Source organism: Mytilus trossulus, chromosome 2 (genome assembly GCF_036588685.1).
Source record: "Mytilus trossulus isolate FHL-02 chromosome 2, PNRI_Mtr1.1.1.hap1, whole genome shotgun sequence".
Lineage (NCBI taxonomy): Eukaryota > Metazoa > Mollusca > Bivalvia > Mytilida > Mytilidae > Mytilus > Mytilus trossulus.
This window is the reverse complement of record NC_086374.1, coordinates 87,257,476-87,379,077: the sequence shown is the minus strand read 5'-3', so window position 1 is coordinate 87,379,077 and position 121,602 is coordinate 87,257,476. Positions and strand designations below refer to the sequence as shown.

General features: G+C 32.6%; 5 protein-coding genes across 5 annotated transcripts; 3 read left to right on the top strand and 2 right to left on the bottom strand.

Annotated features, from left to right (window-relative positions):
- Nucleotides 1-2,155: 2,155 nt before the first annotated feature.
- Nucleotides 2,156-27,293, bottom strand: LOC134708247 (tRNA (34-2'-O)-methyltransferase regulator WDR6-like). The gene is made up of 25 exons (XM_063568632.1): nucleotides 27,204-27,293; nucleotides 22,605-22,760; nucleotides 22,164-22,262; nucleotides 19,144-19,274; nucleotides 18,530-18,636; nucleotides 17,705-17,852; nucleotides 17,033-17,272; nucleotides 16,691-16,753; nucleotides 15,558-15,605; nucleotides 14,967-15,074; nucleotides 13,985-14,046; nucleotides 13,307-13,449; nucleotides 12,688-12,823; nucleotides 12,306-12,462; nucleotides 11,726-11,884; nucleotides 11,116-11,193; nucleotides 10,575-10,754; nucleotides 10,307-10,364; nucleotides 9,347-9,415; nucleotides 8,664-9,051; nucleotides 6,942-7,453; nucleotides 5,160-5,294; nucleotides 4,328-4,422; nucleotides 3,514-3,587; nucleotides 2,156-2,229 (listed from the first exon to the last, which is right to left on the bottom strand). The coding sequence occupies exons 2-25, from the start codon at nucleotides 22,678-22,680 to the stop codon at nucleotides 2,163-2,165; spliced, it is 3,333 nt and encodes a 1,110-aa protein (XP_063424702.1). The 5' UTR covers nucleotides 22,681-22,760; nucleotides 27,204-27,293; the 3' UTR covers nucleotides 2,156-2,162.
- Nucleotides 27,294-30,302: 3,009 nt separating this feature from the next.
- LOC134708244 (superkiller complex protein 2-like) lies at nucleotides 30,303-52,664 on the top strand. Its single transcript, XM_063568630.1, has 23 exons — nucleotides 30,303-30,386; nucleotides 30,804-30,921; nucleotides 31,639-31,753; nucleotides 32,654-32,725; nucleotides 33,285-33,487; nucleotides 33,915-33,971; nucleotides 35,737-35,871; nucleotides 36,284-36,429; nucleotides 37,154-37,300; nucleotides 40,142-40,226; nucleotides 40,692-40,798; nucleotides 41,932-42,078; nucleotides 42,385-42,478; nucleotides 42,877-43,089; nucleotides 43,361-43,471; nucleotides 44,020-44,250; nucleotides 44,692-44,967; nucleotides 45,831-46,204; nucleotides 46,453-46,663; nucleotides 48,112-48,222; nucleotides 48,761-48,979; nucleotides 50,601-50,738; nucleotides 51,884-52,664. Exons 1-23 carry the CDS (start codon nucleotides 30,304-30,306, stop codon nucleotides 52,082-52,084), a joined length of 3,594 nt encoding a protein of 1,197 aa, XP_063424700.1. The 5' UTR covers nucleotide 30,303; the 3' UTR covers nucleotides 52,085-52,664.
- Nucleotides 52,665-53,279: 615 nt separating this feature from the next.
- On the bottom strand, nucleotides 53,280-60,819 carry LOC134708245 (adenylate kinase 8-like). Its single transcript, XM_063568631.1, has 9 exons — nucleotides 60,623-60,819; nucleotides 58,810-58,894; nucleotides 57,967-58,130; nucleotides 57,162-57,312; nucleotides 56,314-56,586; nucleotides 55,687-55,818; nucleotides 55,256-55,345; nucleotides 54,457-54,598; nucleotides 53,280-54,014 (listed from the first exon to the last, which is right to left on the bottom strand). Exons 1-9 carry the CDS (start codon nucleotides 60,704-60,706, stop codon nucleotides 53,696-53,698), a joined length of 1,440 nt encoding a protein of 479 aa, XP_063424701.1. The 5' UTR covers nucleotides 60,707-60,819; the 3' UTR covers nucleotides 53,280-53,695.
- A 1,929-nt stretch (nucleotides 60,820-62,748) lies between these two features.
- On the top strand, nucleotides 62,749-79,190 carry LOC134705493 (uncharacterized). Its single transcript, XM_063564212.1, has 9 exons — nucleotides 62,749-62,865; nucleotides 63,767-63,790; nucleotides 64,897-64,973; nucleotides 68,751-68,822; nucleotides 70,141-70,255; nucleotides 72,011-72,096; nucleotides 72,251-72,322; nucleotides 78,183-78,282; nucleotides 78,829-79,190. The coding sequence occupies exons 1-9, from the start codon at nucleotides 62,835-62,837 to the stop codon at nucleotides 79,119-79,121; spliced, it is 870 nt and encodes a 289-aa protein (XP_063420282.1). The 5' UTR covers nucleotides 62,749-62,834; the 3' UTR covers nucleotides 79,122-79,190.
- Nucleotides 79,191-103,466: 24,276 nt separating this feature from the next.
- On the top strand, nucleotides 103,467-120,310 carry LOC134708243 (uncharacterized). The gene is made up of 2 exons (XM_063568629.1): nucleotides 103,467-103,718; nucleotides 117,227-120,310. Exons 1-2 carry the CDS (start codon nucleotides 103,637-103,639, stop codon nucleotides 120,079-120,081), a joined length of 2,937 nt encoding a protein of 978 aa, XP_063424699.1. The 5' UTR covers nucleotides 103,467-103,636; the 3' UTR covers nucleotides 120,082-120,310.
- The last annotated feature ends 1,292 nt before the right edge of the window (nucleotides 120,311-121,602 follow it).

Sequence of the window (121,602 nt, the reverse complement as noted above, 5' to 3'; positions counted from 1 at the left end):
TTTATAAATACATCTTGCTTTGCTGATTATTAGTGCTGTTTACACTTTCTACTATCATTTTACTTTATAGTGTTCAAGATAACAAGAAACTAGACAAAGTGATGCCATTGCATTCCACTCTGAAGTAACTGTATTATAACAAATAGATATAGGAAGATGTGGTGTGAGTGCCAATGAGACAACTCTCCATCCAAATAACAATTTAAAAAGTAAACCATTATAGGTTAAAGTACGGCCTTCAACACGGAGCCTTGGCTCACACCGAACAACAAGCTATAAAGTCAATTTGAGACACAAACAATGCTCCCACAGATACAAAGTGATATTCTAAAATACACAAAGTTAAGCATGGGAGCACATAAGTCTAGGGTTCACTGTAGGAGGAGCACATAGATCTATGTTTCATGGTAAGAAGAGTTATCCAGAAATATTATGCACCTCTTGTGCATTTATATTCTTCAACAAGAGTGCCCACACTGAAAATGTCTTGCCTTATTTTCTGACCATTGATTTTTATTTAAAGTTCAAGATAAAGGTTTAATTAAAAGCATCACAGAAACTCATTTCAGATAAATGCTGTCAGACAGACATATACCCTTAAAATAAAATTTATACACAAAATTTATCAGCTTATGATAATTGAAAAACACACACAAAAAAAACAAGAACAAAACAAGAAAAAAAATTGACATTGTACCATGAAAATGAGATGATATCTGCCAGACAGATATGAACACATTACAATCATTCCATACACCAAGTAGAGTTGACCTATTGCTTGTAATACTTGAAAAACAGACCAAAACATAAAAACTTGACATTGACCATTGAACCATACAAATGAGGTAAAGGTCACACAATACCAGCCAAACATACATATAAAAAAGAAGATGTGGGTGATTGCCAATGAGACAACTATCCACAAAAGACCAAAATGACACAAACATTAACAATTAGAGGTCACCGTACGGCCTTCAACAATGAGCAAAACCCATACCGCATGTAGTCAGCTATAAAAGGCCCCGATAAGACAATGTAAAACAATTCAAACGAGAAAACTAATGGCCTTATTTATGTAAAAAATGAACGAAAAACAAATATGTAACACATAAACAAACAACAACCACTGAATTACAGGCTCCTGAATTGGGACAGGCACATACATAAATAATGTGGCAGGGTTAAACATGTTAGTGGGATCCCAACCCTCCCCCTAACCTGGGACAGTGGTATAACAGTACAACATAAGAAAGAACTATAAAAATCAGTTGAAAAAGGCTTAACTCATCAGATAGACAAAAAATACAAGTGGATGTGGCCGGGTACTAATACATCCCGACACAAAAAGACACAGTGAACAGATCTGAGAGTACTCGCAGTTATCTGACAGCTAGTTCAAAGTCATTAACAACTGATAAAAAAATCATGCCTCTAAGACTAATACATGCACACCTTACAATCATTCCGTCCACCAAATATAGTTGACCTATTGCTTTAATACAGTACTTGAAAAACAGACCAATCTACTGTAACTTAACGTTGATCAATGAACTATGAAATTGAGGTCAAGGTCAGATGAAATCTGCCAGTTTGACATGTACCATAAAAGTCATTCCATACACCACATATAGTTAACCTACTCCACTAAGGCAGTCATAACAATAACAGAAGCCAAATGATGGCAACAGATCATAAGGACTGGTCCAGGTAGGCCAAAATGAAAGTCACAAGTGGATGCATGAAGATGTTTGGGACTCTCAATTCCTATCTGCTGGTCCAGGTAGGCCAAAATGAAAGTCACAAGTGGATGCATGAAGATGTTTGGGACTCTCAATTCCTATCTGCTGGTCCAGGTAGGCCAAAATGAAAGTCACAAGTGGATGCATGAAGATGTTTGGGACTCTCAATTCCTATCTGCTGGTCCAGGTAGGCCAAAATGAAAGTCACAAGTGGATGCATGAAGATGTTTGGGACTCTTAATTCCTATCTGCAAGTCCAGTAATACTCTTAAAGTTTTAGCTTCCAATGCTTTATTTTTATTTTTTAAAATTGCTCAAAACTGATTGGTAACCCAAAAATTATTTAAAGGAGACTTTTGATTTGTACCTTTGTGGATTATTTTTATAAATTGTAATGTGAGAATTGAAATAAAGCATCAGATTTCAAGATAATTTATTTTTCTCAACTTCAAAAATTGATAATCCTTCACCAGACAGTCCAAGTGTTAATCTGAAAGTAAAAAAAATAAATCAATCAAATATATACATAGATTTGTTAACCTATATTCAGTATGTTTTCCTTGTAATAATGTTAATTGAGTTCAGGGAAAGATAAGAAGTACATTTTATATTACTGTGACTTGAATGTTAGTGTTACTCTCCACCTATTGCAACTTGTTCAAAATTCTGAACAAATTGCAATTTGTTTTATCAAACCAAACTGTTTAACTGATTCTTATGGATATAGAAGACATTTTAAAAAAAAAAATTATATAAAAGCTTGGTTTGGACATTTTTATAGTAATTCAAAATTACTCCTATTACCTTTAGCAAGACAATGACAATAAAATTAGATGTTAGACTGATTTTCACAACATCATTAAAGTGTTATAAAAGTCTTACATGGTTTTAAGTATGGAATATTTTATCACCTTGCACTTTCCTCGACTTGACTGAACAGTTTGTTCAAATTTCTAACCAGTTAAACAGTTTGGTTTTATAAAACAAAGTGCAATATGGTCAGAATTTTGAACAAGTTGCTATAGGTGGATAGCAACACTAACAGTCAAGTCACAGTAAAAATCTTTCAACAGTAAAACTGTAATTGACTTGACAAAAAGTTCAGCAAATTTTGGCTGAATAATTTTGTTTTCAGGTAATTATTCAACACATCAGCATTAACTACACTGTCATAATAATCATTAATCAGAACATACAAGTGTTAACAGTCTACAGTGGCGGATCCAGAAATTTTTATAAGTGGGGGCCCACTGACTGCCCTAAGAAGGGGCCCACTCAAGTCACGCTTCAGTGATTCCCTATATAAGACACCAATTTTTTTTCCCAAAAAGGGGGGGCCTGGGCCCCCCTAAATCCGCCTCTGGTCTATACAAAATAAAATAAAATTGACATTCCAAGGAAAAGAGTCCAAAGTCCAAAGACCAAAGCCCAAAGCCTGCAGTTCAGTGGTTGTTGTTGATTTATGTTTGTCATATTTGTTTTTTTCGTAAATTGTGTTGTTAGAAATCAAACTTAGTCTTCTCCATTGAAATGTTAAACATTTTTTATTTCTGGACCTTTTGGCCTACAATTGCTTACATTCACTTATATGAACTGTGGTAGATAGTTGCCTCATTAGCAGGCCATTGACACCTCCTTATTTTGAAATAGTTTAATATGCCTAGGAATTGAGATAACTACAAATATATATTCATGGTGATCATTGTTCATTTCTTACGACTTTTAATCCAATAAAAAGTTCAACTATTTCCTGTAAATCTATATTTTTTCTTACCGGTTTTCTTTCTGCCATAACTCCATGTGTGATATATCAGGTACATTGACAAACCTACACCATACCATCGATATCTATAATAATAATGATAGCATGTGACTTCATGTGAGGTCATTTAAAATACCAAACAATAGAAATGGATAGCTACAACCCTGTGGAAAAAAAATGCAGTTGTGGCAGTACTGACCTAATCAGATAGCTGTTCAATAGGTTAACTAAAATACAAATAAGCAAGATAAGTACAGTAAAATCTGCTATAAAGTTCACCACTTTTAAAGAAGTATCTGTCTTGCCATGTCACCTTCGTCTTACCCTGCTGAAGAAATAGACAGGTGTCCTGTTGAGTGCTCCTGATGGTCATTGGTATATTTCATTCTAATTATCTTCATACTTTTCAGAAATCAGGTGTGAAATCATTTGCAATTCAATTGTGACCTCTCTTTGAACCTCAGTTTCAATGAAAAGTGGACCAGCAATTAGTTGTTCAACAAAACAATAAATTCATGTAGGCTTGTATGCAATATTGGTCAAATCCAGGAATATAAGTATTTATTTTGTTCTTGTTGATAGTACAAAATTTTGATAAAATCACAATAGTACATATATTATATTCTTTATTGATGTTCATGATTTATCCATATTGGTCGAAGGTCAGTCGTTTTCTTCGATACTCTAGCTTCCTCCACCAATAAAAACTGGCCGCCACGAAAAAGTCTAAATGTAGTGCTTAAAAGTGGCGTTAAAACACCAAAAATCAAATCCATATTGGTTATTTTTTTGGTAGATTTTAGATAAGAGCACTATAATTCCTTACCTTAGGTCCAGATTCTTCTAGACAAACATTCCATAAACACAATCTCTGGTCCACTGATACTGTTAGAACCTTTGTCTCATTAATTATCTGTACACCTGTAAATATTAATACAGTTATATGTGTTTAATGCAATTACCTTTTTATGGAATCAAATTGACATTGAACACGGAAAAATAATTTGCATATTTTAATATCAATATAAATATGTCATTCCATTTTTTTGCCAAGGCATTGTCAGTTTGATTTGAATTATGAGTTTGCATCCTTTTGGTATGCCTCTCCTTTTTTTCACAATACCAATTTCTAAAATGTTATAAAATGTCGTATGAATTCATCCCTACTAATTGATCATGAGGCATACAAACATATTGATCTTCACCTGTGTTTACTACAATTACCTTTTTATGGATTCAAATTGACATTGAACACGGAAACATAATTTGTATATTTTAATATCAATATAAATATATGTCTTTTCCAGTTTTTTGCCTAGGGCTATTCCAGAAAAAATGTAAGGGGGGTGGGGGGTGGAAGGCAGTTTTTGTCAGCACCTGCCACCCAGACAATTGTAATTGAGAATTATAGTGCATTATAGTGTGAAAAGTTGCTCTGATACCCATCACTTATGTATTATTAATACAATGTGCCTTCCAACCCTCCCATACATTTTTTTCTGGAATAGCCTCAAGGCATTGTCAGTTTGATTATGAATTATGAGTTTGCATCCTTTTGATATGCCACTCCTTTTTTTCACAATACCAATTTCTAAAATGTAGTATGAATTTATCCCTACTAATTGATCATGAGGCATACAAAATATATTGATCCTCACCTGTAATTTGAGCAGCATGAGCAGACAGCTGTTGACATTTTCCATCAAGTTTTATATTGTTGTTGTCTTGTAATGATATCACAGATATTACAAGGGCATTATCATCTCCTCCACTGGCTATCAGTAATCTACCATCTGTAATCATATCAAATATAATTTATAAGTTTGGCTGAATTTAATTCAGCAGTTTCAAAGGAGAGGATTTTTTAAAATGAGCAAACTAAATGGACAAATTGTGAAAAATTGTACTAAGTTTCAAGTTGATTGGACTTCCAACTTCCTCAAAAACTACCTTAAAGGGCAATAACTTCTCAAGGGGACAATTAACATATTTGGTCATATGAACTTATTTGTAAATCTTACTTTGCTGAACATTTTTGCTGTTTACAGTTTATCTTTATCATTAATAATATTCACGATAATAACCAAAATCTGCAAAATTTCCTTAAAATTACAAATTAAGTGGCAGCAATCCAACAATGGGTTGTTAGATTCATCTGAAAATTTCAGGGCTGATAGAACTTCATCTAACTAACCCTTTCCTTCATTGACATTTTTTTTTTGCATACTTGATTCGCATAGGATTTTTTTGATAAAATGCTGAACTTATGCTTTGAAGCATTAAGGCAATGTGAAAAACAACTATTTCATCAAATAAATTTAAGTCAGATATTCCTATGATATTCCTTTTCATATTGGATACAAACTTTATTAAGTCAACTGCAGACACTTTGTAGTCGAAGTGTTTCAACTGAGGTACTACACAAGCGTCAAAAGGCGTCATTATGGAGTAAGGGGGGTGGCGTCAAAAGGCGTCATTATGGAGGAAAGGGTTAACATGTTTTCCCTCATGTCAGATTTGTTTTTGTTTTAGAGATATAAGCCAAAAACTGCATTTTACCCCTATTCTATTTTTAGCCATGGCGGCCATGTTTTTTTACGAAACAGTAAATAAAACACAAACTTTATTCTAGATACCCTATGGATCATTCAGCTTAAGCTTGGTTGGAATTGGTTAAGTAGTATCAGAGAAGAAGATGTTTGAAATAGTTTACACAAGACGGATGACCATGAACACCAAATGATGGCAAAATCTCACCGTTCCTTTGAAACGGTGAGCTAAATAACAACCAGCCTGAGAAAAAGAATTAAAAAACCAAAATGTGTCCATAGTATTGAAATTGTACTGAAATTTAATTGGGGTAAAAAATCTAATTTGGCATTTAAATTGGAAAAATCGTTTCATCTGGAACATGTGTACTAAGTTTCAAGTTGATTGGACTTCCAACTTCCTCAAAAACTACCTTGAAAAAAAACATTAACTTGAAGCTGACAGACGGAAGAACGAATGTACAAACTGGCAGACGAGCAGATGCATGGACCAGAAAACACAATGCCTCTCTACTATCGTACAATGTAGGTTGGGCATAAAAAAACATCATCAGTACTCACCATGTAACTGTAAAGAACTCACCATGTAACTGTAAAGAACTCACCATGTAATTGTAAAGAACTCACCATGTAACTGTAAAGAACTCACAATGTAACTGTAAAGAACTCATCATGTATCTGTAAAGAACTCATCATGTAACTGTAAAGAACTCACCATGTAACTGTAAAGAACTCACCATGTAACTGTAAAGAACTCACCATGTAACTGTAAAGAACTCACCATGTAACTGTAAAGAACTCACAATGTAACTGTAAAGAACTCACAATGTAACTGTAAAGAACTCATCATGTAACTGTAAAGAACTCATCATGTAACTGTAAAGAACTCACCATGTAACTGTAAAGAACTCAATCCATTAACTCCAGATTGATGACTAGGTATCACAAATACTGGTTCACAAGACTTGTCCTCTACACTATTGTCTCTATTGCTACTAACTGAGTTTTTATCAAAACATTTCTCTCCTTCAGAGCTAGTACTGGATATAACTTTATTCTCACTGTTAGTACATGTATCCACTTTATCTACATTAGTTACGCTTGTGCATTTTGAATCTAATGTAGAGGTGTCTTTGAAATTTGATAAATGTGTATGGTTTAATTGATTATTTTCTACACTTTCTTCTATCTGTATAGTATTTGATGTTATAAAGGACAAAAGCATCTGAGAAATATCCCAGAATGCAATTTTTCCATCAGTTCCTGCTGATAAGAATAATAACTGCCTGCTTCCATTTGTTGTGGATACATATGTATGAGTTATCCTGAGTACACAATGATCATGAAAAGAAGAGTAGTATAATGGTATCAAATCCTTAGATGTCTCGCTGAATATGAAAAACCTAATAAAAATGAAAAAAAATATATATCTTATTTAAAATAATATCTACCTTCATGTAAATTAGGACATATAGAAAAGACATTAATGAGTAGTAACCCAATGGTTAATGCATTAAGATATCAACAGTTATAATGTCTTCAATCAATGTCTAAACAATATATCAGACGACACCTTTTCACATTTTTTGTATGAAGTTTTCACATATCAAATGATTGTATCTTACAATTTTGTCCATTTATTAATAATTTCATTAACAAATGAACATAATAATTTGTAAATATAGCATTAGCTATATCAAGTTTTAATATCACAACCAACAGTTACAAATTTTTATTCTTGTTACATGTATAACGTGACGGTACCCAAATTGCACCTATGTTGACAGTTTTTTTGCCTATGTTTTTTTATGATAAAAAAAAAGTCCATACTGTGTTTATTTTGTAGCCCTATCCTTCTTTATTGAATAGGTACACCAATTTGATTTTTAATCCATCATGTCCATATTGAGTCATACAAAAATGGGTTTGAATCAACCTCAAAACTATTCTGTAATGAGGAGTACCCAAATTGCATCCATGCTTGAATTCAAAAGTCTAATAACCGAGCTTTTGGTTAATTTCTTCAAATATTTTGAACAATTGGATATTAGTCCATGCTGACTCTTCATATTTTAGGAAATGGATACTTATAATATATTGTATTTGCTAATTTCAAAAAGATGACGTTTTGATGACGTCGCATGGTGACGTGTTCGTATATATTGCTTTTTTAGTAAACAGTCCATCTGTTAATAAATACTGTGAACGTTTTGTATATATCTAAATATGTTTACCTATGTTTCAAAGACGTGCATAGTATCAAATAATAAAAATACAAATTATTTAGTCTCTAGTAAATCTTGTAAGATTTCCGTTGCTATTTTTTTCTAAATAGGTGCAATTTTGGTACTCGGTGCAATTTGGGTACCCTTACGTTAATGATAAATTGATGGTTCTGAAAATTCATAAACTTTTGCCTGCTTTTTGTAAAACAGATGTCGCCAAATTGACAAAAAAATGTATGAGATTACCCATTATTATTTTAATTTCTGGAAATGCTGCAATGCTGCTTAAAAGTAATGTTGAGAAATTTAAAATGTGGGTTTCATATTTGAGACACCTATTAAATTTCACAATGATTAAACAAAATTCCTAGTCTAAAATATATTTTACCTGACATAACCATCAGAACATGCAGCTCCTAAAACATAGAGATGACCAGGAGCGTCTGCAACAATATCCTGTAAAGACAGTACACACAAGTCCATAATCCTGGTCTCTGGATTTGAGCGGAAACATTTGGCTTTCTTCTGTTTTCTTGTTAACCATTCCTCATTCAAATGACATGACTTTAAAGTTTGAACTGAAGTTTTGATATCACAAATGTCAGCCTCTTTCTGAATTAAAATCCTAGAAACCACAAGTTGTGCCCTAGCACCTCCAGTAAAAACAAGATGGCCTCCATGAATTTTTGAAACACAACTTGCCATACATTTAACATTTGAAATATGATCTCTAAGAGTGTGAAGACATGAAAGCTTTAAGATTCCCTTTTCATTATCTGCATGACAATTAAGGAAATCAAAAATCTATAATCTTGTTAAATATGTTCATCTATTTTGGATTTTTCAAATTTTAAACTGCAGTTGTTAGCACTGATTATTAGCCATTAAATAAATATTTAGATAGTTTATACAGACACAAAGAGAAATCATGTATGACTAAACCCTGCAATTTTAATTTAATTTCAGACCCCTCGCTAAAATAATTGTAAACTCAATTCTACTGACATATTACTTCGGCAAACATTTATAAAATGTTGATAACAATGTCTCATTAAATCATAGCAAGGATACAAGTCAAACTAGAGATTATAACTGTTGTATCTTCACTGCAGGTTATAATAATATCACATGGTTTGCAGTCTATAAGTACAAAATAAAATTAATCAATCAATGTATTACTCAATAACATGAAACATCTAACAGCCTGAATAACTCACTTAGTAAAGATATCCCATTGTTATATCTATCTATTCAGTTATTAATTTTGCATTGCAAAGTTCGAATGACTATTTGGTGTGAAAATAAGTTAACCGCTGAAAAAACTTAAATTATACTGAGAAAACATTTGGGAGAGTCTGAAAGTGACAACTAGAGACAGATGACCTCTGAAACAAGGTGAACATTCAGACAGGTTTTACTGTATCATAAATAAGTTTATCACATATATATTCTAAAATATATTTTCATATGTTGGTTCTTCCAGGGTTAATTTAGCATATATTACATTTGTACTTGTTAATTATACTATTTATTTTGGGAAATTGGTTAATGTTAGTTCATGTATTATATAAAGTTCCGTAACTCTTTCTTCCGATGACCGGCCATGTAATTATTCTTGTTGGGACTTCCTGCCTCTTGCATGTGCCTGACATCCGGCCCTGGCCGGGCTTGTTGGAACTATAAGTATGAGTTCACTTACCAGTTTAGGGCAGTCTACACTCAGGATTTGAAATAAGCAGACGAAATATGGAGCCTTTATTTATACACCAAGTAGACTAGCCACCACTGTATTTTAGTATATATTATATTGTAATTATATTCTACCATATATGTCTTTTAAAATAAACATATCTTGTTTATATTTATGTGTTTTACATAGTTTGTCCAATATCCCAGAACTTGGGTAGACAACAGGAAAATGATGCCAGTGGATACTTTACTTCCATTACACAGATATTGTGTTTTTAAATTAACAACCTGATTTGACTCACACAAAAAATTGTCTCAAAGATTTTTTAAAATTCTGCTTACCAAATTCAGTTGAATATAAATGTTTTATACAAGTAGCCTCCCTTCCATGTAAACTTTCCTAGAAAGAAAAGAAAGCAGTATAAATCTTTTTAAACAAAAAATTTTGACTAATAAAAGAAATGAAAAATATCAATTCAAGTTATTCAAGTTTTTTTCCGAACAAACTAAGCCCAATAATTCATTTCTAAATCTAAACAGTATTCATCTTGAATCTATAGATATATATACATATATAATCTGAACATAGAATTTAAGTAGTCTCTCCTACCTTCAGAATGAATTGGTTTGTGTGAAGATCTGTCTTGACCAGAACAACATCCCTGACTTTCAGGTATACAAAGGATATTTTGTCATGAGTGATCTGACAATCCCATGTCCTGTGTCCACCACCACATGGTATCTTGACCAGTTTCTGGTTGTTGTAAACACTAAACAATATAAAACTGTCCTGAAGTAAACAAAAATAGTTGAATTTCGATAAAAAGGAGATGTGGGCTATACATCAAGGTGACAATAACCTAACAACACAAACATTAACAACAATCTGAGCTTGAGCAAAAATGGTTTAAATTCAGAAACTCTTTATGTTATGTAGAGACATATGTATATCTGATGTCCAACAGCATGAATATTGTCTAATATGCAAATAATTTTCAATATGGAATAGATATATATTGCTCATACTGTTCAACAATATTAAAGAGGTTTATTCTAATAATGATGAAACATGAAATTCCTTTATTATCATGAATAACCAACTAAGAAATTCTAGGAAATTATGATTAATGCATAGGTTTTTTTCTACTTACTGATTGAAAGCCATAGATATAAATATCACCATCAGGTCGTAGTTCCAGTTTATCTAACCAATCAAATCCTTTAAATACCTGTACAAACAAAGACAGAAGGTATCATTCAAATTTGTGAAAATGCCTGTTTTTATTGGGTAATATGAGGGGCATTCGACTCATATGGCTCAGTGGGAAACAATTCATTTTATTTTAATTTGTTTTTAAAAGTTTCTAATCACTTCACTACCTTGTACAATGTTGTTTTTTTTCAGGTACCGGGTAACAATCAGGTCTATTACTGTCATTTATTTTATTTACAATATTTGCTGAAGACTTTTGAAACCTTATAAGAGCTTAATTTATTGGTCAAATATTTTGGTGTTTAATAAAAGTTATTATTGCAAAAAAATGTTAAATTTCAAGATAACAGCTTTTTCCATTTTTCCATATTAAAGTTCTTAAAATTCATTATTTTATGAGCAATTGTTCAGTATATTGACTTTCATGCATATGTTTTTTTAACTTTTTTTCTTTTGGAAGGGTCTGTCATTTTGGTTTTAATTTTTTAAACAAATTAAAAGTAAAAATAATTGTATGTAATATGTTGATACAACTTCCAACTACATACCCTATTGCTGTTGAGCAGCTCTAGTTGCCCATTATCTATTGTGAACTGCCTGTAATGGCCATCACGTCCTGCTGTGTAAATACTGTCGTCTGCTGAACAAATATCTGTCACCCCTGTCTTCCCATGTATCTTCCAAAAGCTCTGTACTGGATCTAAATACTGAAAAAATAACTTCAAAATTAGCAAGTTTGTATTGATATTACAAAGAATGCTTTCTAACCATGTATGTAATCCCTTCTTTACAAATGAGTAAAACAGCATGCATGGGCAAGTCTATTTAATGAGAGAATCAATACTCTAAAAAGTTTATTCCAGACAAAACAGGTTAAATCCTTCATGTGTTGTCACATTTAAAGATGTTTTTCATGTATGGTATCAAACCTTAGATCAGTCAATACTGGACATCATTGTAAGAATAACTTACCTACTCAACTGAGAAAATAGCAACAGAATTGGTTCAAAAATTCTTAGGGAACATTTTTTTTCTCAAAATGACAGGATTTAAAAATAAACTCATACATTTATTTCATATAAATAACCTTGCAATGATAATTTAAAAGTAGTATTGCAGATAGACTACCTGTTTAACTTGTTCTCCCCATTTGTAAACATGGACTGTTCCAGCTCTATCTCCACAGATTAGATTCTTTCTATCAGTGCTGAGTGTCACAGCAGACACCCATCTTTGTTTACAATATGGCAATGTAAATGTCTGTATCAAATTCATCGTAGCAACACTATTTTCTATGGATGACAATTCATAACCATGCTGAAATGATATATAGGTATTGTTTAACGTTTGCCTCTCTTCTTAAGAAAATATATGAAGCATTGTTAAATACTGTAGACAGATTATTTTACTTTTGTCATTAAACTAGAGATTGAAACTAGATCTTTTGTAACCAGTACGTAAACAAGGTGGCCATCAGGGCAGGTTTTACTGTACCTACTATTATGAGTACAATATCCACATACTTACAATAAGTCCATCTGGTCCAGTGGTTAACAAAAGATTTTCTGACAGCCAGTGGATAGAGAGAACTTTCCCTTTGTAGATATCATAATCAGTCCATCCAAACTTCATATCCGTCAGATTCTCTGAAAATTACAAAATTGTAAAGATGCTAAAGTTAGTTTGATGCATGTTATAATCAATACTAAACAGGTCTGTTCACTCAAATACACAAAATTTAAAATTGGCACTCAAAGACAATAAAGTATGCAGAGTTCGGACTATTTAAAGAATACTAATAATTGCTTGGACAAATGATACTTTTATTGTGTCAGTTTCAATTGCAATGCCTGATAAAACTTGATAACTAAATTTATAAGCAAGCTTCCTAAACTTGTATCTGTCCATTGTATAAAGCATTTAAAGAAAGTCAGTCTGCTCCTTACAAAATAAGGATATGTGGTATGATTGCAAATGTGCAGATTTAAGTAACTATATGGCATTGTAAGTCCTTCCAATAACGAGCAATATTCATGTGGTATGGTGAGCTATAACAGGCCTATAGAATTCCTTTGCTGTTCCCCAAAAGCATAAGCTGCAATAATGTTGCTGCTGTATATGATATTTACCTGAATATACAAGACGTAGAGTCCCTTTGATGTTCCCTAGAGCTATCACATGGGATACTGCTATAACTGTGTAAGATCTAAAGTTAGGATCTTTGAATATCACTGAGGTTTTATTATCAATTAAGCAGTGGATTAATAGGGACCTGAAAATAAAACATAGTAATAAAACTAAGATTTGTAATATAAATTAGGCCACTAAATTTTATTTTTTAGCCTGTCATTCTACCCTTCAAAAAGAACATGGTGCTTTCAGAACCATTTTTGGCAACACATATAAACTGTTCTCCTTAGTTTGAACAGATTTATTTCCTGATCTTCTGGTTAAAAGTGTTGAAGACTGTGCTTTGAGCTTTACTAGTTTACTTTTACAAATTGTGACTTGGATGGAGACTTGTCTCATTGGCACTCACATACCTCATCTTCTTATATCTATAAACATACAATGTATAAGTTACTGTGATGTCTAAATTCTGAAAGCTTTGAACTAATGAAGTTAACTTTTTTCAACTGTTCTTTACATTACATTAAAAAATCTATTCAGTGGTATGACAGCTGATACTTGTGTGTGAGAAGGCATAATTATGTACAATGAAAGAAGTTTATATTTTGCAATCCACATAATTTCAGTATATTCTTATCTTTATATTGCCAGATTAAAGATCACATGTTTATAATTACCCTTCATCTGTAATTCCTAAAACATAATTTGATTTCCAAAGGGAGACAACTCTCACAAAATCCTGTAAAATAAAATTAATACCCCATGTGGGGGCTTTAGTGAAATAAAATGTCTTATGTCTTATGTCTTATGTAAGTGTTAGTTATTTGTAAAACTCCTTATCAGTTTGAATGTCTCAATTTTTGTGTCTGTTTTTTTTAAGTTATGTCAAACATTTCAACATATACAATGAGTCTTCAAAAACAAAATCTATAATAAAAATATTTATTGGACAAGGTACATGCAACATAGCCCAACTCTTACAATCAGATTATAATAAAGCTTACAACAAATTTCCTTTACTTTTCATTATACAAAAGTTCTTGAATGAGCACATATTATTTGCCATGAAACACTGGATTATCCACTTATTATTGTCTATACTAATGTACTTTCTCATATCAAATATAATGTTAAAAAGAAGTTGACCCCATGAGAACTTTCATATTTTAAATATTAACATAACCAATATCAAAGAGTACCACTAAATTAACTATAAGGTTCCTCTTGATTTTATCATAAGGTGTTGATATTTAGATCACTGTTGATATCCTCCTCCAACAATCAATAAAAGATTAGCAATGAGAGCTGAGAGCGTAGTTTTTTGTTAGTTTTTTTTTTATTAAATGTATCAATTCATTGTAGGTTTGATCTGTTGTCTCATATATAACCAACACAAATATCTCTTAGTTTTCTATGTTGTGTCATGTGAACTATTTTTTGTCTGTTTGTCTTTTACTTTTTTAGCCATGGCGTTGTCAGTTTGTTTTAGATTTATTAGTTTGACTGTCCCTCTGGTATTTTTCATCCCTCTTCTACACAATAAACATCCATTCAAGAGAATAATTTACATCAACAAATTAAACTTTGGGAATTGGATTTTATTTTCAATAACATAGGTACTGATATAACTACCTATAGCTATTCAAGTCAGTTACTTACATTTTCATCTAAGAATGGTAGACTTTGACTATGTAACTTATTCACTGACTGGTTTTCTGTAACATTAAGTTTCCACAATCTGATACTGGTATCACCGCCACCAGTGACCTACAGAAAAGAAAATAATCATAGTTGCCCATTTTTCATAAGGTTGCCATTTTTCAGCCTCATATTTCCATTAACTAAGTTACACGTTTTAATAGCAAAAGTATATTTTTGTTTAGGAGCCAGCTGGGGGATTATCTTGAAGAATCATTGTTGCCTGTATCTGATTTTTTTACTCTTTGGTCAGTTTGTTGTCCCTTCAATACATTCCCCATTTCCATAAACAATTCTAGAAGGTATTTTTTTGTAAAGAAAACTAGAAATTGATTCGGAAAAATTAGCACTTTAAAGTTTAAACTCAACAGAGTTTATTCAGAAATGAAAAAAATAGAAACTGACTATTACAACTGTACTGGTCATGTTCATTTTAAAAATATGAGTGTCCTTCATTTATCAAAAACATTTAACATTGATCCGGCCGGTCTTTTATCATCCATTGGTATGCATCTAAAACAAATATACATTACAATACATTTTTATACTTACAAAAAACTGTTCCTTTTTATCTGCAGCTAAACTCCATATACTTTTTCCCTGCAATAAAAAATTATGAACTCATCAGATCATATAATTTTTATCCCAGTGCCAAAAGAATGTCATTTGAGACAACATTGAAATTAAACAGCAATTTTATCATCAGGAACAAGGACAGCAACATGGCTCAATATCTGATCATTACTAGTTATTCTTCAATGTTGAGTAAGAGAGCAGGAAAATGTAGTATTTGTCCTGTCTGATGGTGATTGAAAAATGAAACTTTTATTAACAATTCATGTACATTATGCAAAACTGATTAGTATAATTCTGTTGGTATTTGGAAGCATCTCCAATTCACAACTGTTAATTTAAAGTTCTATCTATTGCAGACTGGTTAGAATGTACAGTTTAAACTATCTCTACTGCGGTGCATACATACAGCAGATAATTGAAAACGTCACTAATTACTGGCATCTTCATGTATGGTACAAATAGGATGCTCTGATCAAATTTGCTATGTCTATATTATAATTTCCTTTTAATAAGAAATTAACTTACTCTACTGTTAGGTTCAAGCTTTTCTTTAAAATGAATTAAATCAGTCAAGTTCGAAATCAGTTTTAACAAGATGGCTGAGTAGCATGAAAACAAGTAAAATTGCTAATCTCACAGAAAGATAAAATCCTCTATATACCCAGACATCATTGTTGGACTGCATTACACATTTAAAAATTTAATAACTGCAAATTCAGAAATTATTGCGTGTACTTATTATTGCGATTTTGTCATTTTAAACTTGAATGCGATTCTAATTTTTACGATTTTGAGAAAAGTCATGCTTATATCAGTTAAAATATTACAAAATGCGAGTTTTATTTATTGCGTTTACAACTCTGTCGCATTATTCCCAATAATAAAAACCTCACATTAATTTCTGAATTTACAGTATCCAATTGGTCAGAAACTATTTACTGCAAGGTATTCTTTTTCTTTAAAGCAGACTTAATTGGTTGCTCAACTTAAGCATGGGTTGCTATGCAATGACAAGGTAGCAAGTAAATTTACAACAATGTTAAATTACTTAAATCACATAAAACTGTATATAAGAATATTAACTAGATAGATTTATCAAGAACAAATACCTTGTGACCTTTAAATTTTTGAATGACCTCTCCATTGTAGTTCCATACACAGCATAAACTGTCCTGAAAAAAAATCACATGTATTGGTTTAAATGTACTTCATATAATATTCATTTTCATTTTAATATTATGTGCTTAGTATCGAACTAAACTATATCAAAATAAAAAGATTTTAAGTTGACTTTTGATATCTGAGTGTATTCTGATTTCCATGAGTGGTTATTTAGAAATTTTTCTACTTACAAAAAGATAAAAATTCTATTTGTTCATTAATTCCTGTTATGATATGAGGTAAGAATTATACAACAAAATCATGGAATGTATAAATTATTTAGTAATTACCTCGCCAATACTGATCATAGCGTTACTCAGTAAATTGATGTCCCAGACTCTGGCAGAATGTCCATATAATACATGTAGTGGAGTGCTCTGACACCTTGTCCAATCTTCTATGTCAGGGTCATCTGTAACCATAGTAACCTTACCAGGAAAGGTCATTTGCCATATTCTTATACTCCTGTCATCAGAAACAGAACAAATTTGCTGTCTTTGTGTGTTGTATCGCACTGAGAAAATTACACCCTGAAAGCATCATGATATTGAAATTTTACCATTAAAAATTGAAAAGAATGAAAATCAATACTAGATTTTGTTACAGTAAGACACTTTGTCCAAGCATTTAACTTCTCAAAGTAGAGTTTGAGAACTAAATCAATTGAGAATTGAAATGGGGAATGTAACTAATTCAATCCTGTTACCAAAGACAGGTACCTCAGAACATTGCCAGTATTTCCATTTAACATGTTTAATTTTAATTAAATATTCTTGTCATACAGCCAATTTGCAGATTGGCAACTATCTAAGTTAAATTAAAACTTGACATCTTTTGAATATGTTTTCATGTGTATATAATGCATTTTGTTTTTAATATTTTATTCTACTGTACAAAATCTTCAATTGTGGAATTTTTACCTTTTCTACACCAAAAGAGATATGAACAACATTAATACCTACCTGGTGACCTTTGAACCTGTGAATTATTGTGCACAGTCCAGAACTATTTCTTCTAGTATTAGGTGACCACAACAAAACTTGATTAGTTACTGTTCCAGCAGCTAAAATCAAATTCTCCCAACTTGATGTAATAAAACGTGCACAGTATCTGAAAATCTACTATTAAAGAAAACACTTTTTTAAATAACTGCAATATAACAAAGTCAATGAGTTATCAAAAGAATTCATTAAATTATTTAAATAGTTAGGGTTACACAAATATAGAATCAAGATAAAATAAAGCACAGTAAATATAAATGCTTTCCTGAAAATGCAATTCCTCATTTAATAAATAAGAATTAAATGCTTTTTTCTATGCTGTTATTCTGTATAAAAGCTTTGGCCATTGCACATTTTGGATGCAGTGCAGAATGGCTTCATTCTAAACATTTGTGCATGATCAACGCTTTTAAAACCATATTAAAATTATAAAAAGCAGCTTTTAATTCTTATTATTCACTTTTTTGCTAAAACCATGATATAACAGTTGTATCAAACTTTTCATTTCTTTTTCTATCTTAGATGTACAATAAGCCACTCTGAAGAAAGTTGAAAAGACAAAGAACAATACCTCAATCCCACCCCAACCCACCCCCCAATATTGGGAATATCTGAATGCTTAGTTCATGACATGAATCCTCAGCAGATTTGTTCCCAGAATAAAATAAATTAAAAAAACCAGCACTCATTCAAATATAATATATCCAAAATCCATGACACGGTACTCGATATTAATAACATTCACGATGTGTGTATTGGTTGGTTATCATCTAAGAGTAAGGATACAGAATACTGTTTTCTTCACACTGTACAATGTCCATAATATGATCATTACTGTTGTCCCATCTTACAATGGTGTTGTGTGCCAGAGCAAAAACAACCTGACTTTTAACCTGTGTAAATAGAACAAAATCAAGTTGAAAATACTGTTCAAGTTCTCTTTGTACGTAAGGACCCGGCCATGTTTGATAAATATTAAAAAAATTGATGTGGGTTCATATATGAATTGTTTCTCTAAACACACATGAAACATGTTGAAGCTAGAAAACAAATTAACTTGTTCAAGCTTTTTTAAGAATTTTTCAAAATCTAATTAATAAAATCAAATTTATTTCTAAATTCACTGTGATGAAAATTCATAAAACTGTTCACCTGTAACTTTTCAGTCGAGGTACCAACAAACTGCACAATAGGCCATTTCAAAATCTAAACCATCATGGGTAATTTCGTTGTTCGTACCCCAAAGTGAAAATAACGTTACGTCATTGGTTTGATTTTCATTATTTATAATGTTTTAAACCAATCAAAACGCTTTGGTGTACGCTTTTGAAAATATTACCCAGGATGCATTAGATTCTGAAACTGCGAATTGACTGTTCTGTAAACCATGGTGTACTAACCTGTAAGAACTGTGCATCCCAAATTAAGTCCTGAAGAAGAGTCTTCCTATCTGTGAGTGACAATGTATCTGTATCTATGGTTACAATACAAGCTCTCTTCTCACCAAAAGCACACAACTGGCCATCGTTGTCTAAAATATTAGAAATATGATTGCCATTGAAATAAATGGTATACATCATTTTATGTTGGGTATTTCACAAACTCTAATGTCCTCAAAAAATTGATCAAATGATAGTCTTTCCATCAATGTAAAATGTCAATATAGAGTTGTATTTGGTCAATATAAAGTTGTATTTGGTCATATAGAGTTGTATTTGGTCAATATAAAGCTGTATTTGGTCATATAGAGTTGTATTTGGTCAATATAAAGCTGTATTTGGTCAATATAAAGTTGTATTTGGTCAATATAAAGTTGTATTTGGTCAATATAAAGTTGTATTTGGTCAATATAAAGTTGTATTTGGTCAATATAAAGTTGTATTTGGTCAATATAAAGCTGTATTTGGTCATATAGAGTTGTATTTGGTCAATATAAAGCTGTATTTGGTCAATATAAAGTTGTATTTGGTCAATATAAAGTTGTATTTGGTCAATATAAAGTTGTATTTGGTCAATATAAAGTTGTATTTGGTCAATATAAAGTTGTATTTGGTCAATATAAAGTTGTATTTGGCCAACATAAAGTTGTATTTGGTCAATATAAAGTTGTATTTGGTCAATATAAAGTTGTATTTGGCCAATATAAAGTTGTATTTGGTCAATATAAAGTTGTATTTGGTCAATATAAAGCTGTATTTGGTCATATAGAGTTGTATTTGGTCAATATAAAGTTGTATTTGGTCAATATAAAGTTGTATTTGGTCAATATAAAGTTGTATTTGGCCAATATAAAGTTGTATTTGGTCAATATAGAGTTGTATTTGGTCAATATAGAGTTGTATTGGTCAATAGAAAGTTGTATTTGGTCAATATACAGTTGTATTTGGTCAATATAGAGTTGTATTTGGTCAATAGAGAGCTGTATTTGGTCAATATAAAGCTGTATTTGGTCAATATAAAGTTGTATTTGGTCAATATAAAGTTGTATTTGGTCATATAGAGTTGTATTTGGTCAATATAAAGTTGTATTTGGTCAATATAAAGTTGTATTTGGTCAATATAAAGTTGTATTTGGCCAACATAAAGTTGTATTTGGTCAATATAAAGTTGTATTTGGTCATATAGAGTTGTATTTGGTCAATATACAGTTGTATTTGGTCAATATAAAGCTGTATTTGGTCATATAGAGTTGTATTTGGTCAATATAAAGTTGTATTTGGTCAATATAAAGTTGTATTTGGTCAATATAAAGTTGTATTTGGCCAACATAAAGTTGTATTTGGTCAATATAAAGTTGTATTTGGTCATATAGAGTTGTATTTGGTCAATATACAGTTGTATTTGGTCAATATAAAGCTGTATTTGGTCATATATAGTTGTATTTGGTCAATATAAAGTTGTATTTGGTCAATATAAAGTTGTATTTGGTCAATATAAAGTTGTATTTGGTCAATATAATTAGTTATCAAAAGTACCAGGATTATAAAGCTGTATTTGGTCATATAGAGTTGTATTTGGTCAATATAAAGTTGTTTTTGGTCAATATAAAGCTGTATTTGGTCAATATAAAGTTGTATTTGGTCAATATAAAGTTGTATTTGGCCAATATAAAGTTGTATTTGGTCAATATAAAGTTGTATTTGGTCATATAAAGTTGTATTTGGTCAATATACAGTTGTATTTGGTCATATAAAGTTGTATTTGGTCAATATACAGTTGTATTTGGTCAATATAAAGCTGTATTTGGTCATATAGAGTTGTATTTGGTCAATATAAAGTTGTATTTGGTCAATATAAAGTTGTATTTGGTCAATATAAAGTTGTATTTGGTCAATATAATTAGTTATCAAAAGTACCAGGATTATAAAGCTGTATTTGGTCATATAGAGTTGTATTTGGTCATATATAAAGTTGTATTTGGTCAATATAAAGCTGTATTTGGTCAATATAAAGTTGTATTTGGTCAATATAAAGTTGTATTTGGCCAATATAAAGTTGTATTTGGTCAATATAAAGTTGTATTTGGTCAATATAAAGTTGTATTTGGCCAATATAAAGTTGTATTTGGTCAATATAAAGTTGTATTTGGCCAATATAAAGCTGTATTTGGTCAATATAGAGTTGTATTGGTCAATAGAAAGTTGTATTTGGTCATATAAAGTTGTATTTGGTCAATATACAGTTGTATTTATAAAGTTTTGTTTGGTCAATAGAAAAGTTGTGCTTGGTCAATATAAAGTTGTATTTGATCAATATAAAGTTGTATTTGGTCAATATAAAGTTGTATTTGGTCAATATAGAGTTGTATTTGGTCAAAATATAGTTGTTTTTGGTCATATAAAGTTGTATTTGGTCAATATAAAGTTTTGTTTGGTCATATAGAGTTGTATTTGGTCAATATAGAGTTGTATTTGGTCAATATAAAGTTGTGCTTGGTCAATATAAAGTTGTATTTGATCAATATAAAGTTGTATTTGGTCAATATAGAGTTGTATTTGGTCAAAATATAGTTGTTTTTGGTCATATAGAGTTGTATTTGGTCAAAATATAGTTGTTTTTGTTCAAAACAGAGTTGTATTTGGTCAATATAGAGTTGTATTTGGTCAATATAAAGTTGTAGTTGGTCATATAAAGTTGTTTTTGATCAATATAAAGTTGTATTTGGTCAATATAAAGTTTTATTTGGTCAAAGTTGTGGCATACATATTAAAAGGACTTCCAAATAACATGAAAGGATGATCGAATAAAACATCACTTAAAATTAAGAAATACAAAATATTTTTCAGTTAACATCCAAAATCCAAGGTGTGAAGTTTCACTTCTTTAAATAAGTTATAACATCATTTCAGGTAAAGTCTAAACAGGATTCTGCAGACATTTGGATGTGTGTATGTTTGTGTGTATGTGTGTGGTCACATACCTGATCTTATCCCATGAATTCTTGTACAAGTTAATGCTGATAATCTTTGCAAACATTGGTTAGATTCACTGTCATACAAGTACAAGTAATCACCACAACCTGAAACAAACAGGTATTTTTTATCATCATACAACCAGAAACAATGTCAAATTTAATAATTTGCTTCAAATACAATCTTTTATATTATCTTACATTACCTGTCTCCATTAACCGAATTAATTTAATTTCATATCATTTCATAATGCAAAGAAAAAAATGCAACAATTTCTACAAATTTTTATAATACAATGAAAAAATAGAATCATAGCATGCAAGTTTTTTTTAAATTAACCACAAACAAGATAATTTGATTGGTATGTCTTCAAATTCATTATCAATTTCCAGATGTTTTCTAGATTTTCTGTTTTGATTTGGTAAATATATCTTATACTCCCTACAAACCTGCTATAATGTATGTGCCTTCTACATGAAGGGCTGTAACTGGTCCAGTATGGTAAATACATTCAGCATTCTCCATTGCAACCAATATTTTATATATTTATAAATCAGGAAACATCTGCATGCAGGAAACAAATTCTAAACCCCATTATCATGATACTGCAAAAGAAAAAGAAAAGATGTTTAAAAATAATTTTTTTTTAATTTAAACACTACAATTATGCAATTGCAATCATGGAATTCAGTAGTTGTTTGTTGCTGTTATCATATTTGATTTTCATCAATTATTTTGTACATAAATCAGACCATTAGTTTTCTGGTTTGAACCATTTTACATATTTAAATTCATGGCCTATTTTTATCTTGGTCGGCAGTATGAGTTTTGCTCATTGTTTAAGGCAATACTGTGACTCTACTGCTGGAGAGTTACCATTGGCAATTGTACCATATCTTCTTATTTATTTCAGGGTGCTGATTTTGACAGGTGCCTTTATTTAATTGGTACTACAATGTATATTGACTATTTAAGGAGAACATCAGCATTCAAAGAACTGTTTCTAGAAACTTGCCAAAGACATCACTGTTGGTCTCATTGGGGTCTAATCAGGATGCATTATTTGACAATTGTTTGGTAAGCGTGACATGTGAAAGTCAAATTATTGTGCGGCGAAAACGGAGATGAAGTCTAGCAGCACACAGGAAATTACTAAAAAATGAGAATTGTGTGAGGGGGAACGGGAATCTGACAAAACAGTAATGGGGGATCCGAGATCAGAACCCCCCAACTAATGAGCCCCTCATCACTGATATAAATCTTCTTGTTTACATGAGCATGATGAGAGCACTATTGATTTTCCATATAGTTAATATTTCCAAGGGGCATAACTCTTTTGAAAATAGTTAATCAGCACTGATATCGGAACTCCCCCGAAACTTTTCTGATATAAACCTATGTCTATGATATGAGTTCTATAAAAATTCAGGCAAGAACTGTACAAGAGCGGGTGCAGGTCGTTTCGTAACCTGGTTGTTTCGTAACTAACAAGGTCATTTTGTACCTGAGATGCTTTGTAATCTTATATCAATATATAATAATTGTATGAGTTGTAGGTTACTTAAACTAGAGGCTCTCAAGAGCCTGTATCGCTCACCTGATTCTACTTGGGTTTTTGAAATCATATAAAAAAATATAAAATTTGGCTAAAAGTGACAACACAACCTCATTTATAAGAAAAGGAACATGTTTAATTTCATTCAAAAGTCCCCCACTGGCGGCCATCTTGGATGACGGATCGGCTACAAAGTAACAACACTTGGTCAGCACCTCATAAGGAACATTCATGCCATGTTTGGTTTTATTCCATTCAGTGGTTCTCTAAAAGAAGTCATTTGTATGCATTTCCCATAGGGTCCTATGTTAAACTAAGTTCCCTGCTGGCGGCCATCTTGGATGATGGATCAGCTACAAAGTAACAACACTTGGTCAGCACCTCATAAGGAACATTCATGCAATGTTTGGTTTTATTCCATTCAGTGGTTCTCTAAAAGAAGTCATTTGTATGCATTTCCTTATAGGGTCCTATGTTAAACTAAGTCCCCCGCTGGCGGCAATCTTGGATAATGGATCGGCTACAAAGTAACAACACTTGGTCAGCACCACATTAGGAACATTCATGCCATGTTTGATTTCATTCCATTCAGTGGTTCTCTAAAAGAAGTCATTTGTATGCATTTCCCATAGGGTCCTATGTTAAACTAAGTCCCACGCTGGCGGCCATCTTGGATGATGGATCAGCTACAAAGTAACAACACTTGGTCAGCACCACATAAGGAACATTCATGCCATGTTTGGTTTCATTCCATTCAGTGGTTCACTAGAAGAAGTGATTTGTATGCATTTCCAATAGGGTCCTATGTTAAACTAAGTCCCCCGCTGGCTGCCTTCTTGGATAATGGATCAGCTACAAAGTAACAACACTTGGTCAGCACTCCATAAGGAACATTCATGCTATGTTTGGTTTCATTCCATTTAGTGGTTCTCTAGAAGAAGTCATTTGTATGCATTTCCCATAGGGTCCTATGTTAAACTAAGTCCCCCGCTGGCGGCCATCTTGGATGATGGATCGGCTAAAAAGTAACAACACTTGGTCAGCATCCCATAAGGAACATTCATGCTATGTTTGGTTTTATTCCATTCAGTGGTTCTCTAAAAGAAGTCATTTGTATGCATTTCCCATAGGGTCCTATGTTAAACTAAGTCCCCGGCTGGCGGCTATCTTGGATGATGGATCAGCAACAAAGTAACAACACTTGGTCAGCACCTCATAAGGAACATTCATGCCATGTTTGGTTTCATTCCATTCAGTGGTTCTCTAAAAGAAGTCATTTGTATGCATTTCCCATAGGGTCCTATGTTAAACTAAGTCCCCCGCTGGCGGCCATCTTGGATGATGGATCGGCTACAAAGTAACAACACTTGGTCAGCACCCCATAAGGAACATTCATGCTATGTTTGGTTTTATTCCATTCAGTGGTTCTCTAAAAGAAGTCATTTGTATGCATTTCCCATAGGGTCCTGTGTTAAACTAAGTCCCCTGCTGGCGGCCATCTTTGATGATGGATCGGCTACAAAGTAACAACACTTGGTCAGCACCACATAAGGAACATTCATGCCATGTTTGGTTTCATTCCATTCAGTGGTTCACTAAAAGAAGTCATTTGTATGCATTTCCAATAGGGTGCTATGTTAAACTAAGTCCCCGCTGGTGGCCATCTTGGATAATGGATCGGCTACAAAGTAACAACACTTGGTCAGCACTCCATAAGGAATGAATATTCATGCTATGTTTGGTTTCATTCCATTTAGTGGTTCTCTAGAAGAAGTCATTTGTATGCATTTCCCATAGGGTCCTATGTTAAACTAAGTCCCCCGCTGGCGGCCATCTTGGATGATGGATCGGCTACAAAGTAACAACACTTGGTCAGCACCCCATTAGGATAATTCATGCTATGTTTGGTTTTATTCCATTCAGTGGTTCTCTAAAAGAAGTCATTTGTATGCATTTCCCATAGGGTCCTATGTTAAACTAAGTCCCCGGCTGGCGGCCATCTTGGATGATGGATCGGCAACAAAGTAACAACACTTGGTCAGCACCTCATAAGGAACATTCATGCCATGTTTGGTTTCATTCCATTCAATGGTTCTCTAAAAGAAGTCATTTGTATGCATTTCCCATAGTGTCCTATGTTAAACTAAGTCCCCCGCTGGCGGCCATCTTGGATGATGGATCGGCTACAAAGTAACAACACTTGGTCAGCACCTCATAAGGAACATTCATGCCATGTTTGGTTCCATTCCATTCAGTGGTTCTCTAGAAGAAGTTCAAAATGTAAATTGTTAACGACGACGACGACGGACGACGACGGACGACGACGGACGCCAAGTGGTGAGAAAAGCTCACTTGGCCCTTCGGGCCAGGTGAGCTAAAAATAATAAAAAGACATATTGATGTACATATGATACATATATATATCTATATTTATTTATTAAATAATTGATTGCACATACATGTAATTTTACACTTTAATACAAGTACAGTTTTGCACACATGCACAAAGAACAGAAGAATTTAAATTGTCCATCATCATTTAGATGTACCCCGTCTTTATCAAAAATTTGGTCATCTTTATGTTGCGGAGTTCTTTATTAATCTTCTTTTTTTTCTATCATAAATATAGGAAGATGTGGTGTGAGTGCCAATGAGACAACTCTCCATCCATAAGTTTGTTTCTTTCATATTTCTTGTTTTCAGTCTGACCAAAGATGGGTATCACATATATGGTCTGATGATATTAGAGCCTGTAGCTACAGAAGGAAACTGTGACCGATTAAAATTCTTAAACTTTAGATTAATTAAATGGCTTACGTTGTAAGTCGTAGAATTATGCAAGCAGTAAAAGTTACAATCTAATTAAAATATTGATCTCTGATTTCAATATACTATATTTTAATTAGATTGTAAAAGTTTAGATCACAAAGCTTGCATGTTAAAACAACAATTAATTTCTCTTCCTGTTATACGTTTGGTAAACCCAGTTGTTATACTCAAAATGCTGTTTTAAGCAGTTTACACAAATGTTTCATTTATACATGTATACTAATTAATTTAAACTAACACTTTATAACCATATACAATTGCACCAGGTACAAAACGTCTCAGTTACAAATCAACCTAGTAACGAATCGACCAGATACGAAACGACCAGGTTCAAAATGACATGCATTCATGAGAGTACTACCAAGACTGAATGAACTGCTGCACCATTGCACGGAGGACAGAAGAAATTTCGGTATTTAAAATTTATTATCCCCCTAAACTATATGCCAGGGGGATATTTTTTGGCACTACTTTGTGGATTTAACTAAGCATATATATGTGCTAAGAGTTATTGTCATGCTTTTTACACGTGTGAGACGGTTTTATCTTTGAATGGTCCCTATCTAAAAAAAAATGTCACACGGGTCACACGGGGAAATCGGGCCATTGAATTGGTAAGAATTTGTGTTTATTTCTGTCTATGATTTCACTTTATGTTGCTTACATCTACCCCTCTTTTAATATTAAGCTTTTGCAGGGTGCAACTTCAACTTTCTATTTAGCCGGAAGTATAAAATTAGCGGTACTTTTAGAGTCGGAACCGGTGTATTTTTCAAAGTGAAAGTTGACACAACACCCGGTGCCACAGGAGAGACCAGTTTCGACTGAGAAGGCTTCAGAAAGGTTTCGTTTAGTTAAAGATGTGACAGTAGCTTTTCTGATTGCAAATTATTATTTAAAATGCACGTACTTAATACAAAAAATTAGAACAGCTTTGTAAGTTATATCATATTCAATTTCAAGTCGAAAATTTTCTTATAGATTTCTACTGACTAAAGACTAAAGACATGACTGAGGAAGGCACAAAAAATTATTAAATCTTGTCCACTTCTCTAAGGTAGTCCAAATAATTAAGGCCTCTTGAAAGTGGGTCTCATTGGGGTCAAAGCGTGCCAGGGGTTGTCAATTTTTTTATTAGCGTGACGCGTGAAAGTCAAACTATTGTGACATGAAAATGGTAAAATGAAGTCTGGGGGGACCTGGGAAATGACAAGAAAATGAGAATTGCTTACGTTCATATTGTTAGCGGGATACAAGATTCTGACAAAACAGTAAGCGGGATACGAGATTCTGACAAAACAGTAAGCGGGATCCGAGATCGGAATCTCCCAATAAGACCCCCTTGAAAGGCTAAATTTGTTTTCTTTGACGCTTACATCAAAGAAAAAAATTATCATAGCCTATCAAGACATCATAACTATTTGGACTTTACTCTAAGGCAAATAAAAAAAAAAATCTCAGAAAGTTTTGACTATTAATATAATTTGCCGTTTTAGAATCTAATGCATACTGGGTAATATATTCAAAAGTGTACACCTAAACGTCGTGATTGGTTAAAATGTTTTTTTTTTTTTAATATGGATTAGACAGTTGGTTTTCCCTTTTGAATGGTTTTATACTTATAATTTTGGGGCCCTTTATAGCTAATGGTTCAGTGTGAGCCAAGGCTCTGTATTGAAGGCCATTATGCACATGTACATTGACCTATAATGGTTTACTTTTTTAAAATTGTTATTTGGATGGAGAGTTGTCTCATTGGCACTCACACTACATCTTCCTATATCTATCTACAAACAGTGGAATTTTAACCAATGACATGATGTTATGGTCCGAGACCACAATTATTTTGTAGTGTATTTCTTTAGAAGATAAATGAAAATTTAAAAAAAAACACCTGTGGTTTCTCAATGATATTTTTACAGTGTGTTGTACTACTTTTGGGACAAATTATATCAAAACTATAGAAAACTTCATCAGCTCTAATTCAAAATTTGGACAGTTTTATGTTTAGGGGGTCTTGAAATCTTTTGACAGCTTCCGAAGTGCTAATTTTTAACCTTTTTCAGCTGGACCAAATCACTAATTACTTCCTTTAAAATTCTGGACCTAAATTTTTTAACAGTGTAATTTCACCCCTTTACTTGCAATTTGAGGCATTTAACATGGAGAAATAAATTTTGAAGGGGTATAAAAATTAATGGCAAGTAACCCACTGTCAATTCTATGGACTATGTTCGTGGACAACGAAAATAAAGGGACAACAATTGTGGTCTTGGACCTATTATAATCATTTCTGGGTACAAACAATGAAATTACCCATGATTCTTTAGATTCTGAAACAGCCAATTTTTGGATCTCGTAACATGTTTCATCAAGGATTTTTCTGTAAAAGCCTTCGTTTTTATTAAAAAATGAAATCAATTTTCATGATTTTTATGATTTTAGTTATCATGGTTATTATAACTATAAGATTTTTGTGAAATAAAAGTAAGTCCAAATAATATGATGTTTTTGGAGGTTAATTAGTTTTTATGTTTAAACAAGTTAACGCAAATACTTACCAAATGACATTCACAGTAATTTTTGGTGCATGACAATAAAAGGCACTTTTAAAAAAAAAAATCAACTCATTTTGATGAATCACTTTTATTTTTTTTCAAAAATGACAGTAACAATAATTATTGAGAACTTTCACAGTAAAATTATTACCAGTTTGACACTTACGGTAGTGAAAATGACCTTTTGACAGCTGACGGGAAAGGCCATTTTTGCCCTCTTCTATATCACATCTTCTTATTTACATAGCTCAGGGCTAGACAATAGTTTAAATAACATGGATTTTATTTATTACATTACACTAGTCACTTAATCCTTTACTTAGACACCCTTCATTTGATAGTAAGAAAGAAACATGTGTGTTCTCTTGATTATGCAGGATACACAAATATCCAATGCGGTGGCAGATCCAGAAATGTTCTTAAGGGGATCACTGACTGCCTAAGAGCATGTCTTTTCTTTTAAATATTCACAATGCAAAAGTTTTAACTGTTCAAAGAGATTTGATTAATTATATTGTATATAGATATATGAAGATGTGGTATAAGTGCCAATGACAAAACTCTCTGTCCAAGTTACAATTTATAAAAGTAAATTATTATAGGTCAAGGTACGGCCTTCAACACAGAGCCTTGGTTCACACCGAATAGCAACCCATAAAGGGCCCCAAAAAATTACTAGAGTAAAACCATATGAAAAATCAAGAAACGAGAAACACTTATGAACCACATCAACAAACAACAACTACTGAACATCAGATTACTGACTTATAGGACAGGTTTAAACAATTGCAGTCGGATTAATCTTTTTAATGGTAGGAAACCTTCACGCTAATCTGAAACAATAGTGTATGTATTATAATAACATTTAATGAGTTTTGATTCTAACTTAAGAAACAAGTAGGCAACTGTATTATGATTTAACATTGAAGTACACAAACTCACTGCACAGAATATTCAGAGAAGGACTATTTATTTTATGGTTATCATGGTGGACAGTTTTCTCATTGGCCATCATACCACTTATACTGGTTTTGACATGTTTGAAACAGTAAGATTTTAATTATAGAGTTAAAATTAAAACTAAGTACAACTTTATTGAATACTTAATTTTTAGGAGAATGTAAATGGAGCAAAAGATCAAAATAAATATCAATATCTTCATCACAAGACTAGTTTTTGTTTAATCTTTTATAGAAGATGACAGCTATGGATGAATGGAAAGAAGAATTAGAAGAATATCTGACATGCATAGATGACCTGCCTATTAATAGTATCAACAGAAGTCAAAAGTAAGCCTGTGAATTATCTGTCAATAATATTAATAAGTATCTGTAAGTCTTATGTGAATCTACTTACTAATCACCACAAGTTTGAATTAAGGAAGTATGAACACAGGGAACAGAAATCAATAGAAAGTGAGAAAATTACCATATTTACAGAGAGTTGTTAATATTTATTCTTCATTTTTAGCTGTTAATTATTATTTTGTTGGTCTAGATTTTATTCTCAGTTTGGTAATTCAGCTTTATAATATTAACATATTTTTGGTTAATTAACAATTTACTGTAGCAACAGTGTAAACAGAAATTAAAAAGAAGTTGGGAAGTCATATAATTTCAGTTTCATCATATTGATATATTGTGTAATTTGTTTCCTGTATGATATGTTTATGAAAAAAAATGTGTAATATAAATTTTAATTTATAGATTTTGGAAAAGAGAACCTTGCCCAGAGAATTTGTTCTCTTCAGATGTTTGTCCTTGTCAAACCAAGATAGATGTAGTGAGAAATCCTACCACCGGTGTATTGTTAGGTTATAAAGAGGTAAATTTTCTATATAAAATTGAGAATGGAAATGGGGAATGTGTCAAAGAGACAACAATCCTATCACAGAGCAGAAAACAGTTGAAAGCCAACAATTGGTCTTCAACATAGCCAGAAAATCCCTCACAAAGAGGCATACTTCATCTGGTCCCTAAACAAAAATGTGTACTAGTTCCATTAAATGAATGTTGAACTAAACTAAACATATACAGGGACTAAATTTAAAAAACGTACAAGACTAACAGAGGCTCCTGAGGTGCAAAATGTGGAGGGTTAAACATATTTTGTTTTTCTACCCGTCCTCTATACATCTAGCCAATGTAGAATAATTAAACAAACACACAGCAATACCCACAATAAAACTCAGTTTAAAAGAAGTCAGAGTCTGATGTCAGAATAGGTAAGAAAAGACACTCAGTAACATGCATAATTAAAGTATGGATAATTTATGTTTCATAGCCCAAAATAGTTAAAATTTAAACCAAACAGAAATATGTTGGCATCACAACAAAATGTCCTACGGATATCCTCAAACAAATGAAAAGGAAATCAGTGAAAATTGTTTTTAAAACTTCTAATCCTGTGCTAAATTTAATTATTGTGTACATTTTACAGTTATACTTATAATAATCCAATGAAAGCTGTGTACTTTTGTGGACTGGTAACTTATTGGAATTTATAGTAAAACACAGGTATAGGTTTAATATACTATTTTAGGAATATCTTGCTAATATCAGTGAAAATGCCAGAAATTCATTGTCCCTTAAAAGACAACCTGGACCAGTTATGTTGGATGTCAGGGGATACAGCACACATAATCCTTTCTGGCCAGGTAAGACAACTATATAGTATAAGAAGATCCAGTACACTCTTCAATATGGACTTGCTAAGGTATGCATGAAACAGGCCTATGGTCAACATCACTATGCTGTAGGCTATCCTTTGAAAAGTAAATTTTTTGCCTTGTTCACAAGTGCTTTTAATTCGAATTGAATTCAAATCGAATTCGCTAATCGCGTTCACACACTCTTCTTTTTTATTTTGAATTAATTCGAATTGGATAACCAAATTGGCAATTCGCATTAGAAATACGCTTTTGTGAATATGAATTAAAAGTTAACGTCAGTTGGACAGTAAAGCGAATTTGACGCACATTGCAATTCGAACTAGAATTGACGTTAGGGCGTAAAACATTTCAATGCGACTTAGTTAATGCGAATTGAATTACGTGTGAACTCAGCATTATATGGAATACATATTTAACTGAAAAAATATCATGTCCTTGTCATATTTTGAATGAGCTTAAATGAAAGATGGGATTTCAATAGGAGTTAGATAAGGAGGATTAAATTATACATGCTTACTTCTAATAATTTGATAGATTGAATTCAATGAAGGGAGATAACACCAAATGTTTTATCATATGTTCACTTCAACAGTGTTGCCCTTGAAATCCTTGTGGTATTCCCAACTACAGTTCTGAGAAACTGATTTATGGAGAATCCTTATCTCTTTCTGAAAGCTGTAGGTTATAAAAATGTCAATAAAGTAATTGTGTCATACATCAATGAGACTGTATTCCGATGAAGCAAACTTTAAAAACAAAAAAATATATATAGGTCAATAGCTTTATAAAAAAAAAGTTTTTTTATTAACCATATGTCTAGCTCTACATCTCACCGATTCTTCTGATGAAAAGTAATTAAAAGATAATGTATCTTGTATTTTTCAGGAGGTCTAGATGAACCAGATATAGATAACTTGAATGAAAATTCTTCATTTGATAATTTACTTCTGGAAAAAGGTATGAACATAATTTTTTATGAACATTGGACAACAAATGTTGGAGACATTGATATATATTTTTAAATATTTTATTCATATTATCTTATTATTTGTAATAAATACAAATAATAAAGATAATGATGTTTTAGACGGTTTTTTTTTTATTATAATTTTTGCAGATTTGAATGTGTTTTTTTTACTATAAAGTAGAAAATTTGTTGATCAAATCTGATAATGATGAAACCCCAAATAATATCCTCTGTTTAAATTCAAAATTTTGAACCTCTTCAGAATACCAACCTTGCAAACATGGACACACATTAGTTACTTGTCTTGATTCCTTGATGAAAAAGGGAAAAAAACATCAATGTGTAGCACAGATAGCTACTGATGTTTATTGTGAAATAGGATATTACTGTGGTGTTTTTATTGTAAGGAAATGAAATATATTTCTTAATTTAGCTGTTAGCAGGTTGTATTTATACTTTCCATAGGACACGATTTTACATTTTTTAAGAGTGGTCCATTGTATGTTCTACAATGAATAAATGATATTTAATGGAATATTTCTGTTTTAGATTTTCTAACAGTAGCCCCTGGTATGAGTTCTGGAATGACATTTAAGACTACAAATTCCAAAGAAGAGTCTAGTCTAGAAGTGCCAACCTTAGAAGAGACCACACCCACTGTTATAAATCTAACAGATATCCTGACCCAGGACTTTGATGATTTAGGCGACTGGGATAAAGATGAAGAAGAGGTTAAAGTGGCTTCTGAAGAGGTTAGAATTACAAAAGATGTGATAGATACCATAGGGATATTCACACTCATAAGTATAAAATATACTGACAAAGTGACAAAGTCATGAAAAAAAACGACAACAGTACAAAAAACACAACATAGAAAAAAACTAAAGACTAAATAGTTAATTAGCTATGACCAGACTTGTAAAAAATTTAGTCTCTCATTCAACTTCCTGACCTCAGATATAAACGGCTTTTAAATTCATGCACTTTTATGTAAATTTTCTATGTCACAATGCTCATGTTATAACACCACAGTAAGAACTCATTGTTGGTAAATGTTGTTTATGTCAATTGACCTAGGTGTAACTCATTCATAAAAAAAACCTCAAGATTGTTGTTTTGTGTACCAATACAGATAATTTTATTTACCACTAAAGTTGTCAAAATTTTCTTTGTTTACAGGAGACAAGTGAACCAATCACAGTATCTGGAAGTGAAAATATTGATGAAATTGTCTCTGTAAGTTTTAACATTTTCTTATTGTTTTAAATTTGAGTGAACATCCCTATAGTGCATACTGTGATTCATTTATTTTCTTGAGTACCAATTTTTTGAGAAATACCTACATTTGTGTGAGTATTTGATTTTATAGTTTTGTCAAAATCTCATACTACAAGCCTATAGAAAATTTGTAATTTGTTGAAGATATTTTTTAGGTAAACTTTTGCCTTAAAATAGTATCATTTGTATGGTCAACTGCTTGGTGTAGAATGTAGTTTTTGCAGTTCAAGTTATTTTTAACCGGATTTTTGGGACAAAAATGTCGGTTATTGATTTGGGGATGTATATAGTGGCTGGGCGGTCAGGCGGCCGAGCGGGCGGGCTAGCGACAATCAAATGTTGTCCGTGCATTTACTCATGAACCGTTCAACCAAAGCATTTAAAATTCTAATATGTTGTTACTGACAACTAAATGAAAGTCAAGTTCAATAATGGGGATTTTGACTTTTACCATTCAGGAGTTATGGTTCTTGAAAGATGGAAAAATGGAGATTCCAGTCGTGTCCATGCAGTCACTCATGAACCGTTCAACCAAAGCATTTAAAATTTTAATATGTTGTTACTGACAACTAAATGAAAGTCAAGTTCAATAATGGCGATTTTGACTTTTACCATTCAGGAGTTATGGTTCTTGAAAGATGGAAAAATGGAGTTTCCAGTCCTGTCCATGCATTTGCGCATGAACTGTTCTACCAAATCTTCCCAAATTTTAATATGTTGTTACTGAAAAATAAATGAAGGTCAAGTTCAATAATGGCGATTTTGGTTTTTACCGTTCGGGAGTTATGGTTCTTGAAAGATGGAAAAATGGAGTTTCCAGTCGTGTCCATGCATTAACTCATAAACCTTTCAACCAAAGCTTTTAAAATTTTAATATGTTGTTACTGACAACTAAATTAAAGTCAAGTTCAATAATGGCGATTATGACTTTTACCGTTCAGGAGTTATGGTTCTTGAAAGATGGAAAAAATGGAGTTTCCAGTCGTGTCCTTGCAGTCACTCATGAACCATTCAACCAAAGCTTTTAAAATTTTAATATGTTGTTACTGACAACTAAATGAAGGTCAAGTTTAATAATGGTGATTTTGACTTTTACCGTTCAGGAGTTGTGGTTCTTGAAAGATGGAAAAATGGAGTTTCCAGTCGTGTCCATGCATTTACGCATGAACTGTTCTACCAAATCTTCCCAAATTTAAATATGTTGTTACTGATGACAAAATGAAGGTCAAGTTTAATAACGACGATTTTGAATTTTACCGTTCAGGAGTTATGGTTCTTGAAATATTGAAAAATGGTGTTTCCAGTCGTGTCCGTGCAATTTATCATGAACCATTCAACCAAAGCTTTTGAAATTTATATATGTTGTTACTGATGACAAAATAGAGGTCTAGTTTAATAATGACGATTTTTACTTTCACTGTTCATCAGATATGGTTCTTGTGATATTTGCAGGACACAAATAAATGTTAATAAATCCGGTTTGCTGTCGTTGTGACAGCCTCTTGTTTGTAGTGTATTCTGTAATTGTCTCTTTTGTCTTGAATATGAATATAATTATTTGGTCCCATACTTTTTTTAAACATCTGGAAAGATCTTCAATTATATGCCTTCTCAGATAACAATTACAATACAATAATTAATAATCTTCTATAGAGAAAATTTCAATAAAATCTGCTGGATGTTGGTTTTATCATTTTGTTTGATGACAGATATTTTATTATAGGCTACAATTCCTACTAGCAATGCAGCTGAAACTAAACCTGCACCAGCCCCAGTCAAGGAGGAATGGGCCATTAATGTGGATATAGATCACCCAGTGGATGACTTCTACAAGAGGATTCCTGATATGGCCTATAAGGTAAGAAAATACTCAAGCAGTTGGAATATAGAATTGATGTAGACCTTTCTTTTTTACCATTAAATCACTCGTTTACTGCCCTGAATTCCATTGGAATATAGGTCAGCAACAAAGGTACCATTAAATGTAGGTTTCTAATTGGTCATCAAAAATATGAACCATCTTGATTATCACAATAATAAAATTGTTCCTAATATGACCTGTAACATAGGATAGTTTCTTTGCTAATGATGAATGAAAATGTAGTGTTTGTGCAGACTGCTTTGTTAAACATTCATGAAAGATCTCTTTAAACTAACCAAAACATGACTTTACCTTTGATGATATCATGGATGATTTATGTAATAGTATTCTGATATGGCTGATGAATTTAGTTAATGGTTGGACAAAAAAGTATTTGTTTTTGTTTCAGTGGCCCTTTGAATTGGATGTCTTCCAGAAGCAAGCTATACTTCACTTAGAGAATCATGATAGTGTCTTTATAGCAGCACACACATCAGCTGGGAAGACTGTTATAGCTGAATATGCTATTGCCCTGTCACTCAAACACATGACAAGGTTTGTCCATAAAAACTCAGCGGGGTAATATCAAAGCTGAATATGCTATTGCCCTGTCACTCAAACACATGACAAGGTATGTCCATAAAAACTCAGCGGGGTAATATCAAAGCTGAATATGCTATTGCCCTGTCACTCAAACACATGACAAGGTTTGTCCATAAAAACTCAGCGGGGTAATATCAAAGCTGAATATGCTATTGCCCTGTCACTCAAACACATGACAAGGTTTGTCCATAAAAACTCAGCGGGGTAATATCAAAGCTGAATTAAGCTATTGCCCTGGCTTTCAAACACATGACAAGGTATGTCAATGAAAACTCAGCAGGGTAATATCAAATGTGAATTATATTGCCCTGCCACTCAAACATATGACAAGGTATGTAAATACAACATTAATACTTTCACTTCATAACTCAGGGAGGACAGCTATAGCTGAATATGCTTTTACCATTGCTTGTACAAACTTCGCTATATTTTTTACCATGGTGCCAGTACAGTTGATATGATGCTAGGATTTTAGGACAGCAGTTGTTATTCAAATCCACTGCCTCTGTTTGAAAATACTGGAGGAAAAACTAACAAAATATCCATATGACAATGGTACAGCAATACAGATGATATCTTTGGAGAATTTCTATTTTGGGTTGCTGTTTCATTTATATTTTGTATTCTTTTATTATATATCTTGATCAAATCTTTGATTAACCATTTTATATTATAGGACAATTTACACATCTCCAATCAAAGCTTTGTCAAACCAAAAGTACAGAGACTTTAAACAGACCTTTGTTGATGTGGGATTGATAACAGGAGATGTTCAGATCCATCAAGAAAGTGCATGTCTTATAATGACCACTGAAATTCTCAGGTGTGTAGTATTAGTCTTATAATGACCACTGAAATTCTCAGGTGTGTAGTATTAGTCTTATAATGACCACTGAAATTCTCAGGTGTGTAGTATTAGTCTTATAATGACCACTGAAATTCTCAGGTGTGTAGTATTAGTCTTATAATGACCACTGAAATTCTCAGGTGTGTAGTATTAGTCTTATAATGACCACTGAAATTCTCAGGTGTGTAGTATTAGTCTTATAATGACCACTGAAATTCTCAGGTGTGTAGTATTAGTCTTATAATGACCACTGAAATTCTCAGGTGTGTAGTATTAGTCTTATAATGACCACTGAAATTCTCAGGTGTGTAGTATTAGTCTTATAATGACCACTGAAATTCTCAGGTGAGTAGTATTAGTCTTATAATGACCACTGAAATTCTCAGGTGAGTAGTATTAGTCTTATAATGACCACTGAAATTCTCAGGTGTGTAGTATTAGTCTTATAATGACCACTGAAATTCTCAGGTGTGTAGTATTAGTCTTATAATGATGACTGAAATTCTCAGGTGTGTAGTATTAGTCTTATAATGACCACTGAAATTCTCAGGTGTGTAGTATTAGTCTTATAATGACCACTGAATATCTCAGGTGTGTAGTATTAGTCTTATAATGACCACTGAAATTCTCAGGTGTGTAGTATTAGTCTTATAATGACCACTGAAATTCTTAGGTGTGTAGTATTAGTCTTATAATGACCACTGAAATTCTCAGGTGTGTAGTATTAAGTCTTATAATGACCACCGAAATTTTCAGGTGTGTAGTATTAGTCTTATAATGACCACTGAAATTCTCAGGTGTGTAGTATTAGTCTTATAATGACCACTGAAATTCTCAGGTGTGTAGTATTAGTCTTATAATGACCACTGAAATTTTCAGGTGTGTAGTATTAGTCTTATAATGACCACTGAAATTCTTAGGTGTGTAGTATTAGTCTTATAATGACCACAGAAATTCTCAGGTGTGTAGTATTTATCTTATAAAGACGACTGAAATTCTCAGGTGTGTAGTATTAGTCTTATAATGACCACTGAAATTCTCAGGTGTGTAGTATTTATCTTATAAAGACGACTGAAATTCTCAGGTGTGTAGTATTAGTCTTATAATGACCACTGAAATTCTCAGGTGTGTAGTATTAGTCTTATAATGACCACTGAAATTTTCAGGTGTGTAGTATTAGTCTTATAATGACCACTGAAATTCTTAGGTGTGTAGTATTAGTCTTATAATGACCACAGAAATTCTCAGGTGTGTAGTATTTATCTTATAAAGACGACTGAAATTCTCAGGTGTGTAGTATTAGTCTTATAATGACCACTGAAATTCTCAGGTGTGTAGTATTTATCTTATAAAGACGACTGAAATTCTCAGGTGTGTAGTATTAGTCTTATAATGACCACTGAAATTCTCAGGTGTGTAGTATTAGTCTTATAATGACCACTGAAATTCTCAGGTGTGTAGTATTAGTCTTATAATGACCACTGAAATTCTCAGGTGTGTAGTATTAGTCTAATAATGACGACTGAAATTCTCAGGTGTGTAGTATTAGTCTTATAATGACCACTGAAATTTTCAGGTGTGTAGTATTAGTCTTATAATGACCACTGAAATTCTTAGGTGTGTAGTATTAGTCTTATAATGACCACTGAAATTCTCAGGTGTGTAGTATTTATCTTATAAAGACGACTGAAATTCTCAGGTGTGTAGTATTAGTCTTATAATGACCACTGAAATTCTCAGGTGTGTAGTATTTATCTTATAAAGACGACTGAAATTCTCAGGTGTGTAGTATTAGTCTTATAATGACCACTGAAATTCTCAGGTTAGTAGTATTAGTCTTATAATGACCACTGAAATTCTCAGGTGTGTAGTATTAGTCTTATAATGACCATTGAAATTCTCAGGTGTGTAGTATTAGTCTTATAATGACCACTGAAATTCTCAGGTGTGTAGTATTAGTCTTATAATGATCACTGAAATTCTTAGGTGTGTAGTATTTATCTTATAATGACCACTGAATATCTTAGGTGTGTAGTATTTATCTTATAATGACCACTGAAATTCTCAGGTGAGTAGTATTAGTCTTATAATGACCACTGAAATTCTTAGGTGTGTAGTGTTTGCATGTTATCTCAGGGCACTGTTATTGAGAAGTGTTTGTATCAAGATATGTCATAATCCGCTACCAGTGTCTATCTTATATCCTGTGCTGACATTTAGGAGATAACTGTATTGTATTTTAAGCTCCCACGGCATCAATTGGTGATTTGATGGTCTCAAATTAAGTTTACTGGCAATGCATTAGCTGAGACAGTAAACAGGTATTTGCGACCATCAAATCACCAATTGATGTCATATGAGCTTAAAATACAATATTGTTAACTCCATTCTAATAAAACTGACAGAAAACAACGTTAAAACATGTATTTAAAATCTATCATATATCCTCTGTGCTTGCGCGTACCTTCCATAGCATCAATTGTCAATTGATGCCATGAAAATTAGTGACATTATCCAATCAAAATGAATGTTACAAACCTTGTTGCATTAGAATACCAAGTAGCAGTATGAGTATAGGGAAAAAAACGGATTTGGTATAGCACTAATTCCCTGTACAGACTTGACAAAACATAAAGAAGTGGAGCAGCATTTTTATTATTCAATCGATTACAAGTGCTGATATTACTAAATTTTGTAATGCAGAATAGGGAAGAGGAATTAATATATCTGTATATTGTTGATGTAGGGTTTGTTGGTAAGTGAACTTGCTCAGTAAGGCTTTTACATTATGTAAGATATTTTATCTTTTAATTTTAGGTCAATGTTATACAATGGATCAGATGTGATCAGAGATCTGGAATGGGTCATCTTTGATGAGGTACATTACATAAATGATGCTGAGGTAAGAACCATTGTAAATGTAGAGTGTAAAAACACATTATTGTTATATAGATTTGGATAAAAGCCATTTGCACTTAACTGTATCATGATAATTCTGGAAAGAAATAAAGAAATAAAGTGATGGCATGACTGTGGTTTTCTTTAAATAAGGTAATTGCAACCCTCCTTCGCGTATTCAGCCAATCAGAGTAATTCTATTTACAATGATGTGAAATGGCTTAAACAAAACAAAAATTCATACCCTAGAGAAGCTTGAAACAAATCCAACAGAAAACAATAAAAGACTGAATTATGCTTATAACATTACACACACAAAAAATAAGATATGACATATGACTGACATCAACTAAGGTCAACAACTTGACTACATTGATTTTTTTTAGAAAAGACGAAAGGGAGATAATTTTATATTACCTCAATTTGAATGTAAATTTAAAACACTACAGTATTGATATTTATTTAACAGAGAGGAGTTGTGTGGGAGGAAGTACTCATCATGTTGCCTCAGCATGTAAACATCATTTTACTGAGTGCTACTGTACCCAATACCCTAGAGTTTGCAGATTGGATTGGGTAAGACCTTAAATGATACATATATGTCTGTGAAAAAATGTTAAGGATTTTCTACCCCAGGAGTAGATTTCCTTGGCTGTATTTGGCAAAACGTTTTTATGCCCCACCTACGATAGTAGAGGGGCATTATGTTTTCTGGTTTGTGCGTCCGTTCATCCGTCTGTCTGTTTGTTTGTCTGTCTGTCTGTCTGTTCGTTTGTCTGTCCATTTGTCCGTCTGTCAAGATTCAGGTTAAAGTTTTTGGTCAAGGTAGTTTTTGATGAAGCTGAAGTCCAATCAACTTGAAACTTAGTACACATGTTCCTTTTGATATGATCTTTCTAAATTTAAAGCCAAGTTAGACTTTTGGCCCCAATTTCACGGTCCACTGAACATAGAAAATGAAAGTGTGAGTTTCAGGTTAAAGTTTTTGGTCAAGGTAGTTTTTGATGATGATGAAGTCCAATCAACTTGAAACTTAGAGCACATCTTCCCTATGGTATGATCTTTTTAATTTTAATGCCACATTAGATTTTTTACCCAATTTCATGGTCCATTGAACATGGAAAATTATAGTGCGAGTGGGGCATCCGTGTACTTTGGACACATTCTTGTTGAATGTGTGTCCACAGTGCTGGTCAACTGTATACTTTTTTTGTCCTGATTTACTTTTTTATGCCCAACGTACGATAGTAGAGGGGCATTATGTTTTCTGGTCTGTGCGTCCGTTCGTCTGTCTGTCCGTTCGTTTGCCCGTGTAGACCAGATGCTTGTCTGGCATACAAAATTTAAATCTTGGTATCTTTGCTGGACTCATCTCATTTTGTTTGATAATTTTTGTTCCTATTGATCATCTTTGGACCTTGAAACCAACTGTTTTTCATCATGTATTAGCCATATTACAGGACAGTATTATTGATTCATTTATATTCATTGGACACCAATTTTTGTGGATCTCTTTGGTACAGGTGAATCACAAATTTAAATATTTTAAATTAAAACGAATTACAATTTTCTTAAGGAGTATATGCAGACCTTGCCAAAACAACGAAATTAAACATCCATGAAAATGTATTTTTCTAAATCCACAAAATTTGTACCCACATTAGTAAATGAATTCAGAGTAAATTGTGTTTATATATTTATATTGATAGGAGAACAAAAAGGAAGAAGATTTATGTGATTAGTACCCTTAAGAGACCAGTACCTTTGGAGCATTATCTATACACAGGAAACAGTAATAAAACTAGCAGTCAATTATTCCTTATACTGGATCATAAGAAACAATTCCAGATTGGAGGGTATGTATTATAAAAGGGTGATTTGCAGACTTTCTGTATATTGAGAACAATTATTAAACTAGTTGTCAGTTGCCTCTCATAGTTGACCATGAGAAACAGTTCTAGATTGGAGGGTATTTATATTAAAGGGATCCTTTGAAGACAATCAATATATTTATTATGTATTCTTTATCAATGTCCTGGTAATAGAAATGTGGTGTAGGTGCTACAATTGTTTTTGTGATAGTCTTTGTGGTGGGAATGTCTGACATGTTTGAATATTAATTGATATTGTTCTGATATTTCCTTGTCATAACTTTTACACAGGTATAACAAGGCAGTGGATGCCAAGAAAGAACGAACTAGTAAGGCATCACAAAATTTTGGAGCAAAAGGACAAAGGGGAGGTCATCCAAATCAGGTAATTTAATAGACCACTTAGGAGTTGGTTGCATTTCCGTCAAAAACTTTGGTTTAAGAGAATATCATTCATGCATTTAGGGGCATTGTCAAATATCATCAGAACAAATATTAGTTCTGGTTTATAAGTCAGAGGTATCAACCATTTGTGTGGATTCATAGTTATTTGTGTGACACCAATTCTTATGAATTTTTTAGATGTAGGTTAACCCCAAATGGAGATATTCAAAAAGGTGTAAATTTGATAAAGAGTTGTAAGCACAAATTGGCAAAACTTCAAAAAAGATCTTCATTAAAAAAATCTACTCAAAACACGAACATTTGAACCAATGAAAATAAATGAATCCACATGTAGAAGTCATTAACAATTGAATATTGTTTGTTTTTTTTCATTTTCAGGACAAAAATATCTGGATTTCCCTGATTGATATGTTGAAAAAGAAGGACAAACTACCTGTGGTATCATTTATATTCTCTAAGAAGAGAATAGAAGAAACAGCAAATAATCTGGGAAGTTTGGATCTTACTGACCAGAAGGAAAAAAGTGAAATACATATATTCTTTCATAAATCTATTAATAGATTGAAAGGAACTGATCAGAAACTCCCTCAGGTAAATGATGGTTTTTTTTAGTAAACTTACGGAGTTAAGCTATGAGTGCAATCTCATATAATGAAGGAAAAAAAAGGACAGCCTCCTAGTCCATGTTTGAGTTACTAGTTCTCAGAACTGATAGCCTTCAGTCGTTTAATTTTATGTGCATATTTTATGATTAACTAGTTTGATTTAAGTTTTAAGCTTCAGGAAATGAAATAGTTCCACAATTTGAATTTTGGAAACAGGCCTTTCATGTTATATTTAACCTTGTTATATATTTACACAGATAACACAGATGGAAGACATACTTAAGAGAGGACTCGGTGTCCATCACAGTGGGATATTACCAATACTAAAAGAAGTAGTAGAAATGTTGTTCCAGAAAGGTCTAGTCAAGGTAGGTACAAATGTCATTCCAAGAAAAGGTATTGCAAATTTTAAGTACCGGTACACCAGCAGTCTTGATATAACAGAACAGCTATGTAGTTGATCATTACTTCATAATGTAATTGTACAGCTGGTTGGTATTTCTATCTTGATATGTGGAAGTTGTATGAAATGTCTTCAAGAAAATCTTGGGACTTACAATTTCACCCTTGGTTCAATGATAACTTCAACATGTGTATTGAAATATTGAATGTGTAACACCAGAATAAAATTTACTCTAAAACAAACAAAGAATCATAATAAAACAAGAATAAGACCCTCCTTATGGCTAAATATGATGGGTTCCAAGTAAATGGTAATGTAGATCCATAAAATGCTTAAAAGAGACATTTGAAAGAACTAATAATTTAACCAAATATAAGTTATTGAGGCTAGATAAAAGCAAGTGTGTAAATTATTTACTATCTAGAAACTGAAAGTGACATCTTTTTGTCATACCATTAACTTTTAAATCAATGTAAATTAAAGAGTTTATGGCAAGTATCAATATATTGGCAGGTTCTGTTTGCAACTGAGACATTTGCTATGGGGTTAAATATGCCAGCCAGAACAGTTGTGTTTGATACGGCACGTAAACATGATGGCACAGGGTTCCGTGACCTACTTCCTGGAGAGTATATACAAATGGCAGGGCGTGCTGGAAGACGTGGACTTGATACAACAGGAACTGTTATAATGCTCTGTAAAGGAGATATTCCAGTGGTATCAGATCTACAGAAAATGATGTTGGTGAGTTAATCTGTAATTGTTTTATGCCTATTTTAGCTGACTATGCAGTATGGACCTTGCTCATTGTTGAAGGTAACCTATAGTTGTTAATTTTGTGTCATTTGGTCTCTTGTAGAGGGTTGTCTCATTGACAAACATTCCAAATCTTCTTGTTTATATGTAACCAAATGTGTCTCTATATCCCACCTGTTTTGTCTTCCTGTGTGTATCCACTTTTTAATGCATGACCCATCTATAACCAGCGAATTAAATATATACTGTTATTTATTTTTCAGGTTTCATTGAAATCTGAAGATTCTGTGCACAAGTACTCATTTCTTGGGTCCATTGATTTTTGGGTTTCCATAGCACAACTTATACTTTACTATTACTTTGTACATACAATGTAAGGTAGGCATCTTGTCCATAGCTCCACTGTAAACTTATTATGATTTATTTTAGGGAAAACCAACCAAACTGGAATCTCAGTTCCGACTGACATATTCTATGATACTAAATCTACTTAGAGTTGAACAGCTGAAAGTTGAGGACATGATTAAAAGAAGTTTTTCTGAGTTTCATTCACAGAAGGATAAAGTTAAACATAAAGAGGACATGGATAAACTGTATAAAGAAATAGCTAAAGTAAAAGATATAGAGTGTTATATGTGTTCTATAGACTTAGAAATGTATTACCAAACTTGTAAAGATTATCACCAGCTCAAGAAAAAAATACAGGTAAGGCAGTGGAAAGTTATTTGCATTATGGTTCCTATGAAATTGTGATATACATGAGGAAGCCTGCACTTCCATTTTGCATTTAAAAAGTATACTGCAGGGTTATTAGCATAAATTAAAAAGTAAATGGATCTTAGCATTTTAAAAATAATTTTAGTTTAAATATCATTTCAATCTCCATGACATTCCTTCATACCAACTTAATTATTTATCACAGTAATGCTTGTTTATCTTTAATACTTTTCACTCAAAATTATTTAAGAATTTTTTTTATGCCCTATTTATTATTCCCCATTTATGGGCATTATATTTTATGGTCTGTACTTCCGTCATTATGTTCGTCCGTCTCGCTTCAGGTTAAAGCTTTGGGTCTAGGTAGTTTTTTATGTAGTTGAAGTCCAATCAACTTGAAACTTAGTAAACATGTTCCCTATGAAATGATCATTTTACTTTTAATGCCAAATTAGAAATTTTATCCCAATTTCACGGTCCACTGAACATAGACAATGATAGTGCGGATGGGGCATCTGTGTACATGGGAGACTTTCTTGATTGCCTTCAAAAATATTTCATGTACTAGATCATGCAAATTTTTTAAACCTTTGAAAATTGCAGAAATTTTTACAATAATTGAAAGACATGATATTTAAACCATTCACATACGACCAAAAAAAAACCATGATTTTGTAAAAATTCAGTCCAAATATGACCCTTTTGCACACCTCCTGTGAAAAAAAAAAAGATTTTGATAATAACTTATGGAAAAAATAAAAAGTAGTATTTAACACTATATAATACTGTAACCTCTTACTTTATTTACTCTCTTTCATTGAATAATTCATATTTAATTGTTTATTTTGTAGGCTGTTGTTTTGTCTCATCCAGCAGCCATTAAATCACTTACAGCTGGACGTGTTATTGTAATTAATGACAACCTACGCAAAAATGTTGTCGCTGTTGTATTGAACTCATCAGTAGGTACAAACAATGAAAGGGCATTCACTTGCTTAGCAATATGTGAGAAAAGGGGAGTAACTCTTTCTAAAGAGGATCTGACTAAATATGATAAAATATCTCCAGTGTTGGGAAATACGCTATTTATACCTGAAAGTCCATGCTGGCATGAGTTAGTTCAAGTGAAAGCTGCAAATGTTAGCATTGTTACTACCAAGACCATAAGAGTTGATGCAGATAAAATAATTAATGACTTAAAGAAAAGACAACAGCCTAGATTTAAGTAAGTTTAACACTGCTTAACTATATGAGTTTATTTGCCTATCAATGAATACTGTGGATTCTTTTGTATATTATTTATAAGTGGATAGTGGATTTGCTTTGTTTTGTCAAATTTTGCTTACAAGCCTTTAAAAATGTATCCTTTGTTAGATATTTAAATTAATTGTTTACCTATACATTTGTACCACGAAATACATGAAAAATATTTGTTCGCCATGTTTTTCATTATTCTTCAACTTTTTTTTTTAGAGATGATCCTCCTGGCCAATCAGTTTCTATAGCAACCCAAGAATTGTTACGTTTAACAGAAACTAATTCTGACGGCCTACCAGGACTGGACCCTGTTAAAGATTTGCATATCCGAGACATTGAATTAGTAGAACAATTTAGATCTATACAGGCTATGGAGCAGACATTTACATCATTTCAATGTATAAACTGTCCTAGATTTCAAGAACATGTAAGTGTCATTCAAATCTTTTTTTACTCTACTACTTCAGATATATAAATTGATTTGTATTATACTTATGTATACAAGTCACATTACCTAAAGATCTGTGAAAGCAGTGAAAGTACTAGTAAAAGTGATGTATTGAAACCGTTATTATCTTTTATTAATTTTCTTATATATGTATAAAAATATATGTGTCCAAGTGGTCTAGAGCGCTGGACACAGTGCATGTGTTGTTGTCTCAATTTCAAATCCAGGGGAGGGAAGAACAAAAAATTGCTTCCATAATGATATTTAGAGAAGCTATGAATATAAAATGTTTTTTCAGTTGTGGCCCATATATCACTTCACTGGTGATCCAATGGTTGGATCTGACGAAAAGTTGCCACTTGTTCAGACATATTTAAAAAAATATATACATATATATGCTACAGAGTAGACACTTATATACTGTAGATTTGTTATTGCAAAATTTGGTTCAGGATAAGTTCTAAAAAAATCAAAACTTACATTTTGACAGCATAACTTGTATGCAGCATTTTTTTAAGTTACAAAAATTGATTTTTCATTCAAATCTGTTGGGCAGATATCACAATAAGAATTGCTATCAAAATTATTTCATTTACTGTATGGGTATGCAGAATCCAGTGTTACTAAACTTATTCTCTAGATAAAATATAGTGAAGGCCGTACTGTGACCTATAGTTGTTAATGTTTGTGTCATTTTGGTCTTTTGTGGATAGTTGTCTCATTGGTAATCATACCACATCTTCTTTTTTATATAGAGTACAACATATGATAGTATAAGATATTGTAGAATACCAAACATCTTCTATCATCAGCAAAATTTATTCATTTAAGCACAAAATCACTATATAAACTAAAAAAAACTCCTGAAAATAATTCAAAATTTTGGTCTGGCATATTATGTCTGGGCTTATTCATATTTTAACTTTGCAAATTTAGCATTGAACCTCCTGCCATTCATGTTGTACATTCACATCTGGTTTAAAATGCAATCACCAGAGGCTTGATATGCATAGTTGTAACATAGAATTAGGGTTTTTTTCAGTGGGGATACAAATAAGTGTTTGGTGGAAGTCAAAATTATATTTACTTAAGGATTCATCATTATGTGTTGGGTACAAATGTAAAATTGAGAATGGAACTGAGGAATGTGACAAAGAGACAATGTTCATAGGTTCTGTGGATATTGATTAACCACAAATTATATGTGTAAAAAAAATCAATATTCCTTATAGGTAAACTTTGTCAAAATCACAAAATCAAGTATCCAAAAATATACAATTTTTTCAAAATTAACCACAGTTTTCTGATTTACCCTAAGTCTTGTTTCAAAAGCAACTTGTGACTGAATCCAATAGAATGAGTGAAAATTTAGCATCTACACAGAGTTTAAAAACATTTGAAAGTTACAAATTCCATCTATGTTTTAGTTTGATGAACACAGCAGTAACATGGAATTAAGGACTAAATACAGACATCTGAAATATTTACTGTCTGATGAAAGTTTGATGCTGCTTCCAGAATATCAACAAAGAATTGAGGTATGTTATAACTACTAACCTATGAAATTGTAAATTAAAAATAGAACTTAGAAATTGTAAACTACTGTAAATTCAGAAATTAATGCGAGGTTTCTTTTATTGCGAAAAATGCGACAGAGTTGTAAACGCAATAATTTAAACTCGCATTTTGAAATAATTTTTATATGAATTAAACAGGATTATTCTTGAAATCATAAAAAATAAAATCGCATATAAATCTAAAATGACAAAATGAAAATCGCAATAATAAATGCACGCAATAATTTCTGAATTTACAGTATTGAATTCAATAGTTAATATCTTAATGAGTTGGGCAGAATTGTTAATGATGGCCAGTCTTATTTTCCCCATGCTTGTAACCTTTGTACTTCTTCTTGAAAATTACATTACTTTCCTACATGCAAAAAAGCCTATTAAAATGAATACTCACTAAAAAAAACCAGGAAATTGGTTGCATATAAACAATCTTTTGCTAAGTTCAACTAAGGTAATCTATTAAAATATATTTGAATTTAAATTGAGATTTTTTTCTTTTCAGGTGCTAAAATCTTTGAACTACATAGATGAGCATAATGCAGTTCAGTTGAAAGGTCGTGTAGCTTGTGAGATCAGTACACACGAACTGATGATAACAGAATTAGTATTTGAGAATGCATTGACTGAGTTACATCCAACAGAGATTGCTGCATTAATGTCATGTGTTGTGTTTGAACAGAAGAGAGCCTCCGAACCAAAACTTATTGATACCCTTGTACAGGTGAGATTGGATTATGTTGGTTGTATCCCTGCAGATTACATCTATTGTATTAAGAAATCAAATGAAACAGTTAAGGTGGTACCCAACACCTTCACTAAAATTAATTTGGCTCGTTTAATTTTCATAAAATTTTGACAAAGTATTTACTTTGACCCTTTGACAAAAATATGAAAATTTCAAAAAATTTGAACCAACCATTTTATCAGAAAAATTACACTGGTTACTCAGCAGTTTGACAAACACTTATTTTGATCATTGAGAAGCTTAATATTACTTAAGGAGGCTCGAGGGTATAAAAATTTCAGAAAAAAAATAAACATTTGTTTTTCATTACAAATTTTATTTGTTATCTTTTGTAGTTATTACTTTATCATATGGTACAAAAATAATTCAAAACAATCAATTCGTGTTGGCCCCAGATGACTTTCAAAATGTTTACATCATTGAAAAAGTTCCAAATTATCTCCCTTTGGTGGAAAAAGGCTTTAAAATTGAAATATCTTTTTCAACTCATCGGTGACCTATATTTTTTAATATAATTTCCATATAAGCTGTACTTAAACTAAATTATTGTAAAATTTGAGCGATTTCTGTAATAAATTTCTTTTTTTATTTCGATATTAACTTTATTTCTCCTATTACTTCAACAGAAAAAAACCACTTTTACACAAATGTATGCTTCTTTCGAAGGCAGATTGTGAGCGCAAATGAACGGTGACCCCACTTTTTTATTTTATTTTTCTATTAACTATAAGATAAAGTTCATTTATAGAAAAATATAGAGAAATCCTATATAAATGATTTAGACCCGCGAACCCCCTTAACAACACAACGTAATTAAAACATTTAGCTGATTTTACAGAGTTATCTCCCTGTAGTGTTAGGTACCACCTTAACCCTTTCCTTCATAATGACGCTTTTTGACCCCACCCCCTTTCCTCCATAATGACGCCTTTTGACGCCTGTGTAGTACTTCAGTTGAAACGCTTTGACTACAAAATGTTTGCATCAGACTTAAAAAAATTAGTATCTAATATGAAAAGGCTATTCATGAGAATATCTGACTTGAGTTTCATTGATGAAATATTCATTTTCACAATGCATTAATACTTTAAACCTGATGATTTTTTTTTATTGAAAAAATCCTATGCAAATCAAGTATGCGAGAGAAAAAAATACATGGAGGAAAGGGTTAACCTATGGAAAATTTGAAATTAGGTGAACATTTACTCTCATGGTTCAACTGTATCCACGATATGCCAAAAGGTTGGTATCCAACGAGTAATAATGAGTCAACAGTTCTCACTTTTACCCTTAGAAAATGCCTATTAAAGAATATTGTAGGTATAGATCAATAAATTGTAAGCATTTGAGTTGGTGAAATCATGAATGATTCTACTTATCTACCACTTCTGTTTGGTAATGAGGATTTCTATTGATGGCAAGACTTCGGGCCTTTTATAGCTGACTATGCGGTATGGGCTTTGCTCATTGTTGAAGGCTGTACCTATAGTTGTTAATGTTAGTGTTATTTTGGTCTTTTGTGAATAGTTATCTCGTTGGCGATAATACCAGATCTTCTTTTTTTATATAAACATTAATAAAATGAGATTATTTGTAGGGGAAAGAAAAGATCCTTGGTATAGCCAGGAAGATTGACTCTCTCCAGAGACAGTTTGGAATACAAGCTCCTATAGATTACGAAGAAGAATTCAAATTTAATTTGATGGAAGTTGTTTTTGAATGGGCAAGAGGATTGGTAAATAATTTAAAACGCTTTAGGTCTATTAAACTGTTGATCTGTTGATAGATAGAAAAGTTACCATCCAAATACACAACACTTTATGGACTAAAATGTCCTTTATATTCATGTTCATTATCAACCAATTAAAAGAAATAAGGTGAAAACTCAACTAGAGACCATGTAAAAGTAGTAATGCATGGATGCATTACCCTCCAAAAATGTATACCAAGTATAGATACATGTTAAGTTGGTTCTCGGCTGACTACTACACTTTGTTCATAGACAGCCGGTGTGAGCCGATCTTTTGTAGAATCTGATTAGTCGACCAATCAAATTACGTGTATTACACAGCACTTCATATTGTACAGATGAAGTTTTATTTAATGCTACAATCCGAGAAATGTTATCGCAAATGAGAAGGAACAATCTTTTTTCCTTCCAAACATCCGTTGGAACTTTTTTTCAAAGGTTAAAATATATTGTCGAGACCACAGCCTTCAGTTCAAAAGTTTCCATTTTGTATGACGTCAGGTTGATTTGCGAAAATCGTTCATGCAGTTTAGCGGGATTTTATTTTTTTGTCAAATTTATACCCTTTTCCGATATTTTTTCTTAATGTAATGCAATAGATTAGTTAAATTTAGAATGTGGATGTATTTGACCCATTAATTAATGCTTTTCTATGCAAAAGGAAACAAATTGTTCTGTTTGTTTACATGTTCTGATATTGTACGTTGCTATGTAACAAAGTATCGTCCAATCTCGTTCAAATCTCCAGGGCAAAATTTGGCCTAAAAATCGGGCCATACCGGTTGTTTGAGTGAAGCGAATACAAGCGGATTCCAGTTTAAGATACATGTATTATATCAATTTATATAAGATTTTTGAAAAATGTAAAATTATTTTGTGGTACATGTACCTGTACTTGATAATCATGATAGTTCATGTCAGAATAACTACTTCTTGTTATATTAAAGGTAAATTTCATTGAAGTTCCTCTAAATCAATATACCGCCAAGATTATATTTTCATACAAACTAACAAAGACAACAAACAAACAATGGAATACAGACTGATTTCAGCTATTTACTATGACCTCAAACATGTTGTTAAATTTCAGGCTTTGTCAAAACCCCAATGAATTTTTATCTATTTTTCAGCCCTTTTCTGAGATAACAAACTTAACAGATGTACAAGAAGGAATAATTGTGAGATGTATACAGAGACTTAATGAAACATTACGAGATGTAAGGAATGCTGCCAGAATTATAGGAGATCCTGTTCTTTATCAGAAAATGGAAGAAGCTTCCTCTATGGTTAAAAGGGATATTGTGTTTGCTGCTTCATTATATACTCAATAAATCTTTTATCAGAAAATGGAAGAAGCTTCCTCTATGGTTAAAAGGGATATTGTGTTTGCTGCTTCATTATATACTCAATAAAATCTTGCATAGTAATAACACCTCTACGATCAGTCATTTGTAGTTATACTTGGAGGAGATAACCGGATTTACATTTGTCCATCCTTCAGTTTTTTTTGTCGGTATATCTGTCCCATGAAATATTGTAGCATTGTTTAAAGGAGCAACAAATCAGAGCTTGAAATTTACCAGAGTGGAAATCTTCCTGTTAATAAGTGAGCCTTTTGAAAAAAAAATGTTGTCTTCATATACAGGTATTCAACAAGCAGTTTATGTTTTGCATACACTGTATGTTACCTCTAATTTGAACCTTGTCAATTATAAAGTTCCACAATATATCATTTTACCTCAAGATAATAAACATGTTCATGGCATATTCTTAAATTTGGATTTTCAGAATAAATTTTTGTTGTTTTGAATGGATTTAAACAGATTATTGCATGCCAGCTCACTAGGTTATGATGCAATCATAAAACAGACATCATTTAAATGCACATAATATTAAATGTTTCATAGCTAATCGGTTTTTGTTCTTAATCAGTTAAGTGCATGGAAGAAAAGCAACAAATACCAGTTAAAAAGATTTTGGTACGACTCAACAAGGTGTACACACTACCACAAGACAAGGGAGGTGGTTTGGATGATATGGAGAAACATCATCTTAATGATGTTCGCTGCTCAGTTTCAAAATAAATAACTTTTCATAAAACTAGTATGTATTGATAGGGAATAAAGTGAGGAATCAAAAAAGCAAAAAGAATATAGGGGTCAATGTGCTTGTTTTTGAGATATTAACCAATGGAATTTTGGTGGGGAAAATGTTCTCTCTTGATTTTTCCTAGCTTTTTCATTGACCAGTTAAGGTTCTCAAATACTATTAAAAAATACATAAAATGTTATAAGACTTTTACAAATGACTTATAATTACACATGTAAAAAAATATAAAAAGAAAAATGGGGAAGATTTTGAAGGGCATTCAAATGGATAAAATCAAAGGACTCCGAAAATCTGACAAAAATTCCAAAACATGACGAGCAGACATCCTTAATTCATGGATACATACAATTTTCGGAATTCTATACGAAACCACCTTGTGAATTTTAATTGACATATAAATGAATACTCAACTCAAAATACCATAATAAAATATATTGATTAAATAGTTGTTGAGATAAATGCAATATTTACCACTGCATATTTTATGGTTTCTTTATACATAATATATCTTTCAACATAAAGGACACTTGTAAAGAAAAATCATCATTACAAGGCAGTGAAAAAAAAGTTCTGATGTCATGTCTTCTTATTTATCAACAATGATGTAAAAATTGCTTTAAAATTAATTGTTAATATCCAAGTAACTTATTCTTGTTGCAATTATAACATTTGTCTTAACTATTTTATGCTGTATAAAGTATAACAATTCATCATTTCAAAGTTCACGTCTAGATGACATTCAAATATCATATTTCAGGATAGTAATAAATAAAGGTCAACATAAATTGTCACATAACTGGTCAAATATCACAGAATTGCTTGATTGTTTCTTTTCACATAAACTTTTTCGGCAGTGGATTGACAATCATACTTTCAATACATTCAAACACTGTATGTGGGTCTTGGTCAGCGTTAATTTGTTGTCCTTGTATATATAAGTCTGCTAGCTCCTCAACGTAGGCATGATATTGTGATAACCTGGCCTTCACCTTGCTTTCATCGTCTTTGTTATGTTTAGAGAGACGATCCTTGACTTCCTGTGTCCGTGGAGGATTGTAAAGACTGTGATATCTGTCTCCTGTGATAGGATCGGTGGATCGTAATGTTAATCTCTCTATCACTGAATCATTGGGCACATTGAGGAAAAATACTCTGAAATAAAAGTGATGCCATCATAAACTCTAACTTGATGAGACCTTTTTCTACTATACAAATATATTATTGTTGCTTTGGCTTCTTTTTTTTTTAAATAATTCAATTTTAAGATAGGATTGGATTTTTATAGTGATGTAGAAAAAATAGCTAATGTAATAAACTATTATGTGTATTGGAAATTTTATCTGTTTATAATTTTTTGTTTCATTCTGTAAAACTTTAGAAATTTGACTTGAATATTGTTGAGCTTATTAAATATCTGTAGTTCTACAACCTTGAGGCGATGACCTTTAAAGTAAGCATTTCTTATGGATTCCCTGGTTCATGAGTAAACATGTTACAGAGTTTAGTTTGACGTTATTTTTTGCTGAACTTGTACACCTTTTTGTTGCATGTTACTTGTACAACTTACAGAGTTCCTTTAGTATTAGGTTCTTACCTGTTTGGAAGAAATCCTTCTTTAGCCAACATTTCTCCCTGTTCTCTGGTCCTGGGGTAACCATGTAGCACCCATCCCCTACTGACACAGTCCAGCTGGGACAATCTGTTGCTCACTATTTTCTGTACAATTGTATCTGGCACTGAAAGAACAAATTATTTCTGTTTTACATAAGATAATCTACCAATGTGTATAGGGCATAGAATTATCTTATACATACACAAAATTTGAAAAACAGATTAATTTATATTTTAACTGTTAGATATGAATAAGCTAGTCAAAGAAATTGAATAGGGGAGACAAATCGAAATGCATTGGTAATTAGACAATCCACCAAATTTAAAATCTTTATGTAAATCTTCAACAGACAATTGTTTTTAAAATGTCTGAAATAATTGTAATAATTAATTTTTTATCATAAAAATCAACATTTTTTACCGTTACAGCATTCAAGTGTGTTTACCTTATATTCTATTAAGTGTAGAAAAGTGGTTTTTAAAAAAAATCATCTAATAGACAAAGAAAGAAGCAGAATACTCCAAAATACTAGTCACAACAATTATGATATTCTTTTCTATTGAAAATCTGATAGTAATTCAATTATATTTAATTTTATACCATCTTCTTAATTCTTTCTTGTTCAAATATATTAAAGTTCATGTGTAAAAGTGAACATTAGGAGTTCAAATTAGTATTAAATTTCAAACATGGCTTATGCCTTGATCATACTGAAGATTCCTAATCTGAAAATACATTATCCCTATGGGCTTTCTGTGAAATATTTATAAATGTTTCTTACCCATCATATCTTTGTCCACATAAGGTATTGAAGCTTTTCCTTGATCAGTTTCATCTGCTATGGATTGTTTCACCAACTGTCCACATGATACTGAAAGCAGACAAAATTAGTAATCATTTTTAAGGAAAAAGGAAAGATTATTTATCTATCATGGTTTTTTCCGTTAGCTCAACCACAGCCAGAATTAAGCTGGAAAGTATAAATGTTTGATAGAATAAAAAATATGTCAGTGTAAATGATTAAATTATTACAAGATACATGGGTTTATTGGAATAATTTCTGACTACATCTGAATCAACACCGAAGGTCCTTTAAAACACTTTTAAAGCTCACAAACAAGCATATAATTTATTTTTATCAGCCATACTCATAGTCAGGTCATGTTAGACACAGTAACACTGTGCTTACAGTTCAACCTGTCTAATACATACCATTAACAATATTATATTTATTGGCCAGGAGAGCTGCTTGGACACCTTTCCCTGATCCAGTAGGTCCCAGCAATACAATCCTTGGTGTGTGTGGTGCATTAGATCTTGGGTTTCTACATAGATATGTGTATACTGAAAATATAAAGTAAAATAATCGTGCAATAGAAAATACATAAACTTTGGACATACCAGTAGTCCGCTATTTAAAAAAGCTTTACAATGTACAACAAAATTTAAAAAAATACATTGTATATGCTGTTTACTTCGTTTGTTAAGAACTTAGATCATGAACTTTTTATTTACATACTGTAATGGTTCAGTGTTATTCTGACAAGGTAGTTAATGTAAATAGTTACTTTGAAAATTAATTAAAATATAGCTCAATGTCCCAAGTTATGTAAAGCATGTAAAGGTCAATATCAATGTAAAACATTTATAACTGCATTATTAGGTTAAACAATATCACCCATCAGGATCCTATGAACCAAACCATAGACAACTGAATTATTTTGTCATGGCATTGTCTGTTCCTTTTCAACTTATGAGTTAGAATATTCCTTTGATATCTTTCACTACTCTTATACATACAAGTAGATAAAACAAACAATATATATATATCTAAATTACCTTGTGAGAAAACATCAGCTTTAGGCTGATCAGCATTGATAGTTTTTACAGTCTTCTGGTAACAATCTAGCACTCCATCAATATGGCGATGATATTCTATAAGTTTTTGTACCATTTCTTCCTCTTTATAACCTGGAACTTCTTCTAGACGTCCCTGGATCTCAGGATTTGTAGGTAAATCAAATGTAGTATGGTAAATATCTCCTGTCTTTGGGTCAATCCTTTTACCTTGTGCTCTCTCAATCAACACAGTGTCTGGTGCATCTAATATAACTGAAATATAAACAAAATTACAATTATACAAACATGTACAAGTTGTTTGGAATAATTAAGTATAAGGCACAAATATATTACCATGATTCCATCCACAATGGCCTTTACCATCCACCCGACCTTTTTGTAATTTCTAACTATTTGTGATTATTGTTATTTGCCATTTTTAAAGAGAAAACATTCGTCTTCAATCTTGATTAGTTAATTGTATTCCTCATCAGATCTTTTTTTTTATATCAATTTACTTATATACAAGTTAGGGGTTATCTTTTCACATTGTACATATTATAAACTTCAATCACATTTGGTATCCATAAATCAAACATTATTTTTCCAAGTACTGTACGATATTGTAGCAACAAAAAACAGTAATTCCTCAAAAAATTCAAAAAGACCATCATCTATAGGAGACTTCAGTCCTGATCAATAAAAACTAATAATATGTATGTGTACATTTTTTTTTAACAAAGTTGGTTGGTAAACACTGCCTCCCACCCCTTCTGTCATATCAAGTACACATGAGGAACAGAAATAGTGTTAAACTTGAAGAGTAGATCCTTCTATGTTTGACATACCTGTGTGTTTTGCATAAACACCAGCAGTTTGTAATGCTAAAGCTTGTTCTCTAGTTTGAGGAAATCCTTCCATGACCCAGCCTTTCTTTATACAGTCAGCCAGCTTCATCCTGTCAGTTAATATCTTAACCCATACTTCTGTTGGAACAACCTGTGAAAATAAGTAGGATCTAAAGTATTATGTTTGACTGCTGATGATTTATTGATAACTTGAGATTACAGAATTGAAAGAGTTCACAAAATAATAGTTCAGTTAAAAGTATAGATAATTTTCCATCAACTATGAACTGAGAAACAAATGTGATAAAACAGTGCAAAAATGAATTTGAACAATTTCATGTCACTACTAGAATTGTTTCAAACTCTCACAGAAAAATTTCATGTCATTACAAGAATTGTTTCAAACTCTCACAGAACAATTTCATGTCATTACTAGAATTGTTTCAAACTCTCACAGAACAATTTCATGTCATTACTAGAATTGTTTCAAACTCTCACAGAACAATTTCATGTCATTACTAGAATTGTTTCAAACTCTCACAGATACATGTTCTGTTAAGACAGTCTTACTATGGTGCATCAATATAAACTACCTATGAACTTCATGTTAATAAAAGACCAAGCCTGTAAAAATGATGTCTAAATGCCAACATAACTTAAGTTAACTCAAATTTTCCAAAGATTTAGAGCTCTGGGAATGTGGTTTTAAAATCTATTCTGAAAGCTGAATTTAGTTTTGTTTTGTAGTTGTTTCCTTGAGTGTACACTCCTTTTGTTTATACACAACTGGTCTGTGATGCAATACCTGTTTCTTTTTTATCATCTCCTGTACTTTAACTTTGGTGTCTGTTTCAGCTTCAGCAACCATATTGTCTTCTGTCAGGTGTGCAGTTCTTAGTTTATTGGAACAAAGTTTGGCTATTGTTTTCTTACCAGAGGCTGGAGGTCCTAGAATTATTACTTGAGGAACTGAAAGAAGAAAAAAAAATTTTTTTTTAATAAAAGCTATTCTATTTAATAGCTGTATATGTATGTATATAAATGAAGCCCAGGTGGTCGTGTGGTCTAGCGGGACAGCTACAATGCAGGCGATTTGGTGTCACGATATCTCAGTAGCATGGGTTCGAATCCTGGCGATGGAAGAACAAAAAATTTGCGAAAGCAAATTTATAGATCTAACATTGTTTGAGTTGATGTTAAGACGAGTTGTATATAATATATATATATATATCTCTCTCCATAAAACAATTGGAAGAAAAAAAGGTTTTTAAGGCCCAATGAACATCACAATAATTACAATCTAAGTTTAATTCAAGAATTTCTAGTCACACCATTAATTTTTACAAATTGATAGGAATAAGGTTAAATTCAAGTGACACCATTAAATTTTACAAATTGATAGGAATCTAGAAACTGAAAGAAATTTATTGCTGAAGATTTAAACATAAATTCAGAATTTCACAAATATTGAATTTACAGCAGGTCTCTTTTTGTATGGTCATTTTTATTACTCAAACATTTTTTTACAATTGAACAAACAAGAATTTACATTCACAGCAAATGAAGTGTTTAACAATTATTTCTTTAAAAAAATAGCAGAAAAACACTGCTCTAAGTGCCAGTAAATTGTTGATCAAACAATCCATACCATCATTGTTGTCCCTCTTTAGTAATTCCACCAGAAATGCTAATGGGTCTGAGGGTTTGTTGATCAATAACTGTTCCATTAGTCTCTGAAAGTATAATTAACCAAATTGTAACATTGTAACTCGCAATTAAAGTCATTACATATCTTCGTTTTTATGCCCCACCTACAATAGTAGAGGGGCATTATGTTTTCTGGCCTGTGGCTCCTTTCGTCCGTGCATCCGTTCAGGTTTAAGTTTTTGATCAAGGTAGTTTTCAATAAAGCTGAAGTCCAATCAACTTTAAACTAAGTACACTTCATGTTGCTTATGATATGATCTTTCTAATTTTAAAGCCAAATTTGACCTTTGACCCCAATTTCACGGTCCACTTATCATACAATGTAGAAAATGAAAGTTGGAGTTTCAGGTTAAAGTTTTTGGTCAAGGTAGTTTTTGATGAAATATTAGATTTTTACCCAATTTCACGGTCCATGGAAAATGATAATGTGAGTGCGGCATCCATGTACTTTGGACACATTCTTGTTTTCTAAAGTTTTGATCATTGATTCATTTTAAATAAAGCATACATGTAGATGAATAAATTAATGTTATGAAAGTGGTTTTTTTAAGTCCATATTTCACTTAAATGATATATCTATGTTCTATTACATGTATTACAGTCCATATTTTACTTAATTTTATAGTATCTTTTTTCAATTGTTACAGTCCATAGTTCACTTAAGATATATATATATATCATCTAAAACAAGTGAAACTGCGAGCTACTGCTCACTGATGATACCCCTGCCGCAAGTGGATAATATTAATAGTGTAAAAATATGCAAGTGCTCGGTAAACAGGAAGTTGTCGAGTGATGAATCTGAAAACGCATCATACAGTATAGATGACTTATATAAATCCTGAAACCAAATTTCAGAAATCCTTGTATTGTAGTTCCTAAGAAAAATGTGACGAAAATTTTCAACTTGGCTATCATGTGTAAAATCATACAAGTGCTCGGTAAACAGGAAGTTGTCAAGTGATCAATCTGAAAACGCATCACAAGGTATAGCTGACTAGATAAACCCTGAAACCAAATTTCAGAAATCCTTGTATTGTAGTTCCTGAGAAAAATGCGACGAAAAATATTCATGGGATGGACGGACAGAAGGACAGACAGAGGTAAAACAGTATACCCCCCCTTTTTAAAGCGGGGGTATAATGATACTATTTTTACACAACACTAGTCTCTACACCTATATTTAGCAGGTGCTCTCTAGTTTCGGATCAACATACATTGTACATGTATTGCTTCATCCTGGTACAACGTTACAATGTATATATTTACATTTATGTGTATTTGGTTAAGTTATAATATGCATCCTTGAGCTGAGAGAGTTAATGTAATGATCCTGCTAGATATCAATTTTATGTTCTGCTGCTATCTCATATCTCTTCTTTAATTTCTTATTGCACATGTTGAATAGTTCTTGTGAAAAGATACGTGACATGTATGTAGTTAGTCCAAATAATTATGACGTCTGGCAAGGCTATTTTAATTTTTTTCTGGGACGCCTTCCTGTAGAAGAGGCGTCCTATAAAAAAAAAAAAATAGCCTTGCCAAACGTCATAATTATTTGGACCAGTATGTAGTATGAAAATTCAATATTTTAGTCAGCAAGAACCTGTCCCGAATTATCATTTAGCTTTAAAGTGACATTCATCATTTCAAGAAACTTACTGTAAGTAGACAAAATAGTAACATGGTAATCATTTACTTTTATTTACGTGCCTGTGAAAATAAAATAAGAAATCAACGTTTTATATTCAAACCTTATATAAATCGAATATTCCATGTTTCTCGGCATATGTTCCGAACTCTGGGGGAATTAGGAGGGGTCTTTTTGTCTGATCCATAATGGAAATTTTATAAATTTATCGTTTTTTTTAAATCAAAAATATTATGCAGCAGTTGATGGCGTCGTGTTGCTAAGCGTATGTGTCGAACAATTTCATTGGCTGAATTTTATATATAAATTTTCCACAAAAGCGGTAATGGCGACGTATATATCCGGAGTATATTTTTTTTTGTTGTTCAAATGTTTTATTGAGAAAGCATTGTCGCAGAGGAAAAAAACAACTGTACAGTAACTACTCATACGAAAATCGGATTACATTAAAAATTTTGAATTGTGAAAATCTCAGTGAGACATATATACACAGTGTATGTCTCTGTGCAAATTTTGCCGCTGATTAGAGATTTTCATTTTTAAGACTTTTCATCTTGACAAAGACAATTGTTCTTGCTGCCCTATTTAATTACTGCTTTTACAATTACAGATTTTGTATATTGTTTGTTCCATTTTTTCATATTTGCAACATAAAGGGAGGTAACTCAGAGATTGTAACTTGTATAAAGGGATGTATTGTGAATTTACTCATTTTGTTTCTCGTTACCTTAATATTTTTATTTCTTGAAAGCATTAACTTCTCATATTCTCTTTTATTATTCTTATTCTCAATTATCTTTCCAATCTGACATAAGTCGGTTGAACACAGCTATATATAGTACTATATAGTACTTAAGTAAAAATCGAATTTGACTGAGGTATAAATGACTTGTAAATTTTAAGAAGGCCTTAGGGAAATCCTAAGCGTACACAGCCCTGCACCCGGTGAGTGGCGTCATACTTATAGTTCCAAGGGACAACGAGCCCGGCCTGGTCGGATGTCGGGCACATGCAAGAAGCAGGAAGTCCCGACAAGAATAATTACATGGCCAGTCCCGGAAGAAAGAGTTACGGAACTAAGTAATACTAAAGTTAACCAATTTCCCCCAAATAGATAGAATATAGACAAGTAAAAAAAAGTTACCACCATTACATATAGAATGCTTGAATTTTGGGCAATGTCATTTAAGTCTGTCCATTTAGGACAACACACAGGTTGATAGAGAATATTGTTATACTACTGTTGAACAATTGCTTCGAATATTTTGCATGACAAATGATTGATTGATTGCTTGTTGGTTAATGTGACAAATGTAGTTTAAAACAACGTGAAAACGAAGACGTTTTTTTTTCATTTTTCGGTATTGAGACGGGGACTACTACATTGTGTGACACAATTTAGTACATTTACTGTAAGCAATACCAAAACATGTCTTCGTATACTGTTTATGGCGATGCTGCATGAAATATCCTATATAATGCAGCTTCCTATGTATAGTCTAGACATTAAAGGACCGGTAACGGCTTGATTTCTATTACTGCTAACATTTTGTTTGATACATACGGGTATCTTTGTTATTGTTTTATCTGTACTTTAAAGGTGGAAATACTCATTAAACAATACGTTCCTGTTCTCCTGTTCAAATCTAGAACATTGTCATTGTTTTTGCTGCGTCAGATAATAATGATTTTGACTTAAATGATATGATGTTCATAGCAGATCTTTGATTGGCTCTGTTAATTTTTTTTTTGACAGTTGCGAGATAGATTATTAAATAAACTATACATGTATATACTTCAGTGGTTGTCGTTTGTTTATGTGTTGCATATTTGTTTTTCGTTATCTTTTTTACATCAATAAGGCCGTTAGTTTTCTCGTTTGAATTGTTTTACGTTGTCTTATCGGGGCCTTTTATAGCTGACTATGCGGTATGGGCTTTGCTCATTGTTGAAGGCCGTAAGGTGACCTATAGTTGTTAATGTTTGTGTCATTTTGGTCTTTTGTGGATAGCTGTCTCATTGGCAATCATACAACATCTTCTTTTTTATATGTAAGTTGTTGAATAAGTCGAATAAGTAAGTACCAATTAATTGATTTCTATTTCGTTAAATTAAATACGAAGACGACTCTTTGTTTCCTTATTTTCAAAAGTAAAGATAAGTCAAACAATTGTTTTTATTTATACGTATCTGAAGTTGAAATGCCAAATTTCAGGTATTTTATCGAGACATTTACCTGACAGTAATTCTTGATTAAGAATTATACAGATAGTATTGTCCTAGTTAAACTTCTCTTATCACTTTCGTTCAAAGACATGGAGTTGAAATACGTGCTTCTCTTTCTCGGTAAGTGACTTTCTTACGTTTATTTACACCTAACAAACTACGCAAAACAAACGAACAAACTATAACTAGATAAACTAACAACTGACTAATTCTAAAATAAATAATGAAGCTACAGGTCCATGAAAGACAGAAGCCACTCACCAAATGAACAACATTATCATTTTTACAATGAATACATTATTGAAAATTAGGATGCACAGTGAAGTTAGTCTTAGTATATGCCACGATTCGTTTCTGACACTCTGTTAGTTTTGTTGTCCTTAATTTCTCAAGAGATTAAATAAAATTTTGTAAATCGGGGTACCTTTTCGACCAACAACAAATACACACAAATACACGCAAAAAGAACTACTTTAAAGCGTCGGTATACCGTCGAAATCGACGAACTTGCTTTTGCCTATTTCATATGTTTCGAAAAGTTCTTATAGCCAGGAATTTCCTCACACGGGAAACCACATTAGTAATAAGTAAGAATAAACTATAGTTTTTCGAGTACTAAGAACAGGAATGAAAATATTTATCATTCCAATAGGAATAAGAATATCTAATATTCCAATAGGAATTAGAATATTTAATATTCCAATAGGATTCCAAAAAAGCAGAGATTGTGGCAGCGGACTTAAATCCCCCATTCTGACCGGAAATATATAAACTAGTGTGAGACAGTCAAACGGAAGAACGGAAGCACAATACTGGGTGAAGCTTTATCAAACGTATTCTTACAGTTCCTGAAAACAAGTCCAAAGACATTTGATATGACAATCTCACCTTCTTACATTACATAACTTCTTATGCTATTACCAAATTTTATAGCTCTGTGGGCATTCAATTGTTTGTTTATAATGATTAAATTTGTAGCAATAATATAGTGATATAAAGGCGTTTTTGTTTTGTTTTACAGCGGCTGTATATCCGGAAGCAATTGGTAAGCTTAAGTCTGTTGTGAAAGTCACAATAAGAAAATTAAAATAAGGAGCCCATTCCATAATTTTGAGGTTTTCCTGACCGTCTACCACGCTCCATTGTCCATTCCAACCATTGGATTGACAGTTTACTGAAATTGTCTCTTGATACGTAACCCTCTTACGGAACTACTGCAATTGGACTTTTAACGAAAACTGTTCTTCCAATTGTATACGCATTAGACGTATCTATCGTTTCCTTTAATACCCATTCACCGTCAGGTAATTGCACTTGAAGTGAACCGTTCACAAATTTTCAGGGACACTTGAGATCTGTGTTCTGGGTTAAATCCGTCACACACGTTTCATATTCTTCCTCTAGGAACAGTTGCCGTTAGATGGCCTGACAGACAGAAGCAATCGTGATGTAATTAAACGGATCTATACCTTCGGCGTGCGTTATTATTTCGCCTTTTTCGTTAGTGTCTTTTACAGATGTCACATCATCATAATTTTACGAAACTCCATACATCCTCGCCTCAAAATATCTACATCGGATACGCAATAATTGTACATCTTCGACTGAAAGTCAAATATTTCATTTTCTTTTGAACGGTACAAATTCCAAAATATGTTTCTTCGTAAAAAGGCCATACTTGTTAATTAATATAATCGTTGCATCTACATTTTGCTATCCAATTTCTCTGTCATTTTCATAATTCATGTATTGGTTTTTTTTTTAAATTGGAAAATTTGAAATGTTTATTGAAAATTCATCTTATCATGTACCGTGGATGAAGACAAAAAGGGATAACCAACGCAAGTTTTTCCTGCTGAAAGAGTAACAAATTAAAGCACATGATTTAACTTTTTATACACTTCTTTTTTAGAGGGACTTCTAAATGTCTTTAAATTTGTTAATCTGCGCGAATTCACGAATGGAATTCAAGGGTATCTTAAAATTCACATTTTATTTTATTTCTGACAATTTGATAATGTGTTTGGCAAGGAGCTGTCACGTGCGACAGTCGACACCCTGGATTCGTCTCTAGTTGTATCAGCATTTTCGCTGATCGTATCAGTTTTTTTCATGTGATTTGAAGTAACATATATTTTTCTGTGTGTTAAGGTTTACGATGTCTTTCATGTCAAGGAGTGTTTGAACCCAGGTATTGTATCCAGACCATTCAGTGTTCACCAGGAGAGGTACGTAGTCTTCGATGGTTTGTGTACAATGGAATCAGTTATAGCTAGTATTTAGATATGTACAAATAGTAATAAAGTTTTCCAATGGATAAACACATTAATTGATTGATAGATGCTTGCATTTTTTACGTACAGTGGCAAATATTTCGTACGTATTCATGAGGAGCATTAGTTTATAACTAATACTATAGGGTTTTCTGCAAAGTTGGTCGACATGGATACAATGAGGGAAATAAAGACTTCCACGGAAAATAGGGATATGTTTCAGAGGGGAAAATGGATACACGGATGTGTGGGCATACTGATAAATTGAGACAGAGTCCTAATAACATAATTGCTTTTAATAATAAAAAAAAACACCGTAAATACCATGTATTTGTAATCAATGGTCACGAAGAAAGGTGAAACAATTAAACGTGGAAAACCAACGCTTAAGGGCATACGATACAGTTACAGGGGAGGTAATGACGTTGCTAACGTAAAATGTTATTTTCGCGACGTCAAACTGTGACATATCGGGAAAAGGTGCATTTTTCGACTGATTTTTATCATTCAAACTGATTTAATTTGAAAACGAGTTCATGGACCCCTATTTTTCAAAGCATCAATTTGTTTCATTTTGCAGGGAGATTATGTGACCCAAATTTGAGAAAACTGTAAATAGAGGATTTTTTTTAATTTTGATAAATATCCAGCAAAAAATGACGTATTTTCCTCAATTCATGAACATTTGATAAAATATGAGTTATTTCTGAATTAAAAATGCATCATTTTTTATGATACTTATAAAATATAGAAATTACCGATTATTTAACAAAAAACAATTTGTGTTTATCTTTTATAACAAAAAAGTTATGTCTGTCTTTCGAAAAAGAAATTACGGCCACAAATCTGAATTTTGAGCAAATATACAAAAGTTCGACCAGTTACAGGGAAGGTAATGACGTTGCTAACGTAATTTGTTATTTTCGCGAAGTCAAACTGTGACATATCGGGAAAAGATGCATTTTCGACTAATTTTTATCATTCAAACTTATTTAATTTTAAAACGAGTTCATGGACCCCTATTTTTCAAAACGGCATTTTGTTTCATTTTGCTGGGAGATTATATGACCCAAATTTTATAAAACTGTAAATAGAGGATATTTTTTAATTTTGATAAACATGCAGTAAAAAATGACGTTTTTTCCTCAATTCATGAACATTTGATAAATATGAGTTATTTCTGAATATAAAATTGCATATTTTTTTAGGATATTTATAAAATACAGAAATTACCGATTATTTAACAAAAAATAAGTTGTTTTTATCTTTTATAACAAAAAAGTTATGTCTTTCTTTCGAAAAAGAAATTACGGCCACAGATCTGAATTTTGAGCAAATATACAAATTTTCGACCTCATTTTACTCAAAAAGTAGCACATGAAGGTATATTTTTTATTACATATTTGATTTAATCAGGTAAAAAATAGCCTATATGCAAATTTTCATGAACTTGTAAATACAGGATCAAAACTGTATCGTATGCCCTTAACAAATGACAAAACGATGAATGCAACACAAATACTACAGGTTTTGTTCACATACAGCTTTTACAATAATACAATATGTAAAGCTAAACAATACATGAATTGCGATAGTATATTTTAAACTTAATAGACTAACTGAGTTAGGTCAAACTTATTCTATTCTATTCAATCATTGAGTATGAGTGGTGTAATTGGTTTGTGTGGTTCATGTGTCCAATCTTTAAGTATAAAGGATGTAATCAGTTTGTGTGCACGTGGTTCATGTATTAAATCATTGAGTATGAGTAGTGCAACCGGTTTGTGTGGTTCATGTATTCAATCATTGAGTATGAGTGATGTAACCGGATTTTGTGGTTCATGTATTCAATCATTGAGTATGAGTGGTACTGATTTGTGTTGTTCGTGTATTCAATCATTGAGTATGTGTGGTGTTACCGGTTTGTGTGCCGGGTTCGTTAATTCAATCATTGAGTATGAATGCTGTAACCGGTTTGTGTGTTTCATGTATTCAATCATTGAGTATGAGTGATGTAATTTGTTTGTGTGCTTCATGTTTTCAATCATTGAGTATGAGTTGCGTAACTGGTTTGTGTGGTTCATGTATTCAATTATTGTGTATGAGTGGTGTAACTGGTTTGTGTTGTTCGTGTATTCAATTATTGAGTATGAGTGGTGTAACTGGTTTGTGTGGTTCATGCATTCAATCATTGAGTATGAGTTGTGTAACCAGTTTGTGTGATTCATGAATTCCATCATTGAGTATGAGCGGTGTAACTGGTTTGGTTCATGTATACAATCATTGTTTATGAGTGGTGTACCCGGTGTGTGTGGTTCATATATTCAATCATTAAGTATGAGTGGTGTAACCGGTATTTGTGGTTCATGTATACAATCATTGTTTATGAGTGGTGTACCCGTTTTTTTGTGGTTCATGTATTAAATAATTGAGTATGAGTGGTGTAACTAGTTTGTGTTGTTCATGTATTCAATATTTGAGTATGTGTTGTGTAACAGTTTGTGTGATTCATGAATTCCATCATTGAGTATGAGCGGTGTAACTGGTTTGGTTCATGTATACAATCATTGAGTATGAGTGGTGTAACCGGTTTTTGTGGTTTATGTATTCAATAATTGAGTATGAGTGGTGTAACCGGTTTTTGTGGTTCATGTATACAATCATTGTTTATGAGTGGTGTACCCGTAGTGTGTTGTGGTTCATGTAATGAATCATTGATTATGAGTGGTGTAACCGTTTTTTTGTGGTTCATGTATTCAATAATTGAGTATGAGTGGTGTAACTGGTTTGTGATGTGCATGTACTCAATATTTGAGTATGTGTTGTGTAACAGTTTGTGTGATTCATGAATTCCATCATTGGGTATGAGCGATGTAACTGGTTTGGTTCATGTATACAATCATTGTTTATGAGTGGTGTAACCGGTTTTTGTGGTTTATGTATTCAATAATTGAGTATGAGTGGTGTAACCGGTTTCTGTGGTTCATGTATTCAGTCATTAATTATGAGTGGTGTACCCGATAAGTGTTGTTCATGTATTCCATCATTGAGTATGAGTGGTGTAACCGGTTATTGTGGTTTATGTATTCAATCATTGAGTATGAGTGATGTAACTGGTTTGTGTTGTTCATGTATTCAATAATTGAGTATGAGTTGTGTAATTGGTTTGGTGGGTCATGTGTTCAATCATTGAATAGCAAGGATATAACCGGTTTGCGTCGTCCATGTATGTTGTTCATGTGGTCAATCATTGAGTAGGCTTGATGTAACCGGATTGTGGGGTTTATGTGTTCAATCATTGAATATCAAGGATATAACCGGTTTGCGTCGTCCATGTATGTTGTTCGTGTGGTCAATCATTGAGTAGGCTTGATGTAACCGGTTTGTGTGGTTTATGTGTTCAATCATTGAGAACGATGGATGTAACCGGTTAATGTGTTCAATCATTGAAAACGATGGATGTAACCGGTTAATGTGATTCGTGTGCAAAATATAATAAGCAATCTTTTAAGTTTCACTTTTTTGTATAAACTAGACTATGAACTACTGCATAAATGATTTCATTTATCTTTCCCCTCCTCTAGCAATGCTATACAGAACAATATAAACTAGACTATGAACTACTACATACATGATTTCATTTATCTTTCCCCTCCTCTAGCAATGCTATACAGAACAACTAGACTATGAACTACTACATACATGATTTCATTTATCTTTTCCCTCATCTAGCAATGCTATACAGAACAAGTGATAGATGATAATTTATACGTATTTTATAACGTTGGATGTAAATCTAGCCAGGTCAGTATAAATATTTTATAAAAATTGTTTTATCCTTTTCTTTATTCATCTATTGTGTTTGTTTTTCATAAATTCAGGGAGCACGCACACAATAAAATTAAAAAAATTCTAATGCAAAGGAAAACAATAAAAACGTAAACGAATCGGTTAGCTTTACATACTTAAAACTGTATCGGATTGACTAACTGATTTGTTGATTGATTGACTGATCTATTGATTGATCGACTGATTTATTTATTGATTGATTGATTGGTTTGTTGATTGGTCGACTGATTTGTTGGTTGATCGACTGATTTATTGATTGATTGACTGATTGATTGACTGATCAACTGATGTATTGATTGATCAACTGGTTTATTGATTGATCGACTGATTTATTGATTGATTGACTGATTTATTGATGGATCGATTGATTTATTGACTGATTTGTTGATTGATTGACTGATTTATTGATTGATCGACTGATCTATTGATTGATGGACTGATTTATTGATTAGATTACTGGTTTGTTGATTGATTGATTGACTGATTTATTGGTTGATCGACTGCTTTATTGATTGATCGACTGCTTTGTTGATTGATTGACTGATTTATTGATTGATCGATTTATTTATTGATTGATTGACTGATTTATTGATTGATCGATTGATTGATTGACTGATTTGTTGATTGATTGACTGATTTGTTGATTGATCGACTGCTCTATTGATTGATTGACTGATTTATTGATTGATTTATTGACTGATTTGTTGATTGATCGACTGATTTGTTGATTGATCGACTGATTTGTTGATTGATTTGTTGATTGATTGACTGATTTGTTGATTGACCAAATGATTTATTGATTGATCGACTGATTTATTAGTTGATCGATTGGTCTATTAACTATTCGACTGACTTATTGATTGGTTAATTGTTTTTATTAATTTTTAAATGATTTATAGATTGATAGATTGATTGCTCGGATGAGTTAGTGAATGATTGAATGATTTATCTCCCTGTACTAAACTTTGCATTATGTGTATGTGTTTATTGAACAAACCAGGGTAAAATATACACGAATAAAGATGTCTGCCTTTCTCAGGTCTTGAAAAATCAAACACGAACAATAATACTTTTTTTTTAAACTCTATAATATCAGGTACTTTGGCTTTGCTTTTTCATTAAATAGTTGTATGCCGACTGAAAACCAATTTTAGCTGTGTATACATTGAGGACATTAAGTTATGTCTGGTGAAGATACTCCTGTAATACGGACACATTATCTATATTCTGATTTATAGTTTGACTGGTTATTATCAAGTTGTACTTTTTATAGTTGTGTAAAGTAGCAGACCAAGAAGGTTTTGGGAAGAGAACTGGACAGTTACATGTTTGTGAGAAATGTTGTACTACAGACAAATGTAATAATCAATCATGTACACACCCGAACGGTAAGTCTAAAACCTAACCACACACACTCAAACGGTAAGTCTAAAACCTAACCACACACACCCGAACGGTAAGTCTAAAACCTAACCAAACACACCCACATGGTAAGTCTAAAACCTAACCACACACACCCGAACGGTAAGTCTAAAACCTAACCACACACACCCAAACGGTAAGTCTAAAACACAACCCCACACACCCACATGGTAAGTCTAAACATAAACACACACACCCAAACGGTAAGTCTAAAACATAACCACACACAACCGAACAGAAGGTCTAAAAACTAACCACACACACCTGAACGGTTAGTCTAAAACACAACCCGACACACTCACACGGTAAGTCTAAAATATTAGCACATACATCCGAACGGTAAGTCTAAAACATAACCACACACACCCTTACGGTACGTCTAAAACATAACCACACACACACGAACGGTAATTTATAAAACATAACCACACACCCGATCAGTAAGTATAAAACTGAACCACACACACTTGAACGGTAGGTCTAAACCCTTTCCACACACACCTGAACGGTTAGTCTAAAACACAACCCGACACACACCCAACGGTAAGTCTAAAACATAAGCACATACATCCAAACGGTAAGTCTAAAACATAACCACACACACCCGAACGGTACGTCTAAAACATAACCACACACACACGAATGGTAATTTATAAAACCTAACCACACACACCCGAACAGTAAGTATAAAACTGAACCACACGGCTCAACTAGCATGCAAGCTCATCAAGTATATAACCTTTATAGAGTAAATTAAGAATTGGAAATGGGAAATGTATCAAAGAGACAACAACCCGACCAAAGAGACAACAACCCGACCAAAGAGCATACAACAGCTAAAGGCCCCCAATGGGTCTTCAGTGGGTCTTTACCTACATACTCAAGGCATTTTGCTGAAAATATGTTGATTTTGTTGTTGCTGTGTATTATATTTGGTTTTCGTTTATTGTTCTATTCATATCTTTTGACGTTAATTTTCTCGTTAGCATTGTTTAACATTTTTATAGCTTACTATGCAATATGGGGTTTGCTCATTGTTGAAGGCTTTATGTTGATCTATGTTTGTTACATTCTATGTCAGGTGGTCTCTGCTGGAGAGTTGTCTCATTGGCATTCACACTAAATCTTCTTATTTAATGAACAATCTATAAAAAAACATAATTGACTTTCTCTATGTAATTCAATATAACATTTGATATCTGTGTCGTACTAGTATATGTTTTTAAATATTAGTAATAACATGTCACATTTCAAATATAAACATACGTTGTAGTCTTTCGTCTCCTTGCAAAACAAAGTATTAATATCATCACTTTAATATCTCCCTGTTATAAGCTCACCGGGTCCAAAACGCCCCATTTGAGCTTATACCATCACTTGGTGTCCGTCGTCGTCGTCTGTCGTCAACTTAAACTTTTCAAGGATCATCCACTCTGGAACTACTAGGTCAAATGCCTTCAAAGTTTAACTGAACTTTCCCCAAGGGTATCTAGTTTATAAATTGCACCCGAAGTTTTGATCCATCAACAAGCATTGGGTAACATTGTTCAATAGGCCAAGATCTATCAGCCATAAGATTTTTAGACAAACCCAACTACCCATGTTTAGTTTGCTTGCATGTAAAAGTTTTGTTCCACAATTTTAAGTATAGTATCGAGTTCTTTTTTCTTTGTTCGAAAGAAGTGTTATTTTGTAACATGTTGTTTATCTTCCCTTTCCAGGTGGCCCTTCACATATCTGCTTAAAATGTCCTGATGTCGCTAGCCCTCTAGATTGTAAAACTTCGGGAGTATGTTCAACGGATGAGGTATTTTATTTTTTATTTTTTAGCAAATCTGAGGTTTGTAATTCTTTAAGATTATACATACATAATTTGTGTAAATATACTTTGATATGAAATTAACGGTGGTTTTATTTTTAGAAAAGTTACCATAAAATTAACCTTTTACTTATTTTAACAGATGTGTTTTACACAAGAATTTGTGAATGCCAAGCTTGAAAGAAGATACAGTTTGGGATGTGAAAAGACAAAGGTTGGTAAACAAACTTTTGCATTGCATTCCTTTCAAATACCCAGTATGTTTCCGATCTGCCGGCGTTCATATGCAACTTTCACATTAACAATATTTTAATTGCCATATCCGACTGCAAGTGAGTTCTCGCGTGTATATGTAACAGTAAGTTTGGTCCAGTAGTAAAATGTGTCTGCCAGACATTTTTTGTCGTTAATCAAGTCCATTTCCATGATTTTACTAGGAAAAGAAGTCCTACTAGGACAAATGTTCCTAGGAAAATAAGTCCATACCCGTAGCTAGTAAAATATGTCCGGTACTCATTATCCTAGGAAAAATTGTTCCAAGACTTGTTTTTTAATAGTTTTCAGTGGCGGATCCAGCCATTTGAAAAGGGGGGGGGTCCAGCTGTATGCCCCCCTTCAAATGCATTGATCGTCCAAAAAAGGGGGTTCCAACCCCCGGAACCCTCCCCCTGGATTCGCCACTGGTTTTCTTGTTTATAAAAATCATTCAAAATGGGGGGGGGGGGGGGGGTCTTTGATTGGAAAGTGTCATTATGTTTCCTATTAAAATAGAAGACATGTACGTTATTACCTAGTGACGTTAATGACATGCACATCGATGCTATCCTTCGAAAATTGTTAAACAATATTAAAGTGGGTCTCATTGGGGTCTAATAAAATTAACGGTACTAATTTTCTTGCGCCAGATGCGCATTTCGACAATACATGTCTCTTCAGTGATGCTCGTGGCCAAAATATTTGAAATCCAAAGCTTATATAAAAGCTATAATCCAAAAGGTCCATAAAGTATAGCCAAATCCGTGAAAGGAATCAGAGCTTTGCATGAGGGAGATAAATTCCTTAATTTATAATAATTTCTAATATTTTGTAACAGCAAATTTTAATAACACAAAAAAATCCGTATTTTCATGCCACTATCGAAGTACTGGCTACTAGTTCTGGCTACTGGGCTGATGATACCCTCGGGGACTAATAGTCCACCAGCAGAGGCATCGACCCAGTGGTAGTAACAAAATTAACGGTACCAATTTTCTTGCACCAGATGCGCATTTCGACAATACATGTCTCTTCAGTGATGCTCTAAGCGTGACGCGGGATTCTCGATTTTTGTAAGCGTGACTCGTGAAAGTTAAATTATTGTGGCGTGAAAACGGGAAATGAGGTCTTGCGGGACCCGGGAAATGACAAAAAATGAGAATTGCTTATTATTATTATAAATTTACCTTTTGAAATAAAGAGCACATAGACTTTTTTATGGAATATTAATGACATGGACATGATTTCTTAGGAAAAATAATCTGGGGACAAAAATTCTATTAAATGTGAATGCACAACTCTTTACCAATCACTGATTAAAACATGAATAGTGAGTTTCGATGATTATAAAAAATGCACCTTTTAAAATAAAGGACATGGACATTTTTCCTAGGAATTTGGATAACATGGACATGATTTTCTCTTAAAATTTGTCAGGGGACTTAAATTTAATAAGAAAAACCATTATATTTTCATTCTTCTTTTAAAATTTTAAGAGCATGGATGTTTTTACCTTGGAATATTTATGACATGGATTTGATTTCCCAGGAAAAATAGTTTGAAAACATTATTTTACCAAGGATATAAATATGCAACATTTAAACATAACATTTAAATTTGCATTGTTTATATGTAATTGAATTTATTATAGGATTAGTCATTATGATAGTCATATTTCTGCGGAAGTGGAAGTGGTTAACATTCAATCAACCAATACTACCAAATGCCTTATAAATATTAATTCATTTTCAATTCTTTATTACTTTCAGCAAATGATGCTCATCAGCACAAATATAATATATATGCAAATACAAATATATCATAAATAAATACAATTAAAACCAGTATCTTATAATATTATACAATCTAGAATATATCAAAGGATATCTACCAAGCTCATATTACACCATTACAATCGTTATACATTGTTTGACACCTAAAATATTTTTGCAAAAATCTAGCTGAACTTTTTCAATATTCGGAGCTTTATGAAAGCTCCATATCTCACTTCCATAGCATAAACAAATTTAAGATATATGAAAACATTGAAATATAAGGATGATGACACTTTTGATTACAAGGCAAATACAGCTTTCCAGCCTTGCTCAGCTAATTGTTTTAGAGTTTTTAAAAATTTACCGTTATAATTCAACAGAATACCTAAAGAACAAAATTCATCAACAATGTCAATAACACTACCATCAAAATACCACGTTTCTTCAACCCTCACATTACCACCATTTCTAAACACCATAATTTTTGTTTAGCATTGTTCACAGCTAAACCCCATTTTTGAGTGTACAATAAAAGTGTGTCTAACATATCTTGTAAACCTTTTACATAATCAGAAAATAGTATCATATCATCGGCAGACATAGGCAAAAATGTAGAAAATTCCTATACATCATACGGTACATTACCGTTATTTAATAATTCCATTTCAAAATCGTTCACATACAATGAAAAAAGGATTGGGGAGAGTACTCCCCCTTCCAATAAGCCAACTGTACTCGTGAACTGCTCTGAATAAAAACCATCAATTCGTACACATGATTTCCCATTTGAATACATTGATTTTAGTTATGATAAAAAGTTTCCTGTTATACCAATTTTTGACTATTTCAACAATAAATTCAGTCTACATATTGTATAAAACGCCTGTTTGTAGTCTACAAAACAGCAATACAAACGACTCTTACTGGAAAGTTTTTTTTAATGACAGTTAATAAACTAAACATCGCATCAACTGTACTGCTGCCGCCGGCCGAAATCCAAACTGTGCATCAATAATAATGTCATAGGTATCGGACCAAAGTAATAATCTCGTATTCATAATGATGTGAACAATTTGGTCAAATTATTAACCACACTTATGTCGCGATAGTTTACAGGATCAGACAGATCGCCTTTTTCAAAAACTGGAACAAGTATCGCAACTGTCTATGTTGTCGGAAAGTAACCAGGAGACAACACCATGTTGTCGGAAAGTAACCAGGAGACAACACCCTGTTGAACATTTCCTTTAAGAACGGAATCAGCACATCCTTATATTCAATTAACATTTCGGTCAGAATCCCGTCAATTCCATGACTTTTCCCACGTTTCAATTTGGAAATACATTTCAAAATTTCGTCCTGCGTAATAACACGGTCAAGTTCTGCTTTTGTAGTGTCTTGTATACTCTGTGTGTCATTGACTATTGGAGTGTTACTTGATGAGAACTCTTTAAAATGTTCAAAAAATGACGAAATTTGACTAGTGATTTTACAAAATCCCTGAAATAGGGCGATATCTTTTTGCGCCAAAAAGTAACTCATTTGCGCCACAACTTAATTGCGCCAATACTTCTTTTGCGCCACCTTATTTTCTAAACTATAGGTATCATTTGCGCCAATAAAATAATCATCTAATTGCGCCAATTTGATCTATTTTTATTTATTATATATAACAACTATATTGTAACAACACCAATATCATCCAATATTCTGTTTTGAATCTTTCTTTTCTAAATTTTCTTCTTCAATTTTAGAGAGTAATGAATTTATTATTTTTGAAGGTCGCTCTGACAACACATCGGTTGCGTTCTTTTGCACGCAGTTTTCAAAATGTTACTTTCTTATTTCTGGACATTTGTTTCATGAATATAATATAATTCTCCATTCAAAATAATTGTACACGATTCATCTGTGAATAACCTATCACAACACGACTTAACTGTACATCTCCACCTTATTTCTTCAGTTTTCCGTATAAATGCCTGACGCAATTTGTGTTCCTCAACAGTGATGACCGGTTTTCCTCTTTCAGACTCTATTTTCTTGATTGGTATATCTGACATCTTGACTCGTGAAAAAAATATTCTATTGCTAAGCAATTTTTTTTTTTTTTGGTGAGTTTTCTTAAATGTTATGAGTGTTCAGTTAAATCTTAAGTGGAAAGGTTACATTTACGATATAGGTAAACAAATATTTACAGGTAAATGTGGCGCAATTTCATTTCATTTATTGGCGCAATTGATACCATCAAAATAAAAGAGAGTGGCGCAACTAATACCTTTTCAAAACTGCAATTGGCGCAAATTGATTCTGTCCCTGAAATAATTAGATCTTTTTACAGATTCACTGATTAAATTCAGGGAATTTCAAAAATGCATCCAGTCATTTTTATTAAGTATTTCTGTGAAAAATAGACTACAACAGTAACACCAGAGACAATACGTTTATAAACACCAGAGACAATACGTTTATAAACACCAGAGACAATACGTTTATAAACACCAGAGACAATACGTTTATAAACACCAGAGACAATACGTTTATAAACACCAGAGACAATACGTTTATAAACACCAGAGACATATAAAATATTATATGTCTCTGGTAACACTCAATAAGTTTGAGGTTAATCTAGTCTTTATTTAAATATTAAGTGAGCGGTATTCATGCACAAAAGAACTGACATACTGTAGAACAATTGCTCAGACACAAATGTCTTGGAATCAAGAGCAAAAGTTTCTTCAAATAATTGAGGTAAAATTAAAGTGCAACATATGGAACCATAGCAAATATGATAAACTTTTTGGAATATTTTGTCAATGAGCTACAGAAAGAAGACAAAACAACCTCTTATCACTACCTTCTTTGAAGGAAAGTTACTGTTTATTATGATAGTTAATCTGTAAAATTACTGTAGAAAACAAACCAATTATATCGATTTTTTTAAAATCAAATATAAAAACGGAACATTAGATTAGGTTGATTGCTGTCATTAGGGGAATAAAAACACATGTGTAAGGGTTAAGAAATTGAGTAGGTTAGGGTACGTTATCCAAAAATATTACATGCATATCAGAGCAATCTTATTACTGCATGAAAATTGATATCTAAAAAGCAAATAAGTGTTTATCTTCACAAAATTATAATAAAAAAGACAACAGAAACTATAGGTAATACTAGTAATGCAAAAATGAACAAAGTTTTACCTACTTTTTTGTCCGTTTTTATTTGTATAAATAGTTTTTGAAGGCCTCATGGAAGATTAACATGTAATTGTTAAATGTGTTACCTTCGTTAAATAAAGAATTTTATTTATTATTATTATTGTCATATATTAGACATATGTATTCTATTACAAAGTCTGATATGTCTGATATATGACCAAAGTAGGTAAAACTTTGTTTATTTTTGCATGGTAAGAACATATTCATAAACATGCAAGTGCAAAAAAACTATTGGTAATACTTTGTTTTGCACTTGCATGAATAAATGATGTGTTAAGTTCGTCAATGAGGAGATTTGAAAAAAAAATGGTTAAATACAGTATTCATCAGATGAGGAGGTTTCAAAAATATTATGTATGTCTTAAAGACATGTACAGCATAGTTAAGAAAATTCAAATATCAATAGCTTATAGTGGTAGGGATGTCACCCGAACTTGTCATGTAAAAATAAGTAAATTCAGAGTTGTCTAAATATCCGTTTATATGCAATTTAGTCATTATCATTATACACTAGTTCTGTCTCATAGTGTTTGATAAACACATGTATTTCCAAATCATTAGTGATCATTCATTTGGTCTATTTTTATATTATATTTATTATTTCTAAAAGCATGTTATACTTTATTGTAATCGGGGATTTTACAAAACTTTCAGTGATTTTGTAAAATCCCTAACAATTTCAGGGACTTCACAATACCACTGAAACTGTAAGTGATTTAACACCATCACTGATTAGTTCAGTGATTTTTAAAATTTTTACAAGTTCCCTGTAACATATAAAAAGTTTCAATACTATGGTAACATCAGAATATATTTCCAGAGATGTGAACTACTTGATCAGTTTGTGCCACATCAAAGAAGTACACAGTTGTGCAATCAATGCTGTCTGAATGCAAACTGTAACAAATATTTATGTACAAGTAAGTGTTTCTTCTCTATAAAAAATAAAAAGTAAACACACAAAAATACTGAACTCCGAGGAAAATTCAAAAAGGAAAATCAAAAATCAAAAGGCAAAATCAAAAGTCCAAACACATCATACGAATGGATAACAACTGTCATATTCCTGACTTGGTACAGTAAAACTTGCTCCCTAAACTACATTAGCCAGGGAATCTCTTGGTAGAGAAATCTACAAAGGCATACTCTAAGGGTGATCAGAGTGATCATAACCGCATATTCTAGCCAAGGGTTACGATCCAGTTCCATCCTCTCTTGGAGATCAAGTTCCTTTCTCTCTTGGAGAGGAGAGGAGGGGTCAGTTCGCTAGCCAAGGGTTCAGATCCAGTTCCCTAGCCAAGATAAGACCAAGAGGGACTAGGTAAATAAATCTACTCTTACATATCCCGTAAGGCTGTCCAGTGGACTTTTATTGCTTGTTTGCTGTCTATTTTTGTAGGAATGTATAGTTGTTAGGAGCACTCCACTCCATTTTTGTTTCAGAATCTTTTTCTATTAAATTTCAGACAGTAATACAAATGGAGGTCAATCGATTAAACCAGAAAATACCATAGCAACAACTGTACCAGCAGTTCAAGTTCCTTTAACTCCATCATTTATTTTTACTCCAGCACCACCGGCTACGACTACGGTACCACCGGCTACGACTACGACACCACCGGCTACGACCACGGTCGGAAAACCATGCGAAGATTCAATTATCATAAATTGTAGGGACCTGAATGCTACTGGAACATTGTGTACCCCCAATTCTCCGGCTGCAGCTACATACTGTCCCAAATTTTGTAAACTCTGCTAACGTATCAAGTTAAACATCAGTGAGCAGGAAGGAATGAAAAATTAATAAAATGATAATTTGGTCGTTTCATCTTCTCGTTGTGTTTATAAATATGAAAAGTCATGTTTTATTATCGATGTCAATGTTGTCCGTGTGTTGTATGTACTTGTTTCATTGTCTCTGCCCAAACCAAACTAACGTTTCGTAAAAGACGTCACATTGAAAATTAAAGTTTAATAAAATCGCATTTCGAGTTAGGGTAGGCGTACGATTAAAGAGCTAGTGCCATTTTCCCCGGAGTTATTTTAATTCGATTAAATAGGTAAATGTATTAATTTGTTTGTTAGCCTTTTGGTCATGAATGTTTGTCTCTAATATTTAATTAACTATGCATTTGTATTCAGATATCGCAGATCAAATTTATTCGTTCATTGTGTAATCATACGTTTTTTGATTGAGTTAAGTCTGCCAATTGATATTTTATCGTATGTTTTTCTATGTTGTGATGTTATGCTATTGTTTCAGAAAAAGGGAGAAGGTTTGGGCCCATTAAAACGTTTAATCCCGCTGCAAATGTTTGCACCTGTCCTAAGTCAGGAATCTGATGTACAGTAGTTGTCGTTTGTTTATGTAATATATACGTGTTTCTCGTTTCTCGTTTTGTTTATATAGATTAGACCGTTGGTTTTCCCGTTTGAATGGGTTTACACTAGTAATTTTGGGGCCCTTTATAGCTTGTTGTTCGGTGTGAGCCAAGGCTCCGTGTTGAAGGCCGTACTTTAACCTATAATGGTTTAATTTTTAAATTGTTATTTGGATGGAGAGTTGTCTCATTGGCACTCACACCACATATTCCTATATCTAAATCATGTTTTAAATAGTCCGATAGATGATACTTTTAGTACATGAAAATACGTCACATCATCTATTTTCATACCTTAAACAGGTATACCTGCAAAAAACAAGGCCAAGGCTATTGCTGTTTTTATTTACCAAAACCACTAATGATTATGTTTTATTGTTAACGCCCCTTATGCGCAACGAGTACCACGCCACGTAATCTGTCAAGAAGCCAAATAAATATCGGACACAATTAAATGTGATGATGTTTTCCTCATTTAAGATATATTTATGTGTCCCGTCTTTAAGGTTTCATCGTCTATATGAACCGGAAAACATCATTGAACACCTTGTGTTACAAACACATGTGGCCTTTCTGGCATTGTAACAAATGGGCTATTTGTTGTAAAACAGATGCAAAAAGTTCTTGATGTTTTATCTACAGTCATAGTTTTTAGTGTAATTGATTTGTTCTGTGACGCTGCTTAATTTTTTGTTGACTAATGTTCCGATGGAGGGACGGTGGTAACAATGTCAGTACATACCGCATAGTCAGCTATAAAAGGCCCCGATAAGACAACGTAAAACAATTCAAACGAGAAAACTAACGGCCTTATTGATGTAAAAAAAATAACGAAAAACAAATATGCAACACATAAACAAACGACAACCACTGAAGTATATACATGTATAGTTTATTTAATAATCTATCTCGCAACTGTCCAAAATAAATTTAACAGAGCCAATCAAAGATCTGCTATGAACATCATATCATTTAAGTCAAAATCATTATTATCTGACGCAGGAAAAACAATGACAATGTTCTAGATTTGAACAGGAGAACAGGAACGTATTGTTTAATGAGTATTTCCACCTTTAAAGTACAGATAAAACAATAACAAAGATACCCGTATGTATCAAACAATGTTAGCAGTAATAGAAATCAAGCCGTTACCGGTCCTTTAATGTCTAGACTATACATAGGAAGCTGCATTATATAAAAAAATATATGCATGTTTCATTGACCATTTGACTCTGTATGGAGGACAGCCCTTCTGTATAAATTATGCAAAATGGGAGTAGGAAAGTCTTTTTACTGAGTAATAAAACAACAATATTTAAATACAAAATCCTCTTTAAAACATAAAGATCACATTTCTGACTATTTTGACATTACTAGAGGTGTGAAACAAGGGGATTCATTAAGTCCTACTTTGTTCAATATTTTTATAAATGATATCACTAAAAGTTTGGAAGATGACAACTCAAGTCCATTGGAGCTTATAAATAGTAAAGTAGGCTCCGTCCTGTTTGCTGATGATCTGCTTTTACTATCAGAATCTAAGGAGGGTCTCCAAAATAGTCTAAATAAAGTTTCCATGTTTTGTGAAAACTGGCAGCTTTCTCTAAACATAAATAAAACAAAAAGTATGGTCTTTTCAACAACAAAGCAAAAGCCTGAAACATCTATACTTGTATATAAAAACAAAAAAATAGAGAATGTTTCAGAATATCCGTACTTGGGTCTGCTGATTAAATCAAATGGTAAGCTCAGTCATAGTACAGCTGAATTAACAAAAAAAGGCAAAAAAGGTTTTGTTCTCATATACTAATTCTCTTGGCAGGCATCATTCCTATCGTATTTGACACCTTAGTGAGACCTATATTGACTTATAATTCTGAAATAACATATTTGGACTCAAATATAACATATTTCAAGGCTAAAAACAGAGCTTTGGTTTCTGGAAAAATTGTGGACCCATTTAATTTTAGGGACCTACCATTTGATTTTTATGGGGGGCTAGGATGAAATTTGAAAAAAATAGGCAGAACAGGAGTTTTGAGTAAAAAAAAACGCAGGATGAGACACTTGCAAAAAAAAAAGTCAGGATGACAATTTATGTAAAAAAAGTCAGGATAAACTAAAAAAAAAAAGCAGGACCGGATAGAGTGCAAAATAAAAAAGCAGGACAGAGATTACAACTAAAAAAAAATACAGGACAAAATTTTTCATCCTAGCCCCCCCCCCCCCCCCCCCCCCCCATAAAAATCAAATGGTAGCTCCCTTATTGACAAGACTCCAATAGAAAACTTGCATCTTGGTTATTGTAAGTTTACCCTTGGCACTAACAAGAGTGCCTCAAATTTTGGTACAAGGAACAAATTGGGAAGACTGCCTATTGAATGTCATATAAAAACCCAAACTATTATGTATTAAGCAAGGCTTTTCACCTCAAATTTGAATCCCTTATTACATGAATCTTTTCAATTAACTAAAACTTTGGATTCTAGTGGCACCTATTCATGGTTCACTTTTGCAAAAGATATTCTTTCTGAATCCAACATTGATATAGATAGACTAAAAACCTGTGATAATTTAAAACAATTAAAAAATATTAAAAGCTATATTAAACCCCAAATAAACTCATACTACAACAACCTGTTGATAAATAAGTTAACATCTATTGATGATAAAAGTAAATTAAATTTTTATAAAGCACTTGAGCCAAATCTATTGATCAAACCTTACCTCTCTAACCCAAACTTTGAATTTAGAAAATTAATTACAAAACTTAGAATCAGTGACCATTCATTATTAATTGAAAAAGGGAGGCATTTTAAAATTCCTCGCGAAGAGAGACCTTGCAAAAAATGCAAAGTGCTACATGAGAAACATTTGTTAATAAATTGTTCTCATAATTCAAATATTAGATTAAAATATTTTGATTGCATTAACAGAGAAAGTAATTTTATTTGCTAATCTCACTGACAATGACAAAGTTATATATATACTTAACCCATCAACACCAACACAGGTGAATAAGGGAGCTACCATTTGATTTTTATGGGGGGAGGGGGGCTAAGATGAAAAATTTTGTCCTGCATTTTTTTTTAGTTGTAATCTCTGTCCTGCCTTTTTATTTTTCACTCTATCTGGTCCTGCATTTTTTTCTTTAGTTTATCCTGACTTTTTTTTACATAAATTGTCATCCTGGATATTTTTTTGCAAGTGTCTCATCCTGCCTTTTTTTTACTCAAAAATCCTGTCCTGCCTATTTTTTTCAAATTTCATCCTAGCCCCCCCCCCCCCCCCTAAAAATCAAATGGTATCTCCCTAAACTAGGATCCTTTATAAAAAAGTCAATGGAACTGAGGACCCTTTAATATTTACCTAAATATGTGTATATATATTGAGTTACTTAGTTATTATCTTTATTTGTTTTTGTTGTTGTTATATGTCACAAACTGTAGTTTATATGGCAATAAACTTTGAATTGAACTTTGAATTGAATTGAATTAATTTTTTTTTTAGGTATTAAGGACACATGAAACCAATTTTATATTTATTTTTTTATTTTTTTTTTGGGGGGGGAAGGTTGTATAAATCATAACAATGACAAAAAAACATTACTTTTTCTATGTTTGAAATGTCCTTCTCGGGGGAATCCCCTGTTTTCCCAACCTCAAAACACACCCTCAATTCCGCATATGTGACTTTCATCCTTTTAGGGGGGTTAAATTAACTATTTTTCACACATATGATATCAATCTTGATGTCCTACTACAGGGTTGCTCAGACTTGAATATTGATGAAAACACGGAGATATTTACATATGTACAACAATATATTCATGAAACTGGAAGATTTTTATAATAATTCATGTGATATTATACTGTTTAGAAATCAGCCTATAACCACAGTGTACCACTCTTTAGTCTTAATTAAAGACAATCCTAACTTTTACACACACAAAAAACCAACCAATTGTGTTTGGCATCTTTTTGCAAATAAATTTATATATATTTTATTTTATTTTTTTGTATTAGTAATTATATTTTAAAAAATCAAGAAATTAATAGTCTTGTGATAAGATGGTACACTAAATTATTTATGTATTGCAAAAAAGGGCCAATCAATTCTTGTTATTCATATAAATAGAACAACGTTGTTGCAGTGAGTTTGTAAATTTGAGTAAAAATCACTTAATGATATACTTGATTCCTAACCAACACTTATTAATGTGGTATAAAATTCGACATCACCTTCAGTAGGTCTTGCTTTGACTTTGTTAACATAGTTATTCATATATGAATACACAAAAAAATACTTCAAGAAGTGGGGGAATTGCCTCCCCTGACTCACTGCAACAACGTATGGTCTATTTTAAAACTTATCAGAAAATTATATACTATCATGCATGTTATTCAATCCATCTTGTATGGGAAAGGATTTGTATTGGCACTGCCTTTTGTCCAATCCCTTTGTTTAAATGTACATTTGACATTTGAACAATAAATTATTTTGAATTGAATTGAATATGATATCATGATATATAAAAATCGAGATATTGATTTAAAAGCATTTTTATTTTTTGTTTTTATAGTTAATTCTATTCTTTCAGCACTTATTGAAATTGGCCCCACTGTGACCAAAAATTCTATGTAAATAGGCCCTACCTCTTTAATATGAGTTCGTATTTTAATGCAGGATCCAGGACTTTCGAAATGTGGTTGGAAGGATCTGTAAAAATATACGATCTGAAAATAATAATCAAAGCCTGAAAGGCTGTAAAAGCAATTGCTGCCATGTTTATGTTTTGGGGACCTTTTTTTCATCCACATATATTTAAGAATTAAACATGACAGGAGTGTTGTCTAGTGAGAATTAAGAAGGTTTTAACTTTATATCAATTAAAGACTTTAGCAGAAAGTCATTTTTAATATGTTTTATATTTCACAAGGAGACAACACGTTTACCAGGCTAAAGTTGGGGTCAAATATACATGTGCTGAAACATATAAACTCCAAGAGAAATTATTATGGATTATCCCCTAGTAGTGTTTGGAACTGGGCAATAATTTCCTTTATTGGTGAAATTTTCATAATTAATTTAAATTGAACACTTCAGTTAAAACATTTCAACTTTCCAGACGCAAATGTTGAAAAACGGGAAAGAAACAAAATATTTTACAAGAGATAAACATGTAAAAAATCATAAATATATATTTCAGCTGACTAAAAATATTTTCATAATGTTACTTTGTCATCATTTCTTCAAAAAAAAGTCCCAAACATTATTGCTCAGTTGAAATGTGTCATCCTCATGCGGTACGAGATAACTATAATTCTCATGCAATCCCGAAAAGAGGGGCCATCACAGACAAACATGACATTAAATCGTCATTATACGAACAAGAACAAACAGCTCTAAGTTGCTTTGATATTTATCCAATTTTCAGGAAACATTGTGAAAATGATCTTCAATATTTCGAAACATGTGAAATAAAATTGCAAACACGGTGGACCGTCGAGGGTCAACAAACGTAGTAGACTCGTCCATTGGAAAGACGAGGATAATGGTTTCATCATTTGTCATGCATACCCAGTTTTGAATATGATATCCAAAAAGGATGTCCTTTTTTTAATCTATGAAACTAGAAAATTCCAAATTGTAAATATCTCTTCATCTGGACTTGGCATCTATCACTTTTGGACGGGTCCATTTCATTAGTAAGGTGATCGATAAATCTTACGGAGTTATGACAAAAAAGAAAAACATACTTATTGTTATGTGTTTCAACAAGAGTTTCGTTCCTCCAAATTATTTGCGCAAACAATCAACAAAATAGGTCAGTTAACTTTGTCTATTTTTAGATTACAGGTAATCTGTTACTGTTACTGTTACTGGTATGTTCCTCCTATCTAAGGAGCACTCCCGAAGGATAAGAATATGAATATTTACATGTATATGAATATTTACAGGGACCTGTTAGTAGCACCATTACCCATATATAAAAGTCATCACTCTATACACAATTTAAATCATTTGACACTACGTATAACCTGATAACCTGTGTAGTGATTTTGATTTTACGATAAATTTATGAATGAACGACAATTTTATGAATGAACAAGAGCACCTGACCTCTTTCTTAAAAAAACACCAATTAAACATATAAAACCGTATATTATAAAAGATATATAATTCAGTCAAATTTTCAATACTAAATCAACAACTGAAATGATTCCATATTTTGTTGAAACATCGTACGAACGGAAAACGGAATCGCAGGTATAAAAATGCATTTTTTCACTCGGACGTCTATGTTTTTTTGATAGTCAAACGGTTGTCCCCCTAAATACAAAAATACATCTACAAGAACGTATGCTGAACTTTCTTAAATCCACTAACGTTTTTCAAAAGTTTCAAGCTATGTATTGCATTAGAAAACATACATAGGTGTTTAAGAATGACAGACCAGGAGCCTGTTTAACAAAATACTATGGCTTGATCTGGGCGGAGTCTCTGATCTGGGTCACAAAGATGGCCATACGCGACGGCATGAAAGCAATTGCTTTAAAAATGTAACGTACGCCGTCTTTATGTCGTCACAGGCCTAAAGTCGTCGTCCGGAAATCACGCGATATTCTCGCTTTATAATACACGAGGCAAAGTTTAGAAGCGGTTGATTTTGAAGCCGTAAGTATCTATTTTTATTCCTTATTAATGCTTTATTATATTTAAGCTTCACGTAGCCTTCATTGTACGATGTTTGGGGCCTGGGGAAAATGGTATTGATGGCATGCTGGGCGACGAATTCCTGAAATTTTGCATGTTTTGGGCGATGGTATCGTACGATGCCATTTTGATAAACAACAAAAGAGATTCAAGAAGAGCTCTACTCAAAGGAAAAAAAGAAAAAGGAAGACGAGAAAAACAAGTTGAATGAAAGGAGCTTCGAGAGAAAAGAAAAGCAGAGAAAATTATTGAGGAGGAAACAAAAAAGGCTAAACAAGAACAAATGAAAAGATTGAGAAAACTTAAACAAATTAAAAGTAAAACAGCAAAGAATGAAAAACAGTTGAAAAAATCAAAAACATGCGGTGACATATTCCCATGTTTTGTGTGTCAACATATCGTCACTGAATCCAATGTTCCGTTTATGTGTTGTTTTTGCAGCTGTGTATTCCATGCAAGCTGCATACCAACTTATATCTCTACTGTATCGTGTCCATTTTGCTATTAACTGTTCGTGCTGTTATTTCTCAAAGTATTGATACATATGACTTTTGATTTTATTTTTGTGTTCCAGGACACCAAAATGAAACAGTTCACTATCAGACCATTGTTGGCTGTTGGTATGCATCATTACGGTAGACGTGAACTGTCTGTTGGTAGTAATTACCATTTGGAGGCAGAGCCGTTAAACAAATATGACTCAAATGCAGTTGCAATTTACGATGGCTCTAGAAAGGTTGGAAACTTAAAGAGAGAATATGCTGCAGGTATATCGTCAGTGATGAAACTAAATCTTGCAAAGTCGCGGTATGTTATTAGACCAATAGAGTCGAGTGAAGTGAAATCAAGAAAAAACAGGGCCACATCAGCTGTGTCATCTAACCTTTAAAGGAGAGGATGACCATGAGGATGAAATTAGAACAGTAGTCAAGTCCCATCAGTGCGTTTCTATAATTGTTTCATAATTAACTATGATTAGATTTACTTTTTCATGAAAATTGTATTTACTTTGTGAAATATTTGCTGCAAAACTTATTTTGTGAATAATGAACAATAAGAAGAGTTCATTTGATTTGTGTTGACTAATTTTTTTTAAAAAGAAATGAGTTGACGACCCAAAGACGGGCTAATATTACATGACGACCAATGGACGTGATATGTGACGACTTATAGACGTGACCGTCCGGAAATCGTCTGGCTTTCCCCGGTGTAGTTTAGACGATAAATAACCATATTTCCGAATGTTTGAAGGCCCCATACTAAAGAGAAGTCGAATTCTGAATGTTTTTTCTGTATGGTTACCTATTAACATTGCGTCTTGAGGTCGTCATGTCATTACAGTATATTAGAAAGTGCGGACCCATGACGACTTCGGGACGGTTTACGTTACTAATATTATTAGTTACATAGTGTGTTAGTGAACTAATATGATATATACAGGGTCAGTAAATTCCATACGGGGTGAGAGCGAAGTGACCTAATATGATATATATACAGGGTCAGTAAATTCCATACGGGTTGAGAGCGAAGTTCGAACCCCATATGGAATTTACTTATCCTGTATATATCATATTAGGTCACTAGCACACTATGTAACGCATTTATCTTACCGACTATCTTTATTTGTTGAATTTAGACTAAAGTTGTCTTATTTGCTATCATGACACATCTTCTTATTTCTGTATTAAAGTGTTCAAGTGTTCAATTTTAATAACTTGGCCTTCTGTAATGAGGGGGGGGGGGGGGGGGGGCAAGGGGTTTAACTGTTATGCTGTTATGAGGCATTTTAATTCTTTGTTATCTGTTATTCTGAAAATATATTTACTGTTAGCTGTTATTATCTTATTCTTTGTTAGCTGTTATAGGACTTTTATCTATTTTGTTATCTGTTATTGTGAGAACCTATTTGCTGTTACCTGTTATTGAAAATTGGAATGTTAGCATCATTTGAAAGCCAATCTTCCGTAGAAATTGAAGATAATTGAAAATTGTGATTTGAATGGATAATAGTCTCATTGGCAAGCTTACCACATCTTCTTACAATGATGTCTTTCTACTGGTAATATCAGGTGACCCTGTATGTGCAGAAGAATATCAGTAACATACATCACATAAACATATTAAAATCAATTGGACCAAGGACCATTCCAGTATATATTGTTATTATCCTTTGTAATAAATTCCGTTGTCTGTGAACATGTAGCATTTTGTACAAATTATAATTCACTCATTACTTGTACAATAACTTATAGTATGGGTTTTGTTATAAAAAAGCATTGGTACACCCTATAGATATTTTTTTATTCAATGACCACATAATAATCTTTATGTTGTACTATTACACCACTGTCCCTGATTAGGGGAGGATGAGACACCAACTAGCATGATTAAGTTGACGCAGGCACACTCTGTATGTGACTATTTCCAAGCAGGAGGGAGCCTGGATTCAGTGGTTGTAGTTTGTTACTGTGTTACTAAATTTCCCGTTCACTATTTTGTGGATAAATTAGGCAGTTAGTTTACTCCTTTGAATTGTTTTACATTCCTAAGTGGTATGGGCTGAATTATGGCTTTGGAAACTATACAACATCTTTTTCTTTTAGCATTTATATTATCAGTGCTATTCCCTAGCTCTCTTTTCACTCACCATATTTTAAAAAGCTTTTTAACTGCTTCACATGGCGAAAATTGAAGCTCAGAAACCATTGATACAAATAAAGATGTGCCTTCAGTTTAATTTTTCGACAAATACCCTATTTAAAATCCTACAGTTTCCCTAATGCTGTACCCAAATTTTCCATATTTTTAATCTATAATTTCACGTAAGATGCATGATTGGTGTTTCAATAGGTCCAATCTCTATTATACTATCAGAATATTGAAAACAACACGTTATTAATTTCTTGCGTCCGAAGTGCTTTTCTGGATTTACCTTCATCAGGAACGCTCAATGCCAAACATTTGAAATCCGAAGATGTATAAGTACCGAAACCGTTGAAGAGCTGTATGTCAAAAATATATAACCCCGTGAACTTGCGGCATGAGTCCGTGAAGTTCGGCACGGGTTACATTAAAGTCTGTAGGTCTATAATCGACACTATGGCTGCTTTAAACGCAAGACCGTATAAAAATATATACAAATTTATTCACACAAGTTTACAGTTCGAAAGCTAGGGGAAGACTGCCCCAGCAACAGTTTACAAAACATAAATTAATTCAAAGATAAGGGTATTAAAACATTATGAAAGGTTCTTATAAAATATATCTTTCATTGTCTAACCTTATGTAATAATAAACGGATTATTGTCCTCCGGCTTAACTTTATAAAATAGCGATAATTGCTTCTTTTGAAGTTGAGTGCAAGTTTAGCACTTTTGACAGCCATCGGATTAAGTTGTAAAATAGTAAATCTATAATCTCTTTGGATATTTGAAATAAGAAACATTATATTTCAGAATAAAGAAACATTTAAAACAAGAAATATTCAACTTAAAACTAAAACGAGATATAATCAATTAAAAGCGAAAGTTCATATAAATATTCAAAACGAGAGTTCATATAACTATTCAAAACGAGAGTTCATATACATATTCAATTCAAAACGAGAGTTAAAAGTTCCCAATGTCACTTTTCTTCCGGTTATAAATACCTAAAATAAATAGCCAAATTCATCTAAAGCCAACTTTGCCTGAGGGAGTTGAAACCTTAGTTTCTTAATAATTTATAAATTTATAAACGGACAAATTTTAGTAAAGTTTGTTAAATCATGTCAGTACCGAAATACTGACTACTGAGCTGATGATACCCTCGAGGACTGATAGTCCACCAGCATTGTCACTTGAGTCAATTTCTATTATCAGAATAACCATAACTGGCATGCGTGTGTCAGTTACTTGTCCTGTCTTATCTGATCTGGGTATTTTTGTATTTTATAAGTTAGTTTCATCATGAGGTCATTAAATAAAAAAAAATATATTGTGCATCAATGTTTTTTGTATTACTTGTAAAGTATAAATATTGCTTTTCAGAAATAAAAAATATAAAAATATAATCGTGATAATAAAGTGTCACTGGCTGCACTACTTTCAAAAATTAATTAAAAAAACCTAAATCATTAAAAATTGATCCCTCAAATGCCCTAGATTAAAAATATCCCTATTTCAAAAACAGAAACTAGTGATTTCGTTCAGAAAAAATCAACATCCATACTAAAACTTACTGTACAAGTTACAGAAAAAAAAATCAACCAAGGCAGAACTGCCTCAATGACCGAAACGTCTTGTTTACACAAATTACAATTTTCTAGGTCCATACCACAAGTTACATGCTAAGATCTACGAGTCATGTACTGTAGTCCGAGATTACTCTGACGTCCGACTGCTGTTTTGTCAGAGTAATCTCGGACTAATCTACTGGTTTGTTCGTGGACAGATTTATTTTCATATTTCATTTACTGTTATCTGTTATTGTCCCTTTTCAATTCTTTGTTATCTGTTTTTCACCAAATCAATTCATTGTTTTGCTGTTACTGGGACCCCCCTTGCCCCCCTCTGTAATTGATCTGCACTAAAATAAAGTAATGTAAACGATAAATATTTGTTATCAACAACCTTGATATCAACAATATTAAACAGAACTTTAATAGTTTTAAATAATCAAACAGTGCCCAAGTCGTAAATCCACATCTAACCGTGTATTGAAATAAGCCCCGTCTCCCTACTAACCTAATATTGAATATACACGGTCTTCACGAGGTCGCTTTTAACCAATCATATTCCTAGAAATGTATAGGAGGTAAGATAAACTAAAATGCAAAGGATGTCGCCTTTTGTTATGTGCTACGTTTTTTAGAAATTATTATTTACTTAGTGTGTTAGTGACCTAATAATTAACTTACCCTGTATATATCATATTAGGTCACTAGCACACTATGTAACGAATTTATCTTACCGACTATCTTCATTTGTTGAATTTATACTAAAGTTGTCTTATTTGGTATCATAACACATCTCCTTATTTCTGTATTAAAGTGTTAAGGTGTTCAATTTTAAGAACCTTCTTCAATTGATCTGCACTAAAATAACTTATGTAAACGATAAATATCTATAATAAACAACCTTGATATAACAATATTAAACAGAACTTTCAATATTTGAAATAATCAAACAGTGCCTAAGTCGCAAATTCACTACTAACCGTGTATTGAATATACATGATCTCCACGAGGTCGTTTTCACCAATCATATTCCTAGAAATATATAGCAGTTAGTAGGGTACCCAATCAACAAATTCTATCGATTTGCCTTAACGGAATAACATACGGCTATACTTATATCGTTTGAAAGAGGAGAACAAGCCTCATCGAAATAGCGTTGTCGTCGTTGTCTGCCGTGGTCACGTTTTTTTTTTAAATCAGGGTCAAAGGTCAAAGCAAAAAAATCAAAATAATGATACACGGTCACATTTAGATAGCTTGTTTCTCCTACATATATGCGTTTTGAGCAAAATAAAAACAACCAATTTATAGAAAAATATCTTTTGTATCTACATTTAGAACTTATTTTATTTTTGTGTCGCCAAAAATGACTTTAGATTGACTCTTTTGCATTCAGGGTACACATATGAAATTTCCAAATAGCTGTTAAATAACAGTGACCTTGACCTATTTCAATTTCTAAATTTGATTTTTTGTATTCAATTCGGTACAAGTACGATCTAAAGATGTTTTTTAGATCTTAACTTTAATCATTTGTCGAAAAAAAAATGTGGTTTTCACGTCTTTTGATAGTAAGGTGTTCGTCAATTTCTAGGTAAAAATCAAATTTCTGTTATTGAGTATATATAAATGATTTGTTTCGAAATTAACGTTGAATTTGGTTGAATACAAAGCTCTGTGTAAAGCTTGCTTTACAGAAGTAAAAAATACTGCAAACAGAGAAAAGGGGGAGGGGTAAAAGTTTTGAAAACAAATCATGTATTAGAAACAGGTAAAACACCCTATTCTACATATACAGATGACTAAATGAGCCACAATTAGCTATAATGTTTACAAGTATTCCAAAAATATAATAAGGGAGAGGGCTATGTACAGAACCGATGTATTTTACAAACAATTGCAAACGAAATAGGCGTGAGAAACCAAAGGAACATTAAAACTTATAAAATGAAATCAAGCAGACTTCAGCATGGCAAAAACACGAAAACAAAAAAGAAATGCAAATAGAAAATTATGTTCGAGGCTAGTATCACCTACACTACATTCTATGGTCTCCTGTCGTCCTGCCACCGTCAACGAATATATAGCAGTTTTTTTTAGTATTATTTGTTCACATATCTTTCCCCACTTGTTCGAAGCAAATGCAACCCTTTGAAAGCTCAGAATTCCCCTTACAAGTAGAAATTTTAATGCTGCGGAAATTCGGATGACATATGACCTTCGAGATAGAAAGGAACGACAAGGGAGAAATTTTCAATTGTAGCCAATTTTACGCTTTAATTGTTTAGGTCACAGTGATCTATTCTTAGTTTTGACTTGAAAGTCATTTACGTTTCACTAAATAAATATCTGTTCACGTTGCAATGATCACAAATTAACCAAATATTTGGATTTTTTTCGTGAATTATTTGTCGTAACTTATTGTAAAAAATTGTATGTGTTCCTGTTTTCTCCTATTTTTCGCACATATACTGTCAGTCGAAATAGAAAGTACAATGATGTAATTTTAGTTTATTCTATTTTTAGATCATGTTATTACTACGCATATGGGCACTATTGCCACGATTACCTGAGGGCACCGGTTACCTCAGGGCATACAGCAGCGGACCTAACTGCCATCTGCATTTTATGGCCCAAGACCACAATTAATGACCCCGCTTTTCGTTGATATAGTTCCCCTTAATTATAGTGTATTTTTTCTTTATTTTTTTTCTTTGCCTTTTTCATTCATTTGTTAGTTTTTATGGGGTGGAAATGAAAGAAGAGAGGTGAAATAACTTTTTGTTGAAGGTATTTTAACTGATTTTAATATGGAAAGAGTGATTAGGTCAAGTGCAAAAAGGTCATATTTTCAGTTTTCGGAACATCTCTTGACTTGTCCATAGGGGTATGGATGTGTATTGGCTAAATTTGTAAGTTACATCAGAGCAATCTTTCTGAATTTTGGATATGTTTTTGGACTAGTACTATACATCACACACACAAAACATTTGACAAAAAGATTAGGTCCAATTTTTTTAATGAGACAAAAAGTTATAAAGAACTAATAGAGGAATTAATTGTGGTCTGTGGCCTTATATCGGACAAAAAGCACAAAAAGCAAAACGGACAAAAAGCAACGAACAAAAAGCAAAAGTTTCGGACAAAAAGCAAAATAATCGGACAAAAAGCAAAACGGACAAAAAGCAACGGACAAAAAGCAAAAGTTTCGGACAAAAAGTAAAATAATCGGACAAAAGGCAAAACGGACAAAAAGCAACGCACAAAAAGCAAAAGTTTCGGACAAAAAGCAAAATTATCGGACAAAAAGCAAAAGCGGACAAAAAGCGAATTGCGAAAAAGCACCGTATCGCCCATTCTGAAGAGGAGAATGTTAAGGTAGTTCTGCTATATGGGAAGACTTCGAATTTACGTCCGGAGTGAAACTCTTATTACATATTGTTTAAAGGTAGATTCACAAGGAGAAAGTTTGATAAGGGAGAAGTTTTCAATTGTAGCCAATTTTACGCTTTAATTGTTTAGGTCACAGTGATCTATTTTTAGTTTTGACTTGAGATCATTCAACCTGACAACAAGATTTCGATCTGCATCTATAGGTTCAGCGATGTCACAATTAGAAAGGTTTGACAAATTGGTTAAATCATCTGGGCTGTCCTTCAAGACTAAAAATCAGTTCGCTTACTGATCCTAAACGGGGGTCCAATACGTTGTATTGCATCATGTAACAGAATGGTAGAAAGTTATAGATGGCAACCCGAGACTTTTACATATTTCGTGGACAGGTATACAGTCGTTGTCGTTTGTTTATGTAATTGATACGTGTTTCTCGTTTTTTTTATACCGATTAGACCGTTGGTTTTCCCGTTTGAATGATTTTACACTAGTAATTTTGGGGCCCTTTGTAGCTTGTTGTTCGATGTGGGCCAAGGCTCCGTGTTGAAGGCCGTACATTGACCTATAATGGTTTACCTTTTAAAATTGTTATTTGGATGGAGGGTTGTCTCATTGGCACTCACACCACATCTTCCTATATCTATATAGATGCGAAAATCTTGTATACAAGTTATAGTGTCTGTTTGAAACCATAGCTCATGTGTATGCTGCATGAAGTGGATGTAAGGAACGCATAAGATTAGAACATCTGTATTTTGTGACTTTGTTATTATCCTATCCTTGATTCCTTTCACACCGAACTCTTTGTCTACACGAATAGCATGCATATGTAAAATCATGCGAGTATCTACTTCATCGGGCGAACAACATAATTCTTAAAACCTTAATACTCTTTCTGAGCTGATTTAGGGTCATTGAAAGTGCTAGCTAGAATATGACTTCCTCGTGTATCAAAGTAACTCTTGATATACCATGAGGCTGAACAATCGATTCCCCAAGAATTATGATAAAGGCCTGCTGGATCTCACCGACTCAAAGAAACATTTTTCCAGTCAGGAATTTTACTACCTTTCTTAATATGTCCTGAAACACTTTAACAGACGAACAAGAACTTGATTCAGCTTCAAAAAAAACCTTCAGGTGTGTCTGCTAGTGTAAGATTTGTATTAGAATGATGCTACAACATTTTGAATCATCAGTACGAAAATGGTCTAGGTCTGAAGCATCATGCAATAAACTCAAATCTTTCCGTGCTCCGATAGCCTTGATAAAGCTTTTGTTTGTGTCTATTCCTCGTTTATTAATAAGCAATTCCGTAGAAGAACCCCGACATATAACACACTTATCCCATTGTATTTCATGCCTACTTCGTTTCGGGCTTGATGGGCATAGTTTAACAGGACTGTAAATGTGTGCCATATTCCGGGTCTGAAACGTGATCGAAGGATTTGATTTGTATATTACAATTATAACAAAACTATCAATAAAAAAAACCAATTAAAGTTATAAAAACCAACAACAAAAAAATTTCCAATTACAAAGCAACGATCTTCAAACTAACAGGACTATTTCAAATATACACTTTGACCATACAACAAGCAAAACATAGAAATGAAGTTAGTGACAATTGGCCTAGCTAGTTAATGACCTGGTAGTGTACGCTACAAAACGATTAACGACACGAGAAAGGGCGTGTTTGAAACAAGGCATAATTATCTCTTAATTTGTGTTTTAAATTGCTATTTTCTCCTCACCGATTAACATTACACAAAAGATATTTGGCACACATGTGAACCATGTGTTATTGATGTAATCAGAGTAAAATTCCCGTGAAAGTAACACGTAATAAATTTTCTTTTGTTCAAAATGTGGTAAATTTCAGCTAAAAAAATAGCCTTACTAAAATCATGAAATACTTATATTTAAATTATATAAATCTGTTCAGCTTTCGTTATATGATAAATTTAATTTTTAAGCTAAATGATAAGTGGATTCTCTATAAAAATCTTGATTTATTTGCCACAAAGTCCTCTTTTTCTATCAAATGCAATGAAACAGTAAAAAATAATGCTTTGCATCAAGTTTCCCCTTTGAATATGTACAAAATGGTCTATCTCTATTATTCATTATATCTGTAGTTTTAATACAATTGAGGTTTGAAAAATTTGTACAAAAATGGCTACAGAAGGGTACATAAACCTTAAACATTGTACAGATGAACATCTTACCGTTTAATATAGTATATATCCAACAAATTTAAAATGTGATCCAAAATATTCTCGCTTCGAAAATCGCGACTTCCGGATCGCGTACAGAATAGTATCTACACTGTGTATAGGAGGTAAGATAAATCGATTTATTGGAATGTGAATATGCTTAGCTAGGGAAAAACTTTCAAAATATTGTTGAATGGACAAGCACAAAGCCTGAAGATTTTAACCAATTTGAATGATTTTTTTTGTTGTAACTTTAAATCTTCGAATGGGTGGTCACGTTGTTTACGAATAAAACGTGATGTCGGGTATTCGCTAACGAAACAGCAACCCAAACAACACAGAAACATACAGATCCCAACGTGCTGTCTTCACCATTAGACAGGTGTCTGTCTTTACATTATCTCTGAATGACTGCGAAAAAATATCTGAACAAAAAAACAAGATCTGCGATAAACACCATTCAAGGATGAGCACAAATATGAATTATAAAATTACTTCTAGATATCATTTTTTTTGTATTAACATTTGTTAGTATTCGCTAATTTTCATTTTTAAACTTTTTTTTAGTCATTCATGGTTGGCGCCCTTTAACATATTTAATATATCTAAATCTAAGCTTATCAAGTCTAATTCAATTCAAAATATTTTATTGTTCAAATATCAAATGTACATTTAAACAAAGGGATCGGATTCGGACAAAAGGCAGTGCCTATACAAATCCTTTCCCATACAAGATGGATTGAATAACATGCATGATAGTATATAATTTTCTGATAAGTTAATAGATCATACGTTGTTGCAGTGAGTCAGGGAGGCAGTTCCTCCACTTCTTGAAGTATTTTTTGTGTATACATATATAAATAACTATGTTAACAAAGTTAAAGTAAGACCTACTGAAGGTGATATCGAATTTTATACCAAAATAATAACTGTTGGTTAGGAATCAAATAGATCATAAAGTGATTTTTACTCAAATTCACAAGCTCACTGCAACAAAGTTGTTCTATTTATATGAATAAAAAAAAATTGATTGGCCCTTTTTTGCAATACATAAATAATTTAGTCTACCATCTTATTACATGACTATTAATTTCTTGATTTTTGAAAATATAATTACTAATACAAAAAATATAATAAAATATATATAAATTTATTTGCAAAAAGATGCTAAACACAATTGGTTGTTTTTTGTGTTAAAAGTTAGGTTTGTCTTTTATTAAGACTAAAGAGTGGTACACTGTGGTTATAGGCTGGTTTCTAAACAGTATAATATCACATGAATTATTATAAAAATCTTCCAGTTTCATGAATATATTGTTGTACATATGTAAATATCTCTGTGTTTTCATCAATATTTAAGTCTGAGCAACCCTGTAGTAGGACATCAAGATTGACATTTTTAAAGTTACTTATTTTTCGAAAGAGCTCATATCTCTGATAAATGTAAAATGGACAAACATAAAAGAAATGAAAATTATCTTCTACTGGATCTCCACATGCACACATAGAGCTGTCCGACAAATGATCAAAGAAGAGATGATCTTTTAGATCACTAGCCTCATTTCTTAATTGGCAGTGGATTATATTAACTTTACGTGAACCAGTGGAAAAGAAAACAGGACAAGGACTTATGTCCTCATTCAGTTTTCTTTTAAATCCTGTGAAGCTTAAAATATTTTTAACTTCTCCATCAAGTGAATTCCACTTTTCAAGAGTATGTGGAATAAAACTGTTTTTATAGGCTGTGGTTCGGCACTGAGGAGTTTTAAATTCCCTTTTTTTTCTCAGACCATACTGGTCATTAGTGTTTGTACATGACAAGATATCAGCAGCAATATAATTAGGAATATCTCCAGAAATAGTTTTATGAAGAAACAATAATTTGTTTTTCTGACGTCTATTCTGGAGGGAATCCCAACCTAATTCCTTATATAATTTCCATCTAGGAGTTCCCTTTCGAAGCCCAGTTACAATTCTGGCAGCAGCTTGTTGTACAGACTCAATTAGATCTGATTCTTCTTGTGTGCAGTTGTCCCAAATTATGTTCCCATATTCTAAAATAGGCCTTATAAATGCAATATAAAGTCTTTCAAGAGACTGTCTATCAATCTTATGTTTTAAATATCTCATAATATTAAGACGTTTACAAGCTTTTGAATAAATATCCTGTATGTGACTAGACCATTTGGCATTAGAAGATAAGGTTATACCAAGATGTTTATGTTCTGAGACATTTTCTAGAGGTGCATCATTCATGCATAGTGATGTGACATCAATATTTCTTTTTCTCGTAAAATACAGATTTGGTTTTGTCTGCATTGAAGGTTACACCCCATTCCCCTGCCCATTGATCTAATGATTCTAGATCTTGACCCAAGGATTCAGCTGCTGATCTCTCATCATGTACAACACAATATAGACAAGTATCATCTGCAAACAGTTTTATTTTGTTTGTAACCACATCTACTATATCATTCACAAACAATAAAAACAGAAAAGGGCCCAAGATGGATCCTTGAGGGACTCCTGCCTTGACAGTATTCCAGTTAGAAAAAAACCCATTTACTCCAACCCTTTGTTGTCTATCAGAAAGATAACTTTTGAACCAGTTAAGCAAATTACCCTTTATTCCATATTTTCTTAACTTATATAGAAGTCCCATGTGCCATACACGATCAAATGCCTTTGACACATCACAAAAAATAAATCTGACATCTTTCCCTTTGTCAAGATTTTTTACAATCTCATCATATAATAAAAGTAACTGATTTATAGTAGAGTCCTTGTTTCGGAACCCGGACTGTTGATCAGTTAATATTGCATGATCATGTATATAATTATGTAAATACTTAAAAATAATTTTCTCCAATATTTTGCTAAAACAATTAGTAACAGAGATAGGTCTGTAGTTTGAAACATTGTCCTGATCTCCTTTACCCTTGTAGATAGCTGATACATTTGCCAATTTCCAATCACTGGGAACTGTTCCTGATTGTAAGCTTTTATTAAATATGAATGTTAGAGGTGTAACCAGTGATGGGAAAATTGCCTTAAGAAATTTTGGAGGTAGCTTGTCAGGTCCAGCTGGTTTGTTAATATTTAAAATTTGGAAATGGTCAATTACATCCTGCTCTGTAATCACTATGTCAGACAGCTCATATGGTGCCAAAGGTGGGACATTAGGCAATTGAGGTTCTGTGTCAAATCTAGATATTGAGCAAAAATAATCATTTATGGCTGTTGCTTTCTCAATGGGGTGAATAAGAATCTCTCCATTTACCTTAATGGGAGAATTTTGACTCTCTTTATTTTTAAATTTGCAAACACTCTTAGCTATTCTCCACCATTTCCCTGGTGGGATTGATTTATCGACTAGGGAATTATGCAAGTTAATCAGGTACTGACGTTTAGCTTCTCTTACTAGATCAATCACTTCATTTCTAAGTTCTTTAAATTTTTTCCAGTCTGAAATTAAATTTCTTGATTTAGCTTTTTTGTAAGCACGGTTACGCTTTCGCATTTTAACTTTAATACTGGTTGTGATCCAAGGTTTGTTCCTGGGTCTCACCAATACTTTTTTTTGGGGAATATATGTGTTCATGACATGATGCACTTCTTGGTTAATTAGACCATTTATCTTATTAATGTCATGAACATTTTTAAAGCATTCATACCAGTTTATTCTTTGTAAATACATGTTTGCTGATGCATAGTCACCACTCTCATAGTCATAAACTACTTTTGAATAAGCTTTTTGTCTAGCAGAGGAAAAATTAATCTCAATAAGTGTTGGAGAGTGGTCACTACAAAAACTTGGTAGTACCATACTATTTCTTAGTAAACTAAGATTATTCATATATATAGGGTCTAAGAGTGTTGCAGTTGAGGAGGTTATTCGAGTAGGTTCCTTAACAACATTTTCTATGCCATATCTTTCACAGATTCTTGATATCCTACTAGTCGGACTTGCTTTTAGTAAGTCAATGTTTAAATCACCAAGCAATATTACATTTTTATCAGTATCTATTACATTATCTAATAAATTTTCAAAATGGTCAAGTGATGTGACTGGTGCATTTGGAGGTCTATAAAAACATACAACTAAGAATCTACCAGTTTTTGTTGTAATTTCAACACAAACTGATTCTAATTCAGCTATTTCTAAGTCACTACGGCGTTTACAATGGAGACTGTCTCTTACATAGATCAAAATTCCTCCTCCACCGTCAGTTAACCTGTCTTTTCTGAATAAGTCAGGATTATAAAAATTTGGCATTACCAAATCAGTGCTTCCAACATTTGCTTTCAGTTTTGTTTCAGATACACAAATCACATCACATTCACCTAGTTCTGAATGAATTAAATCAGTTTTATAACGTAAGGAATTAACATTAATACCAGCTATTTGAATATTTTGATAGCTATATCTTGATGAGATTGGTCCAGGATTTTGTTCAATGTCATTACTTTGTAGTAAGATTAATACAATAATAAGACTAAAAAATAAGTTGGAGATATATACAGTTCTGATACTAGGTTTATCATCAATATGGACATTATAAAGTGGTAATAAAGTATTATCCATGATCACTAATAAATGATATAGTAAGCATACTACAAATTATTTGGATAATGCCCATAAAGTTTGTCACATTAATATTATACATACTGTTTGACAGCATAAGTCTACAACCATAACCACTCTGTGCTGGTATTTGAATGGTTAAAATCCAGCATTTATTAGTTCTCAATAAAATAAAAAAATGATTGAAGGAGAAAAGGAGAAGGGGGAGTACTCACTGCATACATGTAACACACCAAAAACCAGACATGTTGGAGTTTTATAAACTGGGTCATGTCTAGAGGTACATGCAGCTAGGGATAAATAGGAAAAGGATTGTACATTAAGTTATTGTATGTGTGTTATGATGTTCGATGATAAAAAAAGGGGAAAGTATGCCAATGGAATTGTTTTGATTTCAGTCTAGAATAAATTTTAGATCCAAATGACGGTATGAAAAGACTCATCGACCGGAAATTTGATATTTTGCCGAAACTAGTACAAAGAGGAATAACTCAACTTGTAAAAATGGATTAAAGGAAAAAAAAGAAATTTAATTGTGGATTTTGCCTTGATTAACATATGTATAGAATTTATGTAGTTAGATTAGCATTAGATATAATATAATTCAGATTGTCTTTGAAATATTATGTACAGATTGTTTTTAATAACTTGTAATAGAGTTAGCTGATGATGAGCGGGCTCTCAATGGGACCTCGTTGGTTACAGGTGTTGACGTCAGTCCTGCTAACGGTCGAAATATGTTTGCGCTGACACTTAAGGACTTAGAACTTTTTGCATAGGCTGGACGTGGTGTTCTAGCTTGGTGATCAGTCTCTGGGACGTCGGAAGAAATCTTTAGTTTAAGGAACTGAGTAAGATCTTTCTCAGTTTTAATTTGAAATGTCTGGTCTTTTTAAGTTCCGTACTAGAATTTTCCCATCATTAGTCCAGCAGCTGTTTATGAGCTTGTCGTGTTTCAGTTGTCTTGCTTTTCGAAATAGAGTCGCACGCTTTAATGTTAGAGCCTCGTTGACATATATTCTTTTTTTAACATTATCTTGCTCATCATTGACCATCTTCAAGTTCTTTTTGTTACTGTACACCAATGCTCTATCTCGGTATGATATAAAGCGAATTATGATATCTCGAGTTTTTCCCTTTTTTCTTTCGCCAAGTCTAACTCAGCCTATTACTCGAATAAACCAACACTGATATATTCTACAGTTTTTCAGTGTGTATTTGATAAGTTGAATGACCATGGAAATACGTGTAGTAGAGTTTCATTATTTTGCAACTGACAACTGTCTGGATATAAATATTTATATAGGAAGATGTGGTATGAGTGCCAATGAGACAACTCCCCATCCAAGTCATAATGTATAAAAGTAATCAATTATAGGTCAAAGTACAGTTATTAACACTGTATGATGAAGCAAAAGGAACATTAGGGTATAAAAAGGGAAAATAAATCATACGGAATAAAAAATCGTCTTTTTGTCGTATTTTTTTTAGTATGGAGTTTTCCTTTAGAAATTGAAATGTTTAAATCTAGAAAAGGACAACTACTGCTAATTATGTTAGATTTAGTTAAAGTAAGTTCTTTTGTGTTAATTTCGGTAGTATATTTAGAGAAATCTGAATTATTTAACGAAAATATATCAACCAGATAACGGTAGGTATTGTTTAACCTTTATTTTGCTATATTGCTATAAGTCGTAGTCCTATAATATATGCCTTCGCATTATATATTCACTATTTAACGCTTTCATGCTGATATTTTCATTTTTTTTATTTTTTGTCTAATGCACATTGATAGTAAAAAAAAATATCAGAACAGTAAATAGAAAAAGTAAATAATGCCCCCGAGGTCATATGTTATAGGACTATAAGTCGTATCCAATCTGCAGCTTTTATGTATTTTTTGTGTAATATACGGTTGTTATCCATTCGTTTGGTGTGTTTGAGCTTTTGATTTTGTCATTTAATTGCATAGGGACTTTCCATTTAGAATTTCGAAATTGGGTATTACTACTACTAAATAGAGTTTAATGGCGACTACCCTTGCGGGTATTGCGCCAGATTACCTTATATAAAAACATTTCAAGTAAATGTTTTAGAATTATCATTATTTAGGTATAAGCCTATATTATTTATTCATATTATAGAAATTTGTGATTATTTTTTTTTCCTTAAATTTAATCTTATTTAAATCTGAACTATAGTGTTTATTTTAATTATCTTGATTATCTTTTGGTTAATTTAAAGTACGAAAAAGAAATATATGTGAACTTATTATTCCATCATTTGTAACTTAGCTTTCTTTGTTTATGAATATTAAATGAATTGGTAAATAGGTGTGTTTGTTGTTTATACATGAAAACATACGAAATTGGGTATTATTGTTATTAGTACATTATTTACTTAAGACAAACTCACTCTATGCTTTAAATTCGGCAACTTTATATTTGACACAAAATTTTCATGCCCCAAAGGCATGAAATATTTTAATACTAATTGAATTAAGTAACTTTAATTAGCTAATTAAAAATTAAATCAGCTCCAGACGGTGTTCTTGTTAATTTCCCTTCAGGCTGTGACACTTGAATCGTGTTTACCGGTGAGTTCAACATATTTGATTGGATGAAAGTGTCAACTCACATACTAGTCAATTGAATTTTTAATAGCATTATTCACTCATTCTGCACGAGCTACATATAAAAAGGCCGTTAACCGGTTGTCTAACATACAACACCAGATCTAGACTGCAGACAAGAAGCTACGTACTGTATGATTGCAATGTTTGGGAAATGTCTACTGCTAGTATCGTGTTTTATCAGTATCCAAACTTCGATTGCTGTAAATTATTCAGGTAAATGATCTTAGTTTTATATGTTCTTTGAGTTTTTCACAGCGACATATTTTTATTATAAGTGGGACATTTTAAGACGTATCGTATCCGTATATGATACGTTGACGTATCTAAACGTAGATATGGGTTATAATTCAAATAATTATTTACGTGCTTTAAAAAACAGAGGCGGATGGCCCGCCCCCCCCCCCTTTTTGGGGAAAAAAATTGTTGATTATACGGGGAATCACTGAAGCGTGACTGGAGCGGCCCCCTCTTAGGTCAGTCAGTGGGCCCCCACTTATGAAAATTCCTGGATCCTCCACTCATGACTAGTAATCGAGAAAAGGGAAAAGAGATTGGGGAAAAGGAAACGGCTAAGGGATCTCCTGTAGTTGGTGATCGCAATACTGGTATAAAAATTTATAAAAATGTCCTATGTTAATTTCATTATGCATATTCTTTCTCTCTTTCATTTCTGATATCAAGGATTTGTATAGACGTCTCACTATACAAATCCTTGCTGATATATACATAATGTTGAATAATTGTTTAATTTATGTATTAGTTATTTTTACATACTTGCTTCTTGTTGTCAAAATCTGGACTTAATTATATTTATTGCGCTAAACGTGATGTTTCTATCTTATTTCAGTACATGTACTTATTATACAATTATGAAAACATTCATGCGCGTAGCTGTTTTCGTCAAAACGCCCGGGCGTAAATTGAATTTTAAAAATTAAACAAATAATCGACATAGAATAAAAAAAAAAATGGTCACATCAGCCTTGTGTTTCTTTTTTCAATGGACTGTAATTCTGAATAAAAAGGGACTAAATTTGTACTAAATCAAATAGATCATTTAATATAATTTGTTCGAATCTTTTGTATAGTATGAATTTACTATGAATTCTACGTACTTTTCTTATATTTAAATCAATTTACTATTTGGGGGGGGGGGGGGGCTAGGATGAAATTTGAAAAAAATAGGCAGGACAGGAGTTTTGGGTAAAATAAAAAAGGCAGGATGAGACACTTGCAAAAAAAAAGTCAGGACGACAATTTAGGTAAAAAAAAGTCAGGATAAACTTTAAAAAAAAAAGGCAGGACCGAACAGAGTGAAAAATAAAAAGACAGGACAGAGATTACAGTAAAAAAAAAGGCAGGACAAAATTTTTCATCCTAGCCCCCCCCCCCCCCCCCCCCCCCCTAGATTTTTCTACTCTTTACACTACAATATCTTATTAAGGTGGTACCCAACACTTTCACTAAAATTAATTTGGAGAGTTTAATTTTCATAAAATTTTGTCAAAGTATATACTTTTACACTTTAACAAAAATATAAAAATTTCAAAAAAATTGAATCAACAGTTTTGTCAGAAAAAATACACTGGTTATATAGCAGTTTGACAAACACCAATTTTGATCATTGAAGCTTAAAGTCATAAGAAACCTCAAATCAAAAAAAAATAATGCATATTTTTTTAATAACTCAATGGATAGTTTTCATTATAAAACTTATGTACATATACTTTTTTCTGAAGAAAATTCGTTAATTTATTCATATGTAGAAGAAGTGTACTTTATTTTAATTGCTTCCTTCCAGCAAGCAATTCCCCCAACATATTCTCCGTATGCAAACTGACCTCAGTGTGACCCATCTCGTAAAAATCCGGTGGTCACAATACGCATGAATGTCCTTAAAATAAACTATTATCTGAATTTACATGTTAAACACGTGCTCGTTCCATGCTTTTTTGTTCATTTTTTGTCGATTGTTGACAAACAGGTGAACATCGTTAAACCTCGGCTTCAAAACACGAACTTTAATTACCTGCCATATTTTCACAACAACACTGACCGATTGAAAAAAAAATTGATCATGCGAAATTTACACGAAAATATGATAAATTACAGACACAGAAGACTAAGGCCGTGTTCACACCAAACGCCGTGTAGAGTAAACATGTTTACAATTAGTTAAGTGTAGTGTACACTGGTTTCACATTACATTTGTTCACATCTATACACCTTGTTTAGCTACCTGTACATAAGATTTGTCCCCGCTTGTAAACTTTATGTCATTTAAATGTTCACTACGTAGAACTAAATTCAAAATTTTTGGACAATCTTTCTAGCAGTAAGGGAACAACCATTTGACTTTAAAAGGGGGGTGGGGTGGGAATGGAAATATTCCGATCCCCAATATGATAAAAAAAAAATGGTCATACAGATGATAAAAAAAATATTCTGATTCAAGAGTTTCCCCATACATTATAGTGTTAAATATTGAAAAAAAATGTATTTGATCACCAGCATCGAAAAAAAGGAATAAAAGCGTACGCGCGAAAAAAAAAATCTGACTCAGATAAAAAAAAAAAAAATAATAACCCTCCCCCTTTTTAAAGTTAAGTGGTTGCTACTTTATGAAAGCCATTTTTATAATTTTCAGTGGTTTGAATATACTAGAGATGTCTCGATTACGCATTAGAAAACGTTAGCTGCAGCAGCGTGCTTACAACCGAAAAAAGGATTGAAATATTAGGGATCACATTTTTATCTTTTCTGTTTGTCAAATAGTATTTCTTCTCCAAGGAGTATTTTGTAAAAGAATAGGGTAACGTTTTTTTTAATTTATTTTAAGGGTTATTTAACGGATCTGAGATTCTAGACAAACATAACATTTACCCCACACTTTTTTTACTCGTGCATTTATGCGTGAATCGTTGTTTGTGTAAAGACCAGTGGCGAATATTTCTGTGTACGCCAAGTCGATTCGGGAAGATATTTTCAAATGAATTAGGCAGCAACTATTTACTTCATTTTTTTTGGGGGGAGTGGGAGCCGGGGGGGATGTAGAGGGGCAGGGGTTATTGATTTTTTTTCAGGACAAATTTTGGTGACAAGTCGAAATCAATTTTAGCATTATATAAATTGGCAGCTGAGGGTGAAACAAACAAATTTTTTTTCAGGGCCAAAAACTGCCTTTATGTTTTATACTCAAACTATAATAGCCCCCCCCCCCCGAAAATCAATTGGTTGCTGCCTTATGGGTTCGGCAATGATGCTGCTTTGAGTCTTGATCAGGGGTTAATAGAGTACGTGAATTTTTTTTAACAAAAAAAATCTGTAAAATTTAGAAAACAATTTCTGTAAAGAACTATACTAATAGTTATCAAAAATATCAATTTTACTCAAAAATAGTTTCCTCTTTAAATATATATACACGGTAAACTTATGTTCTTAATACCTAGTTTTGTGTACATTTAACCTACACAAGGCCTACATTGACTATCGACTGTGTGTAGATAAAACATGATTTAAACTACATGTAAACATTGAGTTTTATCAATGGGAACGCAATTGTGTTAAGTTTACGTGTGAGTTACACTAACACAACACCGAATTTAGGTCAATGTGAACACGGCCTAAGTTTATAATGTTTGTATGCATTAAATTGGTTCAAGAATTGGAAGAACATTATTTTTCACCTGTCACTCGTTTCTTATGACTTTAACTCCTTTTACAACACAACGTCATTAAAAACGTGTAGCTGGCTTTACAGAGTTATCTCCCTGTAGTGTAAGGTACCCGTGACCTTAAACAAAAGTTTTCCTATTTAATTAAATGGTCGTTTGGTAAAGCTGAATGTAGATATATTTGCTGCAACTCATTTAAAGCCTTCTTCTCTAATAAGAAAGGTAAATATGCTAGATATTACTGGAGGTGTGATGAGATTATTGAAGCTGTTAATTTTCTCCTTGGATAATATTTACGTACGTTTTGGCAACAAAGTTTATTGACAGGTTGTAGGAATCCCCATGGACACTAATTGTGGCCCTTTAAAAACAGACTTGTTTTTATACTGTTACGAATCACAGTTTATGACTTAACTCCGTAAAGACCCGTCGAAATTGCATTAAATTGATAAATTCAACAACACTTACCATTATCTCTGATGATATTTTTTCCTTAAATAATCAAGAATTTTCTCAATATACTGCTGAAATGTACCCCAAAGAACTTACTTTAAATAAATCAAATGTATCTGTCCTTTCCTGAATTTAAATATTTTGGTTTCAATTGGGAAACTACACACTTAAATTTACGACAAAAGAGACGATTTTTCGTCCCCTTTTGTTAATTTTCCATTTTTAGATGGTGATGTTCCTTTGGCACCATCTAACGGTGTTTATATTTCACAACTTGTTCGCTATGCCCGTGTCTGTTGTATTGTTTTTAATTTTTAACGAACGCAACCTATGTATTACTGGTAAATTATTAAACCAGGAATATCGTTACCATAAATTACTTAAAACCTTTACTAAATTTTACTAAATTTTTCCATAGGTATAAAGATTTGGGTTTGAAGTTTGGTTGTACCTGTAGAAAACTTATTTCAAACGGGATAGCACATCCTCAATTTTACGGAAATGTTGTTATAAACCGTACTCGGAAATTTAGAAATGATCCATGTAAACTTGTTGCTCCTTTGAATAAACTTATTCTAAAAGGTTGCCTTTTGAACACTGTAATAAGATCATTGAATATTGTTTTTATTGGTATAAATATGAATTTTGTTATCAGTAGATTAAAAGCTAACTAAATATTACTAGTATGTTATATACATATATATTTTCATGGATCTACAATCTGTCGATACCTGTAACTTGGCATTGCACAAGGTCATATTTTTCTCTGGCTGTTTATGACGTCTTTACATTAATTACATTGTATGTTGGATGTGTACGGATTGATTAGTCTTAGAGGCATGATTTTTTTTTATTAGTTGTGAGTGGCTTTGAACTAGCTGTCACTGAGAGTACTCTAAGATCTGTTCATTGTGTCTTTTTGTGTCGGGATGTATAAGTACCCGGCCACGTCCACTTGTATTTTTTGTCTATCTGTTGAGTTAAGCCTTTTTCAACTGATTTTTATAGTTCGTCCTTATGTTGTACTGTTATACCACTGTCCCAGGTTAGGCGGAGGGTTGGGATCCCGCTAACATGTTTACACCCCTCACCCCCCCCCCCCCACACACACACATTATTTATGTATGTGTCTGTCCCAAGTCAGAAGCCTGTAATTCAGTGGTTTGTGGATAGTTGTCTCATTGGCAATCATACCACATCTTCAATTTTATATCATAAATCTTTATTTCAGGACGGAGAAGTGGTGATGGTTTAGATATCGAGTGATTACATTAACATATACACGAGTATTCATAAATTGAAAACTATCATGTAATAAAGAGTGTAGCAATGGATATAAATGAAAGAAAGATATCAAACATAGAAAGACATATATTTAAACATGAAAATAATCTATTAAACACTAACACATATTTTCTCAGATACGTCAACGTAACAGAAATGGATACGGTACGTCTTTAAATGTCCCACTTCTACTAATAGAGCATTTGCATTAATCAAGTATTTGCTGGCGTATCCGTATCGACGTATCGTATAACACGTATATGAGGAAAGGATAAATTAAGGCTAGCTTGTCCCGATGAAAATATTTTATAATGCGTTAAAATTTTATTGAGATCGGGGTAAAATCATTATTGTAAGCAAATCTACCCGATACGTATACGTCGATACGTGCACGTATCCTGATACGTGAATAATGCAAATGCTCTATTAGACGTGCACGTATCCTGATACGTGCACGGATCAATGTATACGTATCAAACAGATTTGTTTACAATAATGATTTTACCCCGATCTCAATTAAAATTAAATCCATTTTAAATATTTTCATCGGGACCAACTTGACTTAATATATCTTTTCCTCATATACGTGTTATACGATACGTCGATACGGATACGCCAGCAAATACTTGATTAATGCAAATGCTCTAGAGGTCGGTCATTTAAAGACGTATCAACCGTATCATATACGTTGACGTATCTGCATATGCAGATATACCTAAAAAAAACAGTATATGATCCCGAGCTTTAATTTTATGTACTTTCACCATTATGCAAATGGGCGACTGATTTTATTTCTAATGCAGAAATTTACAAAACAATAAGGAAATATCGAGTTTTTGTGGAATATGTAACCCTACTTTTAAAGATATTCCGGATAGTTGGAACAGTTAACAGGCATGATAGGAGTGAATACGGTAAAATCGCTTGTTTGTGTATGAACTTGTGCTCACGTAAAACCAAATTGTTAATTGACAAATAGTGTGATACTCAGTACTTTCTATTACCTTTTATGATAAAATCTCAAATGAACAATATTCAAAGTTCCTTACATGTATATAAGTAGTGCATTTGATCTTTTTTTGCGTTTATTCATATAAGATCTTGAAATATTTTTAACTAGATTATTAAAGGATTGTGTACGATATTCGTGTACCTGCCCTACCTTGGCTCCTTTTAAGGGCATGTAAAAGTAGTTGATAGAACCCCTTTTTTTTTTTACAAAACACCACTATCACAAATATTGAAAGTGTATGACATGTTTGATTGTTTCGAAAAGATTCCAATTAGTTTTTTTTTAATGAAGTACGGTCTTATTAATAAGCTCGGGATCACATAATATTTTTTTATATATCTGCAGATGCGGATACGTCAACGTATCTGATACGGCTTATACGTTTGTAAATGACCGACCTCTATTAATAGTATAAAACAGTACAACTAACAATGGTAGCTGAAAAAAAGGCAAATGTTGAGTCATTCCACAGAAGCTTATAGTAGTCTCAGATAGAAGTCACATTGATAAAAAAACTATAAGAACAAGTATTATGAACAAAAACGTCTATGTCAATTCGCTTATAAATACCGAAAAAATTTCAATATTTGACATTACTAGTTTTAAGGTTCATCATAACCATTGAACAAAATTGGTCCTTACACTTTGATTATTATAGTGACCAAAACATCCACCAAGATCGCCAAAACACCAGCTGAAAAATACCTGTTTTTCACTATATATACACATGGAAAAAAGTATTGCAACACCTTGTTTTTTTAAAACTTGAAAAATCAGCCTCTTTTTTAGGATCAAATATAATAAAATATTTGTATAATATTATTGAAACATAGTTTATGATAACATTGGCATTGAAACGAACAAAAAATGTTTGAAAAAAAATTATTCATATAACCACAATTTTAATAACAAAATGAAGAAGTGTTGTTTGTACAAAAAAATGCATTTTACAACTTTTACTGTAGTCGAACTTTACAATGTCAAACATTTCAAAATTAATCTTTAGATGACTGTTCACATCATGGTTGATCGTTATACGCCAAAGAATTAATACTTTGTGCGCAGCCTCCATTCAAACGGATAACCGCATCTAAACGTCTTCTGATTCCTGCCATAAATCGACTAATTTGTTGCTAAGGTAGCAGCAACCATTTCTGATGAAGGGCATTGTTTATTTCATGTGTTTGAACTGGGTGTCCTTTCGCGCACTTTCCGCCCAATAGTGTCCCAAATATGCTCGATATGGTTCAAATCCGGGCTACGATCGGGCCAAGGAAGATGAACCGAATTCCATTTGAACATTGAATCTTACTCCACGATGCTAATTTCCAACTTTGGCGAGCTCTGCACTATATTGGATACGGAAAAATTGTGTGTCTGTTCGTTAGCAAAGGTCTCCGAAATGGTTTTATCGCACTATAACCAGTAGCGATGAGTCGATCTCGAACAGTTCTTGTTGAAAGGCTCCTGTATGGCCACCACTCTCTTTTAAGGATTGTCTTGTATGCAATGGGTTTCCTTCTGGCCAACCTTCATTATGCTTGACTCTCCTTAGCAAATGGTATAGGGGGTCTTCATTAACTCGGAATGTCTTTAACAGCGTGTATTGCCCGATTTATTCTCAAAACGACTTATTGTGAAATGGTGATGACCAAAAATACGTGCAATTTTTAACAGCGACATCCCTGCTTCCCTTATGCTGATAAGCTGCCATCTTACTGCAGTTAAGAGTTGTCAATGACCCATTATAAGGTGTCAATCACATAACTTTAAAAATTTGGTTATTTAAAGGGTTGAAAACAATGAGGATAAAAACAACTGTTTTGCTGTTTACGGGTACAGTAGCTGCATGTGCAGATAAAAATTATCGAGTTGATATTTATTGATTAAACTCAGGTGATACTTAAATAATGTTTAACTAGTTCTATTTTACAAAATTATATCCCCCCAAAAATGAAGAGTGTTTTTTTAATTTCAATTTCAATTTGGTGTTGCAATACTTTTTTCCATGTGTATATTAGTGGACATACCATCCAAAATGTGTTCGCCTCGCTTCACCGGCTCACATCTGTAATTATCTAAAAGTATGCGGCTGCCCCCTTAGCTACATGTATGTGAAAATGGTCAATCGTGTTTTTTGTAAGGAACATAAATTGAATACATGTATATGAAAATGATTTGTCGTGAGATACATATACAAATAAGTAAAAACTCATTGATAATGTCTATGCACACGTACCTCCTTCTCTGGATTTGTACACCCTTTATAGGATAACAATACTTACGCATGTTGAACAGTTCCAAAACAAAAAAAATAAATGAAAAATAAATTCAGGTAGATCATAAGTATATATTTTTAGACAATTTTTTTTTTTATAATTTGCCAAAATGAAGATTTTTCTATGATATTTTCAAAACTGTAATAAAAAATATAGGCCTCCGTGCTATTGTTCAAGCTACGAGTCGTTGAAAATTAACTAAATTTAATTAGTTTGTTCCGACATGAAAAAACACATAAGTTTGCATAAAAAAAATCTGAGATAGAATTTTGAAATAAATTGTGAGAAGATAGGTTTCATAATATGTTTTTTAAGAAAATAAAAAGAAAACATAGTGTCACCGAACTATAATATATACACTATTTACATTAATTTTTTTTAAAACTTTTAAGTCTTATGTGCTTTTACAAGGGAAGTTTACAGGTGTTTTTTTTAACTTTACAGTTTCTAAGACTTTTTACATGCAAAGTTATATTTTGTACACAATTTTTACTTTGAGAGTTGAGGATTTTTTTATTGTCTACTGATATTGAATGTGATAACAAAAAAATAAACAGCTGCGCCATGAGCGCATGATACGCCCGTCGTCTTGTGTGAAAGTTTATTGCAATAATCATAAATAATTTCTAAGAAAGTTTTAAGCAATAACCATATATTGATTTTGAGATACGGAGGGACATATCAACCCACCCCCCTCTTTTTTTCTTCAAAAAAACTAAATATCACTAAAATAAAATTTTGAATCATAACCAAAAAGTATACAGATCTCAAGATTAATGTAAAAAAGAAGTGTGTAAAGTTTTAAGAAATGGTCATAAATTGATTTTGAGAGACTGAGGGATATGTAAAAATACCCTCCCCTTTTTCCTTTTTTTACAAAATACTAAATGACTGAAAATTGAAATTTTAAATCATCACCAAAAAGTATACAGATCTTGAGATTATTATAACAAAGAAGTGTGTAAAGTTTTAAGTAATAATCAAAAATAGTTTTTGATATACAGTGGGACATTTGAAAAAAACACACTCCTGTTTTAGTTACAAAGTGCCGTAACTCAAAAAGTTTTAATCTTATTTTCACCAAAAAGTATACAGATCATTTGACCTTCATAAGACACAACTATAATAAGTTTCATGAAATTTGGATATGTCGTTCTCAAGTTGCGGCGCGACATGTTTACGCCGGACAGACGGACACCGGACATTTGTATAACATAATACGTCCCGTCAAAATTTTGACGGGCGTATTTATATAATAGTTCTTGAAAAACTGGTCATTATCGTGATACATGGACTGCCCACAGGACAGTGGTATTGACTAAGATAGTGATAATGACTGAGCCGAAGGCGAGGTCAATATCGCTTTCGCAGTCAATACCACTTTCCTACGGGCAGTCCATGTATCACGATAATGACCAGTTTTTCAAGAACTATTATGTTTATTTCATTGAGAAACCATGTTTTGGAAAATTCTCATAATTCACAACGCCTAAAGCGAACTCGAGTAGTTGTACGATTTCTATAGCAAAGAGTGAAGACCAGTCGTAGTAATACTGCCATTCATTTTAGTGCAACTTTTCAGTATATAAATTTTTAATTAAGTTCTCTTTAATTTTACAATTAACGAAAAAATATAATTAACAATTCAACAACTTAAATGTAATATTAAAAACAGGAACATGTTTTATAAAAGGTACATCTTTCTAAACAGAGAAACCACGCCCCACCAGTCATTAGCAGAGAAACCTCGCCCCAACAGTCATTATCAAATGAAAACCACGCCCCAACGGTCAATATCAGTCGTAAACCACGCCCCACCGGTCCATATCATGTAAAAGTTCATTAACGACCGGTTTTCTGGTCCGTTTTGTTCTGTTAATGACCGATGGAATTTATTACTGAAGATTAATGAATGTCGTGTGACCCCTTTTATCCAATAAGAGAATCTTATTCTCAACCGATATGAAATAAAAAAAATATTGTGTCAAAGCATGCGGAAGAATATCTGAAAGAACGTTTTGAGACAATCCCGGCAAGGACCGGTAACACTGCACAGAAGATTGTTTTTGCGGGAAAATATGAAAGCCTACTCATATCCATTTTTTTTTTAGAAAAATCGATGTTTTACAGAAGTGTGTCCACCATGCGCTTGCACTGCACTTATTACAAAAGTAGAATAAAATGATATACAACTGGAGTAAAATTTAATGTAAATGTTGTATGAATATATATAATATATAACAACAAATCAGTATATACTATTAGTTATATACACATGGAAAAAAGTATAGCAACACCAAATTGAAATTGAAATTCAATAAAACACTTTATTTTTTTGTGATATAATTTGGTAAAATAGAACTAGTTAAACATTATTTAAGTATTATCTGAGTTTAATCAATAAATATCGACTCGATAAGTTCTAATCTGCACATGCAGCTTTAAAAACTACTTCCATTGATCTTACAAAAACAGACACCAACAATAACAACTTGTTAGATGTAAATGTGTTGTATGAATGTATTAATTTTAATCTGAATCATCAATTTCTTCGTTTGTTAAAACCTTTACGATTTTTTGTCAGTACCGTTTTGTTTTTATAAAGGGACGTAAGACCACTAAGTATGATATAAGCCCCGCCTCCCTACTAACCTAATATGAAATATATACGGTCTCCACGAGGACGCTTTTCACCAATCACATTCCTAGAAATGTATAAGAGGTAAGATAAACTTGATTTGTATTACTACAATATAATAATTATCAATTATTCATTATCCACGCACGAACTTGTCTCAATAAAATCTCTGTACATTAATCTCAGTTTGAAGTATAGAGGTTTTATTTTTTTCTGTGACAAGTGCTTTTGGTCATCCACAAGAACTTGCGGTCATCCGATGTTCATTACTTTGATTATCCCTGTAAAAATACATGCCCTCAGTTACACTTGTACTGATGCAGAGGATTTTCAAACCCAGGACTAGCACATATAAATGTCTATCAAAATCATCGAAAGAGTAACCTTAAATATATCTATCACGGTCATGCCCTGGCAAATGTACGTGATTCTTATTCACTTACATTTCCAGCAGATTTCAGTGAGTATGTAGCTAATGGTTATATATTTGGTTAGCTTGCTTGTTAGCTGAACCGTGAAGTCATTGTTAGGTAAGGTATACTACCCTCCTTTTAAAATAGCTTAGTCCTATACAGAGAGATCGATTTGTTATCTGTTGGGCTAGTCTACTATTAAAGGAGGGTAGATATAGGAGATGTGGTTTGAGTGCCAATGAGACAACTCTCCATCCAAATAACAATTTAAAAATTAAACCATTATAGGTTAAAGTACGGCCTTCAACACGGAGCCTTGGCTCACACTGAACAACAAGCTATAAAGGGCCCCAAAATTACTAGTGTAAAACCATTCAAACGGGAAAACCAACGGTCTAATCTATATAAACAAAACGAGAAACGAGAAACACGTATATATTACATAAACAAACGACAACTACTGTACATCAGATTCCTGACTTAGGACAGGTGCAAACATTTGCAGCGGGATTAAACGTTTTAATGGGCCCAAACCTTCTCCCTTTTTCTGAAACAATAGCATAACATCACAACATAGAAAAACATACGATTAGACCACTTTCGAGTTCATCCGTCACCGGCAAAAACTCGTCAATTATACACGCCTTTATGACGTCATTTACCAGATAGAGGGGCTCGCCTGTATCCCTGCACTATTTACGTTCATCAAGCGTCTTAGTGATCGTCTTTGTGCAGGATAAACTAGAAATAATGGTTGCTCTGTAGGTACTTACTGACATTTCCCTAATGACAGCAGTGTTGATTGACAATTTTGAGAATTCAATTTGCCGAATAATTCGTACAATATAGAATTATAGTTTTCCAACCACTCGCTCAACATTGGAAGGAAGTGACGACGCCCCTAAACGCACAAATGACGATGATAAAGGCGCGTATAATTGACGAGTTTTTTCCGGTGACGGATGAACTCGAAAGTGGTCTAAAGGCAGACTTAACTCAATCAAAAAACGTATGATTACACAATGAACGAATAAATTTGATCTGCGATATCTGAATACAAATGCACAGTTAATTAAATATTAGAGACAAACATTCATGACCAAAAGGCTAACAAACAAATTCAAACACACTGAGAAATATTTAACCAATCAATGTTCACTTTAGAAAAAAACCCGGTTTTTTATAATCTTGAAGTTTATACAAATGTTGTAAGAATAAGTGAAAAATTGAAGATATTACAAATAATCCAAGCTGGTATACAGACAAGATCCATATAAATAAAAAATGACAAAAAAAGCATTATAAACAGTATCAACAGGTCGAATTAACAAGAAAATACGATTTGAGAGTACTCGCAGTTACTGACAGCTAGTTAAAAGCCAAAACCAATTAATAGTAAAAAATCATGCATCAGAGACTAAAATCGACTAAAACACATCACAGGGATTTAGTATTTTAACGTCATTAATAGTCAAAGAAGACATGACTTGTGCAATGCCAAAAATAAATGTATCGACAGGTAGTAGTATAGTGAAGAGCGACTTCTATAGAAATAAAAGTTAACGTGGCTGTGTCCCCTATACATCTCGCCTCAAAAGATAATGAAATTTAGTTATGTTTTAATTTGCTAATGACAAAATCAATATAAGTGCCAATGTGAACTATATTCAGAGATCTAATTACAATATTGGTACGATAACCCTTACTTTTAAGTTTGTTTAAAGGTTCGATGAGTTTACAAGGATCACATAGTGATTTCCTCGCTCTAAGTACAATATTACCATAAAATTTAGGATGATAAATACCATTTTTAATAGTAGTTTACCTAACCTAACAATGACTTCACGGTTCAGCTGGCAAGATATTACCTTTAGCTGTACTCACTGAAATCTGATGTAACGTTTTAAAACTGCTTCTGGTTTTGGTGATTTAAAAAAAACTATTTTTTTGTTTTTTGTTTCGTTTTAGTGTCTACATCCAAAGAGCCATGTCAACTTGCATTTGAAGAAGACGTAAACAATGGGGCGAAGAAAATGGTACGAACCGACCAGGTCCTGTACATTACAATCAAGTTGACAAATTCATCACTTAATATGCCTGATTCATTGGATCAGAACAGTGATTTATTCCACGCACGTGAATGGATACGTATATCAGGAACACATGGAAAGGGAATCCTTCAACTACGACCAAACTACAAGATTATGTCTCTTAATATGTTGAGTCATAATACACATCACGTAGAACTAAGAATACAAGTTATTCCACAGGGTTGTATGAAACAGTTTAATGTTACAGAATACGAGTTATTTCTTCGCCAATTTTTACTAAATCATACGAAAGACGAGGACGAAATATGTAATGTTCACGTTGGAAATAATTCTGGTTACGCCGAATTTTATCCCGAATGTTGCGGTTATGATGAAAGAAAGGAGATGAAGTGCCACCAAGTGGAAACGAACCCATGGATGGCAGCTATAGATTACTTTACTTACCTAGTTATCGTTCTTGTTTACTTATACTGTCCATTTATAATTCCGTCCTCATTGTATGATCCGGAATTCGCGGACAAGTCGTATGAACATATCCCAGACAAACAGTTAACATTCACAGTAAAAAAAACAACGTCTAAACAGTGGAAACAAAATGGTGGAAACAATAAAAGTCCTCAAAGTGAATATATCGATAAGTCGGATCATACGAATAAACCTGTATCATTTGAGTTGATTCGAAAAATGAAAAAGTTCAAGACAACAATACGTAGTCTTGACTATCACAAAGTTTACAACATCAAAGTCTCTAAAATACAGTTGAGAGTCGGCTCTGATGAACTGGTTTCTACCAATGATGTGCCGACCGGATTCTTTAAAGTATGTTATGATGCAATAATACAGTGTGGGTTGAGAAGCTATCGAGAAGAAGTGAAAAGTTGCTGCTATGCGAACATTTTCGGCTCCTTTCAACCTGTTTATCCGTGGTACAAATGCTGGCGATCATTCATGGGAATCCTTTTATCACTTGCTGTTTGCACACCGTGGATAATACGGGTAGCCTTGTTTTATGGATACGAAAATAGTATACGGGAAACAAGACAAATAGCGGCCGAGTCTAGAAATCTGAAGATAGAATTGGAGAACAATTTAGCTTATTACGTAACTCCGTTCCATGTCTTTTTCATTGTATGTTATGTACTTGTTCTAGGTGCTTTTTTTGTACTGGGAGTTTTAAGCAAGGTACTGTCCAGGGATATTACTGCACTAGTCCAGGATATGATGAAACCTTGTCTTGTAGATATGACTCAGACTTACGTTTTTACACCTGAATTATTCAAATGGTCATGGGTGGTTTTGTTGAAACCCTTGACAAAATGTGGAATTTTCGGTCTCCTAATTGGAATTTTTTACTGGGTTCCAGTGGTTCCAGTAGTGGCATTAGTTTTTGCTTATTACTTATTCCCGACTGTGTATTTGTCAGTGTCGTTTGTATCGGTTTTTTTCAAAATTTTTACACACTTTGATTTCAAATGTAAAGAATTGCAAGACAGATTTTGGAAAAGTATTACACGTATTAACGATCCGTTCTCCTTTTACATGCTTAAACCTAAACCACACAAAAATGAAGACGGCGAAACCAACGATAACGCATACCATAAGAAGGATGATAACTATTCATTTATGAATAAGACATTATTGAGGTATTGTAATATACAATTATTGAAGATAACTTTGACTATTACCTTTATTATAATGGTAATGTCATTTTTTATAATAAGCATTGAATGCATCATTTTTCTCATAGAGGTATCTGTGTATACTATGATCGGAGTGATTGTGAATTCTTCCCATGCTATGCAGTATATTTCAACTTTTTCATTAGCCTATTTGTATTACAATACGTGTTTTGGTGGAATAGGCAAAATCTTTCTCAAATACAACAAAGCCGTACATGCCATTTTATATAAGGAAAACAAGAAACAAATAGATAGAGTGGCACTAGAAGACTACAAGAACCAGAAAAACACTGCATTTAAGACTGCGCTTAAATCTGTGGTTCAAGATTGGAGGGACCAGGTTCAAGATTGGAGGGACCAGAAAGATGAAGAAATAGAAATAGAAATGAGAACGGACTTCGGAATACCAAAATTGAAAACAAACCAGATCATATTACTTTTAGACAAGCTTGATAAACAATATATTACCAAGAAATTTTTCTTCGAAATTTGCAAAACTCCCGATGGTCCTGGACCTCTGGTTGATCATATTAAAAATGCAATGAGACGTTTTCTGACCATTGGAATATTCTTGGTGTTCGTTACGATTGTAGTTTTAGCCTTTGGTGAATCGTACAGCATATCTTTCTCTAATCAGCTGTTGGCCTCATTTGCCGGTGGAGTTGTACCGTTAATTCTAATCAAAGCAAAGGTTCTCTTCTCGGAACCGGAAGTAATTGACGAAAAAGATCTTGTAAAAAAATATTTTTACGCTGAAGATGAAGATTATTCATCAAAAAGTGCAGACGCGGATCTAGAAGGTGCCTGTGTAACTAGGCTTGATCGTTTTAGAATTTTTTTTCATAAAATAATAAAAAACGATGAAAAGTGGTGGAATATACAGGACTTGGAAGTTGTTGAACATGAAGAAATAATTAATACAGCAGAAATTGACTTGATAGTTTTGAAAAACGGCAAAAAAGGTAAAAAAAAAAAAAGCGAAGAAAATCTCTTGAATGGAAATGAAAAAAAGATACCTGAAAACAATGAAAAGAACAACATTGCCAGTTGGTCACATGTTAATGATATTTGTGTAAACATGAAAGGATTGTGATCACTCTTTTGATATCTTTGTTTTTATCTTTTAAACTGATTTTATAGTTTATGAATCTACCATTTACGTTTATAACTTTTACACAATTTACAAACATTGTTTGTTTTTATAGAGAATATTTTTTAGACTCCGTGCACATATATCGTCTCACCATAGTTTTATACTAGTATATTTTTTTTAGTACAATCAGTTTTAAACGTTGTGAAATAAAATAAAATGTGTATTATAATTTTGTGTTAATAGTTTGCTATTCATTGTCTAAAGCTTTAATCATTGATTTTAGTATTGTGCGATACAAATGATGAATTTAATATCAAATGACCGGGAGAAGGTGTATGATTTCCAATGAGATAATTGGCCGTTTCAGAATCTAAAGCATCATGGGTAATTTCATTGTTCGTACCCCTAAGTGAAAATAACGTTACGTCATTGGTTGAATTTCCATTGTTTATAACGTTTTAAACCAATCAAAACGCTTTGGTGTACGCTTTTGAAAATATTACCCAGGATGCATTAGATTCTGAAACGGCGAATTATCTAACAGAGTCCGAATGTAGCGGATTTGAGCAACTGTTGGTCATAACAAATACTTTGACCGTGAGACAACTATATACTGTCTAGTCAGCTATTATAGACTTCGATATGACCATGGAAGTATAATATTGTCAATATAATACTACCATGTTTTTACAAAATTTAAAACTGTCCAAAAGAAAAAACAAAAACAAACAGACTGATTAATAACCATCAGCTAACTACAAAACGATAAAAGAAAAACATATTTAACGAACAGCAATCAACGAATCATTGATTGATTGTTGGTTGCTTTAAGCCGCATTCGCACAAAAAGGCTATATCGCAGCAATCAACAACAACCACTGAATGACAGGCAAATATTGAGCATTGCGGGTTATACATAAAAATGATCATATCGCTTATCAGAGACAACTCTCCACCAGACGCCAAATGACATAGAACCCAACAAGTATATAGGCCGCCGTACGATGATTAAAATCAAGTGTGCATGGCATGCTAAAAAAGACCCCGAAATGACAAATGTATCACAATTTAAACGACAAAAAGTATCACGACAAAAAATATCAGATTATTTTTGAGTTCTCAACCATTCCATAATCTGGGACGGTCGAGGAACGACACAACATTAGAACAACTATAGCAAGAGTGCACACGCTGAAATGTCTCGCCTTCTTTACTAATCGTTGATATTATGTTGATAGTCATAAGTATAAAGCTTTATTACAACTGTCACTTAAACTTAACATTAACCAAGATAACTAAATAAAGACCAATGAACCATGAGAATGAGGTCAATGTCAGATGAACCATGCCAGGCAGACATATACAGCTAACAATGCTTCCATACAACAATTATAGATGACCTATTTCTAAGAGTTTAAGAAAAATAGACCAAATCACAAAAACTTAACACTGCATGATCAATGAACCGTGAAAATGAGATCAAGGTCAAAGAAAACCTGCGCTACTGACATAGATCATAAA

Excerpts from the sequence above, each read along its gene's own strand:
- LOC134708243 (XM_063568629.1), top strand. The coding sequence starts at position 103,637 with ATGATTGCAATGTTTGGGAAATGTCTACTGCTAGTATCGTGTTTTATC. Across the intron at positions 103,719-117,226 it reads GATTGCTGTAAATTATTCAG|TGTCTACATCCAAAGAGCCA; the intron begins GTAAATGATCTT and ends GTTTCGTTTTAG.
- LOC134708247 (XM_063568632.1), bottom strand. The coding sequence starts at position 22,680 with ATGGAGAATGCTGAATGTATTTACCATACTGGACCAGTTACAGCCCTT. Across the intron at positions 19,275-22,163 it reads AATTCATGGGATAAGATCAG|ACAACGATGGCCAGTTGTGT; the intron begins GTATGTGACCAC and ends CTAATATTTTAG. Across the intron at positions 5,295-6,941 it reads GAGTTCTTTACAGTTACATG|ATGGTAGATTACTGATAGCC; the intron begins GTGAGTTCTTTA and ends ATATGATTACAG.
- LOC134708244 (XM_063568630.1), top strand. The coding sequence starts at position 30,304 with ATGGATGAATGGAAAGAAGAATTAGAAGAATATCTGACATGCATAGAT. Across the intron at positions 43,090-43,360 it reads CTGATCAGAAACTCCCTCAG|ATAACACAGATGGAAGACAT; the intron begins GTAAATGATGGT and ends ATATTTACACAG. Across the intron at positions 48,223-48,760 it reads AATATCAACAAAGAATTGAG|GTGCTAAAATCTTTGAACTA; the intron begins GTATGTTATAAC and ends TTTTCTTTTCAG.
- LOC134705493 (XM_063564212.1), top strand. The coding sequence starts at position 62,835 with ATGGAGTTGAAATACGTGCTTCTCTTTCTCG. Across the intron at positions 62,866-63,766 it reads ATACGTGCTTCTCTTTCTCG|CGGCTGTATATCCGGAAGCA; the intron begins GTAAGTGACTTT and ends TTTGTTTTACAG. Across the intron at positions 68,823-70,140 it reads TTGGATGTAAATCTAGCCAG|TTGTGTAAAGTAGCAGACCA; the intron begins GTCAGTATAAAT and ends TACTTTTTATAG.
- LOC134708245 (XM_063568631.1), bottom strand. The coding sequence starts at position 60,706 with ATGGATCAGACAAAAAGACCCCTCCTAATTCCCCCAGAGTTCGGAACA. Across the intron at positions 55,819-56,313 it reads AGCTGATGTTTTCTCACAAG|TATACACATATCTATGTAGA; the intron begins GTAATTTAGATA and ends TTATATTTTCAG. Across the intron at positions 54,015-54,456 it reads GAAGGATTTCTTCCAAACAG|AGTATTTTTCCTCAATGTGC; the intron begins GTAAGAACCTAA and ends CTTTTATTTCAG.